Source organism: Rhinichthys klamathensis, unplaced genomic scaffold, assembly GCF_029890125.1.
Source record: "Rhinichthys klamathensis goyatoka isolate OS25496 unplaced genomic scaffold, OSU_Roscu_1.1 h1tg000225l_1, whole genome shotgun sequence".
Classification (NCBI taxonomy): Eukaryota; Metazoa; Chordata; class Actinopteri; order Cypriniformes; family Leuciscidae; genus Rhinichthys; species Rhinichthys klamathensis.
Genome location: NW_026606749.1, coordinates 943,228 through 1,087,406, shown reverse-complemented (window position 1 = coordinate 1,087,406; position 144,179 = coordinate 943,228). Strand labels below are relative to the sequence as shown.

Sequence of the window (144,179 nt, the reverse complement as noted above, 5' to 3'; positions counted from 1 at the left end):
CTCCACAGAACAGCTTCAACCCTCTGGTTGGATCAGAAATAAGCAAAGCTAGATGTTAGCATTATCACAACAAACTGATGGGGCAGCCAATACCACACCTATTGCTGACATACAACAAGATAAAGGAGAGAAAATAAAGTAACAAAGCCAACCCGCCTATGTTTAGGCCAGGTCAGACCGAAAACAAAAACAAAATAAAGAAAAAAAAAACAAAATGAGGCAAAAGCTACAATTACATTAAATTCACAAAAGGCAAAGCAGCAGTGACAATCTTTCTGAAGGAAGAAACAACCACAATTAAAATCCCTTATGTACAATAAATATGACCTAAACCAGTATCAAATCAATGATAGGTGATACAAGTACAATAAACATTTCCTTTTACCTCTAGGGATACAACACTCAACATAAACGGAAATGGGGCTCCCCGGTTACCTCCCCCGCATGCAGACCTACATGAAATCACACAAAAACAATTCACATACAAAATAGTCCATCATGCATTAAGGTTATTGGTTAGTCACATCCCAAGGGTTTACAGCGAAGCATGGTCATATTAAAATAGATCAATTTACAACAAACATACATATACAAACACATTACCTGGAAAACATTACTCTATTACTGGGAGACATACAGCCAATGTTACCTCAACTCGCATTCCAATAGGCAATGACAGAGCGCGCGTGCATAGCGTCTTCCAGCCAAGACCTTCGGTAGATCAACCAATATACTACCCGGAAGTGTCTGGTACACCGTCACACATCTGTTATCAAACAGTTACACTTTACACACCACTAGCTCAAATAACCTGTTTGCAACAGAAATGGAGTGTTAACATACCCTTCATAGGCGACAGCACCGCGGACAGTATAAAGAGGACGTACAAGCCAAGGAATTACTTCGTTTTTTTCTCCACCTGATGTGCTATTGACACTAATGAATAAACAGCCGCTTACAAGCTAACCAGAGGGCGTGGCTGAGGGGAAGAGGGATACGGCGAGCACAGAAGGACAACCTTGCTACGGCCGTTACTATGCCGGTTACATTCGCATTACATAATTGGGTCACACTTTATATTAGGTGTCCTTAACAACTATGCTCCAGAATGTACTTATTGTGTTGATACTGTATTGCAAAACACTTTTGCTATTGAGGTGGGATACGAGTAGGGAGAGCGGGGTAAGTTGTCACACTGTTCATAACTCCAACACTAGAGGCTCTTTCTCAAAAATCAAATAGCCACTTTGTGTGACTTATTCTTCTATAGTCAACTTCCTGTTCACATGTGGTCAAGATCACTCTAATCTGAGATTAGCACAATTTTCTTATTTTTCTGCTTAAAAAGTAAAAAATTTGCACTTTACATTTTATGCAATACAACATTTTTAGGTAGGAATGTTAAAAATAATTATTTTGCACAAAATAGAGGAGACAGTAACGAGTCTTTTAATACTTTAGCTAAAGTGGTATGTTGAGCTAACCTTGAGATTTAGACAACATTAACACACGTCAGTTTGGGGCAAGTTGTCTCACTGACTTTGGGGCAAGTCGTCACGTGTGATTTTGAGGATTTTGACATAAATTATCGTACTCTGACTCGGTATTGTCAAAAGATTACCAGAGAAGAAACTGAAAGTCAGACAGCCATGCCAACAACAATGGTTGGTTATACAAAGCCACAGAAGATTTTTTCACCTGATTTGGAAAAGCAGCTTGCTGAGTATATTATTAGGTCAGCTAACATTTATTTTGGTCTGTCGACAAGTGAGGTCAGAAAGCTTGCCTACCAGTTTGTTGTGGCACACCAGCTGAAGTTTGCGCCTTTGTGGGCAGAAAAAGAAAAGGGCAGCAAAGAGTGGTTTACAGGCTTCTTAAAGCGGCATACAACGCTGTCACTGAGAAAGCCAGAGGCTACTAGCCTTGCCAGGGCAAGTAACTTCAACAGAGAGAATGTTAATGCCTTCTTTGACAACTTAGAGAATGTGTTAACCAAATATGAGTTTGGACCAGGAGACATCTGCCATGTTGATGCAACTAGGGTCACCACAGTACATAAACCAGAGAAAGTGGTGGCCAGACGTGGATTCAAACAAGTAGGGTCGCTGACCTCTGCTGAACGGGGAACCCTTGTCACACTGGCATGTGCCGTCTCAGCCACGGGGAATAGCATACCTCCATACTTTATTTTCCCCCGTGTCAACTTCCACTATCATTTCCTGATCAACGGGCCACCTGGCAGCAAAGGAGGGGCAAATTCCTCTGGATGGATGAAAGACACGTACTTTGTTGACTTCCTGAAACATTTCAGTGAACATACAAAGTGCTCAAAGGAGAAGCCCTGTTTACTCCTTTTGGACAACCACGAGTCTCATCTGTCCATTGATTGACTCAATTATGCCAAAGAAAATGGCATAATTATGTTGTCATGCCACCACCCCCCCTCAACCCTCAACCCTCAACCCCCCCCCCCCCCCCCCTCTGCCAGGCTACAGCACCAACTCTGGTCTGCCAGGCTCCAGCACCAACTCTGCTCTGCCAGGCCCCAGCTCCAACTCTGCTCTGCCAGGTTCCAGCACCAACTCTGCTCTGCCAGGCCCCAGCACCAACTCTGCTCTGCCAGGCTCCAGCACCAACTCTGCTCTGCCAGGCCCCAGCACCAACTCTGCCCTGCCAGGCCCCAGCACCAACTCTCCGGGGGAAAAATCATACAAGAGTCATCATCAGATGATGAAGAGTGCTTCTGCCTCGTCTGTGTAGAGCCATTTTCAAACAGTCGTCCAAAAGAGACCTGGGTTAAATGTGTGAAATGCAACAACTGGGCCCATGATGCTTGCACCTCCGGCCAGGCAATTTATGTGTGCCAGAATTGTGACTCTGGAGATGAGTCTGATCAGTCAGATACAGGGCATCTGTTTTGTTCAGAGGTTGTTAAGTTAAGTGAGTTATCTGCAGCATTCCATTCAGTTATCATGGATCTATGTGCAAGCCAGACAACGTTTGAGTTTAAAGCTCAAAGTTAAGTGGTCTTGCCACTTAATGTGTTTTGATTGAAATGTGCATTGTTTGGATTTAAATAATTGGTTTTCCAGATTCTCCAGGCACAAAAGTTTATATTTCCAGTTCTGGTTTGAAATAAAATAAAATCATAAATAAAAAAAAATAAAAAATGTATATTCATAATTAAGTAGTTGTGTTCATATTTTTAGACAATCTAGTGTGACAACTTACCCGCCGATGGGGCAAATTGTCTCAAGTGCACACTCTCTATTCGACAGTATACAACTCTATAATGAGATAAGATATGAAGATGTTATGACTATAACATATGTGCCCAAGACTTCCTTCTTTCATTTGGTATGACATTTATACTATTGTGATGTATGGTGCTCAGTAAATGTTAGACAGTGTGAAAAGTGTGACAATATACCGCGCTCTCCCCGGTTATAGGACAGGTTTGGTGGTTTGGGTATATTTAAGTGTGTGTTAAGGTGTAAAGGAAGGGTCATTCAATTGTAGATGTAATAACTGAAATTCATTACAGACATAGTTACATGCAGGTATTTTTTAAAATATAAGTACAATGTAAAAACATGTATATAAGTGCATTGTATTAAATGATTAATTTGAATGTTAGTGCATAGTTAAAGGCACCTAATTAAGAAAACAAAATGTATTAACAAAACACCCAAAACAAAGATAATCCAAACAAGGAAACAACAATCCAAACTAAGAAGAAGAAGAAGAGGATGATGATGATGATGATGATGACGACGATAACAATCCAAATGGAAAACAGAAACACAACAGCTTCACAACAACACATGTAAAGACAACGACCGACAAACAAAGATTGAAACATAGGGCTTTAAATACACACAGACCAACACCTGGGGATACAATCAAGAGGAACTAATGAACAAAAGAACTACAAAGAGACTACAAACAGACATATGAAACTAAGGCATGCAACACAAAAAAAGGTCCCCAAACACAAGGTAATTATGACAGTTGTCACAATGCTGTGTTGTAGAATGTACACGAACAGAATGTTGAAGATGAAAGGCTTTAATAATTCCACACATCTGTGCTTGTTTGTTTGTGCTTGTCTCAATCGTGTGCCACACGTTTAGTATGTCTACTCCTTCTTGCTTAGTCCTGCTGTAAATATAATTGTAATGTATTTTATTTGATGTATGCCTATTGACAACTGGCTGGGGACTACAGCTGGAAATTAGCCGTAGAGGCTAAAGCTGCTCTTTTTATCAAAAGGGACTGTCCACGTCATTATAAACTAATAAATTAAACTAAACTAAACATAAATAATCCATACAAAGAGAGCAGCATACAACACATCTAGACACAGACGAGACCTGACATCAATGAACAGAAACAGAGGAACTTAAGTACACGTGCAAACATTGATAATGAATGACACATACCTCAACTAAATGACAACTAATCTGAAACCATGACAACAACCTCAACTATGGAAACGGTGCAAACTGAAAACAAAGTCCAAACTAAGTGAGAAGGTGGCAGTATGCCCCCTCCCAGAAGCCACGACCTCGCGCCGGCAGATGGATGGAGGAGGCTTTGCTGGAGGATGAAGAACCGGGAAAAGTCCAAAAAAGTCCAGGATGGTGCAGGAGGTGGAGTGATCCAACATGTAACCTTGAACAAGAAGGGCAGTTGGTACCCCAGTGCACAGCCAGGGCTGCGCTCCACGGGAGATTCGCTGGAGGGAGGAGCCATGGATGAAGACAACCAGATTACACCATGGAGACGACGGCGATGCTTGAGATGGAGCCCACCACATAGCCGGAGAGCCGATGAAGCGGAGAGACACTGATGACCTAGGCGGCCGCGATGGAGCGGCAGCGACGACCCCCCGAGGTGGAAGCAGGGATCCGGAGGGCAGAGGTTGAGCTGGAGCGACCGAGGGCAGAGGCGGAGCCTGAGGGAGGGCGGAGCTAGCCGCAGCCAAAGGAATGGAGGGCCGGAGGGCAGCGAAGGGCCTGCAAGTCCGTGGTGAAGGTGGTGTGATGTCCAACCCAGGTGGAGACGACGTACCGAGGGAGCCCCGGCGAGGCCGAATTTTTTCGGGCACCCAATGGTCACTGCTGGAGTCGATGGAGGAAGGAGTGTAGTTGCAGGAGCCAGGGCGAAAGGTTGAGGTTGAATGAAGCTCTCTGAGGCCGGAGGCGGAGCCACGAGCTTTTCACGCCCCAAGAGGAGATGGATCCCAGCAGTCCCGAGGTGTATCCATGCCACTGAGAGGAGGCTGAGGTGGTACAGAGGGGCTGATGGGAGACAGTGATGATTGGGTAGCGGGAGTGGCTGAGGGGGAGACTGAAGGATAATGCAAAAACCAACAAAAAACAAAGCATTCCAAATGGCAGATTCGAGAGGTGGTGGGAGATAAAGACTGGGCGGAAGATGAAGAATCACATTTGGGCATAATGAAGGGACACAGGGAATTCATCTCTCAACACACATCTATGCTGTCCATTAACCCTCTGGGGTCGGCTATCGCGCCGGCGCGACGAGCTCACTTTTTTCCTTATCAGTCCAAAAGAGACTCAAATTACTCTGTTGATTTGATCTTACATATAAGTGTTGTACATCATTAGATCCTGTTAAGTGTCTATTTTTTTGTGGATACTCACAATAAAAACAAAGTGTTCTGCTTTTTGTCAAATAAAGAAAAATAAACAATGCGAATTTTGCCTTCTCTCTGTCAGTGAAGTTCATTCTGAAACGCGTCTGAAAATGAACCGTTGCTAAGTAAATACTTGTCATACAGGCACGAAAGATTTTTAGTTATGAAGTTGAAATTCTCTTCTTTTAAATGAAGTAATTTATATGAAAAACAAATATTCTTAGTTTATGTAATCTGTATGAAAAGAGAGAGATGTCAGTCTTTTTCCTTTCAGCTCATTATAGCATATTACGTTTTAATGTGACCACGCCCACTGAGAGCGCGCGCTATTCAAACGCAAATGTTGAGGCAAGCCATGAAAACGCCCACATCAGCTGGATAAAACATCCAGTTTAAAGCTGCAGTCCGCAGCTTTTCCTCTTTGTTGCCATCTCTGTTCGAAATTTGCATTTGCGGAATTATCAACTTTACATGGTTGTACTTCAACACCCTCGACACGGCACAGCGCCGGTGTGGATACTGGCATTCAGAAACACATATTATTCTTTTTGGAAGTATGACCAACATAAGAATTTTCACCAGAAAATGTCATCTGAACTAGTAAGAAACATCCACTTTTGTTCTGGTTCTGACATTGCAGTAAATCGCGCTGATTAAATCTAACACTCGCTTATAAGTTATCATATCATGAAAAACAGTGCAAATTATACTTTGTTCTCAAAGTGTTAATGTTAACAACGTCAGCATTGCGTGACTACATGTAATGTCCTTCCGATATGTATCATTGTTTTCGCATGGGTCCGGTTGCAGTCTCTTTTTTTCTGTAGCCGAACGAAGTCTTTTGCATTTTACATCAGGTGAATCTGTTGTCACTGATGATTGTCGTTTGAACCTTTCTGGATCCGCCATCAAATTGATGTTTAATTATATCAAGTGCTGTGAGAAAAGGCTATACATCTCCACCTCCAACATCCTCACACGCAATATAGCCTACTAACCGAGACTCCTTCTTTATGTGTACAGATGTGACGTAATGATGCAAAGACATGCTCGAATCTCCCGCGGAAATCCACCAGTACCACTGGATTTAAAAACATTATTACAAGCTTACCGCTTTGAATTGAGCTACGGCAAGCAGATAGCGTTGAACACTGGCTGGTTATGTATTTTCTCAAATATGTATTTTGGATAATTTTTTACCCAAAAAAAGCTACGGACTGCAGCTTTAATAAGAATCTTGTACTTAACCTTGTCTTTCTACACTGTGAGGAATAATACTATCGTAATAATCCTGGAAAAGTTACCTCAGAAGTGCTGGTAGTTTCATTTCAAGGAGCGGATCCAGCTGATGTAGTAAGTTTATTCTTAAGTGCTTTGTTCTAATCGCGTTATTGAATAGTGTCTGTAAACTGCTCAAAGACTGTTTAAATATGAATTGCGTGTCTGTGTGTGAATGAATGAATGGCACAGACGCTCGCGCAATGTTGTTTACTACAGTACATCGCATCTGTGCGTTCATGCACTCTCGCTCCTACATTAGTAAACGTTATTTTTACATGAACACATCCAAACTATATTGCTATAGCCTACTGAGATTTGTTCTAATCGCGATATAGAATAGTGTCTGTAATGAAACATTTCGTTGACTAGTTTTGGATAGATTATAAAGTTTTTACTCTAAAATAGACATCAAATAAGCTTTTGTTAGACAGTTTCTGCTCATATGTTAAATATCTAGTATGATTTGTCAAAAATAAACTAATCAACTATTATAGTGTTTGTTCCAATGCAGGCTAGGCTATATCAAAATAATGAATCCTTAAGAAAGAGACAAAAAGTCCAGGGTGCTCAAGGAGTTCAAAAAAAGTATTAGAAGGTGCTCTTTGGGGTCGAGAGTTCAATGTCATGTAGAAAAGGGAATCCAAGGCACTCTTCTTTAGAAAATTAAAAAGCCTTTATTAAACTGGCTCTATCATCATTGAAAAAATTATTAAAACATGTGGGGGAAAATACAACCCACGCGTAGCCTTAACTTTGAATCCTTAACTTTGAAATATGTATGATAAAATGTATTGGCCTACTTTAAAAAAATAATACTTTATAAGAGATTTATGGAAAAAGACAACTTTCTTTTCAAGATGTTTCCAACTCTAACTTTGAACCAATTCTATAGAATGGCCCATATAACCTATTTGAACAGGATTTGTTTCCAGGTATGACTAAAAATGTGCTTTTGACTTTCATTTATATTTTGATTGTGTATATATATATATACAGTATATATATATATATATATATATATATATATATATATATATATATGTGTGTGTGTGTGTGTATATATGTATGTATGTATATATACTGTCCTCGCATTCTTTCTTGTGTGACACACCTGAATGAAAGGATCATTATGCAGGTATTTGTCTTCTCAGGTGAGAACCACCTAATTATTCATGAGGGGTTGGGCCGTTCGCATATTGCCTTTCCAAACAAAAAAATGTTTTTCACAATTTAAAACAATCTATTGTTTTATGTGAATGATTAGGCAGGGTGATTTTCAGATCATTTTGAAGCAAAAACTCTAGGCGACAACATCCATTAGTCAAAAGTCTTATGGACACATATTTAGTTTGTGTTTTGTGGCCTTATTTAAGAAACTTTCATTTTTAGTTTTTTCAATAACCATGCATAAACAATATTCTCTCAAAAATACAAACATGTACATACACGTTGCTCACATATTATGGTAGCCCTGTTTGTGCTAAATAGAGTGTAATTTCACCTGTGCCATTAATATGTTTATAAGCAACTGAAAAAAGCACAAATGTCAAGGCATGTCAAAACATCTCAAGGACCCCAAAAAAACCTTAGACCCCAGAGGGTTAAATCCAGCCGGGACTCACTCTCAGCAACAGGAGGGTGGACAGGGCTCGCTTTTATCCCCTAGTACTCCACAAGGACCACGGCGATGGATGGGGCAAACGTCAAACGGGTTTTCCTCAGGCTCTGATGTGATGGCACTCACATCGCGGTTGAGGCGCTCTCTCCATTTGCTCATGCTGTCGCTTCTCGCAGCTGGGTGGTACTGGGCTATGAGTAGGGCTAGCATTATCTGCAGCTGGTCCGACAGTTATTGAGAATCCACAGGATACCAGCACCCACTCCACAAGGTTAGCGAAGCTCCCCAGAGGGCCTTCCCCGGACAACTCTGCCGTGCAAAGGCAAAAGGCCGTAAATTTGTTTCTGGTCGAAAATGAGTTATTGATATTTTTGGCACATTCAAGACCTCCTTTATCATGTGGATAAGTATCTTGAGTCAATTTTGTTGTTTTTGTGAGAAAATAATGGGTTGTCTTAACAGTAACTTCCAAAAGCCCATGTGAAACCAAGGCAGAACACCGTAACACCAGTTACCGCTCTTTGGCTTAGTTTTGGAATGCTCAAATGAGTTACGGTACTCTGCCTTTGTTTAGCCGTGCGTCAATATGAAGCTACTGTGCCAGTGTTCTGTCAAATAACGCTACCTTTTTGTACGGTGTTCAGCCTTTGTTTTACTGTCCATTAAAATTTGCCGCATTTAAATTACGGTGTAGCCTGTGTGCTGTGTACAGCTGCCATCAGTCCCTGTAACCTCTGAAATGTCCTCAGAGGGACAGCTTTGTCCTGCGCAAACGCGGTCAGGAGCTCAGAACATTTAGTATGGTCTGAACCCGCATCATCAACAAACGTGCAATATCGATCGCGAAGGATATATACAGAGTTGACAGAAAAATTGTACACATGCCGAAGCAGGTGAATACAACAAAGAACTAGCTCCCCGCCAAACCCAGCTTGGGTACCGGACCTGGTTGAAACACGCATGCATCTAGCTGGCAGAGTGCCAAAACTGCGCCGGCGCCTTCAGCACCGCCCTGAACACGGTCAAGCCAACGCGGTACTATGTCACAGGGAGTGATAATAATGTGCATACAACATAATGAAGCAACAAGTGTACTGGTGCATACAACATCAATCCAGCTGTTACAAGGGGGTTATACAGACAATCACAGCGTCCGGCATAAATCCGCGGGACGAGCCAAGTTCACAAGCACAATAATAAGGCAGACAGCTGAATCCCCCGCATACTGAAAAGACGCAGAGCACAGAAGGTTGTGCTATGAATGCATTCATGCAGAACGCGATCCCCACTGAGTCTCAAAGGGGAAAGCACTGCGTTCATACTTTTTGCGTATGAGGAGCACAACACCTTCGAACACGAATCTCAGGAAGCGCCTGTGATGAGGGGCTATCTCAATGTGAAAGTGTATTCGTCTTTCAGGTCCACCGCAATAAACCAGTCCCCGGGTCAAAAGTGCGAACACCGCTTTGCAAGTCTTATGCCACTCGCTTTCTTGCGCCAATGTGTACCAATTGAAGATACTCTTTACCGCTATGGGGGTATTGTGTCATGTCTAATGTATTAATAATGCCATCAGAATGCAACCAAAGCACAGGATAGCAGATGGCTATAAGTAATTGTAAATCATTCAAAATAAATGCCATGATCACTAAATTGTATACAGGTGTTGCTATAATGATTTTGTAAATGGTGATCAGCAACCAAATATTGATAATGTGGAAGTTACTGCCTTTTGACTTGGCATGACTTCTCACATTTTGCAGGCAATACAAAGGCAGAGTACAGTAACTTCAAAATAGGGGTCAAAAGTCAAGTTTGAGATTTTTTGTATGTACATAATTGTCATTACTTAAACATCTAATTAGCATATTTCCAGTGTCCTACCTATAATTACTTTGGCTGGACAACTAAAAATCTTTAAAGGTGCCCTAGAATGTGTAAAAATAATATTTTAATTTTGTCTCTTATATCTACATAGAGGGTATGTGGCTTATTTAAGGGCATTTAAAATGTCCAGATATGGTTTTACAGGTCCATTTTTAACTCTAGAAATTGGCCCTAGAATGAAATGGTCTGTTTTTACCTTATTTGGAAGGGTCAAGAATAGTAATGAGGAGTTCTGCTCTGATTGGCTGTTTCACTGCGGCCTCATTGTGTTCAAAGACAGCTGTGTTCCCTTACACAAGACGATAGGATCATCTGTTTGGCAGTCTACATCAATAGGCTACACAAGGGCTGTGGTGCACTCTGAATTACAAGCGTGCAAAATAATCATACGTCAGTTTTCAAAAATTAAAAAAAATTAACAAATGGACTAAAGTTAGATGCTTTGTCAAATAAATATAGCTTCAACTTATTGTGGTGGAGAATGTGACGTTAGCTAGAAGGATCGAGTGAGATAACATTATCTGTGAGCAACTAAACTAACGTAGTTAGCCCCTGACGTGTTGTTGATGAAATAGACGAAAGTAATATTATTTGACAAAAGGGAATTTACATGTCTATCTACAGTATTATTTTGTAGATTTATATGACAACACAGGCAATAAAATATTAACCTCAGCGTAAATACTTTGTCATATGCTCGTTACTTGGAGTTTGCTATTTGTTACTGTACTAGGATCTTGCGCTGGATCTAGATAACACAGTGTAAATTATCGTTAATAAAATCACTACTTACCGCTTGCGGGAATATAGTTGGAATTGAATCTTCAGTATGAGACGCTGAGAGAAGCCTGCTTGATATTGTCCCAGGTTAGAAAATAAGTCTGTGGTGAAATGGGCAGAGCAAACTAACAACTTCGAATTAAACTGTTGCGGTATCCGATTATAGATAAACATCAACCATGCCTGCTGTTGACATTTCTTTTCTGTGGGAAGGTTATGAAAAGTCCTCACATCCCCTGCACAGCCTGGAACATAACATTTGTTTCCATGATCTGCCATTTTTCCTATGATCATCGCTTGTTTCTTCACCTGCAGAACTTGTATATTATATGTTGTATGTTTATGTTATTGGGCCCCCTCCTAAAAGCTTTTAGCTTCTCTGGGGTTCCCTATTTCACGCGACCTACATATGACCATTGTTCCTTCTGAAATTGTGTGTAAATGATATAATGATGACGTGTGAATAAAAACAAAACGAAACGAAACTTCCGATGATTCGGCTGCGCAGTTCTGCCTGGCATTGAACATGCGCTGGCATATGCAAATTTTTGGAGGCGTACATATTAATGATCCCGACTGTTACGTCACAGTCGGTGTTATGTGGAGATTCGCCTATTTTTTAGGGGTGTTTTTCAAAAACGAGATTTAAATAAGAAGGAGAAAACAACGGTATTTGAGACTCACTGTATGTCATGTCCATGTACTGAACTCTTGTTATTTAACTATGCCAAGATAAATTCAATTTCAAATTCTAGGGTACCTTTAAAGCCATTTTTCTCAGTTCCCCACTCTAGCGAGTTAAGGTCTTTTGCCTTTGTAGGGCAGAAATGGAGGATTTAGTATAAGTTCTGCCAGGAAGACTCGATTTTTACATCCCTTATTACTTTCTCATCTCACCAATCATGTTCTTATACTCGTAGTATAAAAGATCGGTACTCACACATGTTGTACTTGATCGGTACTTACACATGAGTTTGCAGATGCTGACGCCAACATTCACCTCCATCCTCCCCACCACCACCAGGATGGTCTCTTCCCATACCTTCCAGGGGGTCGGCTGCGCCCCTGACTTCGTCTTCAGGCAGGAAATGCAGAATCCGTTACCCTCGGATTGCGAGTTACGGACGGGGCCTATGCCAAAGAACTTTATATCACAATACTTGCTTGCTGGGCTGTTAATAAATGTATGCTTTGTTACGTAATTTTGCATCCCGAGTCTTTCTGGTAGAACTGCTCCTTGGTGGCGGTGTTCAGTCCAACATACAGAAATGTGCAGAGGCAGTCATCCAGGAAGCTTTATGGGTTATCAAGAAAGAGGAAATCCTCTAAGTGTTCCTCGAGGGAGCGATTCCCTTGTTCAAGGCTGGTTAACAAAAAAGCAGGATTGTCCATGGTGGAAAATAAAAATAAATTAAAAAAAGAGACGAAGGAACATGCAATTCGCAGCGCTTAGAGTAATCACTTCTGTGTCGGGTCTTCTGTCACATCGCTGTGTTGTAGAAAGTACACGAACATATCACACAGTTACTTGTGTGATATTGCTTATAGCAAGCGAACAGCCCCTTGTGTTGCCATCCCAAAGAGACACAAAATCACTTTCACAGACCTTTACCCTGACTGTACCAAGCTGGTGGAATGACCTGCCTAACTCAACCCGAGCTGAATTTGCAAGAAATATTTTTCGTCAAACCTTTTTTTTTTTTTTTTTACTTGCTATGTGTACTGTGCTAGACTAACTGGGACTAGTCACAGCACTTTCATATTGTTTCCCTATTGTTGGCTTGGTTGCTTCTATCCCAGAGTTTTGATCCAAACCATAATTTTGTTTGAGATTAATATAGTTATTAAAAAGTTATTAAACTGTTTGAATAAAGCATCTATTTGTCTACATTATAAAAAAATGCATCTTGCTTTAGTAAAGTTTATTAGGAATTTCCTGAATAAAGGTCTAACGTCCGGGGGGGGGGGCTTACAATGTCCTCAAAAGAGGACTTACAATGATTTACAATACAAAGATACATAACAGCTACGAGTGTATGCACTACTTGCTTTATGCAAGCACTATATACTGTAGGATGATTTAATCAGTATACAGGATTTTACTTTATCGACACAAATTGACAACAAACAGCAAACAGCCACCCACAAATAGTCTATAAATAGACTGTCTTTGAGTTCACATCATGAACAACAGTTCACGAGTTCGCACTTACAAATAAGTCAGATAGAATAAATGCGTATTTGGCGTGCTGTCCGAGGAGAGGGCTCCGGGTTAGGTATTCGGCCCGAACCCAGAGTACTCCCCCCGTATTCTTGGCTGTGAAAGAATAAGCCAAGAGTCAGGAGACGGGGTGGTGGAGGGATGCTGAAACTGTCAAGGAATGTTAGGTGAGTTGACAGAGTGAATATACAGGTATATTATGCTTCCTCACATGCTGATGGGGTAGACATGATAATTGTTTGATGACAAGTTGATTGCAATGATTGCTCCTCCCGAACTTTGTTTATAAAACATTATTTAAATTACTCATCAAGCTACAGAAGAATACCATAATTCCTCCGTTCAATTACGCCCAAGACATCAAGAGTCACGCAGACCCATAATAACAACCCAGCCAGCCAAAACACATAATTGAGAAAAACATGCCTTACCTTAACACAAAATCGACCACAGAGGCTTGGGGTCAGCTTCCTTTGCTGTTCGTCCAGAAATCCAAGAAGTGGATGGGCGATGACCTGCCTTAATCCAAGATTTGATAAAGGGCATTGGGTCGAAACTTTCCAATGGGGGTCCATTAAAGGCACACTATGCAGGAATTCCGTTTTTGTCAAACAGCGACCCCTAGAGTCGCTGTGGAGTACTTGTATTTAACGTTACTGTCGTAAATACCACTCACGCAGAGCATCTCTGCACTCACGGCCTGATCGATATCCATTTGAAGCTGTTATATTAAGGTACAAATCTTGCTTAGTGTGCCTTTAAATAAGAGATCTAGCGCTAAAATGTGTTTTTGAACTCAATCTGAGCGCACGTGTCCGCTGAAGATCTATCAGTGCTATCAGTGTCATGGATACAGTGTTCTCTTGTTGCGGCGCGCGCGCAGTCTTCACTCGGACGCGCTCTTCAATCTATCGCCGTTGCGGAGACTCTCTATTCATTCCGGTGAAATCACAAAATAAAATGCACACAAACGTGTCCCTGCTTGATATAGACTGTAACCACTGATGAACATATTCAGTTTTGATGAGAGAGAAAAAACTTAGAACCTGTAACTTAACCTCTGACACGCTTGGCAAAAGATTACCACTAGACCATTAAAGAACTCAAACAAAACTTGCGGATCGATGTATTTATTTACGGGTTGAGCTGAGAGGCTCATTCTCTTTTCCTTTTCCTAGTCTCTTCCGACTGCGTTTTCTTTGCTTTTTCCATCGTCAAGTATCACGTCTGAAATGCGCGCAAGTGTCTTCGTGCTTCATATGTTGTTGATGTGTGTGGCGTCGTTGCCGTAAAGCATGTCGTGATTCTCGCAAGATTTGTCGGGGGCGCTCCTCTCAAAGTTGCATTGCTGTTTGCTTCAAATGTATCCATTTGAAGCTGTTATATTAAGGTACAATTCTTGCATAGTGTGCCTTTAATGTCCAGAAAAAGGAGCGATGAGAGGCTGTTTTCACGCAACCTATTGCGGGTCTTGCTGTCAGTATCATTTACGGCAAAAAATCCCCTCTCACACTCAGCTGAAGTAGGAAGCTATGTTCTACTCGCTGTACAAATCTTTTCCAGCTTTCTGCCTGGTGCTCTGTCTTGTAATTTCCAGTCGCGAAACTCCTCGACCACCTCTCTGGCTGTTTCTCCAAGCATTTTAGCAAGTGCACGTACCTCATTTTCTCCATACAGGATCAAAGCATTCCGATCCTGTGGCCAAAAGCGCTTGTCCAGGGGTTTTAGCATTTGTAGCAGGTCTGATTCTGGCATTCGCCTTGTGAGATTGTCGATCACAGATTGATAAAGCTTATTTCGTTTAATCTTGCCTGTGCCCGCCACTAGTTGAACATCTTTAAACAGCCCCAGAGACGTGCGCTGTTCGGCCTTCTGTGTGGATTTCCCTCCACTCGTTTTCATTGCTTTCAGTATATCAATAGACTGCAGAATGTGGCAATTGGCATCAACTAGAGTGATATCTCTTTGCTGACATTTCAGTGACAGGCTTTGCAGCTCACGGAGAATGTCTTTCATGCGAGCCAAATCAAGTAAATACCCTGAGTTTGTGAGTTGTTTGTATAGCGCCAGGAATTTCTTCCTCTCTGTGTCGTTGCGAGATGCATCCTCACTTGCAATTTTGAAGTGGCGCGCTAAAGCAGGGTAGTTATTCCAGACCGCCTTTACAGTATTGAAACTACTCGCCACCCATCTGATCGTGAATATCTGTCCTATTCTCAAAATCTGCATATTTAGATCTGCAGCTGCTTCCTCAAGCAATCTCACGTTCTTTGCAGACTGGTGGTACAGAGAATACAGCTTGGCAATGAAAAACTCGAAATGATTACATCCAGCAACCACTTTCAAAGAATCATGGACAGCCAATTTAAGGCGATGGGCCAAGCAATGCATGGACTGGATGTTTGGAAAGTCACGCTTAAGCCTTGCAATGACTCCAGTGGATTTGCCAGTGAGAACTGAAGCCCCGTCTGTGGCGATGCTGATGAGGTATTTCCCCAAAAACTCATCATCTAATCCCGCTGCACGAAGGCACTGTTTTAACCTGTTGTAAATGGACTCCACATTTGTGCCCTGTGTCAGCTCTACAATGTCTAAAAATACATTTTCTATATCTCCTTTGCCACTCACATCACATCTCACTTATACGATGAGATAGGCACGCCCATGTACTGTGCTTTCGTCAATGGTGATGCTAATTTTTTAATTAAGCTCTCGAATATTGGAAACAAACTTCTTCCGCATTTGCTGTGCAATAGGACCTATAATCTCAGCGCAGGAGTGATCTGATTTATGCGCAGTTCCCACCTTTGCGCGATTAAGCTCCTGAAGCTTCATTAAAGGGGTGAGCTTTCTGTAAGACAGCCTTTCCTTAGCCACCATATAAGCGGACCTAAATTACGTTGCGGTCTCCTCCATTAATTTGGAATTCACCTCAATGACTTTATTTTTGCGTCCCTACAAGCGATGCACCCCAAGCTTCCATCCTTGACAAACAGCCATGTATATCGGCTCTTCCGTCTCTCCACTGCTGGCTGTTCCAGTTTAACGGGAGAGAGGAGCAAGAGGGGTTAGGATCGTGACCGGCCTCTGACGAGCTGTTACCACCATCTTCAGCCAGAGAGGACTTTATTTCTTTAGCTGCTTCTTGTGTTGTCACCCCGGCTGCAGGAGTTGTGCTGATAGGGCTTGCAGCAGGTGAATCGGTCGTGCTATTAACGTCATCACACAATTTCTTAGTAAAACCAAAATTAATTAAACTGCCTTGTTTTCTTTTTGCCATGGCTATGATGCTATTATTGCTAACTGCAGAATGGATTAAGGATTTCGCGCACAGATAAATGGCCTCCAACGTTTATTTTTTCTACGAATCTTTGAGTTGACATTCTAAACATATGTGGAATTTGCACTGCTGCGCCACCACGCCTTGATGCTCATGACAAGAATAGCATGTATAGTTATCTTTATTGAAGTAAATTAGGTTTAAATCGCCGTCATGCATGAATGAATGATATTTTTGCTATTTTACACATAATAATCCACGATGATCACATTACATAAAACTGAAATTGAACGTCAAAATAACACATTGTCAATATTTTTGGAGACCCCCCAAAATTTCACATATCACGTTTTCAGGGGAGCCCATGTCTTATTAAGGGGAGCCGAGCTCCCCATAGCTCCCCCGTAGTTTGCACCCTGAGTAGGAGTGAAGGCAGATGAAGATGGACAATTTAAAAAAAAAAGGAGAAACACCCTCCTGATAATGCGGACATTGATTATACACTGAGATGTTGTCGACAGCATAATCACCTGACCTGGGACTTGATGAAATCCTGTGCCTTATCATTGCTTAATCAGGTAATCATTCATATTACTGAATCTGTATTAAATTTGAGACATGTAACTGATTTCTATTCAGTTTAGCTTGTTTCCACTGAAACACAATAACAAAAAACATCTTGTGTTTATTAAGAAAGTGACTGACATGGCTATTTTGTGATTTAAGATTAAGGTCTATATAAGGTGAATCAGCAGCAGCAAAGGGATAGTTCAGCCTGAAATGGAAATTATGTCATCATTTATTCACCCTCAAGTTGTTCCAAACCTATGAATTTATTTCTTCTGCTGCAGATAGAGTGATAGAGTGAAGAATGTTGGTTACCAGACAGTTGATGGTAGCCTTTGACTTCCATGGTATTTGTTTGTCCTACTATGGAAATCAATGGCCACCGTCAACTTTCTGGTTACCAACATTCTTTAAAATATCTTATTTTGTGTTCAACAGAAGAAAGAAACTCATGCCCCGTTTACACGAAGGGAAGACACAGATATTTCCCTGCGATTTGGCTTCTCATTTACACTTCATTTGTCAACTGGGAGAAACAGGGTTTTAGGTTCTCAAACGTCACATTATGCGCCAGAAAATGCTTAACGCCATGTGAGCGCCCTATGTTTACACTTTGTTTGGCTACTGATCATGGATGCTGTTAAGGTGGTACTCATTTTTACTTTTGTGCAAACGCTTTTGGCCTGTTTGCATTTGCAAATACAACTGAAAGGACTTTGAATACTTTGTCGATTCTGAGGATTCTGATTGGCTTGAATGGCTTTATCGTTCTCCCTACACTGCCGCCCATAGGTTTGGCATAGTTATGATGGTGCTCAACGTCTTATGCGGGTTGATGTAAAAGACAACTTTTTTGAAAACGATTTTGTGTGCACAATGTTATTATAGAAAACGGAGGGGGGGAAATATTCGTTTCTCTAAATACCCGGCTATGTGTAAATGTGGCCTCATACAGGTTTGGAACAACTTGAGGGTGAGTAAACGACAGAATTTTCATTTCGGGCTGAACTATCACTTTAAATAAATTTTCATTGAAAAAACCTAAGCTCTTTTATTATACAAGATAAACTTGTTACTTGAATGCTATGTAGTTTTCACAGAAAATTAACTGAGATATAGGCCACATTTACACATAGCCGGATATTTGGAGAAAAAAATACCCCCCCCCCCCCCCCCCAACAGTTCCGGCGAAGAGAGGTAACATGACTAATCTGTTCTACCACCTCAAAACGAAACATGTCACTGAATATCAGCATTGCCAGGCAATCCAGCCAACCTCAAGATCCAGTCCGAAGAACACAGGACAGAAAAAACAGGAACTGATTCAGACCTCCATCCAACAGTCATTTTCAAAAGGTACTCCTTACAGTAGGAAGAGCCCGCGATGGATTGAAATTACCAGGGCCATAATTGTTTACTTGTGTAAGGACATTGTCCCTTTTCAAATGGTAGAGAGACGCGGCTTTAAAGCCATGATCAGAGCTATTGATCCACGATACGAGGTGCCAAGCCGCAAATACTTTACAGAAACAAAGATGCCAAAATTGTATGCCGAGCTCCGCGAAAAGGTTGAAAAAGCTGTGTGACTTGAAATACTTTGCCACTACAACGGACCTGTGGTCGAGTCGTACCATGGAGCCTTTCATCAGCCTTACCATTCACTATATAATGCACGATTGGAATCTTGGCAGCCAGTGTTTGCAGACGTCGTACTTCCCCGCTGAACATACGGCCGAGGAGATAGCACAAGGACGCGCTTGAGTAATGGAGTTTTAAAGAAGAATGCCAAGTGTGCACCACTACAGATAATGGAACAAATGTGGTCAAGGCAGCGTCTCTGAACGATTGTGTCAGGTGTGGTGGAGGTGAAAGGAGCGAGGACTCAGGTGCAGAGATGATGGGTTCTTTAATGATAATAAAAACAAATGCAAACAAAACTACCCCGTAGGGGCTAACAAAACTACCCCGTAGGGGAAAACGAATGACTTGACTTGACACAAGGGGTAACACACCAGGTACATACGACAACGAAACAGCACAGGACTGCAAACACAGGGAGAATAAATAGGGAGACCAAACAAAGGAGGTAACGAGGGAGGACAGGTAGGGCAAACAAATCAATAATCAGGTAACAAGATGGGAGGGGCTAGACAATCAACAGGAGAGCACATGGCACAAGGAAACATACATGACAAGCCATGTGCTCACACCAAACATGACTTGAACACAAGCACATGGCCAGTAAAACAAATCACCAGCCATGTGCTCACACAAAACAAGACAACATGAAAGCACACAGCTAGTGTAAACAAGCTGCGTGCTACACAGCACAAGACAAAACATGAGTGTCAGGGCTCTGTCACAAAACCAAGAAATAGACAAGACAGAAGTGACAGAACCCTGACAGATTGGACCAGGCTGCAATGCTTCGGACACAGGCTGCACCTCGCCATCGGTAGGTTAAAACATTTTATGCATAATATTAATATTTTAATAAACATGTTAATATATTAAACATCATATTAATATAATAGTGCATAATTATAATGATAATATTTTAACATTACACTAATATTTGCCTATATTACTGCATAGTAATTTTTCATTTGTGTTTAGAGATGTAGAATTTGCCTCTGTTTAGTTGCCAATGCTATTTTAATGTTGCATTTGTGTTAAGTGATGTTCATTCAATCCTAATCAAGCATTTCAGTGTGTGTGCGTGTGTGTGCGTGTGTGTGTGTGTGTGTGTGCGCGCGCGTGTGTGTGTGTGTATGCGTGTGTGTAGTAGAGAGAGAGAGAGAGAGAGAGAAAGAGAGATGAAGATAGATGAAATTAACTAATAATATCTTACAAATTCATCAACAGAAAAAAGTGTGAAAGACCCCCGAATTGACCGTGCTGTCAACATGACATCATGACTTTGCGTAAACATACACGCCACTTTCAATTCAAGTGGCGTGTTATCTATACGCATTTTGAGCTATCCGCGTCTATGTCCACGCCGAAATCTTTTGCGTGTATGTCTACGCCATTAAACGTCCGAGTGATTCCGCGTGTATGTGTACGCCGTTAAATGTCCGAGCGAAACGAAGCAAAATCTATATTCTACATCTGTGGAGCGATATTTCTTTTCCTAGGATGGTAGGAGAAGACTCATAAATGGTATTAACCCCAGTGACGGGTAGGTTTAGGGACGGGGTTGGGGTAGGTCATATATTTATATGTACATAATACAGTAATATAACGTTAAGTCAAAGGCGTTGATAAACACGCTGAAAAGCGATTATGCGTGTTGATAGCACGCCAAAAATGGAAATACGAATTGGCGTGTCATACATACGCCATTTCATGAGATCAGTCTGGTGCTGTTGCCTTATGCAAGAAGATTGTGAGTGCCTTTTCACACTCTTGGAAAAGAAGAAAAGAGTTTAAGAAAGCCCAGGCAGAGCACCATCTTCCCTTTCATCGGCTCATCACAGAAACACCAACAAGGTGGGGGTCACGCCAGATGATGATCCAGAGGGTGCTTGAAAAAGAGAAGGCCCTATCACAGGTACTGAAAGCAAACAGGAAAACCAGACACCTGGTACCCACTTGGCAAGATACAGATGTCTTGGAATCTATAAGCAAGACCCTCAGCCCACTGCTGGAATTCACAGACGCGCTGTCTGGAGAACAGTATTTCAGTGTGTCCTACATCAAACCTGTTCTCTATCTTTTTAACAACACTGTTCTTGCTGCAGCTGATGATGACACAGAGCTGACCAAAGACATGAAAAGAGTAATCCTAGAGTACTTAAATGAGAAGTACTCAGACCCAGGAACGGTTGACCTGCTGGATATGGCCTCCTTGGTCGACCCACGGTTTAAAGATACATATATAGCTGATGACCACCAGGAGTTCATCAAGACCAGAGCGGTAGCAGAAATTCTGTCACTATTGGAGGTGCAAGCTGCAACGGTCTCAGAGCCACACAGAAGCACAGAAGCAGCAGCTGATGGTGCTGAAGCAGCTGAAGTAGCTGTTGAGAGCCAATCCAAGAGGGTGAAACGGAGCCTGGGAAACTTTTTCAAAAAGGCCTCCGATGGCACAGCCGCTCTCGCTGACAGAGAGGCCATCGAAGTTGGGCTAAAAAGATGGAGAGACTGACCCACTGGACTGGTGGCGGCTGTACCAAGCAAATTTTCCAAGGGTGGCAAGACTGGCCCAGAAATATCTCTGTATCCCGGCCACAAGAGCCCCTTCAGAAAGGGCATTTAGCATTGGTGGCAACATTGTTACATGCCACCGCTCTCTGTTGAAGCCAGAGACTGTGGACAAGCTTGTGTTCCTGGCGAATAATCTTTAGGGCCTGACAAATGGTGTAAACACAAAATCTCAGTGAGTGCCCGATTTTAAGGTTCGTTGTTGGGTTGCTTTTTAACTGAGAAGACGCCAGTTTTTCTGGTCTTTGCATCTTTTGCTTCCTTTAAGAAAATAACTAAAACTACATTTGGTGCCTTCTGCACTGTTTAGCACTTTTTACTCTCTTTGGCATGGCACTACTTTAAAGGAAACTTTTGTACTTGAAACATTTTCTTTAGTGGACATATATGTGCCTTATACTGGAAGTCTTTTTTTAATTTATTTTAAAAAAATGATTGTGCTTTCATTTTGCACTTTATTATGTTTTTATTTGAAGTATTTGTGCACTACACTTGGAATAATTTTCTTTATTTAAAATAGCCATGCCTAATACTGGAAGTATTTTCCTAATTCACAGTATCCGTTCCTTTATTAACAAGACACCAGTTTTCATTTAATTAAGAGAACAAAATGTTTAAAACCAAATGCGTTACATTAGGCTTTATTTAAAGTATCTGTGTATTACATAAAATAATTTTCTTTGCCTAATACTGAAAGTATTTTCAGTACAGTGTCTGTTCCTTAACTAAAAAGACACCAGTTTGACACTTGGGTGGCATTTAAGAACCAAGGACTTAAACTCACTAAGTGTACTTTAAGCTTTTTCTTTGTTAAAGTCTCTGCAGCTAGTGTCCTTGAATTGTATTTATCTGCAACATTGTTGTATAATTATAGTTTTGCACAATAAATATTCTCAAAACTACATACGTTTCTTTCTTTCTTAATTTTTTTTTTTTTAGCAGTTTGGCTTTCCTTAGGGTCTATGTAACCTGTTCTGAAATGGTCCTATTATAATTTATATATCGCAATATATATCGTTATCGCAAGAGCCTGCAAAGTATATCGCAATATGGATTTTAGGCCATATCGCCCATCCCTATTTGAGAACCTAAAACCCTGTTTCTCCCAGTTGACATTGCAACACATAACCGGCGTTAGCAGAAATCTCCACTTTGGCCGGAGTTTTTAGAAATAATCGTTTTTCTGTGATAAAAACTGGGTTTTCGTGTAAATGAGAGGCAAAAAACGCAGGGAAATATCTGCGTCTTCCCTTCGTGTAAACGGGGCAATAGTTAATGGCTATAGCTCAGAGGTGTTTGTTCCTCTTCATGAAGAGTTTAGCTCCAACACATCTGCCTGGAAGTTCCCTTTCTAAGGGAATGAGACAATACGTCATTGACGCTTTGGGGAACGCCTCAGGCGTGACAAGTGTCTGAAATCAAGTATCAATTCACAGCAATCATGTTGACCGGCGACAGCCCGTGCATCATCAGCTCGAATGATGAGCACGCAACCTGGATGTATAAACAGGGCGCCTTGAAACCGTGACAACATTCCTTTTCGTCTTCAGGGACTGTTTTGTCTGTTTGAGAAAGTTATCAACTATGAAGCGTACAGAGAAGAGGAGAAATTCCTTCTGCAAGTGTGCCGACCCGTGTCCCAGATATCTGACACCGGAGGACTCACACGATCTGTGCGTTTTCTGCCTGGGAGAAGAGCACGCGCAGGAAGCTCTCTCCCTCGAGAGCTTCCTGCGCGTGCTTCCTGCGCAAACTGTGAGTTTTTCTATCAGAACTCTCCGCTCTTGTCTGTCCCACTTCTCGAGGGAAGTGGGCGCGGCATCTGAACCCCGCGGTGTCGGTCCCGCTCGGGCTGAGGCTCAGCGGCGCTTGAGCTTGTGGGGCTCTCAGATGGAGCTGGCAGATCAGCTGGAGAGGGGCGTTAACCTCACGGATGATCTGCCAGCTGACGAGGGTGAGTTACAGGTCGATGTAGAGGAGGTTCTTTCTCTTTCTGATGGGTCTGTAACTGGTTCTCTTCGGGCCGGGCAGGAGTCGGCTACCGATGATGTCAGTCTGGTTGGGACTGAACCATCTCAGCCCTCCTGCCCAGTGTACGCTGAGTTGGTGGACGTTATGGGGCACGCCACCAACAGATTGCAGCTGAAGTGGAGGCGCATCCCGGAGGAACCTGCTCGTGGTATTTTGGACCATCGGTTCCTCCCTACCCGTAAGCCACCAGCCCGGACGAGCCTTCCATTCCTTCCCGATCTCCACTCTGAGATCGAGAAGGCATGGAAGAACCCGTTTTCCGTCTTCATCTACATCAGTATGTGGTATGTGTCGGGTATGTGTCTGTAGTACACGGGTCATATAATATTGCACTTGTTACTAGTATTAACCATAGGCCAGTAGGTTCGACTATGGAGGTGTAATAAAGACAAAACTGGTTAAATAATAAAGTAAATCTTTATATTTAAATGAATGACTGGAGTAATTGTTGATATTCAAAAGAAAGGAAAAACAAACAAAACAAATTGTCAGTTATTTTTGTTCAATGTAAAACCACAGTTATAGTGATTCACTTCAATTCACAATAAGTGAACAATTTCACTTGACTCTTTTGTTTGTTCAATCAGTTTGGGTTCACCCTCTAGGCTATACAGATTCCTAGAATACTACACTTTCAATATAAAATAGAACCCCATAAACATTGATAAATGTTCACAATTGAAAAGTTTGACAGTTCACTAAATCAAGTTCAAACATAAAATAAAATGTACAAAATGCAAAAACAACAGTTCAGAAGAAAACAATTCACATAGGTCAGTTCAAAAGACGCATTTGAACTGTTCAGTTCAAAAGGTTGAGTTGGAAAAGTTCACTTCAAATTCGTTAGAGGATCCGATTCAAAAGATCCGATTCAAAAGATCCGATTCAAAAGATCCGATTCAAAAGACTCAGTTCAGAAAATCCACAGTTCGTTAGAATCGCGGAAAAGTGATTCAACAGTTCCAGAGAAGATCTTTTTGCACAGAGAAACAAAATACTCTGAGCAGTCTTTCAAAAATAAAACTCAGTCCCGTTTAGGAAAAACTAGCAGGCAATCAGAACATTCCTACCCAATTCCACAGGTGTTGGATTAACTCAAATCTCGCATCAAGCATTAACGTTCATCTCGCTGGGAAGGCTCGCCATCTTAGGTCGTAATGCTGAAAAGAACGCAGTTCCAGCGTAGCACAAAAAACCTGACCTGCATGTGCAACAGGCAGCAATTAGTTCACAGCACATTAAATTCACAGCTTTTAGTTTAACAGCAGTAAATTAGATTAAATAGTAACACTTGTTATCCTGTTCAGCAAATAACAGCTACATGTCCATCGAAATTCGACAGCTTAGATAACATTATGCAACTTAAACATCATAAAATCACTCGTTCAATAACGAACATGAACATCACAAACTCATATACACATATTTTAAACATTACATCACTTTTTGCTCGTTAAACATCAGATCTTATCAGCATTTCATACTGACGAAAAAAAATACGTTTTCACTCTCTCTCTCAATTTAACACATCAATACACAATTAATCACATTTATGAAAGTTTACACATTTCAAAATGTGTACTCACCAAATCCAAAGAAAATAGATCATATAAATGTCTCCTATTCAGTCCTCTCTGACGATTTTAACTTGTACACAAAGTTATGCTGCTGCTCGTCTCACAGTCACGCAGAGAAAAGAAAATGGATTCGCCCATACAGCACTAACGTGGTGGGGCGGGACTTCAACATAAACCTCACGTAATTGGACAAATCAATAAAATGTCAATCATCACACTGACATGCATTTCTTTTTGATTTTATATTTTTTCTTACACTTTTTTACTAATTCTGATTAGTTTATTATTTTAACAATTCTCTAATTAATTCCTTTTTATAATTCATTAGCAAAATTATACAGGGTTACATTCTCCCCTCTTAAAGGTAAGCAAGTCTCTTTGCGTTTTGTCCTTTACTTGACCCTTCAGTAACTTTTAGGCAGCACTAAGTCAGTTTTAGGTAAATCAGCAAGATTCATTGAATTAACGACTGCCTCACTCAATGACTGGAACAAGTTTTGGACTACTGAGGTAAGGGGATTACCCAACTGTGGGTAATGGAATTTCTTTGGAGGTTTTGGGACCCTGTTTGATCTTCTTGGGTTTTGATCTGCACTTGATCTTGCATATGCATTAACTTGTTCTGTTTCTTCTTCCAGATCATGAGCATCCGGGGACATATCTTTTTCCTCCTCATCACCAGCTGGATCGGATGATGGTAAGTATCCTCCTTCAATTCCATTTCCTGTTGGTACAGTTTCTGGTACTTCAGGATCTGTAGGTTCATACATTTCTGTCACCTCTCCTAAACTCTCATCCAATGGAAGAATGTAAGCTGGACCGTTCACAGGCTGGGGTAATTCTGTTTCATGAGGTAAATCTGGTTCCTGAGGTAAGTCAGATCTCAGAGGCAAGTCTTTTTCTTTTCCATCAGCCACTTTTGACTTTGTGGTGTCATATGCATAGGTAATCTTTGTTTTTCCAGTAGGAATTCTACTGAATATGCAAATTTCATCCTCTGAATCCGATTGTTCCTCATTTAACAGTTCTCTCTGTCTTTGGCTTCGTGTCTTAGGCTTGGAGATGTTTACTTGATCAGGAACACTCTCCTCAGAAACACTCTCCTCAGAAGAAGTAAGGAAACCACAAGGTAATAGTAGATCCCTGTGCAACACTCGTAGAGGAACATCCTTATCTTGTGGACGAACTTTATAAACTGGCAGGTCTCCTACTCGTTCCACTACTATATGGATAGTAGACTCCCACTTGTCTGCGAGTTTATGTTTTCCCCTGATTCGGACGTTCCTCACTAGAACTTTATCTCCCACTTCAAGAGTTGACTCTTTCACTCGTTTGTCGAATCTGTTTTTATTCCTCATTGCAGACTTTGAAGCGTTTTGAGTGGCAATTCGGTAACTCTCTTCAAGTCGGGCTTTGAGACTTTGGACATATTTGGAATGTGACTCATGGACAGGTTTTTCCACGGGCAGCCCAAAGGCTAAATCCACCGGTAGTCTGGGTCGCCTCCCAAACATGAGCTCATAGGGCGTGAATCCCGTTGTCTCATTTTTCGTGCAATTGTAGGCATGCACTAACGGTTTCACAAAGTCATGCCAATGCGACTTATCCTGTTCCTTCAAGGTACCCAACATGTTTAGAAGCGTCCTATTGAAGCGCTCTACGGGATTACCGCGAGGATGATAGGGAGTTGTCCGTACTTTGTGAATTTTTGCCATCTCGCAAAGCTCTTTGATAAGTTTAGATTCAAAGTCGGCTCCTTGATCGCTTAGTATCCTCTCCGGGAAACCGTAGTGGACAATGAATCCATCCCAGAGGCACTTAGCCACAGTCCTGGCTTTCTGGTTGTTGGTGGGTATGGCAACTGCATACTTGGTTTAATGATCCGTCATGACAAGTACATTCTGGACATTACTTCGGTCTGGCTCAATGGAAAGAAAGTCTATACAGAGCAACTCAAGGGCCCGTGTAACCTGGATGTTGACCAAGGGGGCAGATTTCTCTGGCAAAGCTTTCCGCTTCACGCACCGTTCGCAGGTCTTAACCTTCCTCTCAACATCAGCACTCATCTTTGGCCAATAAAAGCGAGAACGGACAAGGTCGAGAGTGCGATCTACTCCCATGTGGCCCATCTGATCGTGCAGGCTCTCCAGCACCATTGCACGGAACTTAACAGGTAACACCAACTGGTAAGTTGTTTGATCGTCCAACTGTCGTCGTCTGTACAGAACTCCATCCCTCAATTCCAAGCGGTTCCACTCCCTCAACAACAAGGAAAAGTCTGGACATTCATACCTCACCGTCCGGCATGGCATCTGGCCTTCTTCTAAGTGACTAATGACTTGGTTCAGGACAACATCTTCCCTTTGTTCACGTTGCAGGTCTATACCAGTTAAACAGGGGACTGCAGACTCATCTTCAGTCAGGTCTTGAGCAAAACAATTAGGAATAACCTCCTGTTCCATTGCCAAGGACTCCACTAGAGCAACAGAAGTTCCACATCCTTGCTGAACCAGATGCTTGTCCCACACAGCTTGTACAACAGCACAGTCCATGACAACACATTTATCTCCACCCAGATGCTTGTCGGCGAATTGCTGTATCCGTTCCAGTTCCTTTTGTGATACCATGTCATTGATCAGCTCACCATGGGGACGTCTTGATAATCCATCAGCATCTTGGTTTTGCTTTCCTGCTCTATAGGTCAGATCGAAGGAGAATGTGGCTAATGCTGATAGCCAACGATAACTTATGGCATCAAGCTTCGCGGAAGTTAGAATGTAAGTAAGTGGATTACTGTCGGTTATGACAGAGAAGTGATTGCCATACAAGTAGTCAGAGAATTTCTCGGTCACTGCCCACTTTAAAGCAAGAAACTCCAACTTATGGGCAGGGTATCGAGACTCACTTCTAGAAAGACCTCTACTGGCGAAAGCTATGGCTTTTTTTTCTCCATCTTGCTCCTGATATAACGCAGCGCCAAGGCCTATGGTGCTCGCGTCTGTGTGTAGGATGTAAGGTAAGGTCGGGTCTGCAAAACCAAGCACAGGAGCACTGGTAAGTTTGGAGATAATGGTGTTGAATGCTTCATCACAAGCCGTTGTCCATCGGCTCCCAAATGACTCTTTTGGGTTAAAATAGCTTCCTTTCAGCTCACTGTTCATGGTCTTACGATTCAGTGGGGCATAACCAGCAGTTAATTCATTTAGGGGTTTCACTATCTTGGAATAATCGCGGATGAACCGTCGATAGTATCCCGAAAATCCCAAGAATGATCTTAGCTCTTTTAAGTTCTTTGGTTTTGGCCAGGTCTTAAGAGCACTGATCTTTTCAGGATCCGTCGAGACTCCTGTCTCCGATATGATATGGCCTAGGTACCGGACTGAAGTCTGGAAGAATTTGCATTTTTCTGGGGATAATTTCAACCCATACTCTCTTAGTCTTCGCAGTACTTTTAGAAGCCGTTCTTCATGTTCCTCAGGGGTCTGGGAAAACACTATTAAATCATCAAGGAACACCAAGACCTCGGTGAGATGTAGATCCTCCATGCACCTTTCCATCAAGCGTTGGAAGGTACTTGGTGCATTGGTAATTCCTTGAGGCATCCGATTAAATTCCCAAAATCCTAAGGGACAAGAGAAAGCGGTTTTGTATTTGTCAGACTCCTCCATTTCTATCTGGTAATAACCAGACTTCAAGTCCAGAACTGAGAACCATCGAGAACCCGTTAAGGCAGAGAAAGACTCTTCGAGGTTAGGCAAAGCATAGGAATCTTTCACAGTTTGTGAATTTAGCTTCCTGTAGTCCACACATAGTCTCACGTCGCCATTCTTCTTTCGTACGACTACGATTGGGGACGCAAACGGAGACTCAGATTCCCGGATCACTCCTGACTCTTTTAACTCTTGCAAATGCCGTCTGACAGCAGCCAGGTCATGAGGGTGGATAGGGCGTGCCCTTTGCTTACAAGGGGTTTCGTCAAACAGCTTGATGTGATGCTTGACCTTGGATGTTCGACCAAAATCAAGGTCATGTTGCGCAAAGACATCAGACATATCACTGAGCTTCTTACTGATTCTATCCTTCCACTCTTTGGGCAACGGTGAGTCCCCAAAGTCAAAGGTAATCCCTGCTTCGGAACAGCTTTGACCAGCAGGTACAGATCCCACCTTGCGTTCTTGAGGGATGATACTCTCGATGGCATGCACTTCAGCAACCACAGCATTTGGCTGCAGTACTACATCCCGATGCGACTCATTCCGTAGCTGGACAGTCAACTTTTGCGTGGGGAATGGTGGCGCTTGAACTACACCTCTTGAAAAAAGAATACCTCCAGGGAGGAAGGAGTTTGATGGGGGCTCCAGAAGAACACATTCTTTAGTGGATAAGCAATTCACATTTGTTTTTCCACAGAGAGCAACGGTCTGCTGTGCTGGAATCACTACGGGCTCCTTGCTTTGTAGTCTCACCAATCCAAGGCATCCATTGGCATTCTGTTTATGCCGTAATTGCAGAGTTTTGAGCACAGCACTGTACCCGTATCGTGGAGAATGGTGTTCAAGGATATTCAAGTTAGAACATTCAGCATACAAAGAATCAAGCGTATTCATCCCGATTAAGACTTGAGATTGTTTTTCTGGTTTGAAGTCAGGAACGACTAGTGCCAGTGTGGAAATTTCAACCTCAGATCCGACCATGTCCTCTGGAAAAGTTATTGGAATTTCGACACATCCTTTGTATGGAACTGGCTGACCATTTGCTCCACTGACCTCAAGCAGAAGATTCAGGGGCTTGATGGGATGATTAATCAAGCAAGCTTGGTAAACGGACCAAGGAACTGTGGTCACCTGCGACCCTGTGTCAAGTAAGCAATGACATTCAGTTCCTGAGATTTTTACTTGCGCTGTACACTTGGATCCGACCAGACGCTGAATACGGAATTTGTGGTGTGGCCCTGAATTTATTCTGGGGGGACAACTTTTAAGTTCACTAGCTCCAGTTTGTCCCGCAACTGGAACTGTTAGGCGTTTAAAGAAGCTGCACCAACGTGACTGTTCTCTTGATCCCACTCTTGTTGCTTCAACCGCAGTTCGTTCCTTTTCTTTTCAACTAGCCTGGGGTTCGGAGAATTTTCGCAGGTAACAGAGATGTGGCCATCTTCACCACATCTGAAACAGTAACCAGGGCGTGGTCTGGATTTCGTGACAGGACCACCGGTTGACTTAGACGGTTGTTTAGCAATAAACTCAGGAGTGCTAGGAGAGGGTGAAGTCTTATGCTTGGGTTTGACAGTCTTTCTGGACTTCGGGAGGGTCAGTGAAGTTAACTGTTCCTTTAGCTCAGCAATTTGCTTCTTCAATTCAGCGGTCTCAGACAACAACTTTGACTCATGAGGAAGTTTGTTTGAAATGGCAGCATCTTGGCTATAAGCATGAGCAGATCCAGGGAATGGCTGCGGTTTCTGCTTAGAAGCACTGATGTGGGTTCTCATGCGCAACCATTTCTGTGCACTCTTGTCTTCTCTGGTTCTAAGGGAACGCAGTAAGTCTTGGAAATCGATAGGGTCATCTCTACGAGTTTCGAGACGAAGCTCAGAAATAAGAATGTCATCCCAGCAGCCTCTGCAAAACTGCCGTAGGAGATGATGGTTGGCCTCAGACGATTTAATCCCACCTCCTCTGACTGCCTTGCTCAAAGCAACTTGAAGCCTTTGGAGATAGCTAGATGCTTTCTCTCCATCATTCTGAAATGTGTTCATGAATTTTGAGAACAACTCATCACCATCATCGATCGCACCATAAGCTGCATCAAGCACATTAAGGTAAGCTCTGGGAGAAACACGGGGCCCTAAAGACTTGACAATATCAGTGGCAGGAGGTAAGAGACTCTCCATAATTCTCCTTACCCTTTGTAAGTCAGACACAGAAGGGTCATCAAAGAGTAATTCAACATTACAACGCCAAGTGTCGTAATCAGATTCATGATTGGGCTGGGGAATTCTCCCTGAAAAAGGACGGAGCCTAACTACAGCAGTGGATGGAATTGCTGCAGCGACTTCACTCTTTACTATATGCTCCACAATAACTTTCTGCACCTCGGCAGGATTGAGCTGAACGTGACTCATGGTGCCTGACAGCTGTTTTTCAGACCTTGGTAAGTCATCTTGATCAAATGTTGGCTCATTGTGAATGGAACAAGGACTCTGGACATTCCTCTTGGATGCATTCTGCTCTTTAATGGAATTGAGCTCATCAAGCGCAGGCTCATCTGCATCCACCTCATCTGGAATTAAGGAGCTTGAGATCTGCGAGAGTTCCTCTCGTAGCAAAGCATTGAAGGATTTTCCACTTTGCTTAGCAATGGTTTTCAGGGTGGATAAGTAAGAGGTTGTGGCACCAAAACTCTCCTCACAAGAGTAGACACTGCTCAGGGCTCTTATCTGGTAAGTTAAGCTTGGGTCGTCTTTATCTGTGTAGTTAAGAGGTAGCAAGTGACTTATTGATTCAATAGCTGATCCAAAGTTGTACTCTACAATGGTGTGGTCATGATACTTGGACTCAGGATCGTTAATGGGAAGGACTCTTGCGATGGTACCATGACGTTTTAGAAGATCAAGGACCTCTTCATCCTCAAGAGTGTTAATTGGCCCACTAACTAGAAGAGCATTTAAAATTTTGACACTTTCCTTCTGTACTATTTCCATGTTTTCAAAGTCAATTTACTTGCCACACTAATAAACTGATTTGAATGTCTCTTTTGTCGATTTTTCTTTTTGGATGTAAAGTATAAATAAAGCTATTAATTACACCTCCTGGCTGGCTCGCCACTTAGTATGTAGTACACGGGTCATATAATATTGCACTTGTTACTAGTATTAACCATAGGCCAGTAGGTTCGACTATGGAGGTGTAATAAAGACAAAACTGGTTAAATAATAAAGTAAATCTTTATATTTAAATGAATGACTGGAGTAATTGTTGATATTCAAAAGAAAGGAAAAACAAACAAAACAAATTGTCAGTTATTTTTGTTCAATGTAAAACCACAGTTATAGTGATTCACTTCAATTCACAATAAGTGAACAATTTCACTTGACTCTTTTGTTTGTTCAATCAGTTTGGGTTCACCCTCTAGGCTATACAGATTCCTAGAATACTACACTTTCAATATAAAATAGAACCCCATAAACATTGATAAATGTTCACAATTGAAAAGTTTGACAGTTCACTAAATCAAGTTCAAACATAAAATAAAATGTACAAAATGCAAAAACAACAGTTCAGAAGAAAACAATTCACATAGGTCAGTTCAAAAGACTCATTTGAACTGTTCAGTTCAAAAGGTTGAGTTGGAAAAGTTCACTTCAAATTCGTTAGAGGATCCGATTCAAAAGATCCGATTCAAAAGATCCGATTCAAAAGATCCGATTCAAAAGACTCAGTTCAGAAAATCCACAGTTCGTTAGAATCGCGGAAAAGTGATTCAACAGTTCCAGAGAAGATCTTTTTGCACAGAGAAACAAAATACTCTGAGCAGTCTTTCAAAAATAAAACTCAGTCCCGTTTAGGAAAAACTAGCAGGCAATCAGAACATTCCTACCCAATTCCACAGGTGTTGGATTAACTCAAATCTCGCATCAAGCATTAACGTTCATCTCGCTGGGAAGGCTCGCCATCTTAGGTCGTAATGCTGAAAAGAACGCAGTTCCAGCGTAGCACAAAAAACCTGACCTGCATGTGCAACAGGCAGCAATTAGTTCACAGCACATTAAATTCACAGCTTTTAGTTTAACAGCAGTAAATTAGATTAAATAGTAACACTTGTTATCCTGTTCAGCAAATAACAGCTACATGTCCATCGAAATTCGACAGCTTAGATAACATTATGCAACTTAAACATCATAAAATCACTCGTTCAATAACGAACATGAACATCACAAACTCATATACACATATTTTAAACATTACATCACTTTTTGCTCGTTAAACATCAGATCTTATCAGCATTTCATACTGACGAAAAAAAATACGTTTTCACTCTCTCTCTCAATTTAACACATCAATACACAATTAATCACATTTATGAAAGTTTACACATTTCAAAATGTGTACTCACCAAATCCAAAGAAAATAGATCATATAAATGTCTCCTATTCAGTCCTCTCTGACGATTTTAACTTGTACACAAAGTTATGCTGCTGCTCGTCTCACAGTCACGCAGAGAAAAGAAAATGGATTCGCCCATACAGCACTAACGTGGTGGGGCGGGACTTCAACATAAACCTCACGTAATTGGACAAATCAATAAAATGTCAATCATCACACTGACATGCATTTCTTTTTGATTTTATATTTTTTCTTACACTTTTTTACTAATTCTGATTAGTTTATTATTTTAACAATTCTCTAATTAATTCCTTTTTATAATTCATTAGCAAAATTATACAGGGTTACATTCTCCCCTCTTAAAGGTAAGCAAGTCTCTTTGCGTTTTGTCCTTTACTTGACCCTTCAGTAACTTTTAGGCAGCACTAAGTCAGTTTTAGGTAAATCAGCAAGATTCATTGAATTAACGACTGCCTCACTCAATGACTGGAACAAGTTTTGGACTACTGAGGTAAGGGGATTACCCAACTGTGGGTAATGGAATTTCTTTGGAGGTTTTGGGACCCTGTTTGATCTTCTTAGGTTTTGATCTGCACTTGATCTTGCATATGCATTAACTTGTTCTGTTTCTTCTTCCAGATCATGAGCATCCGGGGACATATCTTTTTCCTCCTCATCACCAGCTGGATCGGATGATGGCAAGTATCCTCCTTCAATTCCATTTCCTGTTGGTACAGTTTCTGGTACTTCAGGATCTGTAGGTTCATACATTTCTGTCACCTCTCCTAAACTCTCATCCAATGGAAGAATGTAAGCTGGACCGTTCACAGGCTGGGGTAATTCTGTTTCATGAGGTAAATCTGGTTCCTGAGGTAAGTCAGATCTCAGAGGCAAGTCTTTTTCTTTTCCATCAGCCACTTTTGACTTTGTGGTGTCATATGCATAGGTAATCTTTGTTTTTCCAGTAGGAATTCTACTGAATATGCAAATTTCATCCTCTGAATCCGATTGTTCCTCATTTAACAGTTCTCTCTGTCTTTGGCTTCGTGTCTTAGGCTTGGAGATGTTTACTTGATCAGGAACACTCTCCTCAGAAACACTCTCCTCAGAAGAAGTAAGGAAACCACAAGGTAATAGTAGATCCCTGTGCAACACTCGTAGAGGAACATCCTTATCTTGTGGACGAACTTTATAAACTGGCAGGTCTCCTACTCGTTCCACTACTATATGGATAGTAGACTCCCACTTGTCTGCGAGTTTATGTTTTCCCCTGATTCGGACGTTCCTCACTAGAACTTTATCTCCCACTTCAAGAGTTGACTCTTTCACTCGTTTGTCGAATCTGTTTTTATTCCTCATTGCAGACTTTGAAGCGTTTTGAGTGGCAATTCGGTAACTCTCTTCAAGTCGGGCTTTGAGACTTTGGACATATTTGGAATGTGACTCATGGACAGGTTTTTCCACGGGCAGCCCAAAGGCTAAATCCACCGGTAGTCTGGGTCGCCTCCCAAACATGAGCTCATAGGGCGTGAATCCCGTTGTCTCATTTTTCGTGCAATTGTAGGCATGCACTAACGGTTTCACAAAGTCATGCCAATGCGACTTATCCTGTTCCTTCAAGGTACCCAACATGTTTAGAAGCGTCCTATTGAAGCGCTCTACGGGATTACCGCGAGGATGATAGGGAGTTGTCCGTACTTTGTGAATTTTTGCCATCTCGCAAAGCTCTTTGATAAGTTTAGATTCAAAGTCGGCTCCTTGATCGCTTAGTATCCTCTCCGGGAAACCGTAGTGGACAATGAATCCATCCCAGAGGCACTTAGCCACAGTCCTGGCTTTCTGGTTGTTGGTGGGTATGGCAACTGCATACTTGGTTTAATGATCCGTCATGACAAGTACATTCTGGACATTACTTCGGTCTGGCTCAATGGAAAGAAAGTCTATACAGAGCAACTCAAGGGCCCGTGTAACCTGGATGTTGACCAAGGGGGCAGATTTCTCTGGCAAAGCTTTCCGCTTCACGCACCGTTCGCAGGTCTTAACCTTCCTCTCAACATCAGCACTCATCTTTGGCCAATAAAAGCGAGAACGGACAAGGTCGAGAGTGCGATCTACTCCCATGTGGCCCATCTGATCGTGCAGGCTCTCCAGCACCATTGCACGGAACTTAACAGGTAACACCAACTGGTAAGTTGTTTGATCGTCCAACTGTCGTCGTCTGTACAGAACTCCATCCCTCAATTCCAAGCGGTTCCACTCCCTCAACAACAAGGAAAAGTCTGGACATTCATACCTCACCGTCCGGCATGGCATCTGGCCTTCTTCTAAGTGGCTAATGACTTGGTTCAGGACAACATCTTCCCTTTGTTCACGTTGCAGGTCTATACCAGTTAAACAGGGGACTGCAGACTCATCTTCAGTCAGGTCTTGAGCAAAACAATTAGGAATAACCTCCTGTTCCATTGCCAAGGACTCCACTAGAGCAACAGAAGTTCCACATCCTTGCTGAACCAGATGCTTGTCCCACACAGCTTGTACAACAGCACAGTCCATGACAACACATTTATCTCCACCCAGATGCTTGTCGGCGAATTGCTGTATCCGTTCCAGTTCCTTTTGTGATACCATGTCATTGATCAGCTCACCATGGGGACGTCTTGATAATCCATCAGCATCTTGGTTTTGCTTTCCTGCTCTATAGGTCAGATCGAAGGAGAATGTGGCTAATGCTGATAGCCAACGATAACTTATGGCATCAAGCTTCGCGGAAGTTAGAATGTAAGTAAGTGGATTACTGTCGGTTATGACAGAGAAGTGATTGCCATACAAGTAGTCAGAGAATTTCTCGGTCACTGCCCACTTTAAAGCAAGAAACTCCAACTTATGGGCAGGGTATCGAGACTCACTTCTAGAAAGACCTCTACTGGCGAAAGCTATGGCTTTTTTTTCTCCATCTTGCTCCTGATATAACGCAGCGCCAAGGCCTATGGTGCTCGCGTCTGTGTGTAGGATGTAAGGTAAGGTCGGGTCTGCAAAACCAAGCACAGGAGCACTGGTAAGTTTGGAGATAATGGTGTTGAATGCTTCATCACAAGCCGTTGTCCATCGGCTCCCAAATGACTCTTTTGGGTTAAAATAGCTTCCTTTCAGCTCACTGTTCATGGTCTTACGATTCAGTGGGGCATAACCAGCAGTTAATTCATTTAGGGGTTTCACTATCTTGGAATAATCGCGGATGAACCGTCGATAGTATCCCGAAAATCCCAAGAATGATCTTAGCTCTTTTAAGTTCTTTGGTTTTGGCCAGGTCTTAAGAGCACTGATCTTTTCAGGATCCGTCGAGACTCCTGTCTCCGATATGATATGGCCTAGGTACCGGACTGAAGTCTGGAAGAATTTGCATTTTTCTGGGGATAATTTCAACCCATACTCTCTTAGTCTTCGCAGTACTTTTAGAAGCCGTTCTTCATGTTCCTCAGGGGTCTGGGAAAACACTATTAAATCATCAAGGAACACCAAGACCTCGGTGAGATGTAGATCCTCCATGCACCTTTCCATCAAGCGTTGGAAGGTACTTGGTGCATTGGTAATTCCTTGAGGCATCCGATTAAATTCCCAAAATCCTAAGGGACAAGAGAAAGCGGTTTTGTATTTGTCAGACTCCTCCATTTCTATCTGGTAATAACCAGACTTCAAGTCCAGAACTGAGAACCATCGAGAACCCGTTAAGGCAGAGAAAGACTCTTCGAGGTTAGGCAAAGCATAGGAATCTTTCACAGTTTGTGAATTTAGCTTCCTGTAGTCCACACATAGTCTCACGTCGCCATTCTTCTTTCGTACGACTACGATTGGGGACGCAAACGGAGACTCAGATTCCCGGATCACTCCTGACTCTTTTAACTCTTGCAAATGCCGTCTGACAGCAGCCAGGTCATGAGGGTGGATAGGGCGTGCCCTTTGCTTACAAGGGGTTTCGTCAAACAGCTTGATGTGATGCTTGACCTTGGATGTTCGACCAAAATCAAGGTCATGTTGCGCAAAGACATCAGACATATCACTGAGCTTCTTACTGATTCTATCCTTCCACTCTTTGGGCAACGGTGAGTCCCCAAAGTCAAAGGTAATCCCTGCTTCGGAACAGCTTTGACCAGCAGGTACAGATCCCACCTTGCGTTCTTGAGGGATGATACTCTCGATGGCATGCACTTCAGCAACCACAGCATTTGGCTGCAGTACTACATCCCGATGCGACTCATTCCGTAGCTGGACAGTCAACTTTTGCGTGGGGAATGGTGGCGCTTGAACTACACCTCTTGAAAAAAGAATACCTCCAGGGAGGAAGGAGTTTGATGGGGGCTCCAGAAGAACACATTCTTTAGTGGATAAGCAATTCACATTTGTTTTTCCACAGAGAGCAACGGTCTGCTGTGCTGGAATCACTACGGGCTCCTTGCTTTGTAGTCTCACCAATCCAAGGCATCCATTGGCATTCTGTTTATGCCGTAATTGCAGAGTTTTGAGCACAGCACTGTACCCGTATCGTGGAGAATGGTGTTCAAGGATATTCAAGTTAGAACATTCAGCATACAAAGAATCAAGCGTATTCATCCCGATTAAGACTTGAGATTGTTTTTCTGGTTTGAAGTCAGGAACGACTAGTGCCAGTGTGGAAATTTCAACCTCAGATCCGACCATGTCCTCTGGAAAAGTTATTGGAATTTCGACACATCCTTTGTATGGAACTGGCTGACCATTTGCTCCACTGACCTCAAGCAGAAGATTCAGGGGCTTGATGGGATGATTAATCAAGCAAGCTTGGTAAACGGACCAAGGAACTGTGGTCACCTGCGACCCTGTGTCAAGTAAGCAATGACATTCAGTTCCTGAGATTTTTACTTGCGCTGTACACTTGGATCCGACCAGACGCTGAATACGGAATTTGTGGTGTGGCCCTGAATTTATTCTGGGGGGACAACTTTTAAGTTCACTAGCTCCAGTTTGTCCCGCAACTGGAACTGTTAGGCGTTTAAAGAAGCTGCACCAACGTGACTGTTCTCTTGATCCCACTCTTGTTGCTTCAACCGCAGTTCGTTCCTTTTCTTTTCAACTAGCCTGGGGTTCGGAGAATTTTCGCAGGTAACAGAGATGTGGCCATCTTCACCACATCTGAAACAGTAACCAGGGCGTGGTCTGGATTTCGTGACAGGACCACCGGTTGACTTAGACGGTTGTTTAGCAATAAACTCAGGAGTGCTAGGAGAGGGTGAAGTCTTATGCTTGGGTTTGACAGTCTTTCTGGACTTCGGGAGGGTCAGTGAAGTTAACTGTTCCTTTAGCTCAGCAATTTGCTTCTTCAATTCAGCGGTCTCAGACAACAACTTTGACTCATGAGGAAGTTTGTTTGAAATGGCAGCATCTTGGCTATAAGCATGAGCAGATCCAGGGAATGGCTGCGGTTTCTGCTTAGAAGCACTGATGTGGGTTCTCATGCGCAACCATTTCTGTGCACTCTTGTCTTCTCTGGTTCTAAGGGAACGCAGTAAGTCTTGGAAATCGATAGGGTCATCTCTACGAGTTTCGAGACGAAGCTCAGAAATAAGAATGTCATCCCAGCAGCCTCTGCAAAACTGCCGTAGGAGATGATGGTTGGCCTCAGACGATTTAATCCCACCTCCTCTGACTGCCTTGCTCAAAGCAACTTGAAGCCTTTGGAGATAGCTAGATGCTTTCTCTCCATCATTCTGAAATGTGTTCATGAATTTTGAGAACAACTCATCACCATCATCGATCGCACCATAAGCTGCATCAAGCACATTAAGGTAAGCTCTGGGAGAAACACGGGGCCCTAAAGACTTGACAATATCAGTGGCAGGAGGTAAGAGACTCTCCATAATTCTCCTTACCCTTTGTAAGTCAGACACAGAAGGGTCATCAAAGAGTAATTCAACATTACAACGCCAAGTGTCGTAATCAGATTCATGATTGGGCTGGGGAATTCTCCCTGAAAAAGGACGGAGCCTAACTACAGCAGTGGATGGAATTGCTGCAGCGACTTCACTCTTTACTATATGCTCCACAATAACTTTCTGCACCTCGGCAGGATTGAGCTGAACGTGACTCATGGTGCCTGACAGCTGTTTTTCAGACCTTGGTAAGTCATCTTGATCAAATGTTGGCTCATTGTGAATGGAACAAGGACTCTGGACATTCCTCTTGGATGCATTCTGCTCTTTAATGGAATTGAGCTCATCAAGCGCAGGCTCATCTGCATCCACCTCATCTGGAATTAAGGAGCTTGAGATCTGCGAGAGTTCCTCTCGTAGCAAAGCATTGAAGGATTTTCCACTTTGCTTAGCAATGGTTTTCAGGGTGGATAAGTAAGAGGTTGTGGCACCAAAACTCTCCTCACAAGAGTAGACACTGCTCAGGGCTCTTATCTGGTAAGTTAAGCTTGGGTCGTCTTTATCTGTGTAGTTAAGAGGTAGCAAGTGACTTATTGATTCAATAGCTGATCCAAAGTTGTACTCTACAATGGTGTGGTCATGATACTTGGACTCAGGATCGTTAATGGGAAGGACTCTTGCGATGGTACCATGACGTTTTAGAAGATCAAGGACCTCTTCATCCTCAAGAGTGTTAATTGGCCCACTAACTAGAAGAGCATTTAAAATTTTGACACTTTCCTTCTGTACTATTTCCATGTTTTCAAAGTCAATTTACTTGCCACACTAATAAACTGATTTGAATGTCTCTTTTGTCGATTTTTCTTTTTGGATGTAAAGTATAAATAAAGCTATTAATTACACCTCCTGGCTGGCTCGCCACTTAGTATGTAGTACACGGGTCATATAATATTGCACTTGTTACTAGTATTAACCATAGGCCAGTAGGTTCGACTATGGAGGTGTAATAAAGACAAAACTGGTTAAATAATAAAGTAAATCTTTATATTTAAATGAATGACTGGAGTAATTGTTGATATTCAAAAGAAAGGAAAAACAAACAAAACAAATTGTCAGTTATTTTTGTTCAATGTAAAACCACAGTTATAGTGATTCACTTCAATTCACAATAAGTGAACAATTTCACTTGACTCTTTTGTTTGTTCAATCAGTTTGGGTTCACCCTCTAGGCTATACAGATTCCTAGAATACTACACTTTCAATATAAAATAGAACCCCATAAACATTGATAAATGTTCACAATTGAAAAGTTTGACAGTTCACTAAATCAAGTTCAAACATAAAATAAAATGTACAAAATGCAAAAACAACAGTTCAGAAGAAAACAATTCACATAGGTCAGTTCAAAAGACTCATTTGAACTGTTCAGTTCAAAAGGTTGAGTTGGAAAAGTTCACTTCAAATTCGTTAGAGGATCCGATTCAAAAGATCCGATTCAAAAGATCCGATTCAAAAGATCCGATTCAAAAGACTCAGTTCAGAAAATCCACAGTTCGTTAGAATCGCGGAAAAGTGATTCAACAGTTCCAGAGAAGATCTTTTTGCACAGAGAAACAAAATACTCTGAGCAGTCTTTCAAAAATAAAACTCAGTCCCGTTTAGGAAAAACTAGCAGGCAATCAGAACATTCCTACCCAATTCCACAGGTGTTGGATTAACTCAAATCTCGCATCAAGCATTAACGTTCATCTCGCTGGGAAGGCTCGCCATCTTAGGTCGTAATGCTGAAAAGAACGCAGTTCCAGCGTAGCACAAAAAACCTGACCTGCATGTGCAACAGGCAGCAATTAGTTCACAGCACATTAAATTCACAGCTTTTAGTTTAACAGCAGTAAATTAGATTAAATAGTAACACTTGTTATCCTGTTCAGCATATAACAGCTACATGTCCATCGAAATTCGACAGCTTAGATAACATTATGCAACTTAAACATCATAAAATCACTCGTTCAATAACGAACATGAACATCACAAACTCATATACACATATTTTAAACATTACATCACTTTTTGCTCGTTAAACATCAGATCTTATCAGCATTTCATACTGACGAAAAAAAATACGTTTTCACTCTCTCTCTCAATTTAACACATCAATACACAATTAATCACATTTATGAAAGTTTACACATTTCAAAATGTGTACTCACCAAATCCAAAGAAAATAGATCATATAAATGTCTCCTATTCAGTCCTCTCTGACGATTTTAACTTGTACACAAAGTTATGCTGCTGCTCGTCTCACAGTCACGCAGAGAAAAGAAAATGGATTCGCCCATACAGCACTAACGTGGTGGGGCGGGACTTCAACATAAACCTCACGTAATTGGACAAATCAATAAAATGTCAATCATCACACTGACATGCATTTCTTTTTGATTTTATATTTTTTCTTACACTTTTTTACTAATTCTGATTAGTTTATTATTTTAACAATTCTCTAATTAATTCCTTTTTATAATTCATTAGCAAAATTATACAGGGTTACATGTCGATCTATCCAACTATCTCGCCTCTGGTCGGTCTTCGTCTCTGGGAGCTCCGACCCTGCCATCCAAGCCGCTTAAGACTACATCACGCTTGAATGGCAGAGCGTACACGGCAGCAGGTCAGGCAGGTGCAGTTCTGCACACCCTTGCGGTCCTTCAGGCCTACCAGGCCGACCTGCTGCGGGACCTTGATCGGGGGCAGGCCTGTCATCAGGTCATCAGGCCTTCCTGAATGTGAGCTCCCACACATTATGACTATGAGCTCTCACACATTATGACTATCAGGTTACAGGCCTCATCTGGCCTTCCTGATCATGGGTAAAATACAGGTCTCAAAACCGGCCTCCTGAATATAGAGTGAAGTACATGCACCTTTACTTCATCTATTTTTCTTTTTTGATATGTACCTTCTTAAACCCATACTTATGGTAAGTCACACGACGGAACGGCTTGTGTACTTTCTAAAATCCATTTTTATTGTAAGGGTCCCCAGGTGAAAAATAATTCTATTAAAAATATACTTTAATAAAGTGTACTTAGTATATTTTCTACATTTTGTACTATTTTCGTCAAATCCAAGTATAGTTAAGTGTATTAAATTATGTATTAACTTCAACTTAACATCTATTTGACTACACTTCTAGTGTAAATCGTATACTAAAATGGAACAACTTTTTTTAAACTTCAAGTGCACTAAAATACACTAATGAAAATCAAGATTCATGAGCAATTAAGCACACTTACAGTACAATTGCATTGCATCCCCAGGTGAAAAGGAAATATATTTAAATTGTGCTTATTTTGATATACTTAATGTATTTTAAGTTTACTGTATTAAATATGTATTAAATGTGTTATTTTTAAACAACTTTAAGTATACTGAATGTGCTTTAATATGTATTTAAGTTCAATTTTAAGGTAATAGTAATATATTTTATTATATTTAATTGTGTTAAAATGGAACTATTTTAAGTACATTTAGTGTAATATAATAGCACTTCTTTAAATTGTATTTTTAATACACTTTAAATCTACTTTAGAAATACAGCTGAAGTATATTTTTAGCTTCACATTAACCCTTTGATGCACAACATGGGTCTAAATAGACCCGACTGAGTTTTAATTTTCTATATCTTTGCAAGAAATTAATTTCATCATTCAGTATTCCAGGTATTCCTCAATTAACTTGTTTTTGATCATCACAAATCCTTATTTTTATTTTTACTTTCTTACTTTTTGAATAAAAATAGTTTTTGTATCACAACCCTTCTAATGCGCAACATGGGTCTAAAAAGACCCGTATTCATTTCCTATGTTATTTCAGTGATGGCTGAGTGTTTTCTTTGCTGAATCTTTAAAATATATGTATTTTATCATTTGTTATTCCATGTATTCATTAAATATCTTGTTTTTGATTTCCACAAATCATTATGTTTATGTTTCCTTTCTTACTTTATAAACAAACACAGTTTTTGTATTTCTACATCAATTTTACATACATGGGTCTAAAATGACCCGTATTCATTTCCTATGTTATTTCAGTCATGGCTGAGTGTTTTCTTTGCTGAATCTTTAAAATATATGTATTTTATCATTTGTTATTCCATGTATTCATTAAATATCTTGTTTTTGATTTCCACAAATCATTATGTTTATGTTTCCTTTCTTACTTTATAAACAAACACAGTTTTTGTATTTCTACATCAATTTTACATACATGGGTCTAAAATGACCCGTATTCATTTCCTATGTTATTTCAGTCATGGCTGAGTGTTTCTTTGCTGAATCTTTAAAATATATGCATTTTATCATTTGTTATTCCAGATATTCATTAAATATTGATATTTATGTTTTCTTTCTTACTTTATATACAAACAGAGTTTTTGTATTTCTACATACATTTTACATACATGGGTCAAAAATGACCCATATAGAAACCTTTGATATTTGCACATATTTGCAAGTAGGAACATATTTACTGCATAAATACTATTACTATGGTATTATTACATAATACTATTCACCTGCCACACATTTCACAATTCAACACTGCTGCTTTTGTATATTTGATGCAAGTCTTATTTTATTTTAACCACAGAAAATATTTGATATTTTGTAAAAGATAACTGGACATAATATTTGAATATTAGGCTATGGTTACTTGACCACGAAATCCTAGTGAGAAATTACTTGTGAGAAAGAGAAACATATCCAATACTATTAGCTAGCTAGCTGTCGACATATTCTATTCTAGCTAGCTAATGTTAGCTACACTAAAAAAAGATGGGTTTTTAAAGGGGAACTCAGCAACTCTAGCTATTTCTTCGCTGATTTTCACTTTTGTTGTCGCATGTTTTCTCAACGAGCTCCCCCTACAGCTGTGGGATGTATATTTCACAACAATGTTGTAAAAAAACTCACTTGCGGCCCCTCCTCCCCCTTTCTACCGCTGCTCATGAGCATTTGTTATTATCGGAGCCGGCCAACTTTATCGTGTGGAGCTATACCGAGGTGGGTAATACATCATACACATTGAGGGCGGCGTGTGTGTTTATGTCGAATTGCCATAAAGCATTTTGTGTTTCTCGCTCGTTCTCGCTTCTCACAAGACTTCCTGTTTCCAACTTACTGGGACGTTAGTCCCCATGTTGCAAGGTTGGTTTTCCGCCTAGGAACGTTGGGGGGAGCAGGGAAAGTCACCATTTTCACCAGAACAATTATTAAACCATCCAAATGATTTCTAAACGGTTTCATTAAGTTGAAATAGTTGCCAAATGCCCCTTTAAAGCTTATTTACATGTAATAGGCCTAAAAGTTCTATTAAGAACCGTATAGTCTTGAATAAGCCATTATGCTGAAATGGTTCGATGTGTTAAGAGTTTAGGGTCCTTTTTTCCCCGCCTTTTGATTTTAAAATCTGTAACTGTCAAAGCCACCTGAAATAACATAGGAAATGAATACAGTCATTTTAGACCCGTGTATGTAAAATTGATGTAGAAATAAAAACTGTGTTTGTTTATAAAGTAAGAAAGAAAAAATAAACATAATGATTTGTGGAAATCAAAAACAAGATATTTAATCAATACCTGGAATAACAAATGATAAAATACATATATTTTAAAGATTCAGCAAAGAAACACTAAGCCATGATTGAAATAACATAGGAAATGAATACGGGTCATTTTAGACCCATGTATGTAAAATTGATGTAGAAATACAAAAACTGTGTTTGTTTATAAAGTAAGAAAGGAAACATAAACATAATGATTTGTGGAAATCAAAAACAAGATATTTAATCAATACCTGGAATAACAAATGATAAAATGCATATATTTTAAAGATTCAGCAAAGAAACATTCAGCCATGACTGAAATAACATAGGAAATGAATACGGGTCTTTTTAGACCCATGTTGCGCATTAGAAGGGGTATCCATAGCTTGCGCATCAAAGGGTTAATGTGTTCCAAGTATATTTTAAATACAATATCAGCTTATTAATAATGTATTAGTAGAACACTATAAGACAGTATATTAAAAATATATTTTTACAAAACCATTAAATATGAAAATAATATATTTTCATGTATTAAAAATACAGTGAAAACTTATAATTCAGTAAAACACACAGTAAAAAATATTTGTATAAAACACACTCAAAACACTCTTTGAAAGATAGTAAACTTTAATGCACTACATCAGTACAGCATCATATACAAAATATGTTCTTCTAATCAGTGCTCGCACCTTAGACACTGTCGTGGTCGGAAACTGTTTGATCACAGTATCTATGAAAAGGAAAAAGCAAAATTAACCTCTGTTAAAAAAGTCACTATTCCCTTTTGAAAGGGAACTTGCACTGCGTATCTAGGCGCCCCTGTTATACTTCTGGGTCGTACTAATATAGTCATAGGCTGTCGCCAAATTTGATTGCCGTGATTTTATAGCTTTTCAGACACCGGTTCACCTGGAGGGCGTTCCCCATAGCATAATCGATACAGTGTCTCATTCCCTGTTCTCAGGGAACAGAGCTTACAGTCGTAAAGTCGTAACACATTTTTTATTACAACACATGATGTTTTGACATTTCCCTACATGTTGTATTAGAAGATGAAAAAGACGTACTGTTAAATGTATTATAAATGCATTAAATTATATTTGTATTGTACTAAAACATACTTAAGTACATTTTTAATAATATGTCTTTTTCACCTGGTCAAAATTAAATATTTTTGCATATAATGCTTAGTTTATATATTTTAACAGTATAGACATTCAATAACATTTTTTAATGTAATTCAAAAAAGGAGTTGATAATATATCTACAGCAAAAACATTAAGTCTTGCTGAACAACAGTGAACATACAACAGTATTGAATGTTTTGTTCATAATGTGTTTTTTCTACTTTGGAAAAATAATATAATATACTATTTTAATAGAGGATATATGAAGACTTGACACTACTCAGAATAGATCCACATTTTACAGAAACAACAGAGGAAAATACCACTTTTACAATTTCCAATAGAAATCATATTTCTGTTATTGAATGTAATGTTATATGTAGCTATTCTAAAATACAGGCCTCGACATAAACGCTTTTTCTGTGTATTTTTCTGAAGGGATAAGTGAAAAGAGTATTTTTACTAGCCCTACCAGACAAGTAGTAACACTGAGAATGATTCATATTTTTATTTTTCAAATTTAATATAAAGTTATCTTAACAATATCTCAAGAATGCGGTTTTCCAAAATATCACGATTTCAACTGTCACACAGGTAAAAAAATAAATAAAAATCAAGTAGTTATACAAGATAGATACAAGCAGTTATTATAAGCCGCTTACATTTTAGACACACTATTGACTGTTTTTGTTGTTTTACACCAACGAAAAGTTACAAACAAAGAGGCTCAACTTTTTGCAATATGCAAATTTATTGGTCATGTATTAAATTTAAAAACTCTCATATCATTAGTTATTACCGTTTTAATTTCGCAGTGCAAGTTATTTAATTTGTTTTGTAAAAGCTTATAGTGGATGATTACAACTACTTAAAGGCACACTGTGGAACTTTTCAACCTTTATAATATATTACCAAACCCCATTGAGATGGTACATCGACTTACAATAGGTTGAATGACACGTCTGCCGAAGCCTGAAGGTGTCTGTATCGCTTTTACTAGCGCTATGTAACTTCGGGTTTCGGGTAGGAACCCGAGCACAAAAAGAACTACAAAATTCGACCGCTTTACGGCATACGTCACTTCCCCCACCACCCCAACTTCCTCAAATTCTAACGTGAGAGCTCAACTCGCGTTTGATTGCTGGCATCTGTATGTTGTCGTCATGGCTGAATCAACAGCTACTCGGAAGAAAGCGAGGAAACCAAAGATTTTGTCAGAGGAGACCAAAAAAAGAAAAAGGGAGAGTGATAAACTAAAAGCAAGGACGAGAATAAACATTGGTCAAGCGTTCCCTCGCTGGCGTGCGATAAAGGAGGATGAGGGATTCCCGACCGATGCTGACCTGGCCGTCATGCTTTTGGACTAGTAAGTTAAATATATTGCTTGCACAATATCTCTATTTTTTCAAATTTGTTCTCTGCCTGGCCATGTTACTGATTCTATATTGTCCTCCATTTAACTTAATGTAACAAGGAATGCTAGTAGAGTAAGTCAGCGAATTATCAATCTGGTAGCTAAATGTTAGTACAAATATACATTTTATAAATATTGGGAAAGGTTTGCATTCAGCAGACATTTTATCCTCCGATTTTGAAACAAAACAGGGCTGCAACTTAACAACTAGCTACAGGCTTTGTTTAATTTGTATGCAATTCATCTGGTAGCAGACACGGGAGGTTGACCGGTTGACTGTTTGATGACTTTTGCGACAATGCTGCGGCGCTTGTGGCCTCTAGGGGCACTAGACGTGAAAATTACAGGTCAAGCGCACCCTAGTGGCCAAAAATTCCACAGTGTGCCTTTAATATAGGCCTATTTATCAAATGTAAGATATTGACATGAAAACTGACAGCCAAATATTAATGAATTATTAGCCTAGCATTTTATGGATTTAAATATCACAAATGTGTAAGTTTAATTAGAGCTTAAGAATAAATTATTACAACACAAATAAGTACGTTAACATTGTAGGCCTACGTTATTAACTTATGTTCACCGATTTAAGTTACTTGTCCAAGGGACAATCAAGCCGTGTAATCACTATTAATAACCATTTTGTTTTCTGCAAACACAGTGTGCAATGTTTTTATAGTTGTTTTATGTCACTGTCTAGATTACTCGCGTCAGTGTCAAGTTATCGGTTAACTTCAGTAATCCACTTTATCTAACATAGAGCATCGGCATCAACTTCTGAAACTTGTAATTTCAAATGGCAGTGTGTGATTGGACAATTACCTGCATGCTTGGTTTGAAAAGCTTGGCTCTGATTGGTCGAAATTTATGCACCTCGAAATAAATAAACATATATATATATACACTCACCGGCCACTTTATTAGGTACCCCATGCTAGTAACGGGTTGGACCCCCTTTTGCCTTCAGAACTGCCTCAATTCTTCGTGGCATAGATTCAACAAGGTGCTGGAAGCATTCCTCAGGGAGTTTGGTCCATATTGACATGATGGCATCACACAGTTGCCGCAGATTTGTCGGCTGCACATCCATGATGCGAATCTCCCGTTCCACCACATCCCAAAGATGCTCTATTGGGTTGAGATCTGGTGACTGTGGAGGCCATTTTAGTACAGTGAACTCATTGTCATGTTCAAGAAACCAATTTGAAATGATTAGAGCTTTGTGACATGGTGGAAGTAGCCATCAGAGGATGGGTACATGGTGGCCATAAAGGGATGGACATGGTCAGAAACAATGCTCAGGTAGGCCGTGGCATTTAAACGATGCCCGATTGGCACTAAGGGGCCTAAAGTGTGCCAGGAAAACATCCCCCACACCATTACACCACCACCACCAGCCTGCACAGTGGTAACAAGGCATGATGGTTCCATGTTCTCATTCTGTTTACGCCAAATTCTGACTCTAACATCTGAATGTCTCAACAGAAATCGAGACTCATCAGACCAGGCAAAATTTTTCCAGTCTTCAACTGTTCAATTTTGGTGAGCTCTTGCAAATTGTAGCCTCTTTTTCCTATTTGTAGTGGAGATGAGTGGTACCCGGTGGAGTCTTCTGCTGTTGTAGCCCATCCGCCTCAAGGTTGTGCGTGTTGTGGCTTCACAAATGCTTTGCTGCATACCTCGGTTGTAACGAGTGGTTATTTCAGTCACTGTTGCCCTTCTATCAGCTCGAACCAGTCTGGCCATTCTCCTCTGACCTCTGGCATCAACAAGGCATTTCCGCCCACAGAACTGCCGCTCACTGGATGTTTTTTCTTTTTCGGACCATTCTCTGTAAACCCTAGAGATGGTTGTGCGTGAAAATCCCAGTAGATTAGCAGTTTCTGAAATACTCAGACCAGCCCTTCTGGCACCAACAATCATGCCACGTTCAAAGTCACTCAAATCAACTTTCTTCCCCATACTGATGCTCGGTTTGAACTGCAGGAGATTGTCTTGACCATGTCTACATGCCTAAATGCACTGAGTTGCCGCCATGTGATTGGCTGCTTAGAAATTAAGTGTTAACGAGCAGTTGGACAGGTGTACCTAATAAAGTGGCCGGTGAGTGTATATATATATTGTAACGTGATGCGGTGAAGGCAGATAGGAGGCTGGATTCAAACGCAGTTTAGACGCTTTATTTAACCCTCTGGGGTCCAAGGTGTTTTTGGGGTCCTTGAGATGTTTTGACATACTCTGACGTTTGTGCTTTTTTTCAGTTGCTTATAAAGAAATTACTGGCAAAGGTGTAATTACACTCTATTTAGCACAAACAGGGCTACCATAATATGTTATCAACATGTATGTACATGTTTGTATTTTTGAGATAATATTGTTTATGCGTGGTTATTGAAAAAACGAAAACTTAAAATTTCTGAAATAAGGCCACAAAACACATACTAAATATGTGTCCACAAGACTTTTGACTAATGGATGTTGTCGCCTAGAGTTTTTTCTTCAAAATGATCTGAAAATCATCCTGCCTTATCATTCACATAAAACAATAGATTGGTTTAAATTTAAAAATGACACTTTTTGTTTGGAAAGGCAATATGCGCAGGGGTGTGACCTGCTGTGATTCACACCTGAGAAGACAATGAGCCCGCATAATGAGCGCATAATGGGGCTGCATACTAATGACCCTTTCATTCAGGTGTGTCACTGAGCCACAAGAATGCAATGACAATATATATATATATATATATATATATATATATATAGGCCTATATAATACAAAATTGGTTCACAGTTCCAATTATTTATTTATTTTTCAAATTGTGCTTGCAAATTGTATAATATCAAATGTAAACATTTCTAGTAATTGTGCAGTTAATTCTCATTCTGTTTTTACAGAAAGTTTGGGAATATATCCCAAATGTGTCACTAATAAAACACAATACAAATAATTTAAAGAGGAGGCTTGTATTGAGCTTTTAAGATTTACCTAAGATTTATTTATATGTAGCCTACATATATTTTTGCTATTTTAATAAAAAGGTTACAATTACAACAACATTTAAAATTTTAACTATATTTCAAATGTAATCTTTCTTTGTATAAACAAAAGTATACATTTTATCATACATATTTCACAGTTGCGGATTAATTAGTTTGAATATAGCCTACAATCGAACAAACACTATAATAACATCTTAGCAAACAAGCTTATTTGATGTGGCAGTATTTTACAGTAAAAACGACATCTTGTCTTTCATATGTAACACATCGTTTTTATGATTAGGACATATAAATGTTAATTTGCAGTTTAATACGTTGCTTATACAAAAATATTTTATTTCAACATATTTCAGTCGATTTTTACTCATCTCAGTATTGGAATATAGTTAGGTAAAAGCTGTTCATTCATTCACACACAAAAATGCGATTCATATTCAAACAGTCTTTTTGTTTACAGACACTATTTCATATCGCGATTAGAACAAAGCACTTGAAAATAAAGAATGTAGCCTACCTATTCCTCAGCTGGATCCGTTGCTCCTCCAAATGAAACTACCTGCACTTCTGAGGTAATTTTTTCCAGGATTATTATTAAGATTGTATTATTCCTCATAGCGTCGTAAATATGAGTCTCTTTCGGTGGGTTATCCAGCTGATGTGGGCGTGGATCGCCTCAGAGCATTTGTGTTTGAATAGAGCGCACGCTCCGTGGGCGTGGTCAAATTAACTTTAATGACCTGAGACGAGAACGACTATCATCTCTCTCTTTTCGTACAGATTACATAAAATGAGAAAATTTGTTTTTTATATAAATTACTTCATTTAAAAGAAGATAATTCAGGCTTCATGCCTGTGTGCCTGTATACCTGTTTGACTGAGTATTTGCAGAGTTACAGTTCATTTTTCGGACGCGTTTCAGAATGGACTTCACTGACAGAGAGAACGCAGAACGCGCATCATGTTTATTTTTCTTTATTAGGCGAAAAGCACAACACTTTGTTTTTATTATGAGGTTCCACAAAAAAATACAAACTTAACAGGATCGAATGATGTACAACACTTATATGTAAGATCAAAATCAACAGAGTAATTTGAGTCTCTTTTGCACTGATAAGGAAAAAAGTGAGCTGGTATCGCCGGCGAGACCGCCGACCCCAGAGGGTTAAACAAACTATAAACTCAAACAGAGACTCAGAACGCGGAACAAGAATCTTAACACTGGGAAACCAACACTCACGTTAATCCTGAAACATATAACAACTCACAAAGACAGGGCAGAAACACAGGGCTTAAATAATCAAGTACAAACGAGCTAACAGGATAACAAGGGGGCGTGGGAAAATCAGAAACACCTGGGAAAACTAATGAACAAGACAGGGAACCAAAGAACATGACAGGACACAAACCCACATTGTGACATAACCCCCCCCCAGTCCAGGAGGGCGGTCTTGGGGGAGGGATGGTGGGCCAGGCCCATGCAGGGGAACGGGACCTGGACCTAGGCAAGGCGGGCCTGGGCCGCAGAGCGTGGGCGTACCAGACTGGGCCGGTGACCAGGGCGGAGCAGGACGAGGCGAAGGCCAGGGCGGAGCAGGACGAGGCGAAGGCCAGGGCGGAGCACGCTTGGCAGGAGACCAGGGTGGAGCACACTTGGCAGGAGACGAGGGGATAGGAGGCTCAGGAGGAGATAGCGCCGACAAGGTCCATGTCAGCGCTGCCTCCATGACCCTCTCGTGGGACCTCCTACTGCCCCCCCCCCCCCCCCAAAAATACTTGGGAGAACCTAGGGGGACAACCTCCGGGCTGGCAACAGACTCTGGGACAGTCTCATGGAGCTTGAGAGACATTGGCAGGGTGAAGAGCAGAGACGGGACCGGCAGGGCGTGGCGCAGAGGCGGGGCCGGCAGGGCGAGGCGCAGAGGCGGGGCCGGCAGGGCGAGGAGTCTGGGAACGCCCACCGGAGCCTGGCGAACCAAACGAGTCCACCTTCTCCTCCTGCGGCGGCGAGTCACTGGGCTTGATACTCTCACTTGGCTAGATTCACTCACTTGGTTAGATTCTGCACTTGACTCACTTGTCTCGGCATTTGACTCACTTGACTCACTTGACTCGGCTCTTGACTCACTTGACTTGGCACTTGACTCACTCGATTCACTTGATTCACTTGACACGGCACTTGATTCACTTGATTCGGCACTCGGCTCACTTGACTCGGCACTCGGCTCACTTGACTCGGCACTCGGCTCACTTGACTCGGAACTTGACTCACTTGACTCGGGACTTGACTCACTTGACTCGGGACTTGACTCACTTGACTCGGGACTTGACTCACTTGACTCGGGACTTGACTCACTTGACTCACTTGACTCGGGACTTGACTCACTTGACTCGGGACTTGACTCACTTGACTCGGGACTTGACTCACTTGACTCGTGAACCGCGGGTTCGGCTGGGCAGACGTTAGTCGCGGGCTCGGAAGACAGAAACTCAGGCATGTCGGTCTCGGCGGGAAGAAGCTCAGGCATGTCGTGAAAAGCCGGCTCGACTTGGCTCACGTGAAGCGCGGGTTCGGCTGGACAGACGTGAATTGCAGGCTTGTGGAGCGCGGGCGCGACCGGGCTGATGTGAAGCGCAGGCTCTCGCAGCTTCACCACGCCGGTAAACGAAGAGCCGCTCCACAACAGGACCAGGTCGATATACCACTCTAAAGACCCGTGCGGATCAGGTTCGGGCATCAGAGACCAGAGTGGTTCCGATAATCCCCCGCGGAAGAAGATCAACAAGCACTGGGTGCTCATTTGCGCGAGATGTGCCAGTTCAAGGAATTCTGCGACATATTCCTCGATGGCGCGATTCTTTTGACGGAGACGGAGAATCTGGACGTCTGGACTCCAGAAAGGCATGGCTGCTGGATCACGATGCGGTGAGTTGTTCTGTAACGTGATGCGGTGAAGGCAGATAGGAGGCTGGATCCAAACGCAGTTTAGACGCTTTATTTAAACAAACTATAAACTCAAACAGAGACTCAGAACGCGGAACAAGAATCTTAACACTGGGAAACCAACACTCACGTTAATCCTGAAACATATAACAACTCACAAAGACAGGGCAGAAACACAGGGCTTAAATAATCAAGTACAAACGAGCTAACAGGATAACAAGGGGGCGTGGGAAAATCAGAAACACCTGGGAAAACTAATGAACAAGACAGGGAACCAAAGAACATGACAGGACACAAACCCACATCGTGACATATATATATATATATATATATATATTAGGGCTGTCAGTTAAACGCGTTATTAACGGCATTAATTTTTTTATCGCGCGATTAACGGTCTTTTTGGCCTAGCAAACTTTGTAGTTTTTTTTTCACATGCTTTTGCAACAGGACGGCATGCGGGCCGCTGCGCTATGAAACCCATTCATTTCAATGGCTTGCGGCGCGCGAGGACGTTTTGAAAGCGCAAGCGGATCTAGCTAGACCGGAAACAAAACAACAGGCACGCCGCACACACTTGTTTGGGCTTGCGAGCCGGATGCGCGAGCGCGAATCTCTCTGCTCGCGCGCGGAATATAATGTGCCGAGCACGAATCTCTCTGCTCGAGTCGCGCGCGCTCTCAGATACACGCTGCTCTTGTAAGAATTTTCTCTGGGCTCACTCAGAGAATATGCCTGCACTTAAAACGTGTTCAGTGCAATCGCGAATCTCTCCTCTACCCCAGCTAACAATTTTAGGTTATAAGAATGTTTTCATAACGTTCCCATTAAGTTATAAAAACGTTATTTCTGAATGTTATAGGAACGTTCAAAACGTCCAGTTTTGAGTGGATGACGAGCGTGAGACGCCGAAATGGATGCCAATAAGATTCTGAATGGAAAGTTTACTTTTAAAAAGTTGCCAAATGGTTCCATTGACAAGACCAAAGTGATCTGTGTGTTTTGTCGTTGTGAACTGAGCTATCATCATCGCAGCACGTCCAGTCTGAATACCACTTGATGATGGCCAGCACACACACACACACACTCACACACACACACAGCTGATGCGAATTCTCCGCCCCCTCGTCAATATCAGGACCTCGTCAGTATTTATTTCACCCTTTTATTGATGGACAGTGTTATATTGTGTGAGAGATTATTTGCTCCAAGTGATAATGTTTTAGTGTGAAATTGAACAGTATATGCCAATATTGTTTTCAAAAAAAAACATTTGCACAAAGCAAGCCGATCCACTTTTCCATGTTGATAAGAGCATTAAAATGAGAAAAAAATAATGGGACAAAAAGAAATCAAGAGACATTTAGAATAGATAAAAATGTGCGATTAAATGCGATTAATCGCGAGTTAACTATGACATTAATGCGATTAATCGCGATTAAATATTTTAATCGTTTGACAGCACTAATATATATATGTACTGGCCTTATTAGATTTCTCTGGCATCTAACTATCCAGTAAGTTAAACAGTGACTCAAAAACCTCGCTGGACACCACAAGTCGTTTCTGAAGTTTATGATTCAACTGTGAAACTGTAAAAATATACAAAAGATACAATCACTAAAAATGAAATTGGAAAATTACAGATTGACAATAACGTAAGGATAATTAAACTAAGAAAATATACATCTTAATATCAAATAACCTTCTCAAATGTATTACACAATAAATTTAACACTGTGTACTTTAGGGATGGGACGATTACCGGTTTCACGATAAACCACGATAAAAAGTCCTGGCGGTTAGTATTATAGTTTAAAATTTAATTATCATAAAAACTGTGTTTGATTATCGTGATTTTGAAAACTCGCGGTAAATCCTGTCCAGCCAGAATCAGACGCAGGCGCGAGCAGGCGCGCAGATGCAATGTTGTTGTTTTTGCGCGAGAAGACATGGCGGAAGGCAGTGACAGCGCACGGGAGATTTTTCAGCCATCCAAGAGGACAAAATCGGAGGTATGGTCGTATTTTGACTATTACAAGAGTCTCGAGGGCAATTTTATCGAGGATGGGCACCCTGTCTGCAAATCTTGCAAGAGGAAAGTCGCTGCAAAAGGGGGAAACACGTCAAATCTGCTAAGTCATCTAACGTTACGTGACAACCACCCACTGTTAATTTTTACCTTAATACCACAACTAACTTGGGCAAATAATTAGACAAAAAATTTATTGGAGATGAAATATTTCATTATCTCACTTGTAATTATTGCAAAGCTTCCGCGAAGAGAAAAGTTTTACAGCAAGTGGATTTGAGCCAAGACGAACGAACATATTCAAACTATTAAGGGTGACATTTAAGGGATAATGTATTGTATTCATTCATAGTAAACTTATTACAGTTTTATTTTTTTATTTTTTACCACAGAAATAATTTAAGGGACATGAAATATTGAATTGTGATTAACTTAATGTTTTTAAATCTTGCCGGTTTATAAATCCATTATACAAGTGTCCAAATCAATCGTAAAGTAAATGTGATCACTACAACAATATTGTAGTAGTATTAATACTAAATTACTCTGATTTAATTTTCAAAACAATCAAAACTGAGACGCAAGACATACACATTTGAATGAAACCAGAGATTGCGTCCGCGGTGATCCGAGACATGGATGTGCGCTGTGTAGTGTGTTGCTACAACAGTCATTATAAGTATGCCAGTAGTTTAGGCACCCTGACCCAACCAACATATTTTGTTCATTTAAAGTGTGTGCGCGTGCGTGCGCGCGTGTGAGTGTGTGAGAGGGAGAGAGAAAGTGATTTATTATTTATTAATAATAATAATATTCAGTCATAACTTACACACATCCATAAGTGTTATTATCATTATTAATGATAGGGTTTAATGACGGGTTCATTAAAATCTGCACTAGGAAAACTTATACCTCTCACTATCAGGGCTCTATGTTAATGTTAATATAATGTTTATGCTTAAAGTGCATATAGCTGCTAGCCTGCTAATTGTATTTTTTTGTTTGTTGATTTTCAAATGTTTTCAGGGTGAGCATCAGTTCTTTTTGAACATTTCCATCTCATTTTAACAAAACCGTGATAATATTGATAATCGTGATAACTTTGGTCACTATAATCGTGATATGAAATTTTCATACCGTCCCATCCCTAGTGTACTTACAGACATTGCGTCTAACAGATGCAGAGAAAGGTGATGCTCAAAGATGTCACATAGCTACCACATTTTGCTGAACTATTGCAGTACTACTAGTACTTCCTGCTTCCTGAACTAAGAGGTTGTCTGTGACTGCTTTTCAAAATTAAAGTCCTCACTAGAATAGACATTTTCAAAATAATAAACCTGAAAATCCTAAATAATTTCAGTCCTGCACAATATATATATATATATATATATATTTATTTATTTTTTATGCAAAAAAAATGCATATACCGGTTTGCAATTAGTTTAAGAATTCATTTGAATATCTGATGTATTTATTGATGTGTTATTTAAATATATTAGAATGTTAAACATGTTTTTCACAATATTTTTAAAAGCAGGGCTGAAGCACATGCTATTACATAAATATTAAAAATATATTGCAGTAGGCCTATACATGGTTATAAATAAGGTATGTGTAACCAACTAAAATATTAATCGTTTTGCTATACACACAAAGTAAACATAAAAAATACTTTAAGTTAGTAACACAACAAGTATGTTTTCTGTAAATACACTAAAACATCACTAAACGTATGCTTGTTTTTATCATATTTCTTAAAAGTATAATTAAACATTATTTATTACCAATGTAGTTCTAGTACACTTTTTAGAAATATATTTAAAGTATGATTGTCATTAACATATTTATTAAAAATGTAGTTAAGCATACATTTATTACCAATGTACTACTAAAATACTTTACAGAAATATATTAAAAGTATATGCTTGTCTATAGCATATTTCTTAAAAGTGTAATTAAGCATATATTTATTACCAATGTACTTCTAGTACACTTTTTTAGAAATATATTTAAAGTATGCTTGTCATTAGCATATTTATTATAAATGTAATTAAGCATATTTTTATTACCAATGTACTTCTAGTACACTTTTTAGAAATATATTAAAATGCAATTCAATGTATTTTTAGTTCAATTTAAATTAGCATGTTGGAAATGCAAATGTATTAAAAACATACTATTTGTATTTCAAATATATTTTTAATACATTTAATACTACGTCTTTTTCACCTAATAGAAAATACACTTAAAAAGGCATTGCAGCGCAAATTATAGTTGTGTTTAAGTACATTTTGTGCATACTGCTATCATACTTATAATTACTATAAACTTCTATACAATTTAAAATACATGAACAACAAAGTACACTTTCAAAAAGTACATTTAAAAAATAATTTGATTACTGGTCAATTAGTATACTTACTTTTTGGACTCTTAAGTTGAAATTAATTACATCTTTTTTGAAGTATACTTTTAAAAAGTACATATTAAGTACTCTTTAAATAAAGCACAACAAGTAGAAGCATACTTGTTTTATACTTCATGTACTTCATTCATATTTCTAATACACTAAAGTATACTACTTTTTTACCTGGGTCATGTGCTGTTCGCTTCGGTCCCTTCCTATGTGGCCCAGACCCAGGTCTTTCACCTCGGGTCCCACTCTAGATGCGTCCTGTCATTGTAGTATGCTATGACAGACACCTTTCTCTAGCTAAATTCCACATTCTGATCCAGGCCAATCCTGGATTCGGAATGGCTAAGTACACGCACTTTCGTTTCATGTACTCTCTAAAATCCATATCTATGGCCTTTCTGAAAGTAGCCCCTACATGGTGTGGTTGTCAGAATACAGGCCTTATCAGGCCTTCCTGATATGAGCTCCTACCTACTGTGGTCGCCAGGTTACAGGCCTCACCGGCCTTCCTGATATGAGCTCCCTCTTACTGTGGTCGCCAGGTTACAGGCCTCACCGGCCTTCCTGATACTGTGGTCTCCAGGTTACAGGCCTCACCGGCCTTCCTGATATGAGCTCCCACATACTGTGGTCGCCAGGTTACAGGCCTCACCAGGCCTTCCTGAATGTGAGCTCCCACATACTGTGGTCACCAGGTTACAGGCCTCACGGGCCTTCCTGAGTATGAGCTTCCACATGCTGTGGTCCTCAGGTCTCAGGCCTCACCGGCCTTCCTGATATGAGCCCTCATGTTCTGGAGCTCCCCATATAGGGGGTCATCGGGTCTTAGGCCTCAGCAGACCTTCCTGGTTTTGATCCCTCTCTTACTTCCTCAGTGTTCAGAACGAGGACTGGGTAGACCCATGGATTGAGTGGACGACTTCCGTCGTTTCTTGAGGTTGAGTCACACTCTCCGGGGGATCCCTTCTCTGTGATCCGGAACTGAATGGTTTCTGCCAGCTTCGCAGGCCTTCGGTTTTGGATGCCTTTTCCAAGGCAATTTCCGGAGGCTCTGTCTCGGACAGACAGGCAATGGCCAGACTGTGCGTCTTAGTATAGATCACCAGGAGGCGATCTATATGTCAGGAGGCATGCTCTCCTGAATAGTGACTGGCTAGGAGTCCCTTGGGTCCCCTAGCCACACTCCCTAGAAGTGACCCCTTCTATTAGGAAGTTGTGATCCTAAGCCTTTGAGCTGGCCCAGATATACCTCCCATTAACTATGTTCTGGCAGTTTTCTTGGTTCATTAGCTTGGGCTATGACCGGTAGGGAGTGCTGTCACTGACAGCCCAACGTGACCTAAGGGTGAGTGGTTTCAGTGTTCTTTGAATTACTGGTTCTGACAGTTGTCACTGCCCTTGGGCATGCACTCCCCTCAGTATGGCGGAGTGGGTATTTCGTACCCCAAAGCGTCAATGACGTATTGTTGAGTTCCCTTCGAAAGGGAACGTCTCAGGTTACGACTGTAACCTATGTTCCCTGAGAACAGGGAACGAGACAATACGTCTCCCTGCCATACCTCGGGGTCTGCCTGCAACAGTCCCTTCAGACGATAGGATGTTGTCACGGTTTCAAGGCGCCCTTTTTATACGTCCAGGTTGCGTGCTCATCATTCGAGCTGATGATGCACGGGCTGTCACCGGTCAACATGATTGCTGTGAGTTTATACTTGATATCAGACACCTGTCACGCCTGAGGCGTTCCCCAAAGCGTCAATGACGTATTGTCTCGTTCCCTGTTCTCAGGGAACATAGGTTACAGTCGTAACCTGAGACGTTTTCATTTATCCTAATGACCTTGATTAGCTGCCTCAGGTGTGTTTAATTAGGGCTGGAGATAAAATCAGACACCTCTGCCATAATGCTTACTTTTGATATTGAAGCATTAATAGATCTTAGAAAAATAAATTAAATAAACAGAATTTAACAATATTATAATCATGGTTAGAATATTTTGTGTTCAGCAACTTTTTTAAAAAGTGAATCATATTGTGTTTAGTATATTAACATTCTTGAATGTGGCTGTATGTATGACAACTGAATTGACTCGTTCTTGAGTAACATCATGCTATCTTTTTCAGATTTCAGAGAACCCAAAGGAAAAGAGGCAGTAGTCTGATGTAAGACAGATTTTTAAAAACCTGAACCTTTGGACCACCTGTAGTTATGACATCAGACTTCCGAAGCCAATTTTATTTTTAAAGGTTGAAATGCTTTTGTCCTATTTCTCCCCCTTTCTTTTTTAAAGAATGATCTTAATACATTTGTGTCATTGATTGATGGAATAAAATAAATTGACTCAACAGCTGGAAAGGTGTCATTTCAGCCCGTTCTCATCCCAAGGCGTCATACATGTGACGCTTTGGACATTTCATCGAAATCTTACGCACATGGCATCCTTTAGCATCAATATGAGACACAGAACCCAAGGCGTCATACAGGTGACGCTTGTCTAAATCCAATGCACATGACATCGTTTAGCGTCAATATGAGACGCAGATCCCAAGGCGTCATAACCGTAAACCTACCCCAGACCTAAACCTACCCATAACAGTCGTGTTATATTGATGTAACCCGGGTTAAAAATGCATAAGGTTATAAGTGATGTTTGTAGTAGGTCTATCATCTAATAATTAGAGCAAATTAAAAAGGTTGAAATACATTCAAAAAGAAAAGTTATAATACAAATGTTAAAAGCAGTTTTAAAATTGTTATATGTTTATTGTTTTAGGTAAGAGATAATGTATTTCTGAAAACTGTCTAAACCAGCATTTAAGGAGTTAAGAGCGGGTGGGTGGAGCCAGCGCTACGAGTTGGAAGAAAAAGAAAAAGTACGGGAGAGTGAAGCAAACGAGTGAGCGTGACAGAGATTTTCTGAGTTAATTTGTGAATTAGTGAATTAGTAGTGTACAACCCAGTGTACACATAACTTGTGTCTTATGATTGTTTGCATAACAACCAGTGAAAAGAGTGACAAAGCTGTACATTGAGAAACGGAAGGAATTTCTACACGAAGTTCAGAGACTGTTTACTTTTGTGCTACTGCTAATGCTAAAGTATAGGTTGGAGTCCATTCATTACAAGTGAAGGACATTTTCTATTTAAAGTTTGAGTCCCACCGTTGAACATTTCGAGGGGTTATCTGCTGTGTTCGACCTGAAGACAGGGAAGATACTCAGACGGAGTTTGGAGCAACTTGGATTTCTCTCGTGAGTTTGCTGGAGACGTAGAGGAGAAAAGAGAAACCAACGGAGTTCGTGTTGAAATGCTGATTGGATGCTTAGCCTGCTCGGGTGCTTACTGGGGTAAAGACGGGACAGAAACATTAACTCAAGGTATCTTTCATTTTGTTTGCTCGCTGACGAGTGAAGCGGCCATTGAGTGTTGGGCCACAACGGACACAAGCACCGCATCAGGCCTGCTACGGTATTTTAGTTTATAATAATTTTGGTTGCCGGCTTTATTTTGCATTAAGGTGTGTGTGGGCCCACAAAATATATTGGTTTAAGTGACTTTGATGTGGTAATTGAGTTTTTCTGAATTAATGCATTTGCAGGTTATTAGAGTTTAACTTGTGTCTGTGCATTTATATAAGATATAGTATTGACTATCAGTGTTGGGAGTAACGCGTTACAAAAGTAATGCATTACAGTAACATATTACTTTTTGCTGTAACGCAGTAGTGTAAGGCATTACTAATCAATTTTCAGTAATATTTTACTCGGTACATGTTCAGTAAGGCTTGCGTTACAACAGACTTTTAGTTTTAATTGTAAAAAAACAACAACAACAAAAAACAACAAAAAAAAAACAGCGAGACATTAACGAATGAAAAATGCAAGTAGGCTAAATTACCTGTTCGTGGTCAGTCAATAGCCGCGTGTGGTGTCCAAGTCTGTAAATAAAGACTAAATTGCAGCGTCTGATATATTTGTATAGCGATTTATTTTTTACAGAGTGCCGTGAAGTATGATTTCGGCCTCTGTGCTTGCGCTGGCCAGTGGAAAAGCGGCTAATGGTGAAGATGGCATGAACGTCCATCTCGCGAATGTATAGTCTTCTTCATCATGAAGAAGACTATACATTCGCGAGATGGACGTATGCGCAGCATTATGCTATTCGTTCTGTGTTTCCTTTCTAAACAGTTAGGCTATGTTTATGTGGTATTTTTCATGTTTTCATCACGCAATCATGTTTTTGATGCGGTGGTGACGCGTTCATGTAACGTTAAGGGCGGCGGCGCTGCCGATAAAGCACCTAAAAGCTGTCACAAAGAACCGGCAAAAGCAATGATTATGAATATGTCAAATATAGCAAAGAGACATTTTAATTGTTTATTAATAAAGTCAAGATGAAGTTGACGATGCTGACTCGCGATCTTCGCAGCTAGTGAATGCACCAGAGAGAAATGCACATTTCATTTCATAAGCAGAGTCTGTTTTCTTTCATTTTGAATTGTTCTGTTTACAAGTAGACATTTCAATATATATATATTTTTCAGGTCCGTGAATAGGCCATCACGACACGGAGGTGAACTGGAGCGCGTCTCATAAATGAACCGAAAATCAGCGTATAAGGTAGCCTATCTATAATTGTCTGCTATATTTAGCCTACTTCTTATTTATTAAATCCAACTTATCCAAGTAATTGGTTGATGAAACATTGATTACAATTAAGATACAATTAATACAAAACGAAATTCACTTTAAAGAAAGGCTTTTGTGTCTTCTGTGTAAGGTCTCTGTGAAAGTTTTAAAGCAGTCTTTTAGTGCCGCTTCAGCGGTCGCGTCCGTAATGGAGAACTGTCACGTCTGTAACATTGTTTTTTCCTCATAAATACGAACACGAAAATAAAATAAAATGAATATTTTATGTTCTGTGGAGAGCCAACCCTTCTTCATCCGATTTGCGCAGTGTAATTCACAGAATTAAAAAAAAAAAAAAAAAATCGTTGTCTCCTAAAAGTTAAAGATTTTTTTTGTCACGCTGTCTATTTCCCTAATATTAAATATAAAACGCATGTGTAGACTGATATTTTTGTAATGTCTGGACTCCTTTCAGGGAGGAGCCTATGGATAAACAGACGTTTCAATATTTTGGTATTAATGCATTTTCTGAGAATTTATATTTCAAGTTTTGACTGCAAATGTCATGTCCATAACGCTGGAATTCCCAAATTTTAAATAATTTATCCTCAACTAGTTTTGTGGTGTATAGGTCTACGTATTTTATAATGTTAAGTTAACTTCAAATAATATTAATAGTAATTTAAAGATGTGGTAGCATTGCATCTGGACGGTATGGATAATGCTGGGAGTTGGAAGGGGTGTGTCGCGATTCTGCAGGTTCGTGGATCTGAGTGTCGCGATTTCGGTTTCATATCGCATATCGTTACAGCCCTAGTCATTTAGAATGTTAAGTTCTACTTCTGTATAGTTATTTTGGTGAAAGTAACTCAAAAGTAATACAGGAGTAATGTAACGCATTACAATTCTGAGACAGTAATATTGTAAGGTAATTAATTACTTTTAAATAACAGTAACAAGTAATATATAATGTATTACAGTTTGGAAGTAACTTGCACAACACTGTTGACTATATTTTCATTTACGAAAGAGGGACATTTTGTGTTGAAGGTTTAAAAAAGGACAATCACATTTTATTTTATTTCTTATTTTGTTGGATGTAATAATTTCTTTGAGTAAATAATTGAGATATATTTTTCTAAAACCTTGTGGTGTGTTATTTTAATACTTATCTGCAAAGAGGTTATCTTTTTATTCTGAAAGAGATATATACAGACCCTTGTGGTTAAAAATCTTTATTAAAAACTATAATTTAAAAAGGGCAAATTCATAGATAGGTATTTAAAAAGAGAGATCCAAGATAACATCTAAAACTGAGTTAATCAGGGTTAACATATATTTGATAAATACATTAAAAGAACCCAAAAGCCCTACCCTCATCAATATATATCCTCATCAATATCCTCCTAGGAGGGGCACAGGCAGCTGCTGAAGAGTTTAATAGTAAACTAAAAGGGTTGCTGCAGGCTGAAGGAAAAACCATGGAGGACCTCAAATCATTATTCCCCAGTACACCCCCGCCCACTAGCTCCACTGAATCCATCCTTCGCGCTGTCGGAGATTTGTTGGAAAAGACAACCAAACCAGCTGATGGTGGGAGTTATGGTCGACTACGCATGTTCTCGGGAGCCCTACCAACGCCGCCAGGTGAGGAACCATTTGATCATTGGCTAGAGCAAGCATTGCTTATGGTGGAGGAGACTGAATGCTCTGATAGAGAAAAAAGACGCAGAATTATTGGAAGTTTAAAGGGGCCCGCACTAGAAATTGTGAAAGCAGTGCGGCACGCTAATCCTGACGCCAGCCCGAAAGAGTGCTTGGAAGCCCTTGAAAGTGCTTTTGGAAGTGCTGAGTCCGGTGATGATCTCTACTTTGCTTTCCGATTGATGCAACAGCAAAAAGGAGAGAAACTATCAGATTTCCTTCGACGTCTAGAGAGGTCTCTAGCTAAGGTGATTCAAAGAGGTGGCCTCCCTGCTAGCGGCAAGGATCAAGCCCGACTGGAGCAAATGCTGAGGGGTGCTATCGCCTCAGACCTGATGCTGATCCAGCTGCGCTTGAGAGAAAGGAAGGCTGCACCCCTAAAATTTCTACAGCTGTTGACTGAGATTCGTGCTGAGGAAGAGCACGAAACTTCTAGAAAGAAGCTCAGTGCCTCAATACATCAAGTGCGTGCTAATACAGAAGTTGATGCAAGGCAAGCTGAGATCCAGAACTTAAAGGCTGAAATAAAAGAGCTAAAGTCAATGGTTGCATCAGTAGTGACCAAATCCACTCATGTCAAAGATGATTACATGGAGGTTAAAACCCTTAGTACACAGCCTGGCTCTGAGAACCGGCAAGATGCTGAGCTGGCTGCCTTGAAAAAACAACTGAAACGACTAAAACAGAAAACTAGCAACAAGATGCCTGAGCAAGATGCTGCAGTTGCTGTGTCAACCATGGAGGCTTCTAAACCGGTCCCCAACTCCCCCAAGGGAGCACCGAAAAGGTCAGAAGAGAATTTCTGCTATAGGTGTGGTGAGAGCGGACATTTTGCCACAAAGTGCCGAAACCCTGAGAATCAAGCCAAGGTTATCAGAAAAGCTAATTCATGCTTTGAAGGTGACAAAAGACAGACAGCAGTCTGGGGATGCCACCACCAATGAAGTTAACTGTGGCGTCAAGAAAAGTGCTGTTACCTCATCAGAGCCGGCTGACATCCCTGAAGGCTTGATTGGTCCACCCAGCATAGTACCCGTAAAAGTAAATGGACATTGCTGTGATGCCTTGCTTGATAGTGGCTCTCAGGTCACCATTATCTTTGAGTCTTGGTATCAAACTTACCTGTCTGATGTCCCAATACGCCCCGTGTCTGGTTTAGCCCTGTGGGGACTAAGTGAATCTGAGATCAGTTATCCATACCGTGGGTATGTAGTGGTCGACATTGAATATCCAGCAAAGGTTGCAGGTGCCGACCAGACGGTGACAGTTCTCGCTCTTATCTGCCCCCAGCCTCGAACTGCAGACCAGACTCCTATTATTGTGGGGACCAATGCCAGCCACATCCGACGTCTTGTACAGCAGTGTAAGGACAATGGCATCGACATCACCCAGACACTAGGGATACAAGCATGTTACAGTGACAACGAGCTAACAGCTTATGGGACGGCCACTGCCCTGGAGGAAGAGGGTGATATTGGCTGTGTGTTATGGAAAGGCCCTGGCCCACTGACTCTGCCCCCTGGTGGTGACTGTACGGCAGTCTGCAAAGTCGAGTACAAGCTCCAAGTTGACAAAGAAATCCTGATGGTGGACTCGTCGCCTGTAGCTCCACTCCCAGCTGGGGTACTATTGCAGCCCACGGTGGTGCCCAGCGACGAGGTGAACATCAACCATTTCAGAATCTTGGTCCAAAATGAGTCCTTGACAGAGACAGTCATACCAGTGGGATCAGTTATCGGGCATATGTATCTGACAGATGCTGTCACTCCTCTCTCTCCATCCACGACCGCTGACACTGAGTTCGATGTGAACCTGATCAACTTCGGAGACTCACCTGTCTCGGAGGAGTGGAAAGAGAGACTCCGTCAAAAGCTATCCACAAGGTCCCAGGTGTTCTCTTTACAAGAATGGGATGTTGGATTGGCAAAGGGAGTAGAGCACACAATCCGGATGTCAGATGCACGGCCGTTCAGGGAGCGCTCTTGTCGCCTGGCTCCAGCTGACCTGGAAGATGTGAGAAAGCACCTCCAAGAACTGTTGCGTGCAGAGATCATCAAGGAGTCTCGTAGTCCCTATGCATCCCCAATCGTGATTGTTCGCAAGAAGAATGGAGCTGTGAGAATGTGTATCGACTACCGATTGTTAAACAGCCGAACAATCCCAGATCAGTACACAACACCTTGTATTGATGATGTGTTGGATTCAATGACAGGAAGCAAGTGGTTCTCCGTTCTTGATCTGCGGAGTGGTTATTACCAAATCGCCATGGCCGAGGAAGATAAGGAAAAGACGGCATTCATCTGCCCACTGGGGTTCTTCCAGTTCGAAAGGATGCCGCAGGGGATAACTGGAGCCCCAGCCACTTTCCAAAGATTAATGGAGAAGGCTGTGGGTGACATGAATCTGCTCGAAGTCCTTGTCTACCTCGATGACTTGATTGTATTTGGCCGAACTTTAGAAGAGCACGAAGAGAGACTTCTTAAAGTCCTTGATCGTCTGGCAGAGGTTGGATTGAAAATTTCATTCGACAAATGTCAATTCTGTCTCCCGAAGGTAAAATACCTTGGACATATTGTGTCAGCCAATGGAGTATCACCTGACCCAGCCAAGATAGAGGCAGTTACAAGTTGGCCACAGCCTACGTACCTGAAGGCTCTTCAATCCTTCTTGGGATTCTGCGGATATTATCGCCGTTTCATCGCCAATTGTGCAGCCATAGTCAGGCCTTTGTCTGAGCTCACAAAAGGCTATGCTCCAACCCAACGGGGCAAGAAGCCTGAGAAAGACAACACAAAGACCTACATCAAAGAGTCCGAGCCTTTTGGTGAGAGATGGGACCAGTCCTGCACCGAGGCTTTCCACAAGATTATCCACTGCCTTACTCATGCGCCTGTGTTGGCCTTTGCGGATCCTAACAAGCCATACGTCCTGCATGTGGATGCCTGCTTGAGAGGGCTGGGTGCCGTCTTATATCAGGAACACAGTGAGGGTCTGAGACCAGTCGCCTTTGCCAGCAGGAAGTTAAAGACATCTGAAAGGAATTACCCCGTTCACCAACTGGAGTTTCTGGCCCTTAAGTGGGCAGTTGTGGATAAATTCCATGATTATTTGTATGGGGTCAGATTTACGGTACGTACGGACAATAACCCGCTTACGTATGTGTTATCGACCGCTAAGCTCAGTGCTGTGGGGCACAGATGGCTCTCTGCCTTATCCACCTATGACTTCGATGTCAAGTACCGACCAGGCAGACACAACATAGACGCTGACCTGCTCTCAAGGAATATGCCTGATGAGAGTTCAGAGGAATGGGAGACCATACCACAGTCTGGTGTGAGATCCATCTGCAAACGAATCTGCATCCCTGGTTCGGCGGGCAGTCCACCGAGGTATGTAGATCAGTTGGGAGCTTCGCCTGATTGTGTGCCTGATATATATGCATTCCCAACTCACCTGGAGTTGAAATCATCGGGGCAGATGTCAAAAGAGGAGCTGATTGAAGCTCAGGAGGGTGATGCAGCCATCCGATCTGCCATACAAGCTGTTAAACATGGCAAATGGCCGGAAGAGAATGGATCCTGTTCAGAGCGTTTTCGTCTCAAAAAAGAGATGGGGAAACTGATGATGAAAGATGGGCTACTCCATCGCTTAAGCAAGCGGCTTTCCGGAGAAGAACTCACTCAACTTGTCTTGCCAAGCGAGTTCAGAGAAGTGGTGCTGAAGGCCACCCATGATGATCTTGGACACCTTGGTATTGAAAGAACTACAGACTTGTTGAGGAGCAGGTTCTTTTGGCCGAAACTGGCATGTGATATTGAGCAGTACATAAAGAACTGTGGAGAATGTGTCACTCGGAAGACCCCCTGTCATAGGGTGGCGCCTTTACATCACATTTCAAGCAATGGACCGATGGATCTGGTATGCATCGATTTTCTGTCCATGGAGCCTGATTCTGCAGGTATCAGCAATGTGTTAGTGGTCACGGATCATTTCACCCGTTATGCTCAGGCTTTCCCATCCCGAAATCAGAAAGCGCAGACGGTGGCAAAGATCCTGGTGGACAAGTATTTCCTGCATCATGGTTTGCCAGCTAGAATCCACTCAAATCAGGGAAGAGACTTTGAGAGTCAGCTAATCAAAGAGCTCTTGAAGATGATGGGGATTCGGAAATCACGGACCACTCCCTACCACCCGCAGGGAGATCCGCAGCCTGAGAGATTGAACCGAACTCTTCTTTCCATGCTGGGAACCCTGGGCTGTGAGAGGAAACGGCAATGGAGCAAACATATTGGCTACTTGGTTTACGCCTACAACAGTACCAAATGTGATGCTACGGGGTACTCACCCTATTTTTTTATGTTTGGCAGAGAAGCAAGGCTTCCAATAGACTTGTGCTTTGAAACCTCTCCTGATGGCAAAGCTGATGGTGCCCATTCACACTATGTAGCCAAGCTAAAAGAAGACTTGCAAAGAGCTTACAAGCTTGCCTCTGAAGCGGCCTACAAGATACATCAGAGGAACAAGAGGTCCTATGATAAAAGAGTGGGATTCCAGACACTGGATATTGGCGACAGAGTGTTGCTACTTAGTGGAACTTGGGATTGAAAGGCAAACATAAGTTGGAGAGTCGTTGGAGTCCTATCCCTTACGTGGTACTAGGAAAAATGCCCAATCTTCCAGTATACAAAGTGAAGCCGGAGGACGGAGGAGGAGTCAAAACTCTCCATCGTGATCATCTTTTGCCAATTGGACAGCTAGTGAGAATGCCGACAGTGGAGACTGAGGACAAGTCACCTGTCAAGACAAGATCAAGAACAAAAGCTGAGACACAAAAGAGGTCAAAGAAAGTCTTACCTGAAGTGCAGGAAGCTTTTCAAGAGTTGCAGTTTACAGATTCCTCTTCAGATGTGGAGTATTATGGACCTGGAAAACCCTACAGCACTTATCTGAAGGAACTCCTGACAAAAGAAAGAGATACTGCTGGACAGTCAAATCTCATACAAGATGATAGTGATTCTTCCCAACAGTCAGATGGAAATCCTGCTGAGGATAGTTTGTCAGAGGGAAACAGTTCGGAAGAGGAACATCACAGTATGAGAGAAGAGGATGGAGATCAAGATTCAGTTCCTGAAGAAGAAAGTGATCCAGAGACTGATAACCCTAGCCACGATGAGCATCCAGAGACAGTCACTAAAACAAAAGTGATTAGCAAACCTGAAAACCGCCCAAAAAGAATAGTGAAACCAGTTATCAAGTTAACTTACGATGAGCCTGGTAGGGCAAAAGATCAGCCTCTCACTATTGTGCATAGAGGTGTTATCATTAAGATTGGCAAGAGTTAATTTAAACTGGTCATGCACCTTTTCCTCTAGTACATTTGGAAAAAAAAAGGGTAGAGTTCATTATGTTTGATGAGGACATCAAAAAACTTTTAGAAGGGGGAGGGTGTAGCCTGGGTTAAAAATGCATAAGGTTATAAGTGATGTTTGTAGTAGGTATATCATCTAATAATTAGAGCAAATAAGTAGTGTGATTAAAAAGGTTGAAATACATTCAAAAAGAAAAGTTATAATAAAAATGTTAAAAGCAGTTTTAAAATTGTTATATGTTTATTGTTTTAGGTAAGAGATAATGTATTTCTGAAAACTGTCTAAACCAGCATTTAAGGAGTTAAGAGCGGGTGGGTGGAGCCAGCGCTACGAGTTGGAAGAAAAAGAAAAAGTACGGGAGAGTGAAGCAAACGAGTGAGCGTGACAGAGATTTTCTGAGTTAATTTGTGAATTAGTGAATTAGTAGTGTACAACCCAGTGTATAACTTGTGTCTTATAATTGTTTGCACAACAACCAGTGAAAAGAGTGACAAAGCTGTACATTGAGAAACGGAAGGAATTTCTACACGAAGTTCAGAGACTGTTTACTTTTGTGCTACTGCTAATGCTAAAGTATAGGTTGGAGTCCGTTCATTACAAGTGAAGGACATTTTCTAGTTAAAGTTTGAGTCCCACCGTTGAACATTTCGAGGGGTTATCTGCTGTGTTCGACCTGAAGACAGGGAAGATACTCAGACGGAGTTTGGAGCAACTGGATTTCTCTCGTGAGTTTGCTGGAGACGTAGAGGAGAAAAGAGAAACCAACGGAGTTCGTGTTGAAATGCTGATTGGATGCTTAGCCTGCTCGGGCGCTTACTGGGGTAAAGACGGGACAGAAACATTAACTCAAGGTATCTTTTATTTTGTTTGCTCGCTGACGAGTGAAGCGGCCATTGAGTTTTGGGCCACAACGGACACAAGCACCGCATCAGGCCTGCTACGGTATTTTAGTTTATAATCATTTTGGTTGCCGGCTTTATTTTGCATTAAGGTGTGTGTGGGCCCACAAAATATATTGGTTTAAGTGACTTTGATGTGGTAATTGAGTTTTTCTGAATTAATGCATTTGCAGGTTATTAGATTTTAACTTGTGTCTGTGCATTTATATAAGATATAGTATTGACTATATTTTCATTTACGAAAGAGGGACATTTTGTGTTGAAGGTTTAAAAAAGGACAATCACATTTTATTTAATTTCTTATTTTGTTGGATATAATAATTTCTTTGAGTAAATAATTGAGATATGTTTTTCTAAAACCTTGTGGTGTGTTATTTTAATACTTATCTGCAAAGAGGTTATCTTTTTATTCTGAAAGAGATATATACAGACCCTTGTGGTTAAAAATCTTTATTAAAAACTATAATTTAAAAAGGCCAAATTCATAGATAGGTATTTAAAAAGAGAGATCCAAGATAACATCTAAAACTGAGTTAATCAGGGTTAACATACATTTGATAAATACATTAAAAGAACCCAAAATCCCTACCCTCATCAATATACATACTGAGGGGAGCGCTACATTGACGCTTAATGGATGCCATGTGCGTAAGATTTCGACGAAATGTCATATGGCGTCACCTATATGACGCCAAAGGATGAGAATGCGTTGGTCATTTATATTTTAAAAGGTTTTCGCCAAATTTTGAAATTGTCAGGAATTTGTTGACGCACCATTGAAGTGTAGTTGAAATCTTAACTTGGTACATCAGATGGCAACATTGTATGACATTCCTTTTCAGTTATAATTTCAGTGTTTCAACTAAATGTATTTAGAATCAACGTAGCATTGATCAAACCATCTTACCAAAGATTATTTTTGTTAATTTCAGTGTTAATTCAACAGCAGTGATGTAGATTCAACATCATAGTGTAACATTTATTCAACAATATTATCATTGATTATTTTTTATTAATTTCAGAGCTGGTTCAACAGCAGTGATGTAGATTCAACATCAGTATAACGTCGATTCAACAATATTATCATTGATTATTTTTGTTAATTTCAGAGTAGGTTTCAACAGCAGTGATGTAGATTCAACATCATAGTGTAACACTGATTCAACAATATTACCATTGATTATTTTTGTTAATTTCAGAGCAGATTCAACAGCAGTGATGTAGATTCAACATCATAGTGTGATGTTGATTCAATAGCATTGCCATTGATTTTTTGTTCAACCTACTGTAGTTTCAACATTAACTGAGGGTGCAAAAGTGATGTTGATAAAATATCACTTTGTAATGCTGAATCAATAGCTACTATTACCGTTGATTTTTGGTTGAAATCTCAAAATTTTTTCAACATTAACTGAGGGTACAAAAGTGATGTTGATAAAATATCAACTTGTAATGTTAAATCAATACTATTACCGTTGATTTTTGGTTGAAATCTCAACATTGCTTCACCATTAACTGAGGGTGCAAAAGTGATCCTAAAGCAACATCACTTTGTAACATTAATTCAATGCAATTAGCGTTGACGCATCAACACTGAGTCAACATTGTTTCATTGATTACATGTTATCTGGGATATTGCTCTCCTCATTTGTAAGTCACTTTGGATAAAAGTGTTGGCTAAATGATTAATTGTAAATGTAATGTGTATATACTGTACATCTGAGCCATCATCAGAGAACAGGCTACTCTCCATTGTGCCTGTTCTTTGAGCATTACCTATGCTGACAGTAGATGTAAGCCCTTTGGCCTTCATGGTAAGCAACATTTTAATGCTAACTAGGTGAAGAACTAGCAGGCACACATGAGAGAAGCCTAAAAATAGTTGTTCATTCCAATGTGACAGCATTTTTGACCAGTCTGTTAATGTATTCAAAAATACATGAAAATTCACAAATACAATGACTTCTTTTATGATGACCATGTTTAAGTTCTGGAACCCGTTTAATCCCACCAGTCACAATTGTGACCGCATCTTTTTTCTTTTTTTCTGGAAGCTCTAAAAATGTTGTTATTGACTTTGGGCAAGAAATTCAACTTTTAAATAATTAAATAGATTGTCTTGATTAAAATCTATTAATGTCATGTGATTAGTGTGAAAGGTCACATGACCAGATCAGTTTACTTCCTGCTTGCACATCTAGAAGAAGATGTCTTCCTCAGACTACTACAAAAACTAGTATGTAAAACATCTTAATTAACAGATAGAACTATCATATTTTGTACATATATTCTTTAAAGGGTCTACTACTGATATATTTTGTGAATTATACTCCTGCATATATATTTTGCTCGTAAGACGTGTACATTTGTTAACGGTCACAATTGTGACCGGTAGTATAACACAGTGCTTTAATTGAAAAGACAGGTATTGGCTGTTAATCCTACACTGAACGTATGCCACACCTGTGAGGGGGATTATCTCGGCAAAGGAGAAGTGCTCACTAACACAGATTTAGACAGATTTGTGAACAATATTTGAGAGAAATAGGCCTTTTGTGTACATAGAAAAAGTCTTAGGTCTTTGAGTTCAGCTCATGAAAAACGGGGGCAGAAACAAAAGTGTTGCGTTTATAATTTTGTTCAGTGTAGTTATCAGTATCCCAGAAACTTTCAATGTGTTGGACCTTCTAGACGTACGTGACCCCCCAATTGAAAGTGACTGTGATAGTGATGGCTCAGATAGGGAGTAGGCTACCAGGGTAAAACGGCCCATTTGCCAGGTAGACTATTGAATAGCGATGCAGAGGTGAACTATCTGGAGGATTAGGCAGATGTTCATGAGAACCAATTGGTGTGCCTCACACATGACCACAAACAACCCTTTCTACAACGTATGGCCCATCTTCAGTGCACTGAATGAGTGCACACACATCTCTCTGAAACTGGCCTAGGACAGGGCCCAAGTCATGGTCTAACCCATAGGGGTCTAGCCGAATGTCTATTGGATGTCTTGGAATGTGTTGTGTAAATAGATCTAATTGAAGAATTTGTATGAATTCTGACTATGGTGTTTCCCACCGGTCACTTTTGTGACCGAGTATAAAACCTAATATTTCACTAACTTAACCAACATAGAATCAAAGAGGGCATAATGTTTGAGTGTTAGGGAGGTCTAAGGAGTAAAATGCATGTACTCAAATTGCAAGAAAAAATGTGTGAATAAACGGGTTAAAATTCATTGTAGACTGACTGGTGCCTCACAATCGCAATGCATTCTGGTTAGAAATTTTGGCCGACTTTGATCAGCGCCACTGCCGCATCACGATCTCGTGTGCCAACAAATTACCACGAGAGCAAGACGAGACCAGCCTCCTGGGTCAAGCACTGCAGTTGCCCCAAATCGGCAGCACAAGCTCTGATAACTACACATCTGTATCACGATTGGCCAGATTCACAGTAGACAACGATCATCTTTATTATAGTGCATGGCTTTATATTAAACATATCAAGTATTGAATAAAAAGTATTTCTGTTTCTTCATGAAAACATCTGAAACCTCTGTGTATTTGACAGATATTGCATCTAATCCACTTCATATATGATAAAGTACGCAAACACCTTTACAATATACAAAACTATTACAATATACAAAATAAAAGTCATAAAAAACTTGAACATAAACAAAACTTAAAACATATATATATATATATATATATATATATATATATAATGTTATCCGTGTTATCTTTCATCTGCAACTAAAATGTGAACTTTTTTAAAGTTTAAAACAAGTATAGGTTTAAAACAAATATATACATATCTATATATTTTTTTTTTCAGGTTAAATATTCATTATTAGTCATACAAACCCCTTTATCTAAGCCTTGGTCATGCACATCCGCCATGTTTTTTTTTAATTTAATTAAATTTTTTACAATTTTTATTTGTTTTTTGCAGTTCTGAACCGAATCCTCCTCCAAAGCACAATGGGTTCGAAAATCTACTGGAAATAGTAGACCACCGTATGGAGACTTAGCTCTGGACTGTTTTGGTTCCTTTGGTTCCTGTTTCTTGTCCTAGGGCCTATACCATGAAGGTAGCTGAACAAACTCGGAGTTACAGGATTAGTTTTGAGTTGACAAAACCAAACCGATGCAATCAGGCTTTATTGGTACCATGACGCAGCTCATCAACTTTCTCTGTCAACTCAGGCTTTGATCTTAAGCTATGATTACTCCACGAGCGCGTGCACATACCAAAGTGACGTTGGCACCGAACAACCAATCGCGTTCGATATGGATAGAGCGAGAGCGATATATTTTTTCCGCGGAGGAGCAAGAGATAATCATTCAGAATTACGATGAATTTAAATATGTATTACAAGCTCGAAACAATACGGTCTCTGCTGCCAAAGCAAGAGAAGACTGTTGTAGAAAGATTGCTGATTGCGTTAATGTGTAAGCTAAATAAATACGTTCTATATTCATGTAAAATGATGTATAGGCTATGAATGTATGTGTGTGTGAAATATAGCCTATATTTTTATAATATATATAAAAAATTGCATATACTAATAAAGATTAATATTCATTGATTTTTAGATGCAACTCCAAACGTTCTTGGCAGCTGATAAAGACAAAATATAAATATATAATTCAAAGTAGCCTAGTAAGTATTTACACACAACCTTTTATTATTTTTTTATTAACACTTGTTTGAGGCAAACCGAAAAAAGAGTGAAATTCAGAAAACCAGTGGAGGGCCACTCCTCCAGAATACACTGAGTTGGCTCTGATAGGAATAAGGGACGGTCGATTATGGATGGGATTACAGGTGCTGTACAATCTGACCCTGGTGCCGGCTCCTCTAAGCAAGTAACACTGGGTACGTGTGTGATACATTACTATTTTAAGTTTTAAATATGGCTGACTGTATGTTCTGCAGTAGAGGGAAATGCAGTGTCCCTGTTGAAGCCAGCACACACACACACAGTCTCCCACACAGAGGTCAGTATGCAGCAGACAGAACACCAGAAACATATAGGCCTACTTTTATTTATCAAGGAGGAGGAAATGAGGAAGACACTCTGTCTGTGTTCTGGGACAGTTGCTGAGGTGAATGCACTGGGCTTTTTATTAAGGCAAACATTTGAATGTGTGGCATAAAACAGGGACTTGCCTAAGTTACACATCTCTTTTATTGTAGGATTTTTCACAACCTGTCCCAGAAACTGAAGCCTCTACAGGCTTCAAAAGAAATGTGAACAAGGTAAGGATTTAAAACCCTTGACATATATTACAGGTGTTTGTCAAGGAACTTTTTGTAAGTTGATTAGCCTCCCAAAAACTTGTAATGATCATGTTCGTGGTGGAATTATTTTTCAGGTGGAAACAGACTCAGTCAGGGCCCTTTACAAAAGGAGCCTATGGAGCTAGACTGCACACTAAAGGAGCCTATAGAGCTAGACTGCACACTAAAGGAGCCTATAGAGCTAGACTGCACACTAAAGGAGCCTATGGAGCTAGACTGCACACTAAAGGAGCCTATGGAGCTAGACTGCACACTAAAGGAGCCTGACTGTGAGCTGAGGAGGCTCCACATTTAAAAAATAAATGCAACAGCTAGATTAAACTGATCCCAGCATGTGAACTTATTTAACCAAGTAACACTTTAGCATGAATATTTATTAATGCCCCCCCCCCCCACCCCAGTTTAATAAAACAGTTTGAGACCTGTCTGCAGTTTCAATGTGCTTTTATTAAGTGTAATATTGTATGGTGATTGCACCTACATTTGCACCAGCTGGGTGGTCAAGTGTGTTCGGGTCAGTTTCATCGGGGAGAAGCTTTCTGTGGTGGTTCTGGCTCCTTTCTATGGTGGCTATATTGTGCAGAATGGCACATGCAGACACTATCTGTGATGCCCACTCTGGTGACTCTTAGCCGAAGACAGTTGAAACGTGCCTTTAGGATGCCAAAGATCATCTCTAACTTTTACTATGGTTTTACTGACACATGAGGGTCATGATAGGGGGTTATTGTGTAGGTTTTGCTGTCCCAATTCAAATTAACAGTGTTTTGTACTGTACCAAATTTAACTAGCTTTCCTCAAAGCGCTGACACAACATACTCTCGGAAAGTAGATTGTTATCTGTTAATTTTACTATTAATTTAAAGATTCATCTCACAGAAAATAATAATTTCACATGTTCACATAATCTCTACCTGAACATTAAGGCTGTGAAAGGACTTTCTATTAACATAATCTGCCTCATGTTCTCCTAGAGAAGTGGAGATTGCAACATGTGTGCAGGCTATTGCTCCAATGACTCTATAGGGAATCCTATCATGAGATTAACCGAATAAAATAAAATAAAAGATTTAAAATAATGCTTAACATGTACTGTATTGTATAGTAGGCCTAAATTTGTGAAATTTGCTTTTTGAAAGAAAAAAAAAAACGTGATGTCACCCTATCAATATATCTTACCGGCAATTTTATAAAAACCCTCTCTTATGGACATGGTCAATAAATGTCTGGGGAACACTATTAAACTATTAATGTACTCCTGCAGAGCGAGGACCACCTTGCGAATGGTTCGACAAACCGTGTTTTCCCCTAGATTCTGTGCATCACTGTTCGTGCAAGTATGTAGGCTACCACTTGCAAAAAAAAAAAAACGCAACGCAATACCATTTGTGGTACAGTAAGTAGGACATGAATTCGACGTATTTATTTATGTGCGGCTCAAGAAGTTCGCAAAGATAAGATATTCCTTCCGCGAAAATCTGTATCTTTCATACAAGTAACAGGAAAGGCAAGGGGATTTTGTCCGGCTAAAAACTCATTCTCTACGATGTGCTCGTCTAACAATTTGCGCTGAGATGTCCACAGGATTTGAAAGAAAATGTAAAGCCATTGCAACAAACACTGGGAATTAGTTACGTCACCTATATGTTTCTTTGCTCACAGCTGATTGGTCAAACTTCAGTCTGAGATCTCGAATCCAGAACTTAACCTGCCCCGGAGCAGGTTAGCCGTGCAGCGTAAGATACCATGGCAACGAACACCGATTAAAGCCGAGCTACTTTCATAGTACCTAAAACCCAGAGTTGGCGGAAACTAAGCTGAAACATAGCTGGCTAGCCACCTAAACCGGCTTCATGGTATAGGCCCCTAGTCTAGTAGTCTGTTTGTAGTTTCTTTAATAATTAGTTCCTTGATTGTTCCAAGATGTTCCTTGTTTCATGTTATCCCCTCTATATATACATATTATTTGTACTTTGTAAGTATTGCTGTCTTTCCTAATTGTTTAGTTGTTTCCAGCCTTTTTTTTTTTTTGTATGTTTTTTTTTTAATTATTATTCTGCACTTGGATCTAGTCTCCCCACATTTCTGAGTTGACCATCATCACAAACACAAACAGTATATTTCTATGAACTTCACAATTTATTTATTTTTTCTATATCATGGACACTTTTTATGCAAGTGACCCACATCCCAGTGTTTCAGAAGGGGCCTGCAAATGGACACATTGAAACATCATTACAGTGAACAATGAGTATCATGAGCAGATCATTAACACCAAATATCAAAGACTGGCCAACAAGACTCTGATATCTGACTCTTTCAGCCAGCCAGTATACAGAAGATGGAATTTCAGCAAAAGATGGAATTTCAGCAAAAGCTGAAAGTACAAAACACATATGGGCACATCCATGGAGATTAGAGAACATCACAGCAGTAGCCTGCTATATATAGAGAGACAGCCAGATGGGATTAAAAACAGCAGCTGAAATTCTCTGGTGTTGATAAACTTGAGTGAGCACATGGAATAGAGTGTTGTCTCTACACTATTTGTATTTCACCATAAAAATTAGCAATCACCCACACTCAGTCCATACTCTCTAGTCTGAAGACATGTCTGAAATGAAGCACAACATGGAAAACAATGTCTCCTCATGCATGTGTACACCCCATTTACCCCTATCCACCCCATCTACCCCTTCACAATCAATAAGCTATATTGCAAATATTGAAAGATTTTGACGAACAACACAAACTTTCCAAACACTCGGTCACCCATTTCAATCATTTCACCCGATCTAGTGAGAAAACACATTTTGTACGATTTTTAGAAAAAAGTAAGAATGAAAGTTAATTCCTAAACCTAAAGCCTAATTCAGACTATCAGTCCTAATCCGAATATTATGTATATCACAATTTGAATCCATTCATATTTAGCAAGTGTGAAATTGTATTCAAATCACATTTCTGATAATCTTTTTTTCTGAAAGGCCTCAGTTTATTTTTTTATTTTATTTTTTTATAAATAGAATGCAGTTACATTTAATGTTGTCACATTTCCCTGGTTAAATAAACATTACATCAACAACAACAACAAAAAAGAAAGAAACCGAATTCTATTTTAACATTACGCAACTAATGTTCTATTTATTAAAACCAAGTATAAATCTAATCAGATTATGTATTTTAAGCATTTTTACATTTATTTCAAAATAATAACTAAATGCAGTAACAATTGAAACAATATATTTTATTTCTGAACTGATGTTCAGAGGTTGGATTTATTGCACAAACCAATCATATACAATCATAACCAATCATAGTGAGATGGAGGCATTGCCACTTTTCACGTGACTTCCCCCCATTCATTCTTAATTACCCCATAACCAACCCACTGCACACTTTAGGGCTCTAAAGAGAGATGCAGCCTCCCGCTGTAACTTTACCTGCAGGTGTTGCTATTGGACAGTGTTACTTAAGATTTTTTTTTTTTATAAAAGTGATTTATATTTTTTTGGGGGGGGGGGGGCGGGGGGTGAAAGAAACTATGAAGAACCGATGAAGAAACTATAAGAAGATTCTGGTAATACTCATATGTTGTTGTTATCGACATATAATTTACCCAGTCATTTCAATCTTCACAGTACCAGGTTATAAAGACCAAATATGCCACACATACAATTCTGTTTACCCATGGTATGCAAAATCTGGAACATTAACCCATTAGAGTTTACAAGAACATAGACCAAACACATACAGGAAAATCATGAGATGGGACATTCGATAAATGTTAATACTAGGCGTGGCACGGTTCACAAAACCCACGGTTCGGTTTGTTTTACGGTTTTAGGGTCACGGTTTTCGGTTCTGTACGGTTTGTTGTTATTTTTTCTTTTAATCTTTAACACTCCAGAAATGTACTTCAGCATATGATATATAGCTTAATTATCCACAATTTAGGATACAGTATTAACAAAAATGTTATATCATGCAATCATGCACAAACTGAATTTGACTTGACTTTAAGCACATTATTGGGACCATCTCCGAGGAAAGCTAGGTGAGATTTTGATACAGCAAGAGAGAAGACATTGATGACATGCTTTTCGTTTATTTGGCATAAAAAGTAGAATGTGTATCACTATCTCTACAGGAACTTATGTGCATTTTTAGCACACAAAGATTGAAATTAACTTGCATTTATCAAACTGCCAACTTAAGTGTAGCTCTTACAAAAATTTTATCTTTTAAAAGAAAAAGAGAGGAACTCTTAAAACTCTGTCTTTTAAATAAGTCAAAATACATGAAACATAATTGCCTATAATTAGGCTATAGCAATAGCAAAGGTCATAATCATAAAGTGAAACATACGTTCAACCTCAACACAAAAACAGTATCAACAATGCTTCTATTCACTCAAAAAAATGATATGCTGGCTTTACTTAACTTTTTTATGTAAACAGGTTCCACCGGTTCCACATAACTATGTTTCGTTAAACAAACATAATATGTTCATGTAACTTCAACATCATGGAATTTGGTCATTTTAAGAGACCCAATTAAACTCTGAGCTAAAGAGTTAATTAAGTGAATAACTGAGTGATGATTGAGCATTATTGAAGACACCTGATGTTAACAAGCAGAATCTCTGAAGGAGAAAACCGGAATGTTTAAGTCACCATTATGGAGATAAGTGTGTGTTTTAGTTGGGCTCTTGACCATTAACCTATTAACTTTAGATTTTGTTTGGTTGCTGTACATGAGTTATAACAGCCGGATTAACAATAAACAAAGGTCATCTGATGGTGTTGGTTGTGTTTTAACATAATCATTATTTCACAATCATTTGACCTGAGTCACTGAACTTATGTTAAACCGAATTTCTGAGTTAACTTTACCTTACGAATAATAGCAGCATTGTCATTGTAGAGCATACTATTTTTAGACTTTTCAATGAAATTCAAATGATCAAATCAATAAATAAAAAAGAAACTTCCTAAAAAATATTTTGAGTAGGCACACACAGACATCAAGAATCAGCCTGTGAATCTCAACAATGGTGACAATTTAGCATGTTGCAGTGCATTCTGGGTGCCACCAATCAAAACTCATTCATGGCTCCCATCATGCATTGCTGCATGAATAAATAATGAGCTTATGATCTGTTTGTCACCATTGCTGAGATTCATATGCTGATTCTTGATGTCTGTGTGTGCCTACTCAACATATTTTTCAAGAAGTTTATTTTTTATTTCTTGATTTGATCATTTGAATTTCATTGAAAAGGCTAAAAATAGTATGCTCTACAATGACAGTAGGTTAACTTAACTCAGAAATTGGGTTCAATATACGTTCAGTGATTGAGGTCAAATGATTGTGAAATAATGATTATGTTATAACACAACCAACACCATCAGATTTCCTCAGTTCATTGTTCATCTGGCTGTTATAACTCATGTACAGCAACCAAACAAAATCTAAAGTTAATAAGTTAATGGTCAAGAGCCCAACTAAAACAAATACTTATCTCCATAATGGTGACTTAAACATTCCGGTTTTCTCCTTCAGAGATTCTGCTTGTTAACCCTCAGAGCCCGACGGCATCGTCCACGACGTCACACGGCACCTCCGATAAATATTTATATAATTTGATGAAAGTTTTATCGATTTTCTTACCGTTTTTTCCAGCAGAAAGCTAACGAGCTAGCCATCACAGGGGGTGTCTCTGGTGTCTTTCTAGCCTTTACAGAAGGTTTTCTATCCAGCCTGAAACTTGTGCATCCTTTCGGAGTTTTTCAGCAATAAATCCAAACGCTTATATCCAAGTATGAGCCTCTTGATGTCCATAATTTATAAATATTCCGTCATTTTTGCCGCTAGCTCGATGCAAGCTGCCATTTTGGATATCACGTGATGTTTTCACGTGATGGTTGTTGACCAATTACAGGCTGATCCGTCGTAAACATTGTTGTGCGTCACGAATGCACGAACCAAGCTCTGATATTATTGTGGAGAGAGAGACGCACAAAGAGACGCGCGTTTCACAGAGAAACACAAAGAAAAATGGATGTAAATCAGCGCTGGCCTTTTTTGATGCCATGCAGGATGATGGATTTTCAGGAGAACAGAGCTTTTTGACCGATGAGGAACTAGATTAGTGATGTGGCCCTCTTTGTGATTGCTGATAGGAACTGTTTTGGCTTGGCACCAGTGAATTTCATGAGGCCCAAAACGCCTGGAATTCTTTTGGAAAAATGTAAATAGCTTTGGTTCTGTACAAGTTATAATGTTTATTCCTGTGCTCCAGGACTCCAAAGACATGAACAAACTGTTTTCCAGAGGAAATTTGCTTAGCTTTTATTTATTTGTGTGTGATTTCAAAAAATATTTGAGTGATTCAATTTCCGATTTATTTTTTCATTTGTCTTTGTGGTCCCATAACTTATTTTACATTCAGGTGACATCAATGCAACACAAATATGCTGAAAGTTCAATTTGTCCTGAAAAAAAAGAGGTGTGTCAATTGTCTGTGCACAAAAGGGTTGATGTTTTACAAGCTTTTTTAGTGAATAACACCAGACGGAAAATTTATTGTAAAAATACCCTTAGGTCTCTGAGGGTTAACATCAGGTGTCTTCAATAATGCTCAATCATCACTCAATTATTCACTTAATTAACTCATTAGCTCAGAGATTAATTGGGTCGCTTAAAATGACCAAATTTCATGATGTTGAAGTTACATGAACATATTATGTTTGTTTAACGAAACATAGTTATGTGGAACCGGTGGAACCTGTTTACATAAAAAAGTTAAGTAAAGCCAACATATCTTTTTTTTTTTGTGTTCCCTGAGAGTGAGGATACACTTTTTTCACATCAAATTAAAGTGCAGTATTTGGAAACATATGACTGGAGTTCTTATCTAAACTTAAAGTGCCACTGTAGCTGCTATATTTTTAAATATCATAACATGAAATCCAAAATGTTCCCACACACCGGACTTATACGACGCTGGCGCATCCTCCAACTCCGGTTAGCCTTCCTTATCTCTCCCACTTGCCACTTCTCCGCGTGACGTGACCTGACACTCCATACTCCACTTTTACTGGCATGTTTGACTTGAACCGGCGCTGCACAGAGCGATCGGTAATGACATCAAAGTACCGCGAGAGTGATTGAAAAGCATACGGAGCCGTCGCGCTCGCGGTACTTTGATGTCATTCACCGATCGCTCTGTGCAGCGCCGGTTCAACTCGAGCAAGCCTCATATGTATGTCCACCACACACGTCTTATTTTGCGCGAAAAGGAAACACACGTCTGAGGTCACATACAGGCACGAGGCTACATTGCGCATGCGTCGAACCGTGAGACACACTCACGCTCCAAACCGAGTCAAGCGAACCGAACGGTTCGGATGTTTTTTCATGTACCGTGCCACCCCTAGTTAATACATTTGTCACATGGTTATATATATCTAGAATATATATATATATGGATTACACAGGGTTCATTTCTCCTTCTCAGCAAGAATTAGGAGAAATCACACTCTCGGGGACATTCCAAGGGGGTAATAAAACTCAGTCTTGTAACAGAACACCCCGTTCTTTGTGTGTGTGTGGCTGTGTGTGTGTGTGTGTGTGTGTGTGTGTGTGTGTGTGGTTGTTGTACACACGTTCTTGCTTGAGGAAAGGGGGAAGTCAACTGACAGAGTCCATACCCTACAGCCTGCTTGCCCATGTCATATTGGGGTATCTATGATTTTATCGTAGTATTAAATGAACTATAAGTGCTCGTAATTATGCATTAAGATGTATCTTTGTAATTCCTATTCGTTTTATATGTCTGCTTGGTACCGTTTTGATCCTCTCGGCCGAACTGAGTTAGTCACATACAGGAAATTACAGTAAAATGTATGTTTCTATGTGCAACAGCTTTCTGGAGTAGAAATTACGTCTTTTAACAATATCATAAACTATGCAGATGAGCTGCCTTGATGGGACAAAAAACCCTTTTTCCCACTCACAGAATTCCAAGTCGATTGGTCAGTTTCACTAGCCTGGTAATACCAGACTCTGCTACTTCACTTTGCTTCGTAGACAGAGTCTGGAATGGCATAATAGAGAAGTGTTTTCTCTCTCGCTAGGGGGCGCTTGTCTGAAGTTTAAAATCATTGGTTACCCGTAAGCCAATCAGATAAGTTTATATATGACGTATGTTATGCGCCGACACAGCCGCATCGAACCACAGACATCATGCATCGAACTCAAATCTATGATCGAACTTCCACTGTAAACCTGCTGTAAACACTTGATGATGCGAGCGAAATACCGGAGTGAACATGGCTGCAAACGACTTTTGCAGATTATGCGAAGTTAATCTACGCATCCACGGTACAATCAGGGCCTCTAAACTGATATTTGACAGTAGAGAGAAACAAAAAAATATTTGCAGGCAACTGTCAAAGTTAGGATTAGTTCTGTTAAACACAGCTCTTTGTTCATCTCGAGTCTGTCTGTCTGTCTGTCGAATGCTGCAACTTAATTGCAAGATAACAGCATGTCATGGCAATATTTAAGACCTGGAAAAGAAAGGAGACACTGACCTGTCGAAAGGTTCCCCAGTTTCTCGCTGACGATCGGTAATAGTTGATAAATTAAACTTTTCCCAAAGGGAGTAGGGCCACAACATCACCTCCATTCAAAATGTTTAATACACACTCTTCTTGTTCGGGCTTCAGTTTGCTAATGCCAGGAATATTCTCCACAACAGAGCAAATTGCATCCGCGTCTCCATATCCGCGGTCGTTTTCAATTTCTCTAACCTAATCTTAAACTCGGCGCTTAGCGACTACGTCACGGCTTTCAGCCCGCCCTCTGTTCGTTGATTGGCCCGGCTGTTTTCAGGCCGGAGGAAAACGGATAGATAGGCCGCTGTCTCAGACTGAGTACAGAAGCGAAATGAAATTGAGCGGAAGTACGAAGTCTGACGTAGTCAGGCTACAGTTTCACCCCTGAGGGCGTGAACCCGGACTCTCTTTAAAGCCATGACCCGCGGTCTCTCTCTCTCTCTTCAACTCTTCTCTTCAACATCTCTCTTCTCTTCGAGATCTTCTCTTCAGTCCGTTTAGTTTAGTTTTGTTTTGTTTTCTTTTGTTTGTCTTTGTTTTCCCGTTTCATATTCTACTTTGTTCATTTCCACAGACGAGTGAAATGAACTTAGCCTGAATTATTTTCTTTGAGTAACTTCACTTTCAAGGGATCTTTAAATTTGCCGCGACTCCGTTTGTCCCGGAAGAACCACAGAGAACGCTAAGCTCTGAAGGAACGACATCACCCTGTCTTTCCTCAGCCACTAAAAGAACCATATGCAAGTATTATTTCCTATCGAGATCTAAAAGCTGTTATGGTTGTTTGCCTCATTTAGGGGGATTTGATTCCTTGTTGTTTCTCTCTCAAGGTTTTTGTCTGTGATTTTGCCCTAACTGACTGATCATTCTCTCCCTTTTCCTATCACTCTCTTATTCTCATTTTCTTTCATTGTTTGTTGCTTTATTTTGTTGTATATACATTTATTCCTTGTAGCGTTAGTCACCGGTATACGTAGTTCCCTTTCGTTGTCACTCTGAGTTCCGTCGGAGGACGACGAATGGGGTTTTCGCATAGAAAGCCTATCAACTTCGACTATTACAAAACGAGCCAATGGCAAAGAAATGCCATGGGTCTGCGGAATTTGCATAGCGTATCTCCGCCCCACCTCGTGGGTATAAAGCGGAAGACGCCGCAACATGCAGATATGTTTTTCGCTTCGGAGCCAAGGTAATCCCTTCGCTCCACAAGCCATCTCTGACTGTCAGCTTCTACAAGACGAGATTCTCCGGTGTTGGTGTGACGGCGATTTCCCAGCGAGTGCACACTTTCCTGCTTATCTGTGCAGTGGTTTGCCAGTGAGTGTGTTTCTCCCTGGGCGCTTCAATACCGAGGTTTCCTCTCTAAAAGAGCTTGCACGCGGCACGTCTTTTTAAAGATGCCTCGCCCGTGCACTTCTGGTTGATGGGCACGAGCGCTGTCTAGTGTGTTTGGGCATTGATCACGCTAGATTAGCGCTCGTGGATGACTCATGTCCTCTCTGTGGGAACATGACCATCGCGTCACTACGGTCGAGACTCAGTGATCTCGCAAAAGTGAGAGTCCCCTCATCCACACCCCGATCTACTGACTCTAGAAATAGAGCTAGTACTTCGGCTGGTGGCCAGGGTGACCTGAGGGTGACGATGTGGAACAAAGCGCCGACTATCAGTCCGTGCTCTGCACCTACCCCTCCCGTGACGGTGCCCGTTAGTGTCCAGGGGATTCCCGCGGGCCCATCTTCGGATGCCCCGCTTGTTTCCTTTGGCGCTACAGAGGACGACGCGATGTCCATCGCAGCATCACAAGGTGGGCAGGATTCATTGGATGATGACTCGACAGCGCTGCCTCCTTCGGGTGCGCAGTCGTTTGCCGAGTCGGATCCCGAGATGACTGCCATGCTTGCCCGGGCGGCCGCGAGCATCGGGTTGGAGTGGACTCCTCCGCCCCGTCCCGAGCGCTCGCGGTTAGATGATTGGTTTTTGGGTGCGGCTGCGGACGTGAATCCGCAGCCGCACCCAAAAACCAATCATCTAACCGCGAGCGCTCGGGCAACCCCAATTCCTTTCTTCCCGGATGTGCATGATGAGATCTCGAAGTCCTGGAAGTCTCCCATGTCTTCCCGTGACCGCTCGTTGATTTCATCCGCCTTTCCTCCCCTCGATGGAGCAGCTGCCCGTGGGTACACTGGGCTCCCCCCGGTTGAACGCTCTGTTGCGATGCAACTGTGTCCTCAGAGTGCTTCTTCTCGTGGCGAGCCTAAGCACCCATCCAAAGCCTGTAGGTACTCGTCTACGTTAGTGGCGAAGTCCTACAGAGCGGCGGGACAGGCTGCTGCTTCGCTGCATGCTATGGCCACTCTGCAGGTCTACCAGGCCCAGATGCTCAGAGACATGCACGAGGGTAGGACAGACCCAGGGCTCTTTGATGAGCTGCATGCCGCCACCGACCTCGCTCTCCGGGCGACGAAGGTGACCGCGCGCTCCCACAGCCGTGGTCCAGGAGAGACACCTGTGGCTGAACCTGGCTGACATGAAGGATGCCGAGCGGTCCCGGCTGCTCGACACCCCCATGTCCCAGGCCGGCCTCTTCGGCGGTGCAGTTGAGGACTTTGCCCAACAGTTCTCGACTGCTCAGAAACAGACTGAGGCTATTAAGCACATCCTGCCCCGCCGACCCGCTGCTGCCTCCACCCAGTCGGCCGGGAAAGGTCACTCAGTCTGTTCGCCGCCGAGGACGCCCTCCTGCAGCTCCCGCCCCTCCCAAGCAGCAGCCTTCACCCGGGCCCGGTCGTGGAGGAAGCCGCAAGAAGGCGTCCCAGCCCTCTCCAGCCCCGCCCCCCGCTAAACGCCGGGCCAAGCGGCGCTCCTGAGATGGGCTGCTCAGGGATGTTGACGGTTAGTTCTCAGGAGGTGGTAGCAGGACCACTCCTTCCCCCGGTGGAGGGCCGGGGGAGAATCTTTAGTTCTTCACTCCCTGCTGCTCACCCCCGGGTGGGCAGCACCCCAATGTGGTTAAAGAAAGAAGTAACATGTCCATCCCTGAGCACACAGAGTTCTCGGACGACACGGAGCGCCGCCCCCGGGCCGTGCTCCCCTCGTCCTCCTCTGTCCCAGAGCCGGATGACAGTGTGCACCGTCCCCGGACCGTGCCGCTCTCATCCCCCTCTGTCGCCAGCCCCCTGGCAGAGAAGACCCCCGTGGAACGTTCGTCCTTCCCTGGTCTGCTCTGTCAGGGCGCGGTCAATGACTGTGCCCCCACATCGGGCCGCTATGCCGTCCACGTCTGGGCCAGTCATTCCGCCTCGCTGCACCACCGGTGGGAAGTCTGTGGTTCGTATGACCCCGCTGGTACAGTCTTTGGGAGCTTGGCTAGAGCTTCCCAACCTGTCCGGCTGGGTCGCTCGGACGATCAGGCTCGGCTACGCGATTCAGTTCGCGCGGTCTCCTCCCCGCTTCAGGGGTGTCCGCTCCACTATGGTCGGTGGCAATGCCCCTGTCATGAGAGCGGAGATTGTTACCCTGCTGGCGAAGGGTGCGATCGAGACTGTCCCTCCATCCGAAATGACGGCTTCTACAGCCCGTACTTCATTGTCCCCAAGAAAACCGGTGGGTTACGGCCAATCCTGGATCTGCGCGTTCTGAACCGCTCCCTTCACAGGCTGCCGTTCAAGATGCTCACCGCCAAACGCGTTTTCGAATGTGTGCGGCACCAGGATTGGTTTGCAGCGATTGACCTGAAGGACGCCTACTTTCATGTCTCCATCCTCCCTCGACACAGACCGTTCCTGCGGTTTGCTTTCGAGGGGCAGGCATATCAGTACGCAGTTCTCCCTTTCGGGCTAGCCCTGTCTCCTCGCGTCTTCACGAAGGTCGTCGAGGCAGCCCTTGTTCCTCTCCGGGAACACGGGGTTCGCATCCTGAACTATCTCGACGACTGGCTGATTCTAGCTCACTCTCGAGATCAGCTTTGCGAACACAGGGACTTGGTGCTCCGCCACGTAGCCCGTCTGGGCCTTCGGGTCAACTGGGAGAAGAGCAAACTTTGCCCCGTGCAGAGGATCTCTTTTCTCGGTATGGAGATCGACTCGGTCGCCTGACTTGCCTGAGACAGTTCGAGGGCAAGAGTGCGGTTCCACTGAAACTTTTTCAGAGGCTCCTGGGGCATATGGCATCTGCAGCCGCGGCAACGCCACTCGGATTGCTTCATATGAGACCGCTTCAGCTTTGGCTTCGCGACCGAGTCCCGAGGTGGGCATGGCAGCACGGCACTCTCCGAGTACGAGTTACTCCGACTTGCCGTCAAACCTTCACCCCGTGGTCGAACCTCAGTTTTCTACGGGCCGGAGTGCCTCTGGAACGAGCTTCGCGGCATGTTGTTGTAACGACAGATGCCTCCAACACGGGCTGGGGGGCCATGTGCAATGGACGTGCTGCCGCGGGCTCCTGGATAGGACCCTAGCGCCTATGGCACGTCAATTGCCTCGATTTGCTGGCTGTACAGCTCGCCCTGCGCCGCTTCCGAGCCGTGCTCAGGGGCCAGCATGTACTAGTCCGATCAGACAATACCGCGACTGTAGCGTACATCAACCGTCAAGGTGGTCTGCGCTCCCGCCGTATGTCGCAACTCGCCCGCCACCTCCTCTTATGGAGTCAGAAGCATCTGAGGTCGCTTCGTGCCGTTTATATTCCTGGAGTCCTGAACTGTGCAGACAAGCTCTCACGGTTTCAGCCCCTCCCTGGAGAATGGCGACTCCATCGTCGGATCAGCTGATTTGGGACCAGTTCGGGGACGCACAGATAGATCTGTTTGCCTCTCATGACTCGACCCATTGCGCCCTGTATTATTCCCTGACCGAGGGCACGCTCGGCACGGATGCACTGGCGCACAGCTGGCTGCGGGGCCGCAAATATGCGTTTCCCCCAGTGAGCCTTCTTGCGCAGACCCTGCGCAAGGTCAGGGAGGACGAGGAGCAGGTCTTGCTGGTCGCGCCATATTGGCCCACCCGAACCTGGTTCTCCGAACTCATTCTCCTCGCGACAGCACCTCCTTGGCCCATTGCTCTGAAAAAGGACCTACTTTCTCAGGGACGGGGCACCCTGTGGCACCCTCGTCCCGATCTCTGGAGCCTCCACATGTGGCTCCTGGACGGGACGAGGCAGGTTTGAGTACCCTACCACCAGCGGTGGTGGCTACCATCACTTCCGCTAGAGCGTCGTCCACGAGACACGTCTACGCGTTGAAGTGGAACCTCTTCGTCAACTGGTGCTCTTCTCACCGAGTAGACCCCCGGAGATGTTCGATCAGCGTCGTGCTTTCCTTCCTTCAAGATGGGTTGGAGCGAAGGCTGTCTCCCTCCACCCTCAAGGTCTATGTCGCCGCTATTGCCGCACAGCATGATCTTATAGAAGGTAAGTCGGTGGGGAAGCACAACCTGATCGTCAGGTTCCTGAGAGGAGCGAGGAGACTGAATCCTCCTCGCCCTCCTCTCGTACCCTCTTGGGACCTCGCAGTGGTGCTATCTGCCCTGCGGAGTGCTCCCTTTGAGCCTTTGCAGTCAGTCGAGCTTAACTTCCTTGTCTATGAAGACAGCGCTTCTGACTGCATTGGCCTCCATCAAGAGGGTAGGGGACCTGCACGCATTCTCCGTTGACGAAGCGTGCCTGGAATTTGGGCCGGCTTACTCTCACGTGATCCTGAGACCCCGGCCTGGATATGTGCCCAAGGTTCCTACCCCTCCCTTCCGGGACCAGGTGGTGAACCTGCAAACGCTGCCCCCGGAGGAGGCAGACCCAGCCTTGGCACTGCTCTGTCCAGTACGTGCTCTCCGCATCTATGTAGACAGAACGCAGTGTTTCAGGACCTCAGACCAGCTCTTTGTCTGTTATGGTGGGAAGCTGAAGGGAAAGGCTCTCTCCAAGCAAAGGTTGTCTCACTGGATAGTGGACGCCATTGCTTTGGCATACCAGCAGCAAGGTCGACCGTGCCCCCTTGGTGTGACCGCCCACTCCACCCGGAGTGTGGCGTCCTCTTGGGCTCTAGCGCATGGCGCCTCGCTAACAGACATCTGCAGAGCTGCAGGCTGGGCGACACCCAACACATTCACCAGATTCTACAATCTCCGAGTGGAGCCAGTGTCCTCTCATGTACTCGCTCAACCAGCTAGTACCGGACTCGCTCAGGTGTCTTCGCTTGATCGCCATTCCACTCCACGGACTGGATACGTGCGATATTTCCTCAGGTGAGCTTCCCGAAAGCCCTGAGTTCCTCCAGCACTCCTGACGCTGGCGCCAGTGTCTTTTGCCTGCGCGTCTGCTAGGTGCCTCCCGTGCATGGTCCCTCCTCTGAGCGACCCCGACATGTGTATTTCCACTGTAAGCCTCTCTGAGCATGTGTCTTTCCCTTGGCAAGCCACCTTGCCACCCCTGGGGTTGAAATATTCCACCTGCGGCTGGACACCCCAGTGATTCCCCATATGCATCCCTCGGGTCATATGTGTATTCTCTAAGTCCCCCCCTCTGGGTTGGCAGTAATTGCATATTCCCCTAAAATCTTGGGATATGCTCCCCAGTGTACCTTGGTATTCCTGTGCTAAATTGGAGTCCTTCGTCCGTGCCAGCCTCACGACAGGGTTCTCAGATTTACGCAGGGCACTGGAAGACAGCTGAGAAGGTGGCGTGATTAGACTGGTATCCCCATTCGTCGTCCTCCGACGGAACTCGGAGTGACAACGAAAGGGAACATCTCGGTTACGGATGTAACCCTCGTTCCCTGAGTAGGGAACGGAGACATTCCGTCTTCTTGCCACTTTCTGCTGTACCGCGGGGATCGCCTGAGCTCAGTCTTGGCTCCTCAGCGATTAAACATATCTGCATGTTGCGGCGTCTTCCGCTTTATACCCACGAGGTGGGGCGGAGATACACTCTGCAAATTCCGCAGACCCATGGCATTTCTTTGCCATTGGCTCGTTTTGTAATAGTCGAAGTTGATAGGCTTTCTATGCGAAAACCCCATTCGTCGTCCTCCGACGGAACGTCTCCGTTCCCTACTCAGGGAACGAGGGTTACATCCGTTACCGAGACGTTTTCCTTTATTAAGGCCTCGCTACAGGTGAATAGGGTAACATTTTTAAATAATAGATATCACCATGAAACTTCCTCAGTTGAATACTTACACAAGTATATAAAAAAATGTATTATACGTTTTTGAAATTTGTATGTTTAATTATGCAAATTAGGCATTATCTCATTAAATATGCGCAATTTTGCATATATTTTCGGAAGATAGATCTGAACATATGATAAAGCCAGGTGCAAAATTATTTTTTCATTTTGTTTACACACAAGATGAAAAAAAAAGTTCAGAGGGATTTCGGGATATATGCTTTCATTACCTAGGAAATCAAAATATACTGTCCATAGCCTTAAAAAATCGATTTTCGCCATATTTTTTTTATTAAAATGTCACATAAATCAGGCCAGGAATGATTTATTAACAAATCCCTCTGAAAATATCTTCAGAATACTGCTAAGTGTATAACTGGAAAGTTTGGTGTACATAGGTGCTACATAGGCTGAGATATTTGTACTGGAGAATGACAAAAAACTCATTTTGAGAAAAAGGCATTTAAAGATTTAAGTAGGGAATTTAATACATTTCTATTGGAAAAAAATCCTCAAAAACAGAATAAATGCTCAGGCCCTCAGTAATAATAATATATAATATTTCAAGCTCATGAAAACTGATTATTTATCAGATTATTTGGCAGGCATATAAGGCCTACAATAACTGCAGTAACTCAATGAATTAACATTGGCAGAGTACACCACGTGATGCGTCTGAGCGAATCACGTTAGCAGAAACCAGCAGTAGCCAATGAGATTTCGTCATTAGCTTTAAATCACCCTTTGGACATTCACGATTGGTTACTGATAGAAAGGAAATGCCCATATTTGGGTTACATAGCGTTGTGCAGGAGATTCAGAGCTTTACAACGATACCGGTCATGACTTCAGTAAACAGACGGAACGCGGCATGACGCGTTGGAATGCTAAATTCTTTGTAAATTCGGGAGAAATTTACTGCCGCAAGTAAACAAAATGTAATAAAATAAACATCTTAAAGGGGTCATATAATGGTACATGCACTTTTACAAGTTGATTGTACTGAAATGTGTGTTGGCAGTGTCTGTACATAGCCATCATATAATGATAAAAATCCATCCAGTGGTTTTGTTTTAACCTCCTTATATGTTTTCCCCTGCCTCAAATCGAGCCGTTCGAGCCTGTGACGTCACAAGCTCGCACGCCCCTCCCACGATTGTTGATTGACAGAAGGGTTTCAACACAGACCCGCCCTCGCTCGTGAGCTAGCTGTCAATCATAGTCTGCGCGGACCGGCGCGGTCATTGTTGATATGCTGGAGCACTGTCTATGAGCAGAATGGCGTCTAAGCGATTGTGGTGTTCTGTTCTTGGGTGTAATAACGAACACAGCAGTCATTTTAATGTTCCTAAATCCGAACCGCCGAAGACGCAGTGGCTGAGTTTGTTTTCGAAGGGAATATTCCCCACGAGCAACGTCAATGCTTTCATGTTTGCGCGAATCATTTCACACACCAGACTGCTTTATAAACGAGGAGGTATAAAGCTGGTTTTGCTAAAAAGCTGCTCCTGAAAAAAGATCGGTACCATCTATTCGTGTTCCTGCAGCTGCTCCAGAAGAACTGAAGTGAGTGTAAGGTTTTATTAAACTTTATATTAATATTTATATTAATCCTTGTAAATCACTAGCTGCACGCTTCACAATGAATGCGTCTAAGGTTTACACTCAGGGTACATTACGGCATGTTTTCTATGTATGACGTTCTCAATATAATGCATAATCCCACGTTTATACTGAACAACGTGTTATGGTTATTGTGTTACAAACGGTGTACGCCAGAGCCGGCTCTGGTGTACGCACAGAACAGAGGGGTGGGGTGAGCAAAGCTCATGATCATTTAAAGTCATATACACTGAAACGGCGTGCTGAAAACAGAGCTGTTTTTTACCAGGTAAAATAAGTGTTTTCTTACAATACTAATGAGAATTTTTAATTAAAGTATATTACAAACTTTTAATTTAGACCCTAAAGAATCATATTAGCTTGTACAAAAAGGCATTATATGACCCCTTTAATGTATATTTTCAAAGTTTTCTTTATAGCAGCTTGAAAGAACACATATTGAAGGAGTAAACTAGCCCAAAATCTCAAAACTGATCAGTGCATGAAAAATCAATGTTTTTGCCTTAATCCATTATATTCATTTATTGACTCTGTCTGTTGCTCATATTACGAAGTCCCTTAAATGTTCAATATAAGCTACAAGCTTTAAAATTTGTTGATACTTTAACTAGTATTTTTATTAAACAGGGAAGTTATTTTTCATGGCCAGAAAGATAGCCTTTCTTGGGAGTCTATAAGGATAATTTCTCTTGAGGGTTGATGAAAGATCATACGATCAGTTTGCTGGATGAACAGATTATTCGATAACAAATTAATTCCATAAGGGTTATCCTTGGAATCAATCTATCCTTGGAATCAATCTATCCTAGACAATTGACATATTAATATTTAAAGCTGCAGTCCGCAGTTTTTCCTCTTTGTCGCCATCTCTCTGTTCGAAATCTGTAACTGCAGTGTTTCGCGGAATTATCATCTTTACGTGGGTTGTAAATCGGCATGAAACAGCGCGGATGAACACAGTGCTTTGAGGCGAGTGCTGCTGTCAGTCACCGCGCTGTGTGGATACTGGCATACAGAATCACAGATTCACTTTTTGAAAGTTTGACCAACATAATAATTTTCACCAGAAAATGTCTTCTGAACAAGTAAGTAACATCCATTTTTGTTCTGACCAACTAAGGGGGAAAAAGCATTCGACATGATAAGCTTCGTTAGATTTAATCAACGCGATTTACAGCAACCGTGCAAATTATAGCCTAAGTTACTTTGTTCTCAAATTGTTCATGTTAACAACATCAGCATTGCGTGACTAATGTTAAATATAATGTGTTTTATGATTACCTGTGTAGTTCAGAATTCATATTCTCCATAATAGCAAAACGAGAAAGCCACAACAAAGGAAACTCCATAACTGTGTGAATTAAGAAAACGTACTGTTACACGATTGAACTATTGAAATATCTTACTTGTTCAGCAGAAAAAAGCCGTCTCTTCTTCCGTTTTGAACCCCTTCAAAACACGGAGTTCAAGCACTTTTCAAAAGCCCCGCCGATGTTTAAATCCTTGTGTTCGCATGAGACGGTTTCTTTCTCTTTCTCTAGCCACCTTAAATCCGAAGTACCAAGTCTTTTGGGTTTTATAACTGCTGAATCTCCAGTTGACACTGATGATTGTCGTTTGGATCTTTCTGGATCCGCCATTAGTTCAATTATGTAAAGTGCTGCGAGAAAAGGCATCTCTACTCTCCCCAACGTCAACATCCTCACGCGCAGTATAGCTAGCCGTAACTCCTTCTTTATGTGTACGGATGTGACGTAATGACGCAAAGACATGCTCGAATTTCCCGCGGAAACCCACCAGTACCACTGGAATTAAAATCATTATTACAAGCTAACCGTTTTGAATCTAGCTATGGCAAGCAGATAGTTTTGACCACTGGCAGAATATGTTTTTTTTAATATAATTATTTTGGATTATTTTTAACTTAAAAAAGTTACGGACTGAAGCTTTAATTATAATTCGTTGTGATTGATTATTGATATATACCATTGATCTATTTTTGCCTACCTGTATGGATAACTGATTATAATCCGTTGTATTTGTCACGTAAACCTGTTACGGTATGTGATTGGGCATACGTATCTACGTATACGTACGTATGGACTGAAAGTAAACAATGCAGATTCACGTGTGTTAGGTTACGACATGTTGGAATAAAGTCGAGCTAAAGACAATCTTCTGTCTCCTCACATATATATATATTATACGAAGATAGCGATACTTCACATGGTGTCAGAAGTTAACTGAAACAGCACGCTGACTCGGAGATTAGTTTTCACTGGAGGAAACCGCCCAGGATGGCAAAGTTTTCGGCGCCGGAGCAGCTTAGCTTCTATAAACCGGAGGATTGGCCCGATTGGAAACAACGCTTTTCCAGGTACCGAATAGCAACGAAGCTTAACAAAGAGCCAGCCGATGTCCAGGTCAGCGCATTGATTTATTCTATGGGCCCGGAGGCAGAACAAGTGTACAAATCATTCGTCTTGTAGGATGACGAGGAAGAGGATTTAGACTATGTGCTGAGGCTGTTTGACGAGCACTTTGTGCCGAAAAGGAACGTGATTTTCGAGAGAGCACGTTTCCACTCGCGAACTCAAGAGGCGGGTGAGTCTGTTGAACAGTACATAAGGCACCTATATGAACTCGCAGCTCACTGTGACTTTTCATGGGAAGGAGGAGGAAATAAGAGATAGACTGGTCATAGGGATTAAAGACAAAGATCTTTCATTGAAATTACAAATGACAAGTGACCTTACTCTGAAAAAGGCAGTCGACATGGCCAGACACTCTGAGCTAGTGAAGCAACAGAACAGCGAGGCTGGCGCATCAGGGCACATTGATGAAGTAAAATCAAAATCTTATAAAAGTAAGTGGAAAAAAACACAGTATGAGGCAACAGGAGGAAGAAAAGAAAATGAAAGGCAAAACTGTGGAAGATGTGGGCGCAGACATGCAAGAGACAAATGCCCAGCTAAAGACAGAGAATGTAATAAATGCCACAAAATTGGTCACTTTGCAAACAAATGCAAAACCAGAATGGTACAGGAAGTGACTGAAGAAGTTGACAGCTTATTCTTAGGCTCAATAGATGAGACTACAACCAAGAATGAGGCTACAGTGGATGAAGTCATCACTGATACAGAGCCACCATGGCGCACGACTCTAGTGATATGCCATACTCCCGATAGCTTCAAGATAGATTCTGGTGCTGACACAACGATAATAAATGAGGCTACATATAGCCGCCTCCGTGTTAAGCCAAAACTTAGTCCAGTTACCTCTAAACTGGAAAGTCCAGGAGGAAAAGTGGTCAATTTGGGGCAATTCCTAGCTAAAACACAAGAACTAAAAGGGAGAAAAATAACAGACTGTTACTTTAGGGTAATAGTGGCAAAGTCTACATGTGATAACCTACTGAGCAGATCTGTCAGTGTTCGCCTGGGTCTGATACAACACATCGAAGAAATCAGTGTGTTTGGGGAGCAGTGTTGTTTTTGGCAGTCCTTTTAGTTTTAGTCTTAGTCTTAGTCTTTTGGACGAAAATGCTTTTTAGTTTTAGTCACATTTTAGTCACTTAAAAACTTCATAGTTTTAGTCAAGTTTTAGTCGACGAAAACAAAAAAAGGTTTTAGTCAAGTTTTAGTCGCCGAAAACGCAAAAAGGTTTTAATCAAGTTTTAGTCAATTTTAGTAAAAAATAAAAAATAAATAGTCTTTAAAAAATAGAGAAAATAAAATGTGGCTCTGTCAAAATTGGTATCAAGTTCAAAAATAGAAAAGAAATAAAAGTGCCACTTTGCAATCTGTTAAAAAAAGAAAAGAATAGAAATCCATTTGGCAAGACAGGTCTATTTATCTCTGCATTAGTGGCTGCAATGAGCCTGTTTTGAATTGCAGAATTTCTCAAAAGTCATGCTCAATGTTCAGCTGAGATCTGTACTTTGTTTTCAGTGAAACTGAAACAGCTGAAAAGCCCATCTCACAGAGATATGATGTGGCAAAGGGAAGAAGAAAGCACACAGCTCTCTGCCTCTAGCCTACTTAAAAACGTGATATATATATATATAGCCTATATATATATATATATATATTTTAATAGATAAAATAGACATAACATACTGTGTTTGATATGGGATTAAAATGATGGGTAGTGTATGGGCAGTGTATAAGATATAAACTAATGATTAATTATTGTAATATTCCTTTGTTCCGATCAGAGCATGTGAGCGGAGAGCGCATTTATGAATATTCCGCCCCGCTCGCTCATTCAGCTCAGGGTCGCGCGCTCAACACAGAATGGCTTGCTGGTTCGAGAATATGTGGAATAAGAGCTGCCTCCGACTAAAGTTTGTATTCTAGTCGACTAGTAGTTCTTCATTTAAGCCATAAGTGGACAAATCGGCCCTTTATATTAATTTAATTACTTAAATAGGCTATACGGGATATTGAGCGTTATAGCCGCACTCAAGCGCACGACCGCACGCATAAAGCTTGCCACAAAGAACCAGCAAAAGTAGTGATTATGAATGTGTAAAAAAATAGCAAGGAGACATTTAATTGTTTATTAATAAACTGGTGTTTTCGGTGTCACTGCATAGATTAATTTGACGATGCGGACTCGCCATGAACGAATAGCTTGACGAATAGAGCCATTTTTAGCTAGTCATCGTCGCGTTATCGTCATAAAAAATAAGTGCGTCAACGAAATCATTTCGTTATCGTCATCGTTGACGAAAACAACATTGTTGGGGAGTTAGGACTGCTTAAAGGAGACCCCATAAAAATAGTCCTAAAAGAAAACGCTAAGCCATACAGCGTCGCAGCCCCTCGCCACATACCCATTCCGCTGCTACCTAAAGTAGAAGAGGAGCTGAAGCGAATGGAAGAAAATGGCATAATAGAGCGCGTGACGGAGCCCACAGAATGGGTAGCGCCTATGGTGCCTGTGATTAAGCCGACTGGAAAGGTAAGAATCTGTGTAGGTCGAGAACGTGAAAAGGGAAAAGTTCATCTTGCCGACCACAGACAGCATCTTGCACAAACTGGCCGGAAGTAAGGTGTACACAACTCTGCATGCTGCCAGTGGATTTTGGCAGATGGCCCTAGATGAAGAAAGTTCAAAGTTAACTACCTTCACAACACCAAATGGTCGCTACTGCTTTAAACGGCTCCCATTTGGAATAACATCGGCACCAGAGATATTCCAAAGGAGAATGCAAGAACTGCTGCAGGATCACGAGGGCACGGTAGTTTACATGGACGACATACTAGTGTTCGGAGCCACTCTGGAAGAGCACGGCCGCCGCCTGAAAAGGGTGATGGAGACAATCCGCGCATCTGGCCTAAAACTCAACCGCCAGAAGTGTAAGTTCAGACAGGCTTCCCTTCACTTCCTGGGCCAGGTTATCAGTCAGGAGGGTGTGACTCCAAGCCCAGAAAGAGTGTCTGCCATCACCGCCTTAGAGACACCTACAAATGTGAGTGAGTTAAAAAGGGTACTTGGTATGGTGAATTATGTTGGCAGATACATACCCAACTTGTCACAAATCCTTCATCCGCCCAACGAGCTGTTGAAGAATACAGTAGCATGGGTGTGGGACTCGCAGCAAGAAGCAGCCTTCAAGAAGGTAAAGACACTGATATCCTCTGCACCTGTTCTTCAGTACTTTGATTCAGTACTTTGCCCACTGTAGTAGGCGCTGACGCGTCCAGTTATGGATTAGGAGGAGTACTGCTGCAAAATCATGGAGGCACACTCAAACCAGTAGCCTACTGCTCTCGTACACCAAATGAAGCGGGAAAAAAGTACGCACAGATAGAAAAGGAGTGTCTTGCTAGTGTATGGGCTTCAGAAAAGTTCTATCTATATCTGTGTGGTCTGGAAAGCTACAAATTACTTACCGACCATAAACCACTGGTGACACTCATCAACCACAGAGACCTAGACAAAACTCCACTGAGGTGTCAACGACTTCTGATCCGCCTAATGAAGTTCAATCCTGTGGCTGAGTACATCCCAGGTAAGAACCTGATAGTACCTGACGTGCTGTCGAGGCACCCGGAGTCAAAAGTGGACGACACAAAACTGAGCGAGGACATCCAGGCATACGTGGACGCCATCGAAGAGCTGGAAAGGCCTAAAACAGTGCTGGAGCGCATAAAGGCAAAGACAGAGAAGGATGAAACCCTGCAGAAAGTCAGACTATACATTAAGTCTGACTGGCCGCGATATAAAAGGGATGTCGTCAGACCAGCTTTATACTATTTTATGGAGAGAAGCAGTCTTAGTGAGCATAATGGACTGGTAAAGAAGGGAAACCAAATAGTGATCCCACAAACAATGAGAACTGAGATGCTGGAGAGGATCCACCACCAGCATCAAGGCTTAAACAAATCCAGGGAGAGATACAAAGATGCCATCTGGTGGCCAAAGATTAGCCATGCGGTAAAGGAGAAAGTCTCCTCATGCCCACACTGTAATGAGCACAAACCAAGCCAAAGCCGGAACCCACTCATCACAACGCCTTTGCCGGAGCTCCCTTGGCAAAAACTAGCTGCAGATCTTTGTGAGTTTAAAGGAAAGCACTTCCTGGTTGTTATTGACTATTATTCAAGATGGCTTGAAGTATTGAGTCTCACCCAGACCACAAGTGAAGCAGTTATAAGTAAGCTGATGAGCACATTCACACGGTTCGGGATACCTGAAGAGCTGATTACGGATTACGGCCCGCAGTTTACCTCACAGCGGTTCCAGGTCTTTACATCCAAGTATGACATCCAGCATACTAAATCGAGCCCATACTATCCTCAAGCTAATGGGATGGCGGAGCGAGCTGTCAGGACCGCTAAAAGCATCCTTAGGCAACAAGACCCCCAGCTAGCTCTCCTGATCTACAGGGACACAGCCACGGAGCCGACAAAAGAAAGCCCAGCCAGACTCCTTATGGGAAGGAGACTGCGAACCACAGTCCCCAAGCTCCACCATCAGTTGAGACCAGCGTGGCCCAATCTGTCGACAGTCAGGCAGACAGATCCCAAAGCTAAGCAGGCCAACGAATATACCTAGAACAGGAGATGCACTGCAAAGCCGCTTCCTGCCTTAGGTGTCGGCAACAGAGTGCGACTGAAAACAGACTCAGAGAAGACATGGAGAGGGACCGGGGTGATACAGGCTTTGTGTTCCACTCCAAGTTCGTTTGTGGTGCAAACGCCACAAGGAGACACCACCAGACGAAACAGGAGGCATCTGCAGATCGTCAACCAAGAAAGGAACGACACTCCGACACAGTCACCAGAAGTCTCCACCCCACCGGGTAACATGGCATCCGCCACCCGTCCAACCCAAACTGATTCTGAGACTGGTAGCATAACATCGTCACCCAGAGTTTTGAGAACACGCTCTGGACGTGCTGTGAAACCTGCTGTCAAGCTGACATACTAGTCAGAAGAAAAGAGTTAACTAGTAATGTTTACAAATGATTACAGACCAGTTAGGTTAAAGGAAAAAGAGAAAAGTCTGAGCGGAATGTTTTTTGTTTATATTTGCTTGTTCATTTGTATTACTGTTAATGTCTACTTAAACAGTAAGTTTGAAAAGAAAAATATTGATAAATAGAATAAGAGAAATAATGCTTATTTGATACATGGGTTTCTTAAAAGGAAGAATACGGAAAATATTGTGTTGTCATACAAAAAGTAATTTCAGAGTATGTTTCTTAGAAACAGTTGTTTTGTTTAATACTGTATGAGACCCCAGACTAAAAGGGGGAGATGTCACGTAAACCTGTTACGGTATGTGATTGGGCATACGTATCTACGTATACGTACGTATGGACTGAAAGTAAACAATGTAGATTCACGTGTGTTAGGTTACGACATGTTGGAATAAAGTCGAGCTAAAGACAATCTTCTGTCTCCTCACATATATATATTATACGAAGATAGCGATACTTCACAGTATTTAAGTGTCCATACAGATACATTGGCAAAGTATCCCCTTTATGGGTAATTTTAATCTGTGTATGCGATCCCTGATCATATTCATGGTCAGTTACTAAAATTATATTATATTTGAGCTAGAATCGCTACTCAATGTAACAGTTTGACTCTTTGTTTCCCCCTTTTCTTAGTATTTTGGTTTAGTCCTGTTTAGTTTTCCCGCTCCTCATTATCCCTCAGTTAATTCACCTGTGTCTAGTTAATTATCTTCATCTGTGTCACCTGTGCCCCAATTAAGTTCCTTTGTCTCCCTGTGTTATTTAAGCCCTCTGTTTCTCCCTATTCCTTGTCCATTCTCGTTAATGTATAGTGTGTGTGTTGTGGGTACTGTCCACGTCACGTCTGCCCAGCCAGAGACTGTCCACGTCACGTCTGCCCAGCCAGAGACTGTCCACGTCACATCTGCCCAGCCAGAGACTATGCATGTCACGTCTGCTCAGCCAGAGACTGTTCACGTCCCGTCTGCCCAGCCTGTCGTAGTCCCAGAGCCTGTCCCTAATCCGGTTACTCACCCCAAGTATTTTTTTTGGGGGGGGGGGGCATATGTCTCCGCCATGGCCACCCGAAGGGGTCTCTCCACCATGGCCACCCGAAGGGGTCTCTCCGCCATGGCCACCCGAAGGGGTCTCTCCGCTCTGGCCACCTGCACGTCCTGCTCCGCCCTGGCCACCTGCACGTCCTGCTCCGCCCTGGCCACCGGCACGTCCTGCTCCAGAACACGCCCTCTTCAGCCTCCAGGGCGCCCACCCCCCCACCCACCCCATTGATGTTATACGGCGCGAGGACGCGCCTTTTTGGGAGGGGGCGTTCTGTAACAGTTTGACTCTTTTGTTTCCCCCTTTTCTTAGTATTTTGGTTTAGTCCTGTTCAGTTTTCCTGCTCCTCATTATCCCTCAGTTAATTCACCTGTGTCTAGTTAATTATCTTCATCTGTGTCACCTGTGCCCCAATTATGTTCCTTTGTCTCCCTGTGTTATTTAAGCCCTCTGTTTCTCCCTATTCCTTGTCCGTTCTCGTTAATGTATACACTGTAAATGATTTCTGTTGTTTTCACAGGATTATACTGTTTTTCTCAACAGTTTCTTACTGTATAACCTATGTACAGTAAGTTACAGTAGATTTAGATGTTGCACAGTATTATGTTGTATTTTCAACAGTTATATACTGTGCACACAGTTGACAGTATGTTACTGTTGATTTTCAATGCATTCTGGGAAATTATCAGTTACTGTAAATCTAAATACAGCAGTGCAAATTGACCGCGAAAAAAACCACACACAATTCCGCAGGAAAAATTGGTATAGCAACGTTATTTTTAGGCTACATAAAACATTTTCAGGATGGGGTGACCATGTCAGTATTAATTTCTGTCAGTGGGGGGTGCATGAGAGCGCATTTGAGTTTGAACGAGTTTTTCTGTGACTGTCATGTCAGTGCATCGATCGTGTCTGTTTCTGCCGACCTGTGGAACTTCGTCATCTGGTAAGTAATAAATCTTATTATTTGTATGCAGATGGATTCTAGCTAATTATTAACTTTACAGTTATTAGCTGACCACGTATACGGTCAGAATGATCTAAACATTTTGTTATTTACCATTTTAAGTCGGTGGAAGCGCCTGTGGGTAACGTACATTTTCATGGTTGGGAATTGAAAATCGATAAATGTATCCTGAAATCGGATACCCAAGGTTAGGATTCGGATTATTGTTATACAAATTAACATTTCGATTCCTCTTATCGATTTATTCGTGCTTATTTTCGTGTAAATCACTATTTCCTTTTACTAGTCGTCTGTGAGGACCTGACGATCAGCCAGTAAAGTTAGCTACCTTGTGCAGTTGCGCGCTCATATTTACCCCAGTCTATCTGATGGAAGCGCTCAAAAGTGTGCATTTTTGTCCAAAGACAAAGCTAGGTATGTCATTTACAGTATTGTCAGCTATAATATCGTAATTGTTGTTTTAACTATGTGCAAACTGACTTGTTACTCATTTGAAGAAGAAAAAAACGACGCCTCGAGAGTCAGGCTTGATAGTTCACTTCAAAATGAAAACTCGTCCTCAAGTTGTTTCAAACCTGTATACATTTCTTTCTTCTGCTGAACACAAAGGGAGATATTTTCATAACCAAACAGTTAACTGGATCCATTGACTTCCATAGTAGGATAAAGAAAATACTATGGAAGTCAATGGGCCCAGTTAACTGTTTGGTTACTGACATTCTTAAAAATATCTTCCTTTGTGTTCAGCAGAAGAAAGAAATGTATACAGGTTTGAAACAACTTGAGGGTGAGTATATGATGACAGAATTTTCATTTTGAAGTGAACTATCCATTTAAACTGCGCGATGAAGCCTATTAGAATGCAGTTAGAATAACTTAATTAAATAAATGGTCTGTAAGAGTTGTTGTTTTTAATTCATTTGGAAAATATTTATTTATTTATTTACAGGTTTCTTGTCAGGATAAATCCTGAAAATTCAAAATGCACATCACAGTTCCAGGTGAGCAGAAAGAGTGGGAAGGTTGTTCGGAGGAAGAACATGTCTTTGAATCCACACATCTTTCATCAGGGACTTTGCAGAATATGACTGGCAAAATCATTAAGGTAAGAGATATTAGGGATGTGCAGCGGGGCCCATATCGGTAGAAATTATTTGTGTCTAAATCTGTATTTAGAAAAATCCAAAAAGGGCGGAAATGATTTAAACCATAATTTTTTCAAATTAAAAAAATAAATAGGTATATGTAATTGTTCCCTTCACAGTTTCCATTTAACACATATGCCTTGTATAAGTCAAAGAATTCAAATAATTTTTTTATTATAATTGTAACATCTCTTTAAATAAGTTTTAATTAAAACATGAAATGGTAAAAAATATCTGATTTCTGAAAGACACAGAAACGGCAATGCGGCTATTTGATATGCAGTTGTGAATTTCATTCATGGAGTTTACACTCATTTGTGTTCCATAGGGTTGGGTGATAAGGTCAAAAATTATCTTGATAAAATGTATCAGTCAGTATTGATAATTATCACAATCAATGTCAAATATTTATTTCTTTTAAGGTTTAAATGTTCTCAAACTTGCATTAAATAATGAAGACAACAGGTTAAGTAAAAATATAATGAAATGTAATAGGGGTGGTCATTTTTTTTGAATCCATGATTCGATTCAAATAGATTCTTGGGGTCACGATTTGATTAAAAAATCAATTCTCTTTTGAATCAAATTTAAATTTGATATATGCATAGATTTACATTTGATCATAGATTTTAAATATATTCTATGCATATATCAAATTTAAATTTGATTCAAAATCGAACAGCATAGAAATAAACAGCAGCTACTGTTATTCCCAATCGAGTGGGAGTTATTTACCGTAGTTTAAATTATACACACCTCATATCTATTTAAATTAATCTAGCCCGCTGCCGCTCAGCGTTCATACACGCATCTTTTTCATCATTTAAATTAGTGAGCATCAAGTCGACAGACATATCTATGAAAGGAACAGACTATCATCAGGATCTGGGTTGCGTTTACCAAAAGCATCGTAAGCCTAAATTGATTGTAGACCATTGGTGGTAATTGTTCTATAATTAATTTAAGGTTACAATGCTTTGGGGAAACGCAGCCCTCATCAGTGGCCGATTGTTTGGAGTCAGATATAGAATAAGGGCCATTGCATTCTCAATATTTATTACTTTAGCCTCTGATACAGGACATGTTCATGCTCTTTTATACTGTAGGCGGTATTTGTTCGTTACCACAAAAAACCGTTTGCGTGTCCATGTTGAACGTGTTTCTTGTATGTAAAAACCAAAGTAGCCTACCTGTACATAGAAAGATCGTAAGAAAAGCCTGAAGTGTGCTCGACTAACTAAACTAAACAATATTTAAGACTATTTTCTATTTGTTAAGATATTGATATGAACTTCTGTAGTCAAGTATAAGCTTCATTCATAATGCTTCCTCTGTTTCAAGCTTGTGCACTCTAAACTGTCCTTCTTTGAAACAACATCATCACATTATTAAACATGTAGATCGATTTTTGAAATGTGTGAATCGGTTTGAATCCGCAGAAGATAAAATCGTAATTCATATGTGAATCGATTTTTTCCCCCACCCCTAATATAGTCGATATATGTATATCCATGGATGCCACACAACATGCAAGCAGTATATCCACCTTATTTTTCAACTTCAAAAGTGAAGTAAGCTATTTTCTGTGAATGTGCGAGACTTCCGGTTCATTAGCCGCTATAAGGAAATAAGAGATGAATAACAAATGCTGTAAATGATAAAAATATTTGTGCCTCAAACTAGTGTTTACAATTATGACAAATTCAATACATTAAAATAATAGGGTAAGGAATACCAGTTTGCAATATCAAGAAGCATAACAAGCTTTTTTGTACAGCTAGAAATAACTGTAAGCGTATGAAACCGGCCCACTCTTCTGTGAAAAATAAGGTGGATAAAAAAAAATCCCCTTAAAAGGTGTTGATAATGTGATTTAGTTTTTTTTTTTTATTAGTTGTATGTTTAGCCTCTGATTGATTTGTGCTTATCATTTCTTGCAGGATTATCAGAAGTGCTGTCGCTGTTCTTCTTCTTTTTCCTCACCTGGCCTTCATCCTCACCTGTTCTGCTTTCAAGTTTCTATTTGACCTCTTCAGGATAATTTTTGCATGAATTGAAATACATGAATTGTTCACTGATTTGAATTATTAATGATTAATTGTTAATTAGTCTTTTTTTTAAACAGATTTTTATTGTTGTATTATATTACATTATTATTACGGTACTAATGTATTGTTTGAAAATACACAATAAACCTGGTTGTGCAGTTAAAACTTCAATTGTTCTTTTTTCTATTTCCCATTAAAAGTTTAAAATAATATTTCTACGGATTTTCTACATATTCTACAGGTTACACAGTAGCACTATAAAAGAAAAAAGAAACATTTCATACGAAAATAGCTCCCATACCTCCAGCCTGTGGTTGGCTGTTACTGCGAGTCGGCTGGTTAAACTGTATAATACTATATACAGTATTATTAAAAATTAATGGTGTAATACTGTAGTTCAACATGATAAAAAAAATTACAGTAAAATAATGTATTTAATTTTACAGTATGCTTAACACTACTGTAGTTAGTTTTACAGTAATTTTACTGTTGAATGAAATACAGCAACTACTGGATAATTGTTGCCAGTAAGTTACTGTTAATTTGACAAGAAATTTTTTACAGTGTAGTGTGTGTGTTGTGGTTCCTGAGTTTTGTTTATTAAATCCTGTTTCCCTGATCATCCTCGTCTTCTCATCCTTCCTACCACCACGTAACGTAACACACACAATATACCTCCTGTCGGCCATCTACACCTCTTTGTATTTTGAGACAACAGCACAGAATAAAGCTGCGCACACCAGCCATGTTTCTTCCGCTGCCTAGTAGTAGGCCATGGTGTAGGCATAACAATGCAACTTCACTGACATAGAAACCAATGCAGATATTCCAGAAAATGAAAGAGAACCATTGGTCACACAAATCAGATCTGAGCAGTTACAATACACAGTGTGGACAGTCAATCAATTAGATCAGATTAGACCCAGGTAGTTCAACTGCCATTGACATTTTTAGGGAAGAGAATGTATAGGTCTCTCAAGAAGTAATATGCTTGTTAAGTCTGACGTCATATGTCGCCACTTCCGGATCCAAACGTTCTAACAGATGCCAAAAGCAAACAACAAACGGTGCTAATATACACTCAGGATGTGATGTAATACTACCGAAAAATAACAATCTTAACATGTATCTTCATACCAAAATCTGAGATGGCACAGGGATTCATTGTTAAAATATTGGTGTCCAGAATGCTGTGAGTATGGAGATTGTACATCGTATTTTTTTTTTTAAACGTAGCTTAAATGTGCAATATGAATAAACAGGGCTCATAAACGACCATTGAGATATAGTATTCACAAATGAAATGAGTGAAGGCTTGGACACGGAAACATCACGACTTAACAAGTGGATAAACCTCCTTGGCACAAGCAAACAGTGTAAGGTTATTTGACATTTGCATATTAAATTGGGATAGAGCTTCACTTTTAAATTAAAAGGGACATATCTGTCTTATTCACAGCAGTGATCTGGGTCTCATGTTGCTCACCGTTGAGACTGCCAATTGATGCTCTTAGTGAGCTCAGACTGCTGCTCTCTGTGGACGACACAGCATAGAGAACATTAATGAGGTCATATGAAGAGTCACTGTTTTTTTAGTAATAAATAAAGACAGTGCTCAAATCAAATTGGTTAAATTGGCTCCAGATGTTAATCATTTGCTTTGTTTTTAAACCAGGACATCTCTAGTGATAAATCCCTGAAGGGTCGCTAGTAATATTATTGATTTCTGTGGGTAATCTATAGAATTCTCCTGTGCATTCTATCAAATGCCCATGCTCTCTAATCATGGAGAACATCTCAGTCTCACTTTAACTGATGATGCTGGCTTATGCAAGGCCATGAACTTTGACCGTAAGCAAATTGGAAATGGGTTTACAGAGAATCAAAGGTAAACGCCTGCTCCACTAACCTTTGAAAAAAAAAGTGCAAACATTGATCACCATAGAACCTCAATTCCCACATGGCGTGTGAGCACCTCTAATGGAGCTCCTTCACTGATCCACACATCTGGCAGAACAGCTTAACATTATCTGATCAACGTGGAAGAAACAAAATTCATGTGAAATAAGGGCACAAAGAAGCAACTATGCTGCACATTTTCTTATTTTAGATGGAAAAATATTAAGCCAATAACACAAATATCAATAGCAATGGATTTGATAAATTATGTGATGTGGTTGGTGTCACATCATCAAGTCAACTCAAGTCAAGTCGAGTCACATTTATTTATATAGCGCTTTTTACAATACAGATTGTTTCAAAGCGGTTTTACAGAGATAACAGGAAAATAATGCAAAAAAAGTTTGTTTCCAGAAGAAAATAGCGTCACAGTCCAGCTTAACCCTCTGGGGTCTAAGGTGTTTTTGGGGTCCTTGAGATGTTTTGACATGCCCTGACATTTGTGCTTTTTTCAGTTGCTTATAAACATATTAATGGCACAGGTGTAATTGCACTCTATTTAGCACAAACAGGGCTACCATAATATGTGAGCAACATGTATGTACATATTTGTATTTTTGAGAGAATATTGTTTATGCATGGTTATTGAAAAAACTAAAAATTAAAGTTTCTGAAATAAGGCCACAAAACACATATTGATTATTTCTTCACAAGACTTTTGAAAATTGTATCACATAGCCTAGAATATTTGCTCCAAAACTATGTGAGAATCATCCTGACTACTCATTCAGATAAGTCAATAAAGTATTTTACATTTTTAATGACGTGTTTTGTGTCAGAAAGCTTTATGCGAAGGGGCATGATCTCTCATTAATATGTATGCATTTCACACCTGAGAAAGACAAAGACCCTCCCATAATGGCCCTATTAGGTGCTATCAGGCCCTATCATTATGAGGAGCCTTGCACAAAGAATGAGGAGATTTAAAAAAGAATGGCTTTTAGATTGTTTGGATTTATTTACAACACAACATAATCCAAAGATACACAACAAAGGACAAAAAAGCACATTAGTAAACACACTGATCTAAAGACAGAGGCTTGCACAGTCACACAGCATTGTCCCATTCCTGAAACATAGTAGCTACATACCTGTCATTTCCAAGGTGTTTGATTTTTCATTTTACCATGTTCATGTACAGAGACTGTTGAATGTTGAAGTCAGCAGGACTCATCAGTGGCATCTCGTCCCTGTAAAAAAAAATAAAAATAAAAATAAACACCTTTGAACATGCTGATATCGAGAGAAACTATATGGCTGCACGACTTTGGGCATGCATTGTAGATTTTTCTAGTTAAAATTGCGATTTAATTATATATATATATATATATATATATATATATATATATATATATATATACACACACACACAGTGCTTAGAGAATAAGTGAACACACCCATGCTAAAGTTGACTACCCTTCACAATATAGACATGGTTTTATTTCAGTTAGCCTAACTGAACATTTATACATAAATAATATATTGTATTTAGACAGTATCACATATTTTACCGGAGGCTGAAATGTATTTCACTAAATCATTATATAACCTAAGCAGTTATTCGCAAACAAAATAAATCACGCATAAGGCAGTATTTTAGCATGATAATCAGTGTCATAAACTAATCTCAAAACTGAGTGAAATATATGTAGGCAAACTAGGCAAAATATAGTCTGAAAATTCATTTGAGCTCTATAATCAGAAAAGGAATTATATAACACTAAACAACTTACTCCGAACTTGTATCCTCGAGCGGGGTCAATTCGTTCTTCAAAATGCAGCCGTTGGTCGTCCGAGTTTCAAATTCCTCTGAGGAAAAGGTGAATCCTTCCCCGCTGTCCAGAATCATCTGAAGGAGTAGAGTGCCATTCTCAAAACGCGATGAACTATCAGTGAATCTGATGGAGAAACTTCGTGTTTTTATGCCATTGATCGCTGGGCGTGTGCAATGCATAACGTTAGATCACCAATTTACCATGTGAAAAGCTCTGGGGGCGTGGCGGCCTCAGCTAATTAAAGATAATGAACTGAGAACGAAAAAACTGTACCTCTCCTTGGTTTCAAACGGATTACATAAACTGGAAATATTTCTTTTTTTAATAAATTACTTCATTTAAAAGAAGAGAATACAAGCTTTAAAAAGACACATGTCTCGTATCTCTGTGACAAGTATTGACTTAGTTTCAGAATGCACCTCACTGACAGAGAGAACGCAGAACGCGCATCATGTTTATTTTTCTTTATTTGGCGAAAAGCACAACACTTTGTTTTTATTGTGAGGTTCCACAAAAAAAATACAAACTTAACAGGATCGAATGATGTATAACACTTATATGTAAGATCAAAATCAACAGAGTAATTTGAGTCTCTTTTGCACTGATAAGGAAAAAAGTGAGCTGGTATCGCCGGCGATACCGCCGACCCCAGAGAGTTAAGTAAGTTCAGTGATGTTTCATTTTTAATAAAATAACATTTTATAAATAACGCCGTTACTAACGGCATTACTTTTTCCAGTAACGAGTAATCTAATTGATTACTCTTCTCATCTTAATAACGCCGTTAACCCTCTGGGGTCCAAGGTGTTTTTGGGGTCCTTGAGATGTTTTGACATACTCTGACATTTGTGCTTTTTTCAGTTGCTTATAAACATATTACTGGCAAAGGTGTAATTACACTCTATTTAGCACAAACAGGGCTACCATAATGTGTTATCAACATGTATGTACATTTTTGTATTTTTGAGAGAATATTGTTTATGCATGGTTATTGAAAAAACTAAAACTTTAAGTTTCTGAAATAAGGCCACAAAACACATACTAAATATGTGTCCACAAGACTTTTGACTAATGGTCAAAAGTTGTCGCCTAGAGTTTTTTCTTCAAAATGATCTGAAAATCATCCTGCCTTATCATTCACATAAAACAATAGATTGGTTTAAATTTAAAAATGACACTTTTTGTTTGGAAAGGCAATATGCGCAGGGGTGTGACCTGCTGTGATTCACACCTGAGAAGACAATGGGCCCGCATAATGAGTAATAAAAAGGTTACAATTACAACAACAATTAAAATTTTAACTATATTTCAAATGTAATCTTTGTTTGTATATACTAAAGTATACATTTTATCATACATATTTCACAGTTGCGGATTAATTAGTTTGAAGATAGCCTACAATCGAACAAACACTAAAATAAAACAATAGATTGGTTTAAATTTAAAAATGACACTTTTTGTTTGGAAAGGCAATATGCGCAGGGGTGTGACCTGCTGTGATTCACACCTGAGAAGACAATGACACCTGAAGTGCATAATGGGGCTGCATACTAATGACCCTTTCATTCAGGTGTGTCACTGAGCCACAAGAATGACAATATATATATATATATATATATATATATATGCCTATATAATACAAAATTGGTTCACAGTTCCAATTATTTATTTATTTTTCAAATTGTGCTTGCAAATTGTATAATATCAAATGTAAAAAATTCTAGTAATTGTGCAATCAATTATCATACTGTTTTTACAGAAAGTTTGGGAATATATCCCAAATGTGTCACTAATAAAACACAATACAAATAATTTAAAGAGGAGGCTTATATTGAGCTTTTAAGATTTACCTAAGATTTATTTATATGTAGCCTACATATATTTTTGCTATTTTAATAAAAAGGTTACAATTACAACAACAATTAAAATTGTAACTATATTTCAAATGTAATCTTTGTTTGTATATACTAAAGTATACATTTTATCATACATATTTCACAGTTGCGGATTAATTAGTTTGAATATAGCCTACAATCGAACAAACACTATAATAACATCTTAGCAAACAAGCTTATTTGATGTGGCAGTATTTTACAGTAAAAACGACATCTTGTCTTTCATATGTAACATCGTTTTTATGATTAGGACATATAAATGTTAATTTGCAGTTTAATACGTTGCTTATACAAAAATATTTTATTTCAACATATTTCAGTCGATTTTTACTCATCTCAGTATTGGAATATAGTTAGGTAAAAGCTGTTCATTCATTCACACACAAAAACGCGATTCAAACAGTCTTTTTGTTTACAGACACTATTCCATATCGCGATTAGCACAAAGCACTTGAAAATAAAGAATGTAGGCCTACCTATTCCTCGGCTGGATCCGTTGCTCCTCCAAATGACACTACCTGTACTTCTGAGGTAATTTTTTCCAGGATTATTATTAAGATAGTACTATTATTCCTCACAGCGTCGTAAATCTGAGTCTCTTTCGGTGGGTTATCCAGCTGATGTGTGGGCGTGGATCGCCTCAGAGCATCTGTGTTTGAATAGAGCGCGCGCTCCGTGGGCGTGGTCAAATTAACTTTAATGAGCTGAGACTAGAACGACTATCATCTCTCTCTTTTCGTACAGATTACATAAAATGAGAAAATTAGTTTTTTATATAAATTACTTCATTTAAAAGAAGATAATTCAGGCTTCATGCCTGTGTGCCTGTGTAACTGTTTGACTGAGTATTTGCAGAGTTACAGTTCATTTTTCGGACGCGTTTCAGAATGGACTTCACTGACAGAGAGAACGCAGAACGCGCATCATGTTTATTTTTCTTTATTAGGCGAAAAGCACAACACTTTGTTTTTATTATGAGGTTCCACAAAAAAAATACAAACCTAACAGGATCGAATGATGTACAAGACTTATATGTAAGATCAAAATCAACAGAGTAATTTGAGTCTCTTTTGCACTGATAAGGAAAAAAGTGAGCTGGTATCGCCGGCGAGACCGCCGACCCCAGAGGGTTAATAGGGAGCCAATGCAGTGTTGACAGAAACGGGCTAATGGAGTCATACTTCCTGGTTCTAGTAAGAACTCTAGCTGCTGCGTTTTGAACCAGCTGTAGTTTGTTTATTATGCATGCAGGGTAACCACTCATAAGAGCATTACAATAATCTAGCCTTGAGGTCATGAACTAACTGTTCTGCATGTTGTTTATTTAGATAATTTAACGAGTTTAGACAATTCTTCCTCTCCTATTGCAACGAATGAATGGAATTTTTTCATGTTTGATAAAATTACAAAAGTGGTTAATGGTTAAAAAAAAAAATTAGCTAAGCTGAGCTGACCAGATATTTCCCTCTGGTCATTTTGATCCGAAATTTATTTTTATTTATTTATTTTTTAAATTGAGTGTTCATCGGAGGGGTCCAAGACCCCATGACTATTGAAGTCGGAGTTTTGTGGTTGAAATTTTATAAAAAAAACAAATCGGATCAAATTGAAGCAAAACACGAGAGAAGGATGAGGGTTAAGAATGTATAGTAGAATTACAAGAAACTGAAAGATATCTTATTAAAGATAAAAAATAAAAAAAATATATAAACAGAGCAATTCCAAGAGGAAATGCACTAGTATTCAAACATTTGTGGTCGGTCGGTAGGATATTTTTTATGTTTTTGTAAGAAGTCCCTACATGCCATACCAAGGCTGCATTTAATTAGATCAAAAATATAGTAAAAACAGTAAAATTATGAGATGGTTTAAGAACACTACTATCACTAATAGTATTAATCCACCGAAATCAAACTGTCAAGTGGTAAAAGTCAAAGCTCTTTAAGTTGTCGCTCATTATTATTGTAATGTTATGTGCTTTGAGACATGAGATACTTGTATGCCGTCTCTCGTGACGCTTTGTAGACTCTGAATCAATATAGAAATATTTTGTAACATTTTTCAAATATGACAGTAAAGACATTAACATTCTAATGCATCCTTGCTGAATAATATTATTATTTTCTTTCTAATCCCAGACTTTTGAACAGCAGTATGCATAAAATAAAAAATAAAAGGCACAAGTGCTTCTGCTCAGGACAAAATGATTGTTATAAGTAAGCAAATGGTTCACTTCTGGGGCCTAATGTACAAACATTGTGTATGCACTGCAAAAATTGCATTGAAATGTGGCATATATAATGTTGCTTGATCCTCCTACAGCCTCAATCCTTTTAAATGGTCAACACATGGTTGAAATCTTTTTTTTAAGAGTAAATCTTTTGTCATGAAACTATACATAAACATTATCTTTTATCTGAAACTATACGCACAAGAACATGGATTCATCAGTCATGTATTGTTGCTTCCCCATATAGCACATTTAATGCAAAATATATAATTTCCTAAGTTGTGCATCACAAATAAACTAATTGACATGTTTTTTTTGTTTTTTATGGGACACGTCGTCAACTCAAGAATAATAAGAATAGTAAACTATAAATCCCTATGTGAGGACATAAAGGTAAGACTCCAAATCAGGGTGGTTAACTGTCAGTTGCAAACTGCTGACTGAAGTTCTGTTCAAAAAGCTAAGCCCCAAGGCCATATGCCAAGTTAATCTGGTCACTGGTGTCTGACAATCAATAGATCCCTTCTGAGGTAGAATTAATCTATGACATGTATTGCAGCACTATAGCATCCTTACTGAATGGACTATAGCTGCAAGGCTAACTAATTTCTGGGGCTTTTCTGGGAATTTTTGGAACATGATTAAACTGTTTTTTTTTGTCACTGTATGACAACCAATTTTCTGACAACCAATAGATCCCTTCTGAGGTAGAATTAATCTATGACATTTATTGCAGCACTATAGCATCCTTACTGAATGGACTATAGCTGCAAGGCTAACTAATTTCTGGGGCTTTTCTGGGAATTTTTGGAACATGATTAAACTGGGTTTTTTTTTGTCACTGTATGGGTAAGCCAGTTAACATTAATCATCAACTGCAGTGGACCACTTGCAACACTTGTGGTACACAACACAACCCAAAACTGTCTTCCAAATCGGTTTATTTATTAAGCAAAGTAGACTTACAGGCTCAGTTTTTGGATCACCAAAAATATTTAAACAAATTTTACAAGGCCACTAATTTCCAGTCAACAAGTCTCCAGTGCATCTTTAGGTTGCCTAAAACCCACAAATCACACAGCAATAAAGTTGCTAACCGTTTTAGACTTACGACCTCTTTATTAGGTACACCTGTTCAACTGCTCGTTAATGCAAATATCTAATCGGCCAATCACATGGAAGCAACTTAATGCATTTAAGCATTTAGACATGGTTAAGATGATCTGAAAGAGGAGTACATTGGACATGAGGTTAATGCTTTTTTAAATAGCACATTTTATTCAGTATTACAAATATTTACAGATGGTTCTAAGGAACCTATCAGTCAAAAGGTTGGATTAGGAGTATATATTCCACAATTTAAAATACAGATTAGTCTGAGGTTGACTGAAGAGATATCCGTGTACACTGCAGAGTTAACAGCTATAATAATAGGACTACAGTGGGTTGAACAAGTCTATAAAGTAGTAATATGTTCAGATTCTTCTTCAGCTTTAATTAGTATAGTACATGCAAGATCAGACAGAGAAGATTTATTAATGGAAGTATATTTATCATTATACAGACTGAAAGAGGCTCGAATAGTGGTGTATTTTTGTTGGGTACCAGCACATGTTGGGGTATCTGGTAATGAAGTTGCTGATAAACTAGCAAAAAAAAGCACTAGACACTACTATCACTAATAGTATTAATCCACCGAAATCAAACTGTCAAGTGGTAAAAGTCAAAGCTCTTTAAGTTGTCGCTCATTATTATTGTAATGTTATGTGCTTTGAGACATGAGATACTTGTATGCCGTCTCTCGTGACGCTTTGTAGACTCTGAATCAATATAGAAATATTTTGTAACATTTTTCAAATATGACAGTAAAGACATTAACATTCTAATGCATCCTTGCTGAATAATATTATTATTATTTTCTTTCTAATCCCAGACTTTTGAACAGCAGTATGCATAAAATAAAAAATAAAAGGCACAAGTGCTTCTGCTCAGGACAAAATGATTGTTATAAGTAAGCAAATGGTTCACTCCTGGGGCCTAATGTACAAACATTGTGTATGCACTGCAAAAATTGCATTGAAATGTGGCATATATAATGTTGCTTGATCCTCCTACAGCCTCAATCCTTTTAAATGGTCAACACATGGTTGAAATCTTTTTTTTAAGAGTAAATCTTTTGTCATGAAACTATACATAAACATTATCTTTTATCTGAAACTATACGCACAAGAACATGGATTCATCAGTCATGTATTGTTGCTTCCCCATATAGCACATTTAATGCAAAATATATAATTTCCCTAAGTTGTGCATCACAAATAAACTAATTGACATGTTTTTTTTGTTTTTTATGGGACACGTCGTCAACTCAAGAATAATAAGAATAGTAAACTATAAATCCCTATGTGAGGACATAAAGGTAAGACTCCAAATCAGGGTGGTTAACTGTCAGTTGCAAACTGCTGACTGAAGTTCTGTTCAAAAAGCTAAGCCCCAAGGCCATATGCCAAGTTAATCTGGTCACTGGTGTCTGACAATCAATAGATCCCTTCTGAGGTAGAATTAATCTATGACATTTATTGCAGCACTATAGCATCCTTACTGAATGGACTATAGCTGCAAGGCTAACTAATTTCTGGGGCTTTTCTGGGAATTTTTGGAACATGATTAAACTGTTTTTTTTTGTCACTGTATGACAACCAATTTTCTGACAACCAATAGATCCCTTCTGAGGTAGAATTAATCTATGACATTTATTGCAGAACTATAGCATCCTTACTGAATGGACTATAGCTGCAAGGCTAACTAATTTCTGGGGCTTTTCTGGGAATTTTTGGAACATGATTAAACTGGGTTTTTTTTTTGTCACTGTATGGGTAAGCCAGTTAACATTAATCATCAACTGCAGTGGACCACTTGCAACACTTGTGGTACACAACACAACCCAAAACTGTCTTCCAAATCGGTTTATTTATTAAGCAAAGTAGACTTACAGGCTCAGTTTTTGGATCACCAAAAATATTTAAACAAATTTTACAAGGCCACTAATTTCCAGTCAACAAGTCTCCAGTGCATCTTTAGGTTGCCTAAAACCCACAAATCACACAGCAATAACGTTGCTAACCGTTTTAGACTTACGACCTCTTTATTAGGTACACCTGTTCAACTGCTCGTTAATGCAAATATCTAATCGGCCAATCACATGGAAGCAACTTAATGCATTTAAGCATTTAGACATGGTTAAGATGATCTGAAAGAGGAGTACATTGGACATGAGGTTAATGCTTTTTTAAATAGCACATTTTATTCAGTATTACAAATATTTACAGATGGTTCTAAGGAACCTATCAGTCAAAAGGTTGGATTAGGAGTATATATTCCACAATTTAAAATACAGATTAGTCTGAGGTTGACTGAAGAGATATCCGTGTACACTGCAGAGTTAACAGCTATAATAATAGGACTACAGTGGGTTGAAAAAGTCTATAAAGTAGTAATATGTTCAGATTCTTCTTCAGCTTTAATTAGTATAGTACATGCAAGATCAGACAGAGAAGATTTATTAATGGAAGTATATTTATCATTATACAGACTGAAAGAGGCTGGAATAGTGGTGTATTTTTGTTGGGTACCAGCACATGTTGGGGTATCTGGTAATGAAGTTGCTGATAAACTAGCAAAATAAAGCACTAGACAAGAGGGAGGTGGATGTTAGAGTACCTATGGGGGAAAAGGAGGCAAAATCGATTTTAAAGAGAAAGTTAATGATTAAGTGGCAAATTAGATGGGATAGTAGTAGCAAAGGGAGATGGTGTTAGAGTATCATACAGACAGTAGGGAGGATAAATTGCCAGGGAGGAAATAGAAAAGAAGTATTGCTGTCTAGGTTAAGACTGGGACATACAGGGTTAAACTCAACACTGGCAATTATGGGGTTACATGAAAATGGATTATGTGATGTGTGTGGTGTATATGAAAATGTATGTCATGTATTATTTATTTGTAGTAAGTATAATATTTTTCGGGATATATTATTCAGTCATTTGAAGAATGGAGAGGATAGAATGAAGAATGAGGATATTTTAGGAAAAGATTTAATGGACAGACAGATATATAGAGCACTAATTGCGTATATGATTCAGGTTTGGGATTTAGAATATAATATGTTTGTAACATTGAACCCGCCATGGGGGTTGAGTGTGGACGGAAGAGCTGAACACGCAGCGCCGGATGAAGCTCAATGAAACCTCTATTGCAGGTATGATAAATAATGATGATGTATGTGGGATGATAGAGTAAGGTTCAACAAGGAAATATAGATAGATAGTCAATGGTCCATTTGTGAGAAGGAAGAGGAAACAGTTTTAAAATTCAGACTTATCACCCAAGGTTAATTTGCCATCCAGCACAGTAGGTGGCGATAATTCTCCTTAGGAGTTAATCGCCATTAAACAAGAAGAAGAAGGGCTTTTTGTGCCAGCCCTTCTACTCACTTCTTGGAGAGTGGGGAGGGTTGTACCAATGATTTGCTCAGCAGTCCGAACTATCCGCAGTCTTCTGAGTTCTGATTTGGTAGCTGAGCTGAACCAGACATGCCCCTTTTCCACCAAAGCATTTTGAGAGCCGGTTCGGAGCCGGTGCCTATTCGCGAACCAGTTCTTTGTGTTTCGACAGCCAAAGAACCGGTTCTCGGCCAGGAAAATTGGTTCCAAAGCGGCACCAACTCTTTGCTGGACTAGAACCGTTCTTTTACCACGTCATTGTCACAATGTGGTTGAGACAAGGAAGAAGCAGGATCCACTTGCAGCAAACTTTATTAAACAAAACTCCAAACTTGACAAGGACTCAGACAGGGAACAGGACTCAGGAACAGAATAACCAACATCAACAATACAACATCAAGAACTCACAAGGACTGGACTGAAACACAGGGCTTAAATACAAGGGCAAACAAGCTAAACAAGATGACATGGGGGCGTGGTTAATCGGGGACACCTGGGAAGACTAATAGAGATAACGGGGAGCGGGAAAACAGGGAACAGGACTGAACCAAGTGCACAAAGACAGGGGGAACACAGACAGACATCACAACAGTCATGCTTACGTCCGGGCTGGGGGCGGGGTTATTGTGACCAAAAACACGACGGGAATGGGAAAGCTAAGACGTATGGCGATGTACACAGGGATGTAATGACGTCGTTCGCTGGGCTCTCTAGTCAGTGGAAAAACAAACAGGTTCTGAGAAGGTTCGCAAGTTGAACCAACTTTGAACCAGCACCAGTTCCGAACCAGTTCTTTTTTGGTGGAAACGGGGTAACAGTTATAGAAGTGCAGAGGACGGATTCAATGACTGCAGAGTAGAACTGTATAAGCAGCTCCTGTGACAAGTTGAACTTCCTCAGCTGGCAAAGGAAGTGTGTCTCTGCTGGGAATTTTTAGCAATGGAGTCTATGTGGAACTCCCACTTCAGGTCCTGTGAGATGGTGGTGCCCAGGAACCTAATGACACCTCCACTGCTGCCACTATGCTGCTCGTGATGGTGAGTGGGAATAATGCTGGGGTGTTTCTCCTGATTTCCACAATCATCCCCATTGTTTTGAGCATTGTTCAGCTCCAGGTTGTTATAACTGCACCAGACAGCCAGCTCTTTAACCTCCTGTCTGTAAGCAGACTCGTCACCATCCTGGATGAGGCCTGTGAGTGTGGTGTCATCTGCAAACTCCAGGAACTTGACAGAGGGGTCTTTTGCAGTGTAGTCGTTGGTGTAATAAATACATACTATATGCAGTTTTTCAAGAACCTGAAACTCTTTAAAAAGGTTCAGTTTGGCTGAGTATTATTGGATGGAATGATGTGCCATCTTGTGGTTATGTTGGGGACAATCTTCAACAATATATTTGTGAATATATATATATATATATATTTATTTTTTTAATTATTTATCAGGGACAATGCACAAAATACATTAATCTTGCGAAAAGATGTTTTGTGCCAGAGTTAGCCGAAGCTAATTTTCATCCGCAGTCCCCGGGCAGGTGCACACAATTTTTAAAACATTACATTACAAAACCACTATCAATAGTAAAAATAATGGCAAATAGGCTACACATAATATTAGTCAACGAAAATCATATAAAAACAAACAGATGTTCAAAATGAGAGAACCTATTCAAAAGACAATCTCTACCCATAATATATACATTAAATGTGCTGATGCTGACACAGCTGGTTCTCAAGGATATATTTCTTTAAGTGTTGAGAAAAATGGTTCAGATCTATAGACATCTTTAAACTGTTGGGGAGTTGATTCCATTGTTTAATGATTTTAAATGAATAAGCTGTCTGTGCAAAGGCGGAGGATTATTGAAATATGACAAGGAATTTTCTATTAGCAGAAAAATATTCTGTTTAATTATGTTAAAAATGGCATATAAATGTATTCGTTATATAATATAGCCTACATAATGCAAGACCATTACAATGCTATGTATGTTGGTTAGGGGTGACTTCTATTTACTGTTACTGGAACTGTATTTTTACATTTTCTGAAGAGGTGTTTGCTTATGCAAAACTCACCACCATAATGCTAGTGTGTTACTATGCTGTTCATGGTGGTTTCTAGCTTATTGCTATGCCGTTGCTTGTTTATTAGTGTGTTCAGAGTGGTTTTTAGATTTAATTCACCAATGGTGTGTGTGTGTGTGTGTTAAAAAAATAAGTCTGTTCTCTTATAAATGTAAGTTTTGAGCAATAGTAATGCTTTACTTAGCGAAATAGTACTGAATTCTGGGAGGGGAAACACGGTCATTATCACTAGCAGGGGGCGCTGTTGATCCATATCTATAAACCTTTACTTTTTGGTTGAGTAGGTAAAAAAGCAACTTGAGCTGACAACAAAATATTTGTGTCAGACAGCTGATGGGAAGAGCTCAAAGTCTGCAGTTTTCTGGTTTGTAAGGATGATGTGTTTGAGATCCACTGTGTGGATGACAAAGGCCATGGATATCTTGTGCCATCTGACTTTTTTGGCCACTTGGAGTACATGTATTCAGCTTGTTCAAATTAAATAACTGCAGTCCTTTTCTCTTGATAGGCTGTAAATATATTTGGACACTTTAGTCGCATTTAAAAATGTCATTGCATTAGATACAAAATATAAAATGCATCTGCAAAGAAATAACAGACTTTTCTCAGAAAGTGGTTTGTCAAGGTAAAATGGATGTTTGAGTGGTTTTAACTGAAATAAACTTACACTGGCATATCTTAAAATATGTCAGTGCCATTATTTTGTCTCAAGATGCACACTAGTAATGTTTTTTTATTTTTTTTTATTTCTAAGGCACGTTTATAAAAGCTACTTAAATGTCTTAGTTGAACTAAGGCCTAATCCTGATTTAATCTAAGCCGGGCCTTAATGTTTTAAAGCTGCTGTAGGTAACTTTTGTAAAAAAAAATTTTTTTTACATATTTGTTAAAACTGTCATATTGTCCTGACAGTAGAATATGAGACAGATAATCTGTGAAAAAATCAAGGTCCTCTGGCTCCTCCCAGTGGTCCTATTGCCATTTGCAGAAACACACCGCTCCTGGTCAGAAACAACCAATCAGAGCCAGGAGGAATGTTTTAGCAGTGTCAATCACGTTCGTGTACGTGCTGATCACACCCCTCTTGCACAGCGCGCGGCGTACCGTCGTTCAAACTCAAGATTGCCGGACGGTGTGCCGCAGCTGTGCTAATGGCGGAGAAACGGCCTAAACTGCCAATTTCTCGAGTGGCACCTGCTCATAAAACAAAGACAGGTAAAAGGAAAAAGACCGATGACGATAAACAAGCGAAAAAGAAAGAATTAGACAGAGCCCATTGACTCGGTGTCAAAACTCTAGCCGCGTAATATGTAGATAAAATGTCACGCACTGTGCAAAGCAACAATTGAAACCTGCTAATTCACTGGCTTGTCATGTTGCTGAAATAATGTTGTGGCGAGCTGGACGAAATCGAGGGACGTGAGAGCGGCGCGAGGCCGGTGGCGTGAGTGATAATGAACGACACCTGTTAGGAGATGGGTATAAACTGAGGTCGGAGCCAGCTGCAAATGGGTGGGTTAGCAGCAAGAGGGTGGAGCTTTAGCCGCAAGTGGGCTGTACAAACTTCCAGAGGATTTTGATTGGTTTATTTAGTATCACCTGTGTTTTAGTAGCTATTGGTTTATGCTCCACAGTTGGTGGCGGTAATGTGTAAGTTTTGTCGCGATCCATCAGAAAACAAAGAAGAAAACCGTCAGCGTGTTGAGATGAAGGGTAAGCTTGTTGTACAGTTTTTAGTTTTGTAAAAAAGCATAAGTTCTGAAAAAGACCATTTCATAACACTGTTTTTAGTCTTGATGTATTAAAAAAGAATAAGGGTAAAGTGTATCCAAATAAATTTCTGTAGTTTTTTTAGTAGCACACAAATTACAAAATCTGTAACGTGCATGACAAGATCTTTTCTGCATTCCATTTCTACAATTTGCTCTCCAGATTATGGATTCTGAAGACCATGAAGACAATAAAGGTATTCTGCCCTACAAAGCAAAAATGCAGTAACTGCATTTTTGGTCAAAAATGAGTTATTATCATTTTCATGACATTCAAGGCATCCTTTGTTATGTGACAAAACATCTTATCTCAAATGTGTGTCGTTTGGAGAAAAATGGTAGTCGTTTGTACAGTAACTGCAAAAAACCCTAGTGAAACAAAGCAAGAGTACAGTAACATCCATTACTGTATTCTTGTTATGTTTTACCTAACAAAAAATAACCGTGTTGCTGCGCAGTGTAGTTACTGTTGCCATGGTGAACACACAGCTGATTTCGCGGCATCCTCACGGAATGGTTTTAACATTTGCGATTTCACGCTTCTAACTTCACACAAATTTAGTTTGAGATGCAGTGTTTCCCCTAATTGTTCCCCTACCAAACTAACACACACACACGAGCATGCGCGCGCGCTGAAGCACGTGTGTAACGCTCGAGCTGGGTTTTTTTGCCTATATGAGGACACGGTCTTTACGGCAACCCGTCAAAATAAAAGTTCGGTTTGACCTATTTTTTACAGTCTATGGGTTTAACTTGACAGAAATATATTACTGCTGTACAGTAGAATTTAGAAACGTCTCAATGTACTCACACTAATACAAATAAATTAAGATTAAAACTTAATTTTTCTTCAATGTTTTAATTTTAACAGTAAAGCTCATTGTGCAGCATGTTGTTTGACCAAAAATGTTTGTTTTTAAAATGTTGTATAAGTTTAATAATAGTTTATAATAAAAGTTTCATGATTTCAATTAATTAGACATGATTTTTGATTACTAAAAATTTACACCACATATCCGTAACACGCCCGCTCCGCAACACTAGTTTCGCAACACAAATTTTTTGAAAATGTTGTCCAAATGGTTCCATTTATTTCAAACACAGTGTATCAGACCCAGAGCCCAAGTTGTGGCAAAGTAGTTTTGGGAGAATCTGTAGTTACTGCCTTTTCCCTTCGTATGGTGCCACGTTTTTGGTAAGTAATACAAAGCAAGAATACAGTAACTGCAAAATAGGGGTAAAATATCAAATTAAATATGAGTATTGATATGTACAAAGAATAAGCTAATATAAAGTAACAAAACAGCCACATGTCCAATAATCTACCTATAACTACTTAGGCTGGATTACAGGATAACTTTAAAGTCATTTTTCTCTGTTCTGCACTCTGCGTAGTTACTGCCTTTTTGCTTTGTAGGGCAGTATTGTGGCAGTGTAATTTTTGTACGTTTTAGGACTGCATTGATTTTCAAATTGTAAATGTCTTAAAGGGGTCATATAATGGTACATGCACTTTTTCAAGTTGATTGTACTGAAATGTGTGTTGGCAGTGCCTGTACACAACCATCATATAATGATAAAAATCGATACTCGGTTACTAACGTAACCTCGGTTCTCTCTAGAGAGGGAACGAGTATTGCGTAAGTTTAGCTTATGCCGAGTTCAGACTGCACGATTTTCAAAATAATCGGGTCACTGTTGTTTTCACACTGCATGACTATCTGGGGTAACATTCAGTTGTTCACACTGCACGATGGATCGGCGACAGGAGGTTTCACACTGCATGACTTTACAAAAGAAAGAATCGCCGACAACTTCTGCCTAGTCCGCAAACACAACCAAACAAACGCGAGAAGTGATAGGAAATAACGGAAGATCACGCGTACGTGAGACCGGAGTTCTCGCGCAACACTGAATTTGTTATTAAAAATGATAGCCTACAAATTGTCTGTGCACTGATTTGTAGCAAAAAAAAAAAAAAAAAAAAACTGTTTATGCAGGAAATGGCTGGGAAGACGAGGGGAGCAAGGACTGTGTTTTGCAAAGAGAGTTGGGGGTAAATAAATAATTTTGCAAATGTCCTGCTGTTGCTGCTGGTCATGCAAATGTTTGTGCTTTGTTTCTGTTTGATATAATTGTAAATATAGGCCTATCTATTAAAATACTGACATTCTGGTCTATAACTCCTCCTCCTCCTCCCTGTATCTTGCTCTCTCATTGGCTGTTGGTCATCGCCGATGTAGTTTTCAGTCAGAACACATTCACACAGCAGGATTGTGAATCGCCGACAGGTCCAGATATTTAGCATGCCAAATATCTCACGGGCGTCGGCGACTCGTCGGCGATTCTCTCAGATCGCGTCTTTGCTCATTCACACTGCGTGATTGTCACTCGCGTGAACGAGCACCGATTTGCCTGTGATTTCGGGCATTTGTCGGCGATTTCTCAAAACCTGTCGGCGAGTCAAAATCGGGGCTAAAATCGTGCAGTCTGAACTCGGCATTACGGTACGGGAAAGATTCATCTTCTCGAGATATTGAAGCCAAAAAATTATCCTTAATTTTGTATTCATTGTCAACGCAGTGCAGCAGCTAGCAGACCTAGAGCAGGCCATCTCGCGTGCTCATTGGCTGCCCTGCTGGCATCTGCTGCAGCCTACCAGTGAGCCCCGCGTGACGTCACGCCCAATGAAGGGCGCTCGCGCCTTGATAGCGTCACAGCCCGCCAGAATGGGCGTGGCTTAGCGTATAAAAGAAGGGGCTGTAGGCTGACTTCCCTGGTTTTTCGACGACTGAAGCGAAGTCGCTCGTGGCGCGAGCACGGCCGGTTACGCAATACTCGTTCCCTCTCTAGAGAGAACCAAGGTTACATTAGTAACCGAGTATCGTTCTCTTACGAGAGGTTCTCTCGTATTGCGTAAGTTTAGCTTACGCTACGGGAACACTTTGTCAACGCCGTGCGCGCCAAGCATCCACCATGAGACCCCGAACTTTCAGGGGAACCCTGTAAGGTGGAGAATAAGGTGGCCAGCCACGCGGGCCATCACTTGTACATACGCACACATAGGGAATACAGAGCAGTGTGCCGGTCTGTATAGGCACATGGCACATACCCTACTTAGTGCAGCTCAACCAGGAGAGTTGAGTCATGTGAGAGTGATCTGAGCAGGAGGTCTGGGCAGAATACACCTCTCTTTTAAACTGACAACAGTTTAGCCTGCAAGGCAGGAACTTCTAGGTTATAAAACCTGACAGAGGTAGACGGGGAGCTCCAGCCCGCCGCTACACATATGTCATGGATAGAAATTCCACTGGACCATGCCCACGAAGAGGCCACGCCTCTCGTGGAATGAGCCCTGATGCCCAGAGGGCATTGCAGACCTTTTGACGCGTAAGCGGCTGCTATAGCGTCCACTATCCATCTGGACAGGCTCTGTTTCGAGGAGGCGAGACCTTTGGTGCGCCCACCGAACGAAACAAACAGCTGTTCCGAACGCCTGAATAAGGCGGAGCGCGTAATGTAAAACCTCAGCACTCTGACAGGGCAGAGGAGGTTCACATCACTTTCGCTGTCAGATGCTGGCAGAGCTGACAACGAGATAACTTGCGCTCTGAACGGAGTGCCCATCACTTTAGGAACGTAGCCATGTCTAGGTCTGAGGATGACTTTAGAGACATACGGCCCGAACTCAAGACACGATGCGCTGACAGACAGCGCATGCAGGTCCCCCACACGTTTTACTGACGACAGTGCAGTCAGAAAGACGGTTTTCAGTGATAGATATTTCAACCCCACGGAGTTTAGTTGTTCGAAGGGAAAAGCTTTCAGGGCCTCTAGGACCAGTGAAAGATCCCACATGGGAACCGACGGGGGGCGCGGCGGGTTCATCCTCCTAGCTCAGTGGTTCTCAACCTTTTTTGGGCCAGCGCCCCCTATCCAATATCCAGGTCCCTGACCGCCCCCCCCCCCCCCCCCCCCCCCCCCCCCCCGCCACCCATCAAAAATTGTTAAATTCATCAATCTGGTGCACTTTGAGAGTTCAAAATTAAAAGCTCCACCCATATTCAGTGTGCAAATTAAACAAAGGAAAATTCAAACCTCTTTTAGTTGTGTCTGTCTACATTACACTACTACATAATAGTTATAATATTAATCCCATGACAGTAATATATATTTGTAAAACAAATGCACTGAAAAATAAAGGACGGTCATTAAAGCGGTAATGTTTGCATGCAGGTTTTATTACTCATTTAGGAGAGTATTGCAAGAAGCTACTTACATTAACCTTACTTTCGAAAAATAAATACAATCCTGATTTTTCATGAAAAATTATGTTAGAATTGTAGGCCTAAAATACCTTGGTATCAGCTGGTTTTCATCAATGGCATAATTAATACAATTGATTTGGTTTGTCGTGATTAATTTGTGTTCATAATCAGTAAAAAAAAAAAAAAAGAATAAACACATATGATTAATTAAATTCAATTAAATTATTATTGTATTATTAATTATTTTTTAACTATCTTGAAACTATCCAAGCAGCGTTTCGCGCTCAGATGTGATGGCGGAATTATTACATTACCAAAATGTGAAAACAGAATATATTTAAATTATCCATCAAATTGTCATTTTCTCCTTACTGTCTTGCGAGTTAACAAAAAATTTCTGACCAGTAAATTACTTGGTGAACAAATAAAACATTTTGGCATTAGGCATTGGGGTTGATAATGACTAAAAATGTTTAAAAAAAAAAAAGTTTTACCTTATAAATAGAATTTAGTGTGAATGGGAACATGATTTATTGAAAATAAGTGTTTCTTAAGTCAATACTTTTTAATGGCTTGTCAACTTTCCATTCCTCCGCTGCATGATTCTAGTCAGCGCTGGATTCAAATCGTCAAAATACAACTCGTCAAAACTTCGCCAATCACAACAAGCATATCGGTGAGAACACTCATTTAAACAGCATACACACACCCAAACTTGACTGCACATCATATTTTTGACATTATTGGTACTGCTTTCAATGGTAATGCAATAGAAATGAACACAAAAAAAACTGCATAGTGCCTACCTACAACACTGACGGTGGACTTGCGGTCAGGAGTAGAGTGGACGAATGTTTTTTTTTTTTTTTTTTTTTGAGAGGCTGCTGTGCTGACGAATTTTTCTACGTGCACCATAGACGCGCACACACAATATGACCTCACGTTCTGCGCATATGTTTTACAACATAATTTAACATATAAATAGCCCACTTAAAGTGTTTATTACAAATAAATTATTAAATGCTTAAAATGAATAAAAGTAAATGAACAAATATTTGCGTTATATTTAAACTCATGAACGCCCCCCATTAACACCTGAACGCCCCCCTTTCAAAAATCTTGCTTCCAACGCCCCCTGTTGTTCTCTGAACGCCCCCTGGGGGGCGGTACCGCCCCCGTTGAGAACCACTATCCTAGCTCCTCTAAGGAAGCGGATGACCAACTCATGTCTTCCTAATGACTGGCCGTGCGTCGATTCTGCGAACGCTGCCACGGCCGCCACGTATACTTTGAGTGTGGATGGGGACCTTCCCTTATCCAACAGCTCTTGTAGGAAGGAGAGCAGATGCGCCACCCCGCATGTCCGCGGGTCCAGACCTCTGTCGGTGCACCATCCAGAGAACACAGACCATTTAGACGCGTAGAGCCTTCTCGTGGAAGGGGCTCTAGACTGCGCGATCGTGTTCATTACTCCTTCTGGCAGGGCAACGAGTACCCGTTGATCAACCATGCGTGCAGAGACCAGCGCTCTGGATGGGGATGCCAGATCGTGCCGCGAGCCTGAGAGAGGAGATCTGCCCTCACCGGAATCGGCCACGGAGCTGTATGTGACAGCCGTGCTAGCTCCGGGAACCAAATCTGATTCTCCCAACGCGGGGCTATGAGGAGCACCGAGTGGCACGTTTCCCTGATTCTCTTGATCACCTGTGGTAACAGAGAGACCGGAGGGAAAGCATATAGCCGGAGGCTGGGCCAAACCTGGGCCAGCGCGTCCTCGTCCTTCGAGAAGAACGTCGGGCATTGAGCGTTGTCTTTTGACGCAAATAGGTCGACTTCCGCCCTGCCGAATAGGCGCCACAGTTTCTGGACCGTTTGGGGGCCCAGGCACCATTCCCCTGGGGGAACGTTGTCCCTGGACAGTTTGTCTGGGCCGTCGTTCAAATGGCCAGGCACATGCGCCGCCCTCAGCGAGCGCAGGTGCATCTGAGACCAAATAAGGAGGCGTTCCGTCAGATTGCAGAGATTTCTGGATCTGACACCGGCCTGACGGTTTACATAGGATACCACAGACATGTTGTCCGAGCGGACAAGAACATGTTGGTCCTGTATGAACGGGAGGAAGCGCTTCAGCGCATTCTCGACCGCTATCATCTCCAGACAGTTTATGTGAAAACACCTCTCTTGGTCTGACCACTGGCCGAAGACCGGTCTGCCCTCGAACAGCGCGCCCCAACCCCAGTTGGACGCGTCTGTCGAAATGACTTTCCGATAAGAGATGGTTCCCATCATCACTCCCAGCTGGTACCAGTCGGCCACTAACCAGGGCTGCAGAGCCGCTATGCAGGTCTGAGTCACTCTGATTTTCTGACCGCCAGAAACCCAAGCTCGGCAGGACGGGCGAGCATTCAACCAGCGTTGGAGCGGGCGCATGCGCAGTAGGCCCAGCTGGAGCACCGCTGCAGCTGATGCCATACAGCCCAGCATCCTTTAAAATGTTTTCAAAGGGAGAAAGCTGTCCTTCTGGAAAGACGCGGCTAGGTGGCGAACACGGAGCGCGCGCTGTGCCAATAGACGAGCCGACATGGTCACCGAGTCCAGTTCTATTCCTAAAAAGGAAATTGACTGGCTGGGTAGTAATGAGCTCTTGGTCCAGTTGACCGTGAGACCCAAGCTTTCCAGGTGACTGAGAAGCACTGTTCTGTGAGATAGCAGATCTGTCTCTGACTGTGCCAAAATCAGCCAATCGTCCAGATAGTTCATTATTCGCAGCCCCTGACTTCTCAGGGGGGCGAGCGCCGCGTCCATGCACTTCGTAAATGTACGGGGTGCTAGAGACAGGCCGAACGGCAGGACGGTGTATTGATATACCTGACCGTCGAAGGCGAATCTCAAAAATTGCCTGTGACGGGGTATTATCTGAATCTGAAAATAGGCATCCTTCAGATGTAGAGAAATAAACCAGTCCCTCGGGCGAACGTGCGCGAGGATTTTCCTGGTCGTAAGCATTTTGAACGGTCTTTTCACAAGCACTTTGTTCAAATGTCTCAGATCTAGGATAGGTCTGAAGGCTCCGTCCTTCTTGGGTACGAGAAAATAACGGCTGTAAAAGCCTGACTCGCTCAGAGAAGGCAGCACCTTTTCTATAGCCCCTTTGCACAGCAGCTTTGCTATTTCTGCGTGAAGTAGGTGTGCTACTTCCGCATTCACTATCGTCGTAAGGGATGGGGAGCATTTTATTCTCACTTTTTGACGCGCAAGCAGCGCTTTGGGTTGAAAAGCTTTCTGTAAGCGTGAGCGCGTGTGTGCGGGCACGAGACTTACAAGTGTATTTGATGCCCCGATCATAACGGATGGGTAGCGTCTTATCAATGCCCTGCGTTTTGTGATAACATTTAAACGCGCGGGCGGCGCCCGGGGGGAGGTGTGTGTCAGTAAGCGTGAACGCTCTCCGGCGGGCACGAGACTTACATTCATAACCTGTTTTATTGACCGTGTAACAGAGCGGGCAGATAGTGGGCACAGACCTGTGGACACATTCCTTATATTCAACACTCGAGCGGCTTTTCTGCGCTTTATGAGAGTGTGCTCTGTGAGTGACACAAGATTTGATGTGCTTGTGTGTGGGGGTGAACACTGGGGCGTGGGCACTTTCACTACACTTAAAACACCAACGGCGTGAGCCGGACCAGACATTATACTCTTGAGATTTTCTCTGGGTCGCCGTGAAAACGGCGTATGTGTGCAGGCGAGAGGGCAAATGAGCCGGCTCGTTGGCTGCTAAATGGACCACTGCAGTAGCCTGATTGAAGGGGACTGACAGGGAAATAAACTTGAATACGGCTGCTCGCTGAGGAGAGCCGCATAAATTTTATCTGCTGCGGGAGCCGGAATCGAACACGGGTCTCCGGGGCAAAAGCTTAAGGTTTAGCCCCTGAGCCACAGGGGAAACAACATAAGCTTTAGTTGGCGCGAGCAGATAAAAGAGAGAGCGTCATCACAGTTTTCGTGTGCGTGTCGGCATTGTCTGCAGGCGTGCGTGTTATAACAGGCTCTCTACTGCAGTATAGACATTACCAGCCGCTCGAACTAGGAGGAGCTGGAAAATGTTTGAGAAAAAAGAGGGGGTTTGTCAGGCCTCGGCGGGACAAAAAACCACACTCTCTCCTTCTTTCGCCGGTGACGCATGCGCTCGGGGGCGCGCGCTCGCTCTCTGTACGTAAGAAAGCTGGTCGCGAGCTCAGAGAGGAGAGCTGCATAATTTTTTTCTGCTGCGAGAGCCGGGAATCGAACACGGGTCTCTGGCGCGAAAGCTTAGGGTTTAGCCACTGAGCCACAGGGGAAACATCGTAAGCTTTAGTCGGCGCGAGCAGATAAGAGAGAGAGCGTCATCACAGTTTCCGTGTGCGTGTCGGCATTGTCTGCAGGCGTGCGTGTTATAACAGGCTCTCTACTGCAGTATAGACATTACCAGCCGCTCGAACTAGGAGGAGCTGGAAAATGTTTGAGAAAAAGAGGGGGTTTGTCAGGCCTCGGCGGGACAAAAAACCACACTCTCTCCTTCCTTCGCCGGTGACGCATGTGCTCGGGGGCGCGCGCTCGCTTTCTGTACGTAAGAAAGCTGGTCGCGAGCTCATAGAGGAGAGCTGCATACATTTTTTCTGCTGCGAGAGCCGGGATCGAACACGGGTCTCTGGCGCGAAAGCTTTGAGTTTAACCACTGAGCCACGGGGTAAACTACGAAAGCTTAAGTAGCGCGAGCAGATAAGAGCGCGCGCGGCAGCTTCCTTGTAACGTAAAGGAAGCTAGCCGCGGTTAGAACAGCAGTCCATAGCGTGTCCCTCGACCTCATCCTCAGACGCGACGGCAGTGAGGCTCGTGAGCGGCAGCTGCGCGTCGGTGAAGGGAGGCGGGGAAGGTGAAAAGCGAGGCTCGAGGGAGGCTTTCCGGCGAGCGCGTCGCTGTGGCTACAGGCTCCGGCTGCCTTTGGGAACGGCGCTTATCACTGCGCGGTCCCACAAAGGGCGGAGTGACTGCTTCTATGGTGGGCGCGGTAGCTTTCTTGTAACGTAAAGGAAGCTAGCCGCGGTTAGAACAGCAGTCCATAGCGTGTCCCTCGACCTCATCCTCAGACGCGACGGCAGTGAGGCTCGTGAGCGGCAGCTGCGCGTCGGTGAAGGTGAAGGGAGGCGGGGAAGGTGAATAGCGAGGCTCGAGGGAGGCTTTCCGGCGAGCGTGTTGCTGTGGCTACAGGCTCCGGCTGCCTTTGGGAACGGCGCTTATCACTGCGCGGTCCCACAAAGGGCGGAGTGACTGCTTCTATGGTGGGCGCTAGCTTCCTTGTAACGTAAAGGAAGCTAGCCGCGGTTAGAACAGCAGTCCCTTGTGGCGTGTCCCTCAACCTCATCCTCAGACGCGACGGCAGTGAGGCTCGTGAGCGGCAGCTGCGCGTCGGTGAAGAGAGGCGGGGAAGGCGAGAGCGAGGCTCGAGGGAGGTTCTCCGGCGAGCGCGTCGCAGTGGCCACAGGTTCCGGCTGTCTCCGGGGCCCTACACGAGCCGCAGGAAATGCGAGGCATCTTTAAAAAGACACTCGCGCTCTTTTAGGAGTAAGCTAGAAGAGAATACAACAGAGTAAAAAGGATACGTCGCCGGATAGCGTAGCTCGCACGGATGGCTGAAGGTGGAGAAGACGGCCGGCTTCCTCAGCGCTGTCCTAAGCTGGCTGTTCGCTGTTCGACGGCGGCGGTGGCTTCTCTCTGATCCAGCGATGCGGAGAGCTCGCTGAAGAGTCGAAAAATCAGGGAAGTCAGCCTACAGCCCCTTCTTTTATACGCTAAGCCACGCCCATTCTGGCGGGCTGTGACGCTATGAAGGCGCGAGCGCCCTTCATTGGGCGTGACGTCATGCGGGGCTCACTGGTAGGCTGCAGCAGATGCCAGCAGGGCAGCCAATGAGCACGCGAGATGGCCTGCTCTAGGTCTGCTAGCTGCTGCACTGCGTTGACAATAAATACAAAATTAAGGATAATTTTTTGGCTTCAATATCTCGAGAAGATGAATCTTTCCCGTAGCGTAAGCTAAACTTACGCAATACGAGAGAACCTCTCGTAAGAGAACCATCCAGTGTTTTTGTTTTAATCTCCTTATATGTTTTCCCCTGCCTCAAATCGAGCCGTTCGACCGTGTGACATCACACGGTCGGACGCCCCTCCCGCGATTGTTGAATGACAGCAGCGTTTCAACACAGACCCGCCCTCGCTCGTGAGCCAGCTGTCAATCATAGTCTGCGCGGACCGGCGCGGTCATTGTTGATATGCTGGAGCACTGTCTATGAGCAGAATGGCGTCTAAGCGATTGTGGTGTTCTGTTCTTGGGTGCAATAAGGAACCCAGCAGTCATTTTAATGTTCCTAAATCCGAACCGCTGAAGACGCAGTGGCTGAGTTTGGGAAGGGAATATTTCCCACGAGCAACGTCAATGCTTTCATGTTTGCGCGAATCATTTCTCACCAGACTGCTTTATAAACGAGGATCAGTATAAAGCTGGTTTTGCTAAGAAGCTGCTCATGAAAAAAGGTCGTACCAGCAATTCGTGTTCCTGCTGAACCTCTAGAACAACTGAAGTGAGTGTAACGTTTTATTAACCTTTATATTAATATTTTTACTTTATACTTTACTTTATACTTTAATACTTTATATTATTGCAACTTTGTTTTATTTTAATTTGATTTTTCAAATCAAGATTACTCAGACCATCTTTGTTCTACAAGCAATCTACTAGCATCACTGTGAAGCAGAAGGTCCACTCTTTCATTTGATACCTATTTTATACAATAAGAACTTTGTGAGTAATTAAAAAAAGATTGATGAGTGTGTGGAGATGCGAAGTAGTTTAAGACGGCTAAAATTTCAAGCATTAGCGAAGACATCATATCGCAAGTGGCACTGAAGATCACAGGTGATACCATCTTCGAAATATCTCCAAACTACGTCCTCTTTTAACTCTTTCGGATGCAGAGAAACTTGTTCATGCTTTTATTTCCACCAGGTTGGATTATTGTAACGGACTCTTCATTGGGATTTCTGCCAGAAACATGCAGAAGCTACAATAAATCCAAAATAGCGCTGCCAGAGTCCTCATGAGAGTCCGAAAATATGATCAGATAACTCCCATCTTACATTCACTCCACTGGCTCCCTGTTTCATTCCGGATTGATTTCAAAATTCTGCTATTCACACACAAATGTATCACTGGTCATGCACCACCTTATCTACAAGAACTCATCACCTTGAAATCCTCCTCCCGCACTCTCAGATCATCAGGTCACCTACTTCTTCAGGTCCCGACCACAAGACTTCGCACTATGGGGGACCGAGCTTTCTGCTCAGCTGCACCTCGGCTTTGGAACCACCTTCCGAGTGAGCTGAGAGAAGTACTGAGCCTGGACACCTTCAAGGCAGAACTGAAGACTTTTTTATTTAGAAAGGCTTTTATGTGCTGATTGTTCTATTGTTTTTATTGTTTTTAGTATTCTGTAGCTATTATTGTTGTTCTTTTTTGTAGCACTTTGAGATTCTTTGGAATGAAAAGTGCGTTATAAATAAAATCTATTATTATTATATTCGGAACCAAGATATTAGTCAAGCATGGCCACCACATGCGTCAGATCTTGAGATGATGAACAGCACTCCTACATCTCTAGTGGAGTTTCTCCAGACACTCCTAACAGGTTTATCCAAAGTAGGTAATAACCCATCCCAGAGGGCGAAAAGGCTCACAGCTTCATTCAGCCAAGACCTAGTTTATGCTGTTACTTGCGGCAAAGTCAAGCCTACAAAACATATTGTGTTGCCCTTTGCTGTCAAGTCACTCATTGGAAATGTGGAACTGATGAAGATACTGAATAGACTTGGCCATGGTGTTTCATATTCTCAGGTAGAAGAAATTGACACAGCCCTTTGCCTTCAGAAGCAAACAGCAAGTGGAGGTGCTTGGAAGGAAGTGGATATAGACAGACTAGAGGAGACAATCAGTGGTGAAGGGACCTCACTTAGAGTGAATGGAATTGCTGTGCAAACAAAGCCTATTGCTGATCATAATGCTGGGACCAGAGCTTTGCCTTGCATCCCCAAAACCAAGAAGAGAAGCATTGAAGCAGTAGAGATGGTACTTCCCATTTACAAAGCAGGAGAACGTGCCAATCCTCCTGTTATACAGACAGTTGAGACTAATCATGCCTCCTTTCTACAGGATGCAGCAGACAGAAACCACGTGTGGCTAATGGCTCGTCTTTCCAACAAAGATGTTTGCAGCTGGACTGGGTTAAACATCCTCACCCACAATGATACAAGTGTACAAGAAGATAGTATAGGCTATTTGCCCACAATCAATGCTCCTGCTACACAGTTATCAACAGTACATGAGGTACTTAACCAATAAGCATCATGAAGTCTCTGCAGCTCAACAACATTGTTGTTGTTTTTGACCAGGCATTATATGCCAAAGCTGCAGAAATTACATGGAAACACCAGGAGGTATTCAAGAACATCATCCTTAGAATGGGGGTCTTCCATACTTCCATACTTTCAAGCAACAATTGGAAAACGGTTTGCAGATGCTGGTCCAAGAGACCTTTGTGTAGAGGCAGGAGTGATAGCTGATGGCTCAATCTCAGGGGTTATTGATGGTCACAGGTATAATCGAGGAGTAAGGCTCCACAAGCTGCTCTATGAGGCTTTCCTGAGACTAGCATGGAAAGGTTTTCATCCATGGTTAGAACAGAATCCATGGTCAGGAAGATCTTATTCATTTGGAAGCAACTCTGCAAGCAGTCGATAACCTGTGTGAAGAAATATCGAAGACAAGATTTGAGGGAACCCTCGACCAAGATTCATGTCAACGCATTCTGACACGATTCAATGAGTTCCTCAATGAGATAACAATGGTCCCCTGTCTGCCTTCTGGATGTCTTATGTCTTATATAAATATCTATAGGTAATATCTTGACATTTGGACACCTCACCGAAATGGATGAGAAATATCTCCCACTTATTTGTACAGGTATGCTCATGTTAGACTGGATGCGGGGACCCCCAGCACCAATAGCTGTTCTGGAGCTAATGGCCTGCAAGTGTTCACGGACCTGCAAGCTTCCCGACTGTTCCCGTCTTGCCAATAAATTAGAGTGCACAGAAATGTGCAAGCTACAAACCTGCAGCAATCAGAGGGAGGAGGAGGAGGAGAATACTGATGTCATGAAACTGTTTGAATATGATGACGATGATGATGATGAATAAACAAACATTTTGCAATGGCCAAATAAGTTCATGAATAATGTATAATTATTTAGTTTTTCTTTGTATGACATGTTCTGTTCAAATAAAGTTACAAGATTTTTTCATTCTTTGGCTCAACGGTTAGTGTCATTGAAGGCTAATTTCTGTGACAAAGCTACCACTTACAAAAGGTTATCATGTTGAAATATCATCTAGAGATATGGACTAAAAAAAAAATCTAACTAGAATTTGCCACCTTGGGTGGTACCAATTAGTGAAAATTGTGGCCTGGGCCCATGGACTATAACTTAATTGTACAATGCATGCAATTCTTTTAAAACTTGATTCATTGTAGTTATGCTTTTTTCTGCGTAATCCACAATGTAATGTAATGTAATTGAAACATTTGTTTTAATATCATAATTATTTTATAAAATGTATTACTCATAACAATCAGTGAAATAAATGTGAAACGCATGTTGTGTTTTAGGTTCACTTATCAGTGAAAGATGTGCAGGACACTCTTGAGGCATACCAGTGCCTCAAGTGCACAACATTTCACTGTTCGCTTTGTCCCAAGGACAATATAAAATTTGATGAGAACTTCCAGGCAACAGGCCACCTTCAGTCCCATTTATCTTGGGTGGTAGTACATGGGTGTAAGTTGACCAAAATATTATTATTATATTCACTATGAATAGGAGATCGTATCCAATCGTAATCAATTGCTGTTACCCATTTAACTTTGTTTGTGTTTCTTTGCATATTATAGTATGCACTGTATGTTGTTCTGGGACAGAAGTTTGACTTCACTGAAGTAAGTATTTATTTTTTGTAGCTATGCATTTTAACCCCTTGAGCCGCAGGGATCACTGGTGATCCCAAATTTTACATTGTTTACATTGATCGCGTGTTTACAATATCATTTTGTCAAGTAATAAGGTTAACCAATACATTGTTTGAAAGATACGACACTGTATATTCGTCTCGTTATAAGCATTATACAATCAAGATAACTTTGCAACCGGTTTTTGTTATTCTTTATCAACATAAACAATGTGATACAACTATGAAGAGGAGGGGGGGGGGGGGGGGGGCTTACCTTTTTTGTGTTGTTGAAATGTAATGCTTGGCAGAATAATGATGACATCGATCTTTTTACCATGGGAAGAGTCCAGTATATGATGTCCATGGTAACGATTTGTCCAAAAATATGCAAACTGTTAAAAATATCCATATAACTTCTATTGTTTACATCCTGAAATTTGCTAATCACGAGGGCGTTGTCCCGTTTATTCGACGAACTATCCACATCTAGCGCATTATTCAATGAAACATAACATATCAGTGTTTTTAGTAGAGTGTCTGGAAATGAATGAGATCGGTCCAGAAGATGTCCGATGAAAACTGGCCATGTAATTTTAGAAAGAAGTGAAGGATGTCAGACGCTTTTGGTGACGTATGATCATGCATAATGCAAATATGTGTGGTAAAAAATAAACCAATAGCAATGGAAACTGTTGTGTTGTCATCCAAAGTGCCTATGCCATAACGAATACGCACATGTGCTGATTTGCATAATCTCGCGTTTATAACAGTGTTCCTTTGTGTGCGCAACCATTAGGCTTGTTTGAGATGAGCAAAATCTGCGCAGAACCGATCACCGGTGATCAGCGCGAGATGCATGCCGGTTAGAAATGTGTCCGAGTCCGGTCCGCCTTGCTCTGATGTCATGCTGACGTGAGTCAAAAAAGTCTCGCGACCGCAAGGCGCACGTGTCGGATTCTGCAGTCGCGCGCAGTTGCTCTCCACCGACTGCGCTGATCAAAAGCATGATGGGAAACGACTTGCTGACGGCACAGCTTAATGCTCATTGGTTTAAACAACCGTGATGTATAGACCAATTTTCAGTTGGTAAACATGGTGACGTTTTTATGTGGGCGGAGCTTAGGTGGTGGCAGAACGATCCCTCTGGCCGCTTCTCTAACGTAAAGTCTGCAAGTTTTGTTAGCTTGTTTTTAACAATGACTGGAGAAAATCCGATTTTATCTTAATGTGCAAGGTCACTCACTGTCCAGGACCACGATTGTTATTTGCAAAAGTTCATTTTAATCGGACAGAACCAGATTGGCCGACCCGTACACTCATTGAGGATCTGACAGGATTAATGGTTAACGTTACCTCCGGTTGAGTGAACTGACTTCTACACCTACCTGATAGAGAAACGGAGGGCATGTAAATCTTTAGATGCCTATAACTATGTGCTGAATGGTCATGTACAAGGCTTGTGTGGTACGATCCGCAGTTCTGCCTAGCCAGCGCCGAGAAGACGACAATGTAAAGAGTGACATTGCGGTGCAATTTTAATGAGGTGAATATTTCTAGAAATAAAAAATTGCAGATAAAGCATATTAATTTTTCATTGATTCTTGCACCCAACAACACAACAAGATGACATTTAATAATAAGAAGAATAATTTAAGATCCTTATTTTGTAGCCGAATCTGTGCTGGTTTGTATTTGCCGCCTCCAGTTTTCCCTTTGTTCCAAGTACTCCTCGCTGCAGACTGTAGCGCGGTGACGTCACGTATATACAATACGTCACGTACGTACGTCACGTATGTGTTACCACGCATGCGCCATATCGCGGCGACAGCGCATGCGCGTTACGCGGTTACGTCACGTGTTTTGACGTCCCGCGTCAATTTGACATAATATTTAACAAAAATGTTAATGTATTTAAAAACTCTAAAGTAATAATGAAAGCAGCAAAAAGAAGTAAAACACACATCCATAGTTTTAACTATGCCTGATTTAAGGTAAACTTATGAGAAATTTTAGAATGTATTATTGTGTAATATCTGTGTAGTATTTTATTTAAAGTTTATTTTTACATTCTATTGAATTGAATGCCTTTATTGTCATTGTACTTTACAATACAACGAAATTGGGATCACTCTCCACTGGTGTATACAATAAATACATTTAAATAATCCTTACAGTACATAAAATAATAGATATAAATAAATCAAAAATAAAAACAGTATAAAATCAGTATAAAGTTGAATTAAAACAGTGCATTTGGAAATAAGCTATTTTTGAATCTGGTGGTGCTGGATTGTATAGACCTATAACGCCTACCAGAAGGCAACAGTTGAAACAAAAGGTGACCTGGATGAGTATTGTCCTTGATGATGTTTTTGGCTCTTGAGAGAGTGCGACAAAGTGCAATGTCTGACAAAGATGGTAAAGGGCATCCTATAATGTTTTCTGCAGTCTTGATGATTCTCTGCAGAGCCTTTTTGTCGGCAGCAGAACACGCAGCAAACCACACAGAGATGCAATATGAAAGAATGCTCTCAATGGTGGATTTATAAAAGGACACCAGCAGCCTTAGATTCATTCTGTCTTTTATTGCACTTCACTTTGTAAATTACAAAATTACTGTAAACACTGATGGCACCTTATATATTTCTTATTTTAATCATTCCCCTTTAATAGTTAATAATTGTTTATTTTTGTGCATTATATAGGCTATCATAAAACATCTATTCCAATATTGAAGTTAAACAGCACATTGTCAATCTCTGTATCCGATATTATGCATGCCAACTCAAAAAAAAACTCATAACAGTCATAACTTTTATTTCAAAACAAAGATAATTGTGTAAAAGAAATATGTACAAATACAGATAATCACATACATCTGTACACACACAGACAGACACACACAAGCACAGAGACAGACACGCACACAGAGACACACACACACACACACACACACACACACACACACACACAAACACAGACAGAGACACACAGAGACAGACAGACACACACACACACACACAGAGAGAGAAAGAGAGATACAGACAGACAGACAGACAGACACACACACACACACACACACACACACACACACACACAGCTTGAAATTCCCCTCCATCATTGAAAAAACAATCAACTGAGCATAACCCTCAACCTCCTTATCAGAATAAAATCAACGCAGGACTCCCCTTCTGCCATCACCCACACACCCAGCCCCAGGTGGGCAGTCCTCGTATATTGCAGTGCAAGCACAGAGTTAACGAGAAGGGCACCCGGAACTCTTGCTTGTATTGCTGGAAAATGCCCTCCAGTTCACAACACCTAATTTAGATAAAATACAGAACAAACAATATGAATCATTTTGAAGAAAGGCATTAATATAGTACAGAGTCATACAAGGAATTATATATATATATATATATATTTTTTTTTTTAAACAAAGTTATTGGCTTTGTCTGTAAAGTACCTAAGAGACTTTTATTTATTTATGAACAACATAAACTAGTTTAAAAAAAAAAGTTATGCTGTTTAAATGATAAAAACAACTAAGGAGAATCACAATGAATCTTATTTGAGCAAAATACAATGTTCCACTCCATTACTTTAATTAATTTCACCACAAATGTATTTAACATAACTTACGTACTGTAAGTGTACTACTCACTACATTCACGAATGTAACTTTTACAGTACGATCTGATACTGAGGAACAACATTTATTTTGCAATGGATGGAACAATCAACTACATTACTTACATAAGTCTTTCTGCTCTATTTGAAGACATCTTTCAAACCTTAATTTGTTTAAAGGCGAATTAAGACTTATACATATCATTTTAAGACTCGCTGAATCTCGCTGAAGTCATTTTGATAATATGAGATCATAAAACATAACATTTTTTGTCAAATCTAAAACATTTCTGATGCGTTAACACAAAAGAACAATTGTTAAAACAGCATAAATAATCCTTATTGACTTACTGCCATCGAATCCATCGCCGGAAGTGATTGTAATGAACTGCGCGTGCGCAAATGCGTATAATTTGCGCGTGCGCACATGCGTCTACTTTGCGCATGCGTGGTAACACATACGTGACGTACATACGTGACGTGTATACGTGATGTCACCGCGCTACAGTCTGCAGCGAGGGGTATCTCCTTTGTTCTGCCACCAGCTAGCGCCGTGACGTAACTGTGACGTCGGCTGAAAATTGGTCTATTGTTCTCTTTTAAAATGTTTGATTTTAAAACTCTGATATCATGTTTTATGTGTATAGATTATGTGTGGATATCCCCAAACTCTCAGACAGTGCGATCTATTTGATGTAATTTTTTTTTTTTTATTAAAAATAAAAACACATATCTGTAAAGAAAAAAAATGATTCATAAACATATAGGCCTATTTAAAATGGAATTAAATAAGTACTTTGAGTGTCTTGTTCATTATATTTATTTTCATATTCAAGCAACAAAACTTAAAATACATCCAGTTTATTAGCAACACCGTGCACGAGTGTAAATCCCGTGAATCCCGCGATATCCGCCTTTGATCTCACAGGTGTCAGATCCACTGCGAGAAGAGCGATCTGTCCGGCTTGCCTGCGCTTTTTTCACTCCTCCTCTCACTGCAGCCGCCTACTCTCGACTACATTTCAGGCGAGGCAAGGCGCATCTCAAACAAGCCTATTTGCTTCCCTGGAAATTTACGCACACGTGACAGTCATGACGCACAGAGGTCACCTGCTCGCGCGAGCACAGTAGCACTCGCGCTCGCTCTGTGTACATTAGCCTGCTGCAATGCGTTCACGGCGGGGACAGAAGTTATTTTCTCCTGCTGCTGCATTGGAGGAATTTCTGCGAAGCAGTGATGAAGAAAGCGTGGAATATTCAGAAGAGAGTGCTGTAACGTTATCCAGCGTCGACTTTGAAGAAGAGGATATGTTTTTGGAAGGTCTCGATCAGTTTCAGATCGGTAAGTGTCTAATCATTTTAGTGAGTTTGTTATAATATTGCTTTTTCGTTTTGATTTTCTGCACTATTGCGGCTTATAAGTACATTGAAAAACAGTGAAAATTCGTTGTGTTTCAAGCGCTGAATTAGAAGAAACCCTATACAACATTGAACATATTACTCTATGTAATGTTAGCTATAGGCTATTGTTTTGTGTGTAAGTTAGAACGCAAGACGAAGTTTACAAAACCAAACTTTTCAGAGAAGAAAATGTAATTATATGTGTGTAAGGTAATCAGTTGTGTTAGGTGTATTTCTAATCCTTTTTGTGTAATTCAACAGTGACGAAACTTCAGATGATGCGAGGGTACCAGACGCCTCTGGACAACAAGCGTCCGTGTGTGGCTGCAGCATCTTCAGCTGCCTCCAGAAGTTCAAGAGGAAAGAACGGAAGAAAGAGACAGCCCAGCACTTTGTGGTAAGCAAATAACGTGAAGCAAGTAAAGTAATGTTTAGTGAGATTAAAAAAATAGCATTTGAGGGCATTATTATTGTCTGATTACAGTCTGCCGCTGGTAGTGTAAATGTGCAATCAGAGCAACAATAGTATGGAGGTGAATTGCTGTAAGCGAATGTCTTTTGAATAAAAAAGTCTGTAAGCTGGTAGTGTAAATGTGCAATCAGGGCAGCAATAGAGTGGGTATGGAGGAGAATTGCTGTAAGCGAATGATCTTTTGAATAAAAAAATCTGTTAGCTGGTAGTGTAAATGTGCAATCAGGGCAACAATAGAGTGGGTATGGAGGAGAATTGCTGTATGTGAATTATTTTTGAATATAAAATCTGTAAGCTGGTTGTGTAAATGGGAAATCAGGGCAACAATAGAGTGGGTGTAGAGGTAGATTGCTGTATGTGAATGGTTGTTTGAATTTCAGATTTGAAAAGGCAATAATATTTATTTATGTGTAAGATAATCAGTTATGTTAGGTGTATTTCTAATCCTTTTTGTGTAATTCACCAGTGACGAAACTTCAGATGATGCGAGGGTACCAGAGGCCTCTGGACAACAAGAAAGCATCCGTGTGTGGCTGCAACATCTTCAGCTGCATCCAGAAGTTCAAGAGGAAAGAACGGAAGAAAGAGACAGGAGCTGACAGGACATCCCACCAAAAGCAAGGTTTTTGACCCTCCTTCTCATACTTTTTGTGGGTGTCACAGTCCTGTGCACATCACCAACGACAGCAGGGCAGGTAGACGCAAATGTAAGGTGTGCCACTGGAATTCACCTGTGAAGTGTCACAACTGTGATGTAGCTTTCTGCTACCTCCCTAAAAGGAACTGCTTTATGGATTATCATGCACAGAACAACCTCCTAGTGTGACTTCATATTTAGTCCAAAGAATGATAGCACTTTTGCAATAGGGACTGTGAGAGTATATGTACCGGGTGGACGAGTGGGCTTGACAAACCGTCCTTACCTGTGGTAAAACTCTCCTCTATGTGTGCTGGACACTTCTAGTGTGAATGACAACCTCCTGTGACTTTTTAGTCCAGTGCAGAATGGCTAATTTGCAATAGGGATTGTGAGAGTATATGTACCGGGTGAACGAACTACCAGCTAATTGACAAACCATCAACAGAACAGCACTGCCAAACTGTGCAATACTTTGTAAATAGTACATTTGTTTTATTTATTTATTCAAAAAAAAGTTGGGGGGGCTTTTGAGAAATGTGTATCACTGTTGATTGCACTGAACTAAGAAACAGTTGTTTGTAACTATATACAGATGTATAAATAAAAAAAGTTTTATTTGCTAAATAATGTGTCATTCTTAACCATTAAATGGATGGTAGTGAACAAAGACTTTGTTATATATACTTTTTATAAGCAAGTTGCCAAATGTCACTTTAGGGTCCTTTTGGAGCCTTTTCCAAAAATGCACATAACTGCATTTTTATAAACATTTAGGATGTAAACAATACACCAGAGAAAGTATATAAGTTGTGCTTTGTCATATTGTAATAAGAAAATATATTGAAATGATCAAAAAAAACTTGTTATAGCTCATGGTAAAAGTTGGTTACCAAGTGTCCCTTTGGAGTCTCCAAGTGGCCTTTTTGGGTAGGTGCCCTGACATGCGCTGAAATAAATGCTTGTAAAAAAATCATTTTTGCTTGTATAAACTTCAAATTTGAAACATACATTGTTAAGACCTATGGCTTTAGTTTGCTTGTGTTTCCAGGCCCGTATATTTTTGCCTTAAGCATTTTTCTTTTTCATAAATATTTATTATACAAAAACAAATTCTCGTCCATTGTTTTTGAGCTTATTTATCTCTCTATTAGTAATTGCTCAGAGCAATTTTAAGTCTTTCATAGTAAACGGTCAAGTGTCAGCTTTTAAATGATACCTTGGTTTTGTGTGTAGTCAGAAGGACTAGTTAGCAACAACCATTTTATTATGGGTATGTCATTTTGCACTCGATTGCCAAAACGTTGGGCGAGGGGTAAGGGGTTTTTAATATAATTGAAAATTATACTAATTCATTACTTTATGTACACAGCTAAACATGAAGAACATAAGATAATGGTGGTGTGCCATCTTACTTGAAAATTTCTCTTTAGAGTGTGAAAAAATTAGCTGTACTTTTAACACGTCGTGTTTTTAAGAAACCCTTAAGGGTTTCTTACTTTGCCTCAAGTAAGATGGCACACCACCATTATCTTATGTTCTTAAAATCTTATGTTCTTATGTTAATGTGAAGAAATCTTGTTCACTCTGTAAACTGTTTTGGGAAGTCATGGAACGGAATGATTTAGTGACTCGCTCATAACACTATTTCAGTAAAAATATATTCTGCAGACCCTTTGAGTGAAAAGGAGTAGCAAAGTGTTTCAGTGATGATGAAAATCAGCAGGTGTAAACACTACTTGCTCTATCAAACTCCTTTAATATCTGTTCTTAATACTATTAGGGGTTGGCAAGATTT

The 144,179-nt window shown here is 41.0% G+C and overlaps 1 long non-coding RNA gene across 1 annotated transcript; it reads left to right on the top strand.

Moving 5' to 3' along the window:
• The first annotated feature begins 101,986 nt into the window (after positions 1-101,986).
• Positions 101,987-105,831, top strand: LOC130099233 (uncharacterized). The gene is made up of 3 exons (XR_008808367.1): positions 101,987-102,446; positions 103,417-103,572; positions 105,553-105,831. It is a non-coding gene; the product is annotated as an uncharacterized LOC130099233 (long non-coding RNA).
• The last annotated feature ends 38,348 nt before the right edge of the window (positions 105,832-144,179 follow it).